This window comes from Dipodomys spectabilis, unplaced genomic scaffold, assembly GCF_019054845.1.
Source record: "Dipodomys spectabilis isolate Male_0828 unplaced genomic scaffold, ASM1905484v1 ptg000783l, whole genome shotgun sequence".
In the NCBI taxonomy this organism is placed as follows: Eukaryota; Metazoa; Chordata; class Mammalia; order Rodentia; family Heteromyidae; genus Dipodomys; species Dipodomys spectabilis.
In genome coordinates this window covers 27,533,153-27,677,331 of record NW_024871460.1, presented here as the reverse complement: position 1 = coordinate 27,677,331, position 144,179 = coordinate 27,533,153, and positions in this window count along the sequence as shown.

Sequence of the window (144,179 nt, the reverse complement as noted above, 5' to 3'; positions counted from 1 at the left end):
ATTGTTGGTTTCCCACTGTTGTTTTCAAGAAGATGGATGATCTAAGAGTTGACTGCTGTGATAACTAGATTTTTTATTTGGTATTATAGGCATTATATTTATTTGGTATTGAGCATTTTTTTAATCTCTAAAAGAGAATTTATAGGGAAGTGGAGTCAAAAGGATAAAGTTCTCTAGGTGGGAGACAATAAGCAAGCTGTTTAAATATACAGTCTAAATCTTGAATAATCACTAGTGCTATTTGATAAAAAATAATTATCTCCTTTGGGCTTCAGCTTAAGGTAAATTATGTTCTAATGAGTCATGACCCATTGTTAATTGTCCTCTTACTTACTATGGCAAAGATCCAACAATTATTGATTAAGGTTAAATTGTTAATAGAAATCTTGTCACTGTAACATCTGTTATTATCTTTTACACTCATGTGTCAACTTTTTCTGTGGTGACTCTCACAGAATACAAGTTGGAATTTTCTGTTCAACATATAACATGGTCTTTGATATAAGAATAATGCTTTGAAAGAAAAAGCTCCATGGAAGTTGTAGACATGGATCTCATGCAAAGAGAAGTCCAGTGGCGGATATAAACACTAGATTAATGTTTATATCAATTCTTATAATAATTAATCTTAAAAAGCTTAGCGAAATTTCTCTAAGTTATCTATATTTTCTTATACAATAAGATAGTCAAGAGACTTGAGGAAGAAAGTAGTCTGGGATCTAAGTCCCTATCTGTTAGGTCAACATACTTCTGTTGAACTCTGAGAATGTGTCTTACCCTCTCAAGAGCATGCTATTTCTTTTACTATGGGACAATGGGCAATAATGCTGCCATGATGAGACTTGATTCATCTTTGGTGGTTGTCAGTCAGATTTTTCAAAGCTTCCTAAATGGGTAAATATTTGTGGATACTTTCAGCATATAGAAGAAAGGGGATTTGAATATTGTTGAAAAGATTCAGCATGATGTTAATTTCTTTTCATCCTTTCACAATTTCTTTCAGCTTTCCATCTAATTCACTCAAACCTATTTTTACCATACTCATGCAGTAACTATTCCCTGCATACTTATCCCCTGTTGGGGGCTTTCTGAGTTACCCCTGCCACTGTGCCTATGTTTCCATTTAATTTTGAAGTCTCATTATTTGGAAACATTAAGATTGCTATCAAAACCCAAAGACCAAAGTCAATGAGTCAAAGGAACAAGAGCATAAAACATTTCTTCTTGCACTATGTAAAATTTTTACATTGATTTTGCAAAGGCCAAGAATCCTATCCTCCTTTCTCTCTTCTTCAATGTTAACTCACTCTGAAATTTCAGCTTTTAAGGTTTTTTTTTTTCCTTTTTCAGTACAATGTGCAAAACTGATAGCTAGCTTTAGCTTTTGGCAAAAAAAATATAAAAGTTTCATCTTCTTTTGTACTCTTTTTCTTTCATATTTTGGCAGAAGTGATCCCCTTTGGATATCTGTAGGTCAATTCTAACTGGTGAGCTGATGGCAGTGGAGGTGCCTGCACTTGGGGGATAACTCAACTTTGTATCAAAGGAAGCCAAGCAGCAAAGGTCAGGCAAGAACACAAGTCCTAATGTTCCCATGAGCCCCAGGCTGGCATGCTGTGGAATCTGAGAACCTACTCTCTAGAGACAGGGAGAACATTGCGTTCTGTCCAATCATCATCCACTGCAGCTCAGGGTAACTCAGGCATGCCCCAGTGAAGGTCAGCTCTTCTGTGGTGAATGGACAAAGAACACAAAACAGCTTAAGGTAGAAGTGAGGGAAATGGTTAAGTCTAGAGAAGAGAGAGCTGTAAAAACTAAAGGAATTAAAATTTTCCTCCTTGGTCATTTGTATGGGACGGATGTCTAGAACCAGATGAAACCTCATGACTTAGAGAAGAGCCAGTCTAAGCAAATAGATCACCTTGTTTACATGACAACATAGAAAGATGCAAAACATCAAGGTTTTAGTTAACTTTACTAAATATACAGAACTGATCAACATAGCAAGAAAAGAAAATTTCAACAAATACTTTTCCTATGCCAAAGATTATTTTTGGTTTGCATCTGTAAACTTAAGATGGACCTTTGAGTTAGGAGTGAAACAACGAAAATGAAATATCCTTGATAATGTGGTTCTTGAGGATAGAAGACGAGCTCAGTGTTAGATTTACTTTCATTTGAGTCATAAAATTGGTGGCCAATTAGTGAAGGTTGGAATGGTGTAATTTAGACTCATATACCCAAAGACTCATTCTTTCCTTCATTTAAGGAGAATTATCACAGTCAATTATCCTTCTAAAGTTATATTTATCTCATCTTCATGTATATATGTCTTAGAAATGATGGAAAGATGCTATGATTCATGTCTGTGATGACGTTCTACTCACAAGGAACTTGAATTCATTGTCCTGACCCATTGTAAAAGCATAATATTGTTATTCAAACTTACCCAAACTTCTTGTGAACCAGGGAACAGCCAAATTGCATTCCTGAATATCTAGAATTATATATGGTAGACCATTTGATTTTTCTGTTTTGAAACTTGATTCAAACCTGTTACTTTTTAATTGAAAACTATTTTTAGTGAAAAAGTATAAAAAGTACTTGTATTTAGTTGTTTTGAACCAAAGTCATTACTTTTGGAACATTAATGGCTTTCACGTAGAAGAGGAAAATGAGGTATTTACTTATGTGTTTGTGGAAGACATATTGTGTTTTCAAAATGAGAGGCCAGAGGTAATTACTTTCCTTCGTAAGAAAAAGAAACATGGCACTTAGATACTTTCCAGAAACGAGTTAAATGTTAGCCAAACAAACCAGTAGCCTTAGAAACGTCACTTCTTTGTGTGGAATATATAAGTACAGATTATAGAGATAAATCTTATCTCAGTGTTCCTTAATGCCATCTACACAACACACTAAGAAAATGCACTTTAGAATATCACCTGAGTACAGGTCATGGAAAAATCCCGTGAACCCAGTAACACTGTGACGCAGTGTGTGTTAGCACTCCCAGGGAGTACAGAGGTGCTACCTGGGGAGGCACATACCTTGACCTTGTGTGAGTCAAGTAGTTATGCCTTGCTGGTTTTCCCATCTATAAGGTGGCAGTGGTGATACTATCTTGCTGGTGTTCTACAAACATTACTGCAAAAGCAGTTGGTTAGGATTCTTAAGGAATGTGCTGTTAAAAATAAGTCCTTATTGCCAGCTCTTCAGGGCGTAGAACTCCTCTCACAGTCAGGAGCTATTTTCCCCATCAAAGTGTCCCCTAGTGCGTAGAAAGGGGAAATCATAGAGGGTTGCTTGGGTGTATTTCAGTCATGACAAGGCAATATATTGATATGTAGGTAGAGAAAAACAATTTTTTGTGCATCTGGCTGTGCCTACCACAAATAGAAGTAAATAAAACCGAGTTTAGAAAAAACAGGTGCTTAGTGAACAGATAATTACCTACACTGTGCTTGACATGCACTCCTCAGTACACTAGAAGAATGTCTAGGTGATTTTCACAGAGCTCGCTAGGCAAGCACACTCTCAAGGCCATCAGATGGAATATTATTTTTAGAAACCAGTCCTGAAAGAAGAAAAACAAGCAAGACAAATAATGATATATTAAAAAACAGAAAAGAAACATACTGAGATCAATAGGTTTCCAGTTTGAGTGAGAGATAGATTAAAATGCTGGAAATGCTGTTATTTTAGTTCTGGCTTCTGTACAAGACGCTCATGTGCTAAGTGTTACCTAACAGTGGGTACTGGGGAAATAGAAAGTCCATGTTTGAATTCTATATCTAATTTCCCTGAAATTCTGCACAATGAAAATAATAACTTCGTGAGAACCCCATGATCAACATTTCTGCTCAGAGAAATACAATTTTTCTTTGAAGAATGTGCACCAACACAGGAACAATGGGTCAAGACATTTTACGGTGAATTTAGTTGATTAGAACTGATTAGTGAAGACGTTGAAGTGGTGACACAGATCAAGATGCATTGTACACATCAACCGTTTTGTTAAATTGCAAAAAATTCAATACATAACTTAAAATTATGCTAAGTAAGGGAAGAGGTAGTTTGAGAGGGTGGGTGAGGATGTTGAAAGGGGTGACATTGATTAAGATGCATTGTATTCCTAAACTGCTTTGGTGAATAGCAGCTCCTTTATACAACTACTTAAAGATAACAAAAAAAGTAAAAAAAGATAACTGTTAGTGATCATGACAAAACTCAATTCCTATGTGCCATTAATAAATTTAGTTTTGAATGGCATTTAGTGTCCATAATCCATGCATATGAAATCTAGAAGAGGAAAGATAGATATTAGGGCCTTTTACCTATAGTGGTTTCAAATAGACCAATAACATTACTTTCAAAGACAGTAATGCCTAATCATATAATTATTTGCTTGTTTATAGATTATTAATGAATAGCATGTCTTTGTTTACTGTGCACTTGTTTAGATGTTAATTACCTGTGGAAAGAATTAAGTAGCAATTCCTGTCGTTAGAAAACTTGAAGAGAGTCTGGTAAGTTAGTTAAAATGTAAATGTAGATGAAGTTGCCTAAGATGACAATTTTCCTTCCCTATTAGAGACAGTTCTATATGCATTGTTCTTTGGACTCTTTTACAGATAACATATTCTCTAGCTTAAGAAATTTGAATTTAAATTTAATACATTCCCTTTAAAGTCTTGGTGTGTGTGTGTGTGTATGTGTGTGTGTGTGTGTGTGTGTGTTTTAATATAGCCAGACCACAGATGAAGAAGCAAAGGTCTAGCAGTTCCCATTACACTCTTTATGCACATCTTGCCCTTCTCAGCCTTCATGTCCTAAACCATTTGTCAATCCACTGAGAAAAATATATGCATTTTCTACAAAATTCTCTCAAGTTATTGGTTGTTCAGTTAGCCAGGAGATATGTTTTCTACTATAAAGTATAGAAAGACAGAAGGCCTTGAAATTGTTCAGCTAAGTAAAGCCAGGAGTCCTGGATATCTTAGTTATCCTACCCCCCATCTCTCTCTCTCTGTCTCTCTCTTTCTGTCTCTCTCGGTCTCTCTGTATCTGTCTCTCTCTCCCTTCCCAACCCCTCTCCTCCACCCTCTCCCCTCCCCTCTGTATTGGGAGCAATCATTGGCTTAGGAAACTAATAGTGCTCAGAAGTAGCTCTGATGACTCAGTTTGCCTATGTATGTTCTGCCAGTGGCAGAATTGTTGGCACCTGTGTAGCTCATCTAGTAATTCCAGAAAATGGATAATAAAACCTTCGTGTGATTCAGCAGTGGGTGGAAAATGATATTGCTGAACTAGAAGGATTTGTTTCTATAGGCAAAGAACTTGGATATATTTGTCTGGATTATTTAATAATAATATATTTTGTGTTTATAGAAGTCATTCATTTACATCTCTCTCTCTGTGTCACTGGTACATTCTACTGTGTCATTTAAATAGCCAAGGATGCATGCTACTACTTGATATTTTTGAGTTTTTGATACTGAATTGGGGAAAACTTTCCTAATTAGCACATTAGAAGACTGTTTTAAAGACTGGCCTCTAAGTATGTTAAAATTTAAGTGAATATTTAAAAACACTATCCCCTTCCCACTTTTATTTCAGAAGTCAAATTAGTGCCCATTCCTCTTGTAAAATTACACTTAATACCAACTCATCCAGCTGGCAGAGCATCTTACTCAATTTACGCCACAGATAGAATGCTATCTTTGCGTAATTAAAGTAAGCACAGACAATTGCTGCCATAAGGTACTGTTATTGTAATCATAAGCAGCCATTAAATTAAAGGTAATTCACAGTTCTTATTACCACAAAAAGCTGTATGAAACTTTTGGAACGCTGCAATCACAAAGAAGTAATAACACCTACAGGTCTGAATTATTTCATCCTAAAACTTTGAGGATAGACCTGGTTTTATCTCTGTTCCCAGTCATACTGCATTACATAGTTATTATGTAAAAAAAAGAAGAAAATGAAATTTTAATATAAGCCTTACAGATACAAATTTAATGTGAGTGAGCCTTAAAAAACAGGAGTTTTCTAAGACTGCTTCCATCGTTCAAAGAAAATCTCGGTCCTAATGGTGTTGTTGTTATAACAATAAAACAAGCCCAGTTAATGCATCTTTGTGTGGTGCTAGATACTGACAAAGAAACTTAAATTGGTATGCTTCTCATTCCATAAGAATTTTAAAATTAAAGACAGAACTGAGGCTGGGAAGGTGGCTTAGTGGTAGAGCGCTTGCCTTGCATGCATCAGACCCTAGGCTCAATTCCTCAGCACCACAGATGCAGAAAAAGCCGGAAGTGGCGCTGTGGCTCAAGTGGTAGAGTGCTAGCCTTGAGCTGAAGAGCTGAGGGACAGTGCCCAGGCCCAGAGTTCAAGCCCCACGACCATCAAAAAAAAAAAAGAAAGAAAAAAGAACTGAAAGTTACAGTCATGATTTTTTAAAGTTTTTTTTATTGTAAAAATACTGTACAGAGGGGTTACAGTTACATGAGCAAGGTAATGAGTACATTTCCTATCAAGCATTGTTGCCTCCTCCTTTATTTTTCCCCTACCATCCCTTCCCTCCCACCTCCACAACTACACTCCTCTCTACCCCAAATTGTTTTTCAACATAATGTCTTGTACATCTCATTGTTGCAATGGGTCAAACTGTATCTCTATTTGAACATTTTGTTTTTTTCCCCCTCCCCAAATTAGATCAACATTAAATACAGTAAAAACAGAGGTTACACTGTGGGGGAGGAACACAGAAAGCAACAAAAAAAAAATCACATGGTATATTATAAAAACAATAGCAAGAAAGAAAAAAAAACACTTGTATCCCTATCTTGGGGTTCATTTCGTTTAGCATCATCTTATCTGATCATAGTTTTATTTTTTTATTTTTTAAATATATTTTTATTGTGATTAAGTGGTTACATAATTTCCCAAATTTCACAGTATTGTGGGATAGTGATGCTCAGTTAAAGTCACAAACACATTCTAACTTTCCTGGAGCAAATTGTCTATCATGGTCTATAACATTTATGAGTTCTATGAGCTTTGCAATACAGTTATTTCTTCCACATTGGGTGGTATGTACATTTGTTTTGTATAGCATCAGCTGTTCCCTCTTTCCCATTTGTTCCCTTCCTCCCATCATTGCCATTAAGTTGTTTAGTTCATTTTGGTCAATGTCCTGTGCAGCTAATGGGTCCCGCTGTTATATGTTTTCCCCTGATTCCCTCTAGTTCTGTGTTGTCTTCCTGGTTCCCCTCCGGTGTACACATATATACCATGCATATGATCAGCAGCATGGGGTTATTTAGTAGTGATTCGACCAGATGAGTGGAAGTTCTTTGTTTCTTAAGTCCTGTTAATTTTGTCATATCACCTAACATTTTGGATTTAACATCCACTTATCAGGGAGACCATGTACCGTTTGTCTCTTTACTCTTGGCTTACCTCGCTCAACATGATTTCTTCTAGGTCCATCCATTTCCCTGCAAATGTCATTATTTTGTCATTTCTAATGGCTGCATAATATTCCATTATGTATAGATACCACAATTTTTGTATCCATTCATCTGTGGTGGGACATCTGGGTTGTTTCCATATCCTAGCTATTGTGAACAGTGCTGCAATAAACATGGAGTGCATGTGTCCTTGTATACTGGTTCCTGTTGTTCAGAATAGATGCCTAGAAGTGGTATGACAGGGTCATAAGGGAGGTCAATATTTAGCTTTCTCGGGACCCTCCAGACTGCTTTCCAAAGTGGTTGTATAAATGTACATTCCCACCAGCAGTGTAATAGGGTTCCTCTCTCTCCGCATCCCCTCCAGCATTTGTCGTTGGCTGACTTGTGGATGTGGGACATTCTGACTGAGGTAAAGTGGTATCTCAGGGTTGTCTTTATTTGCATTTCTTTCACAACCAGGGATGGTGAACATTTCCTCATGTGTTTCTTTGCCATTTTTATCTCTTCATCTGAGAATTCTCTCTTTAGTTCCCTTGCCCATTTAGTAATTGGTTTGTTAGGTTTGGGAGGGTTTAGTTTCTTGATTTCCCTGTATATACTGGATATTAACCCCTTGTCTGATATATTGCTGGTAAATATTTTTTCCCAATTAGTTGATTGTCTTTCTAGCTTGGTTGCTATAGCTTTAGCTGTGCAGAAGCTTTTTATTTTAAGGTAGTCCCATTTGTCGAGTGTTTCTCCAATTTGTTGTGACCCTGGGACTCTGTTCAGGAAGTTCCTTCCTGAGCCTATAAGTTCAAGTGTCTCTCCTACTCTGTCCTGCAGTAGTTCAGAGATTCAGGTTTGATGTTAAGGTCTTTAATCCATTTTGAGTTGATGTTAGTGCATGGTGACAGGCTGGGGTCCACTTTTAGTCTTCTGCATGTGGCCGCCCAGTTTTCCCAGCACCAGTAGTTGAAGAGGCTGTGCTTCTTCCCTTGTATGTCTTTGGCTCCTTTGTCAATTATCAACTTCTAGTCATGATTTTATAAAGAGAAAGAATTCTGAATTGGGAGCCACAGCAATCATGTCTCCCACACATTTCAGATAATTATTCTATCTCTTTGATCAAGTCCTTGGCTGGGTGGGTATTGTCTCCAGTAATCATCAATCTTGTGCCTTTAAGTTTAGAGAGTTGTCTGTAAAAACCAAAACAGAAACCCCAACATTCAAAGCCATGCCTTAAGCCACGCATGGCAGTAAATGTAAAATAGTAAAGGCAAATCTAGAAGTTTTAGATATTGGATAAAGATAAATGAAAGCCATATGGATTATAGAAGGAAAGAAAAGCATGAGAACAAATGAGAAATTTTGTCAACGATGGTTGTTATAAAGAGAAAAGCTTTGTTTGTGTCAATTTGAAAGAAAATCCTGAGAAAACAATTCTGTTTGCCATATCTTTAAAGGAATAAAATAGGAATTTTCTCCTTAGGAATATTTTCAGTAAAAGAAATGCAAGTGTGTCATACCAAAACTGCCAGAACTGTGTATGTCATTTGTTGAAAGTTTTTTTTTTTTTTGACAGTCCTGGGGCTTGAACTCATGGCCTGGGCTCTATCCCTCAGCTGCTTTTGCTCAAGACTAGATCTCTACCACTTGAACCATAGCTCCACTTCAAGCTGTTTTTGTTTTGTTTTGTTTACCTGGTAGTTTTATTGGAGTCTCACATTTTCTTACCAGGGCTGGCTTTGAATGTGATTCTCAGACTCTCAGCCTTAGCAGGAGGAGTAGCTAGGCTTACAGCCATGAGCCACAGGTACCTGGTAAAAGATTTTTTTTTAATCTTAAGAAAAATGATAAGATATTCTACACAAATGGGTTGGAAGACCTACTGTGATTAAGATGGCATATGTCCCAACTGTTGCATGGAGGCCTTGAAATTCCCATCAAATTACCTAGTGACTTTTCTTTTCCTACTTCTCAAAAATGGCCAGCTGAAACTAAAATTCACACAAGAATGGGAGGGATCCAGAAAAGTCAAAGCAATATTTTTTTTCCTGCAGTGCTAAGGATAGAAATCAAGTCCCACAATGGTCAGGCAAACCCTTCTATTCCTGAACTGCTGCTAGCCCCTAGTGGGTTCAAAGCAACCCTGAAAAAAAGAAAATTCAAGTTGGAAAATTCACTCCTATTGATTTCAAAACTATTAATCCTATGAACTAATCAGAAGATGATTGAAATTCTAGAAAGAATTTTCTTTCTTTCTTTCTTTTGTTTTTTTGTCGGTCGTGGGACTTGAACTCTGGGCTTGTGCGCTATCCCTCAGCTCTTCAGCTCAAGGCGAGCACTCTAACACTTGAGCCACAGTGCCACTTCCAGAAAGAAATTTCTTATGTTTATGATTTTTCAACAAGCATGAGATGCTTCAATGGAGAAAGAATAGAATTTTCAACAAATGGTGCTGGGCCAACTGAATGTCCACAAGTAGAAGAATGAAGTACAATGCCTACTTCATTCTAAATACAAAAAGAAATTAAAACTGGTCAGCAATATAAATACATAACTAGATAAAATATCTAGTTAGGATAAGACATCTAACTGGGATAAGGTATCTGACTAAGCTCTCATAACAGGTGCTGTTAAAGATATGGAGAAGTTAAAACCTTCATTCATGAGGCCTGGTAGCACTGAATGTCATCTACAAAAGCCTCACATTGATTTGTATTTACAAGGCTTACATATATTTTATGTTTAATTTTTTAAGGACTATGTTGTGCAATATGACTGGCAAGGGAGATAACACCTGGTCCAGCCTCAAAGCTTTTAAAATAGTAAACATCAGACTTCTGGATGTTGTTACATCCATACATGTTGAATCCTGATTGCAGGATTCAAATAGAACAACCTATTTCCTTTCACCTTTCAGACTAGTGGCTTGTGGCTTTTCCCCTTTCCCTTCAAAGTACATCCCCTTTGCTGTCTTCTTTAACTCTGACTTTTTCCATGTTCTTTTTTTTTTAAGTACCACATCAAGCTAACAAGGGTGTTCCACAATAATCCCTATCATAAAATATTTTTTAAAAATTTAATTGTGTGTACAAAGCCTTTTTGACTTAAAATAAATTTCATCGTTCTAATGGGTTATAGCAAATAGTTTAGAACATGGGGAAGTGCTTTCCTGGTTATGCATCCAATAGAAAGAAAACATGTGCACATAAAAATGTGTACACACAAATATTCATAGTCACACTACTTATAATGCTCCAAAAATGAAACACCAAAAAAATCTATCAATAATAAATCATATGCAAAATGCAACATAGCTGTAGAAAAGATACATCCTTTGAAATGGATCTATTGAAAACATTATGCTAACTAAAAGGAGTCACTCACAAATCTGTAGAGACAGAAAGTGGACCAGTGCTTGCCTAGGGCTACAAGGAGAAGAGAATAGGGAATGACTGTTAATGGATCAGGAGTTTCTTATTGGGGTGATGAAAATATTCTAAAATTAAATAATGATTGCATAGTTCTGTGAGTTAAAAACCACCAAATCACATACTATAAAAGAGTGTGTATTATAACATATGAATTACATTTCAATAAAGCTGTAATTGAAAATGTAGGATTGTGATTTTTCCATACCAGTTAACCACTTTCATGTCTAGCGTTCTATCTAATGGAAAGAAGAGTTTGGTCCATTAGAGCAAATCAGCAGATCATGGAAGTCAACCTAAAGTCCCTGATTATGTTTTGTCAAATAGTAGATAAGTTAAATATATCTCTTTTAATGAATTCTGAAATTCCGGTGCACAATAAATACAGGTGTCAGTTTTTATTTTCCTTATAATGGAAGTATTGTTGTTTCAGTAATTTTTCCACTGTAGGGTGAATGTTAATGGTATAATTTGTATGAAAAATAAAATCCGCTTGTATAGAGAATTTTTTACCTAATTCTTCATAGGTGGGTAGAGGGAGGGAAGGACATATATTCCACCATAGATAGAATAAATAAAAATGTTAGTGGTGATTTCTCCTTGCCTCCCTCTCTCTTCCTCTTCCCCTCCCCATTCCTCCCCCTATCTCTCTCTCTCTTGTTCCTTTTGTTAATATTTCATTGCTGTAGAAAATACCCAACAACAACTTAATGGAAGGATTTATCTTCGTTCACTGTTTAGGAGACTTTAGTCTGTATAATGGTAGGGACAGTGTGGTAAGGAAAAGTAGCTGATATCATGTGGTCTGGAAGAAGAAAGAAAGAACGTCCACTTGCACGCTTCCCCCTTTCCCTCCTCTTATTCCCTCCAGGTTCTCAGCCTGTAGAGCAGTGCTGCTCACATTCAGGGCAGGTCTTCCCCTCGTACACCTCTGGTCCCCCAAAGGCTCACATCCTCATCATAATGCAAGATGCACTAAACTACCTCCGAGAGTCTCCAGAGTCTTCACAGTTCTAGCAACACTCACACAGATATCTTGTGAGATTTGCACATCTCACAATAGACCCATATAGGCAGTTTTTTCCTTTTCCCGTCTCAGACCTCAAATACTCATTCATTTTTTTTCAATAAATGAAAAGGAGTGTCCTAGACTTGTCTTTCAAATTATATTTTATTTCTTTGTATGTCTAAACCATAACTTTTGACCCAGTGCTGACAAAAATCTTGGATTGTTTTTCGGTGTAAAATATAATATGTGCATATCTGAAAATACCATAGTAAAACCACTAGGTGCAATTAATATACACTTTAAGAAAAAGAGAATGACAGGAAAGTAAAACTGTAGTAAAACTGTAGTAAGGAGAGTTAAAGAAGATGGTGAATGGGGATGAATATGGTTTTGTCGGTTCATTTTACATGTATGAAAATAGAACAATGAAATGTTATGAGTGTTTTAGGAATAGAAAGTAAGATCAGGGAGGGGGAGTGAGGTTGATTGGGTTGCATTGGATATATGTGTGGAAATGTCACAAACATTGTACAAACAACATATGCTAATGGAACAAAAACAAAAAAGAGATTCTACGCTATTACTTACTGTCTGATAATGTTACCTGAAGAAAAAAATTTGCCCAAGAAATTCTTTGCCCAAGAAATTTCTTTTCACAAGAAATTAGGCGAAACGAACCCCAAGATAGGGATTCAAATGTTTTTTCTTTCTTGCGATTGTTTCTAACATATTTATCAGATGATTTCTTTGTTGCTTTGTATGTCCCTCCCCCACGGTATAACCCCTGCTTTCACTGTATTTGATGTCGGTATAATTTGTGGAGGGGAAGGGGAAAAACAAATCATTTAAATAGGGATACAGGTGGACCCATTGCAACAATGAGATGTACAAGTCGTTATGTTGAAAACGAACTTTACAACTTTGGGGGGTGGGAGTGGGATGGGAAGGGATAGGAAGGGGAAACAAAGGAGGAGGCTACAATGCTTGATAAGAAATGTATTCATTATCTTGCCCATGTAATTGTAACCCCTCTGTACAGTATTTTCACAATAAAAAAAAGAAAGAAAGAAAGAAAGAAATTAGGATGTTTCTGAGGATGTGATTCTTCCTGGAAGAATTTACTTCACGGGCTTTTGTTAATGAGAATAGAGACAGGGAGAGAAACACACAACCTGGAGAAGATGGATACATGGCAAGTAAACAGAATCTAGTGGGTTTTTCAGCTAATGTATTCTTTCTCCCATTTGTTCAATTTTCATAGTATTTTTGTTTGAGCACTCGCAATTATCCAGACACTGGATTAGGTGTTAAACAGTAACAAATAAGCAAACCAGATACCCTTGCTCCTGGTTGGCATGCTTATGTTCAGGCACTCTGAAAATAACACAATCATACCACAACTTTTGTTTTTTCCCCAGACACCACTTGTTGAATAACACATTAATTTATAATGTTTCTGCCCACACAGGTTACAATTCTATTGTCAATGCACACAGTTGGGGCGTAATATTTACTATTGAAAAACAGTGATCTAAATCCCTGAATGGTTTTTATTGGGAAAACTCTGTTTCCAAGATGAAGTTTACTTTGGACTAAAAGATTACAGTGAGAAAATGGAGGCGGTGGAGTTGATTAGTTATTTGTTTTCCCTACCTTACTCATCCCTCCTGCCAACACTTCCAGGATGGAGCAATGACAAGAGAAGAAAGAAAGAAGTAGGCGTGGCTTAGGTTTCCATGGACCGCAGTGAGCTGGGATTTAGTATTTTGGAGTTGGTAGAAATTTCTAGCCATCCTTTTCTTTTATGAGAATCTAGTCTCGATGTGTGCTGCAGGGTCTGTTCTCAGCAGTCATGCTGGCCTTGGTAAATGCATTCTGTTCTGGGCAGACTGTACAGTTTCTTCCTCATATTTCCAGCTTTTTGCATTCGCCAGCCCTTTTGCACCTGCCTCTATGCCAGTGGACAGAACCCAATATGATTTTACATCTGCTCTGCCACCTGGCAAATCTCTCCTTCCAGGAAAGAGCTAATACTTCCACATCATGCCGACAAACCCAGGAAGTGCTTTCTCTACCTTCTGACACTATTCATATATATATATATACATATAATTTTTAATTGTGAAAATACTGTATAGAGGGGTTACAATTACATGAGTACATTTCTTATCAAGCATTGTTGCCTCTTCCTTTGTTTCCCCTTCCCATCCCTTCCCATCTCCTACCTCCTCCCATCCCCCCCCCCCACCTGGCCAAAGTTGTAAAGTTCATTTTTCAACATAACGACTTGTACATCTCATTGCTGCAATGGGTCCACCTGTATTACTCATATATTTGTGGCTCTCACACTGACTTTGCTGAGCAGGCATCAGATCTGTCTGCAGTGTCCTCCATGCAGCCATGCAGTAAGCTTTTCACAAAGCCCCAGTGACTCCCCACCATGGACTTGTGGCATCTTTCCCAAGAGTTAGAAGAGAAGGCTCAGAGTATAATTTTCTTCACCCAGCCGCATTCAACAAATCCTCCTCACAGAATCCAATCTTAAACTCTTGTGCCTTTAAATTTTCAAAGTCAATAAGTAGGTTCATTTTGTTATAACAAAATGCTGAAATAAGGATACAGGCTGACCCGTTGTAACAATGAGATGTACAAGACACTGTTGAAAACAAACTACAACTCTTCCAGGGAGGAATGGGAGGGAGGAATTGGGTAGGTGGGGAGGGAAGGGATGATAGGGGAAAAACAAAGGAGGGGGCAACAATGCTCAATAGGAAATGGACTCATTACCTTACTCATGCAACTGTAACCCCTCTGTACAGTATCTTTACAATAATATATATAAATATATACATTTTTTAAAAAATAAATAGGCTCAAGGATGAGGGAATTTCTTAGGAAATTCTCAAGAAAATTTCTTTTGAAAAGTAGCGTAGAGTGAGTCTACAACTTGAAATGAACTTATTTTTACAAGTTTGTGTTTGGTTGAAACTTCAGTTTTAACATCTAGCACTTTGGTTAGATGGTTGAGCATTCAAAAAAGGAATACGCAATAGACATATAGCTATGGATCTTATATTTTATTTTAGATAAAAATAAAAATGCTTTAAATGAAAATAACTCCACAAGCGTTTTTTGTTTGCTTGTTTTGTTTTGTTTTGTTTTATGGGGTCCGGTTGTGGGGCCTGAACTCTGGGCCTGGGCGCTGTCCCTCAGCTCTTCAGCTCAAGGCTAACGCTCTACCACTTGAGCCACAGCGCCACTTCCAGCTTTTTTCTTTTTGCTTATGTGGTGCTGAGGAATCAAACCCAGGGCCTCAGGCATGCAAGGCAAGTGCTCTACCACTGAGCCACCTTCCCAGCCCATCCACAAGCGTTTTTTAAAACTAGTATTTTAATGAGATATGATTCCAATATCACAAGATTTATCTCTTCCAAACATACATCTCAGTGATTTCAATATACTCTTACATCACCATCTAATTTATGATCATGTTAATGCCCCTCAAAGAAAACTACACCTGTTGCACCTTTTTCTCTCCCCGAGCTATTCTCACTTTCTGTCTCTATTCTTAACTAGTTAATGAAAATAGAAGATACTACCTTTCTCTGTGTGGTCTCTTTTATTTTGTGTAATGTTTTCAGGGTTCATTTATGTTACAGTTTCATAGTTTTTTTCCCAAATGGAAATTTATTATGTGTAATTTATCACATTTTGTGTATGATTTTTATCATGTGATGGCCAGGTACCTTGCTATCATTTGGGGACTATTATGAATGAATAGTGTGGCTGTGAATATTTTTGTACGTTTCTGCGCTTATATAATAAAGAATGGCATTCTTATTTAACATATTTGACATATTTGCATATTTGACATTTTGAGAAATAGCTCAATAAAGTGGCTGCACCAACTATATTCCCATCAGCAGTGTGTGAGGAGTCCAGTTTCGCCACATGCTCATCAACACTTCTTATCATCTTACTTTCTTCTTCTCCTCCATTTTTTTTCAGGGTTTCTAATGAAATTAGTACCCTAAAAATTATTCACAATATATATTTTTCATGATTTAATTCTTTTACTCTTTTAATTAAGCTTTACTGTTTGTCACAGCACAATTTAAAAAGCACAGTAAAGACACTCAGGTTTTTCTTGTTTATATATACAGTTTTTGAAAAGGCATTGCAATATATTCTCTTGTTTATCAGATTTGACACCTCATTGTTTAGTATTTAGGGCTGAAATTTTTCATAGCTGTGAACCCCAGTCTCATTCAGTATAAGATGTAAAATGTCAGTGCCCAGCGATGAAGACATCAGGTCATACAATGGTGTGCTTTGTGTTTTTAGCAACATGAGGTGAATTGCCAGTGTTCCCTGAACTTCAGTGTGTGTTCCTAATGCAGGCTGTGTCACTTTCTCCAATCTGTTTAGAAGTCTATCTCTTCCCCTGAGAAAGATTTGTTTCTAAATCTCTCATTTGTATATTTGTTTCATTTCACAGATGTTGTATTTAGCTGTTTAGTTTATGCTGGGTAAGCACGCTAATCTATGCTCTTCTTGTTTTTTTCAATCCCCTTAGCAGTTAGGGATATGGCCATTCATTATGGTCTCTACTGGCTAGTGACAATGAAAATCTCTCCATGTGTCTTTTGACCACTTGTATATGTGCTTCAAGAAAATGTGCATTTGTGTGACTTTTGTTAGCCTAAGCTCCTCCACCTTAGGAGCCACCCCACTATCTTAGGCCCTGCTTTAAGCATGGCCTTTCCCCAAAATCTGGTGACACAGACAGGACCCCTAAATTAGCTGACTCAGGCCTTATCGGTGACACAGGCAGCTACAACCATAAATCCCAGCCCTGCCACAACAAAATCTTCTGCTCTCACACCCCTCAGATCAAAACCCAATCCAACCTCAGAGAACCAGGCTGCTCTCTGCCCTGGAGACAACCTGTCAGGTTACTGACACTAAACCTCTTTATATGTAACCATGTGTCCTAGTGATTTGGGGGGAGAAGCCTTTCACTTTTCTCATTAATTAACTGGGTTTTATGGGGTTTTGTGGTGTGTGTTAAGTAAAAGTTATTTTCTCTGAATTCAATTTCTTTATCCTGAAGATGAGTTACATATTTCCTTCCCATCTATTTACTTGGTATCTTTCAAGCATGAAAATGTTCTAGACTAGAGATGTGGCTCAACTGGGAGAGTGCCAGTTGTGAACAGAAAGCTGGGTGCAAGATAATTTGAGTTAAGCCCAATCCATTTTCTATACATGTTTTTCAGTTTGTATTATTTCTATGACACCGTTGCTTATCAAAACATTGGGATGATTTATATTTATGTCTTCTCTTAACAGTTCTACATGTTAGCTCTTAGACTATATAGCTTATACATTTTTTTGCTGTTAGACTATTTAACTTTTGTATTATGATCCACTTTGAGTTACTTCTCGGATAATGCATGAAATAGGTGTCCAACTTATAAAAAACTTTACTCTCCAGTTATCATAATACTGTTGAAAGGAAATTATTAAGACTTAACATCAGTAGTTTTGATGACATCTATGTTTATAAAATACAAAAGTCCATGTATCATCGAATGAAAAGGCATTATGGAAAGCCTAAGGATAAAAACAATTCAATTATGACTCCTGGAGAGAGTTCTTAAGTTTAAACTAGATAAAAATAAAGTTTCTCAATCGCTTTATGCTTCTTTACTTTTATATTTTAGCAGTTGTCAACCTAAAACACTTGCCATTGCATCAAAATGAATGTCTAATATTCTTAAAATTTTCATTATTCCTCTCTATTCATAAGATCAAGGAACAAACATGAATGATGTTGCCTCTAATGAATCAAGAAAACACTGTCAGACTTTTGTGAAAACTTTCATAATGACCAACTAAAAAAATAGGCTGAATATGCTAGCAAGGCCATTTATAAAATGTGAGAGTAATAAAATTGGAAATACTGTTTTGTTATAAATATAGCAAAACAACAAATTTCCAATGTGCTAGGAAACCTCGTGCCTCAGCATCCTATTGGCGTAGTGATTTGTAACTTCATTGATCTGCAACACTGAATCAACCCTTACACTATACCATACTATGTCCATTCAGAGGAATAACCTTCACATGTTTGAATTGTGGCACTTGGAATTGAATTTCATCAAATACTGTGCTAGATCTACTATGAAGGAGATTCCTATTATCACATATATTATAAATTTTTAAAGCAATTAAGTGATTTATATTTTTAACTGTGTTTCTTTTCTGTGCCACTTCCTTGACTTTTAATTGGAGCCTTGGGAAGTAGAAGAGAGGTGAAATTGCGTGTCCCAGTTAGTTCCCTACTATTACCTGTCATCATTAGAAAATTACTAAGACATTTTTTTTCTCTTTTCTATAGAGATATACATGGAAATGTTATTTTAGAAAATAATATCCTAGAATTTATAGAGTAAGGCAAAAAGGGTCAGACTACTACCTAAGATATTGAAGTTAAATTGAAGTGGTGATTCAGGAGATACAGAAATAAATGACTAGGAATGGTCAAGTCAGGTCCCAATGCTATTTTTCATGGACAGAGTTAGTAACAAACAGTTGCTAACTGTGTCTTCAACACTCCAGGAGTTATCATTGTGTTTGGTTGTTGTTGTTGCTTTTCTTTTTTCTTTTTTTTTGTCAATCCTGGGGCCTGAACTCTGGGCCTGGGCTCTGTCCCTCAGCTCTTCAGCTCTCGGCTAGCGCCCTACCACTTGAGCCACAGAGCCACTTCTGGCTTTTTTCTGCTTATGTGTGCTGAGGAATCAAACCCATGAAGGACAAGCACTCTACCACTGAGCAAACTTCCCAGCCCCATCATTGTGTGTTTTAAGAATGATCTAGATTAATCTTTTAATAGTAAGAAAAATTATTTTATTTCCCTTAATATGCTAATGATCAGTAAAATTCCAGGGCCAATGATTGACAGCTGAGGCAAGAAGTAGAGGCAGTATAAAATTCAAATATCAAAAAAATCACAAAAAAATGAAAAAAATGGATTCAAGTTCCGGAATCAGACCTACATCAATGTATCAGTCTTTCTGCCATGATCTAATTATAACAATAGTAGCGACCATTAAAATATACTGTTTAGAAAAAAATAATTAAACTAGAGAAATCTTCAGTAGAAATAATATTCTTTTAAAAAAATCTATTCAAGTCATAAAGTTGAGGAAGTGGTATTTTAGGTGACTGATGGGCTGAGTGAAGTAAACTGGTCTAGAATAATATCCTGAAGGTGACTGGAGTCAAGAGCATATGATCTACTGGGAAGATTCCAGAGGAACTGCTGACTTAAAGAAAGTATCGTTTACAGAATAGCTAACTTTCTTCTCACTCGATTTACAGGAAAATCTCTCAGTTAACAAGCTCAGGAACTCATAATGAACACCTTGCCAGTTTTTCTCTTGCTTCATTCTTATTTGTTAACAAGCAATGAAGGACCACAGATATTTGAGAAAAGCATGAAATAAGAGACAGTATTTTTTTTCTTTAAAAAGCATGTCAGAATGAATAGGAAAAATTCCAGAATAAAACTTAATTAAAACTTCAAATTAGTGGCCTCAGAGATATCTATAAATGTACTGGATATGTAAAATGAGATCAGCATTTAACAAAAAAATGAATTACCGTCTAAGATGTTTTTCCCCTTCTTCCAGATCGTATTAAAACAACAGTAAAAGGACAGAAAAACATATAAAGCTACATAATTAGAATGACAAGTGTCTGCTAGAAAACACAAAAATTACAATATTTCTGTAGTCTAGGAGAAAACACAGAGAACCCTGAGGAATAATGAAATTAGTTGTACACACAAGAATAATTTAACTTTATTATTAATGTGGTCATAATAAGACCTAGGGAAACATAAATTTTAATATGTTATTTTTAGAAGTGTGGCAGCAAGGCCATGGAGATGTAGAAAGGCCAAAAAAATCTATGAAAAGGCCATGTTGAGTAGGTTGGCAAATCTGATAAAAGAAGTCAATGGAGAGTCCATATCAAAAAAGCAATAATTAGAGATTTTTGATATAATCATTCCCCTCCCCCATACCTATCACCTCTGAACAGTTCTGCTTTCAAGGACAAAGAGAGAATTATAAATATTATCTGACAGGATTTGTATACTAGGAGAACATTCAAGAGGAAAGAAGATAAATAATGAGAGTAAGGAGAGGCTTAGTGAAAGTGAGTCTTTTCTGGGGTGAAAGACAATATATAATGCAGTATCAAACTCATGAGCTTAATGCATTTTACATGAATGAGAAGGTCCAAAATATAAAGATCACTGAGAAGGATGTGATATCTTTGGTGTTCATTGTATAGTTGTGAGCTCTTTGCAGGTAATATAAATTAAATGAAATTATAATTATGTATTAAAAATGAAAGAAATTGGGATTTAAATTACATATATGACAATAAAAAGGATAGTGAAATAAACATTTGGAAGTACATCAAAGTAAATTTTAGTAGTTATTTTTTTTTCTTTCCTGAGCAAATTTTCTAATAGTGGTTCTCATGAAGCAGATCTATATCTAAGAAAGCAAAAGTTATTTTGAAAAGAGATAAAGATGTCTGCCTCACTAATGCTTAGTATGGGAAGATAGTTTCTATATGACTCATCAAAAGACACATGATACAGATTATTAGGAATAAAGTATTTGGATGAATGGACAATTCAAGGGATTGCATTTTAATCCAGATACCTTTAAAATATGACATCGCTTCAATAAGTATCATGTATACACAGTGCATTTCTGCTGCATTCTATGTGTCAAAACAAGTCTTTGAGTCTGACTAGAGTTAATTAAGAATAGTGATGTTTAGAGATGAATTTTAAAAAATGCCATCTATGATGATGTTTGAACAGTGATGACCCCACATACATGTGGTGGTCCCAAAGTATTGTTTCTGTCTTCTTTAATGCCTTGCTACGATGTTTGCAAAATGATGAACAGAGTTTTCAACATATATTCCTGTTGTCACATGGTACATAATCATTTGTACATATTTTAATCAAGATAACATATTTATTCAATTTTTAAACAACCAGATAACATGAAGGTCATGTATAAAATGACCTGCTGCTGGACCTTCTCCTTCTATTCCTCTTCCTTTCTTCTTCTTCCTCTTCCTTCTCTTCTTCTTCTTCCTCTTCTTGCTCTTCTTCTCTACAAAAGCAAGCACTTGTTTCTGTTTTTAGTTCTGATGCTTGTCTCTACAAAAATCTGGTATTGGAATTTATACTGCTGACAAATAAATAATCTGTTAGTGTTTTATACATAGTCTTAGGTCATAAAAAATGTTGATGAGGGGCTGGGAAGGTGGCTCAGTGGTAGAGCACTTGCCTTGCATGCATGAGGCCCTGGGTTCGATTTCTTAGCACCACATAAGCAAAAAGAAAAAAGCTGGAAGTGGCGCTATGGCTCAAGTGGTAGAGCGCTAGCCTTGAGCTGAAGAACTGAGGGACAGCGCCCAGGCCCAGAGTTCAGGCCCCAAGACTGGACCCCCCCAAAAATGTTGATGCTTGGGTTCACTTTGTTCCCTTGTCTCACAGGGGCAATGAAGAGGGTCCAGATGAATTCCAACATATACTGTGGATTATTCATCACAGGATCACTGGGTGCATGGAGTCCATTCTTTTATAACTGTAGTAATGAGGTCTAATCTTTGACCCAGGAAAAATGTTACCCCATTCTTAAAGGCTGCTCACTGTAAACACCCAGAGATGATGATGTTGATGTATGGAGCAGTCAGCATTACGTGTTTGGAATAACTGGCAAAATATTCTTCAGGTACCTGAAGGGGAATGTCTTCTTCTAGTTTCCACATCTCTAACCCAGAAGATGACAGAATTTTTATCCGAAAGGATGGATGGCAGATACTGTAGGCTTCATGTGTCACATACATTCTAGGTTACCCATTCTTCTGTGTTGACCACTCTTTAGAAATATAAAAAGGTATTCTTAGCTTTGCAAGCATGCAAAAATAGGTCATGGGTTGGATTATGCCTGTAGGTAATTTTTGGCTGATCCTTGCCTTTAAAAACATATTTATACTGTTTAATGCTTTATTAATATTGAACTTTATGCTAGGCCTTTTATTTGTTCTAGAGAAAAATCTAGCTCACTTTCACTTTGCCCTTGTGTTTTGTTTTGTTTTGTTTTTTGGTTTTTCTATCAGTGTTGAATTTCAGATTTTTTTATTAATATTATTTTGCATGGACAAATAATGTCCTAATAGCTCTGTCTTCTGCTCTGTTAATTGTGGGCAGGGTCTTTGGACTCTCCACTTTGTAAAATGAGATTTTTGCTGTCTTTTCCTCTCCTTTAAACTCTCTGTTTCCTGGGCCACCTGTTAGCTATATCCTTTTCCTAACACCATTTATTGTGCTGTTGGCACGTCTGCAAAATATGAATGTTAAATATAATGCTTCTGAAGGAGCAGAAGCCCCACAAACTCCCAAAGATTCAGCTGATGATGGATGAAGATAAAAATATCAAGGGAAATTAGTTAATAATCAAGGAAACATGAATAAAGTATGGAATCTAATTAATAAAAAAGAGTGAGTCCTGTCATAACTCTATCAGTTGGAGGATGGATATTGTGTAGGGTAGCAAGATTCCATTAGATGAAGACAATTGTTGAAGGTATTAGCTTTGAAAAAAGGGGAAAAGAAAGAATGAGTCTAGCAAGGAACAGAGGCAGAAGCAAAAACTATGTTTTCAAATCAGTGTGATACTGCCAGTACTTTGAAATTTCGGCAATATAATCAGAAATATTTGGAGAAAGGAAAATTTAAGCTCTGATAAATAAACTTTTTCCATGTATTACACAGCATAAAGCTTGGATATCAATAGAATAGTATATATGACTTGCCACTTTCATTTATCAAGTTTTTTCTCATTGTTTCATTGAATCAAGTAAGAATATAGAAAGGATTTAGTGACCTTTTCTAGGATTTAATGACTTTTTCTAATACAGACACATACACACACACATAATTTGAACAATCAAGTAAACTTGTCCAGGGAAAGATTATTTTTAACAGGACTCTAAAGCGGACTAATCCTAAGGAAAAAATATGATTCGAACTTCATTTATATGGTCGCAGTACATGGTTTAAACTTCGGGCGTCATATTTTCTGGAAAGCATTCTACCTCTTGAGCCATGACCCAACCCTTTTCTGATTGCATTATTTATTTACTTTTTAAACAGAATCTTCTTTTTCCCCTAGGGTGGCCTGAGCTATGATTCTTCTACTTATGCCCTGCCACCCCGTACTGTAGCTGGAATTATAAGAACACACCAATATGTCTGGTTTATTGATTAGCCTAGAGTATCAATAACTTTTATACCAGGCTCTCCTTGAATTACCATCCTAATCTCTGCCGCCTGAGTAGCTGAGATTATAAGTCTTAGCCACTGCACTTAACAAAATCTTTTACAAAAGATAACTTTAAGAAAAATAGATAAGGTGGCCAATCATCCCAGTTTGGACGGAGGACAGACTTCTGGATTGTAGTGCTAACAGTAGGAGAGTTATAGGCAAATTGGGACGTTAATTCTAGTCAAACAACCAAGGCTGACAATATTTTCATCATTTTTCTCTGACAAAAAGCTGGACAATTGAGACCATCCGCAGCCACACAGTTTAATTCTCAACACTGACAACAAACTACTTTGAGTTTGTTTTGAACTTGTGTCAAAAAAGGAAAGATAAGACGGTTAACAGAAAAGCAATAATAATAACAATAATAAAAATAATATAATAAAACAATGTCAATGCTTGCTTCAGAAAAATTCTTTGATTGTTCTTTTAGGAAACAGCCCTTTTCTCAGCAGAGTCCTTTGATTGCACGGAAGAAAAGCTCACAAAAAAGCAACTGTCCTTATGAAGATTCTTTTCAAGATTCTGACCTGGTGGAATCCACAAGTTTGAGACTATTTTATCATAAATTGCTTCCAGGCCCAGTCTGTTATTTACATCAAAAAATTCTGCTTAAATAACTTGAATTTAGATCCCTATCAATATCTATTTTGCGTTTTCTTTTCAGTCCTAGAAAGAAAAAAGCAGGAGGGGGGAGGATTTTATTTCATGAACTAGGCATGGAATGTCCAGATGATTTTACTTGGTCATAACTGAGCTATACATTTACTTATCTGTTATTGTTATCTGTTGCATTACCGTTGAAACAAGGGTACTAGTTTCTGGTTTGGAGCATTGTTCATGAATCTGCAAGTTGGACAGGATTCACAGAGGCAGTTTCTTTCGGTTCTTGCTTCATCAGCTGGGGTAACTTGGAGGCTGAGGGTGACTTGAAGTTTGGAATCATCTGAAGAATCCACTCAGGGATTTGGCAGATGATATGGACTGATAGCTGAGAACTCATCTGAGCCTTCAGATTAAAAATTTCTACAAATGGCCTTTCCACTTAGTTATGTGGCTTTTTCATGCCTCGTGGCTGGGCTATCCAAGTAAGCATAGGAAAGCAAAAGGTGGATCCACATGGCATTTTAATAATCTAGTGACCATTTAATGATTATGTCATTTCCATCACATCCAAAACTCAATGCAACTAACAAAGTCTATACAAGTTCAAGGGAAAAGCCACAGGCCTCACTCCTCAACAGGATTAATGCCAATGTCATTTGCAAGAAGACCAAGAAAGGTGGTATATATTATTGTGGCTTTCTTTGGAAAACACAATTTTCAACACTATGTTACAGTATTTTTAAAAAAGTGTCAAGCTAAAACATACAGCCAAGTTGAAAAAAATATAAAATAGCAACCCCTGGTGGTTATTTTTAAGTAGAAGGAGTTCATGTGAAAGGCAATGACATGGAAAGGAAAGCAACTAATTGGAGAGGTGAATGCTCACAAAGGAACTAATTTACATATTTGTTAATAACTCAAGAAACATCTAATGTTTATAGATATTGAGAGATATAGAAATGTCATTGTTTTTTGGTCGGTTGTGGGGTTTGACCTCTGGGCCTGAGTGCTGTCCCTGAGCTCTTCAGCTCAAGGCTAGCACTCTACCACTTGAACCACAGTGCCACTTCCCGCTTTTTCTGTTTATGTGGTGCTGAGGAATCAAACCCAGGGCCTCATGCATGAGAGGCAAGCACTCTACCACTGAGCTACCTTACCAGCCCCAAAATGGTCATTATTCTTAAGAAACTTAACATGACTAATGGCTTTTTCATGTTCGATGCTTTTACTTACTTTGGCAGCATGTAGACTACTAATAAAGAAGCCTTGGGTCTCAGATGAAATATACCATACAGTAACTCTTACCACATCATTGCCCTAGATGTTACCTATACTTTGTGTAGCTTCTATAGTCAGTGTCTGTTCATGGCTTGGTGTGTGCTCCATTGATTGCTACTCATGTTATCACTGATAAATAATTATGGCCTTTGGCTTCTCAAGGATAACACAATGTAGATTTAGTTAGAATTAAAGTAAACTGGGTCAGTGTATTTTATGACAGGATATAGCAATGTGCCCTACTAAGGGCAGCTTCTCTGTCAGGGGAAAGCTATATTTAGCTCACTCTTTCTTAATTGCTTCGACGTAGCTCTGTGAGCATTGAAATTTAATCTCATTGGAAATTTGCTCTTTTTATAGATCTCAGGTCTTTCTCTGACTTCAAAAAAAGCCAGATTTACCTCATTTTAGCAAAGAGCAAATAGTGCATGTTAATGAATACCAACAGGAAATATCATTTTTAAAGGATGTATATTTACATAAATATAAAGTGTGAAACAGGTGAGCAGATAAGGTTAATATATTTACCTATTTATTTTCTCATTTGTAAACACAGATGAAGATGGACACAAAGCAGAGTATAGGAGCCTTTCTGTGGAATGTCTGGCCATGTTCAGAAATGGTACAGAATACTTGCTTAAAGATAATAATCACATGGGATTCATTATTGATGATTATTTGTGAAGGAATATGGTTGGTTCAATCACTAAATTAAATGCCTCCTATCTACTGGATAATTACAGCAACTCCCGCATATATTCTACCTTAATTGTTTCCATTGTTGAACATTTCTCACTGTTCTGAGCCCAAATATTACCAATTATTTCTCCTAAGATTGACAAAGAATCCTATCTTAAGTTCGATTAAGATGCTGCTTTTTCAAATACATGAATTGATTCTCATGCCTACTTATCCAGAGAGAAGTATTTAAATATTCTTCATGTACTCTGCATACAGTATTTTTATTAGAATGCCTTCTCATAGTTAATGTAGTTGACATTACGGCTTTGCTATAAAACAGCAAACCGGGAGAGTATCTACTCTAGGTGCTGTGTTAGGTATTCATAAATACATATTTTTCCTTTGATGTTTATAGTTATTGTCAGAGGTAAATATGGCCAACCATGAATCTGAACATTTAGGTTAGGTAATTGTATAAAAAAAATCACTGAATAGAGATTGGCAATCTGATGGTTCTGAACAGATCCTTTGATTTTATCTGAGATGTCTTCATTTCTCCATCACTGCCATGGGAAAAAGGCACAAGTTAAATGATTGACATCACTTAGAGCAGCACTCAATCTTGAGTGCTCGCTGGGATTACCACTTGGAGGGCATGTCAACATACAGATTTCTCTGTACTTTCCCAGAACATCAGATTCAGTATGGTTAGAGTCCTAGGAATGTGCAATTCTAACATGTCTCTGGGTAGTGCTGATACTGCTGCTCTGTGGACCAGATTTAGAGGATCTTTAGTTCTTGCCTCAGGCCCCTGTAGTCATATCACAACTTTATTCTGGCAATAAATTGCAAAAGGAAATACTGCCTTCTCTGGGAAGTACTCCAGGATGTGTTAATATCATCTTTCCCTCCATATTCTCTTCTTATCTACTCTGCAAGATTCTACTCCTTTAATCCCATGATTCACTGACTTTATCTCTGCTACTGGGTTTAGAACCATTACTTGTTAAAAATAAAACTTTTCTTTTCTCCTTAAAGATGTTAAGACAGAGGCTATGTGATATCTCTCTCTATTCTGGACATTTAGGAAAATGTCTGACATCTAGCACCAATTTAGTTTTAGAATGTATGAGGAGAAAAATATAGCATGATAATTACATTGAAAGGTTCCAGAAAGCTATGGAAATAGGTTATGTGTCTTTCTTTTACTATGTGAAAGTTAAAAAAAAGGATTTGAAAAGTAGAGGCTAAGATTGAGAAAAAGAGTAATTAAGAAAATTCAAAATTTCAAATTCAGGTTAAAAAGTCATTTGAATAAATATAGAATGGAGACAAAGAGTCTTTGTTGAAATTGGTGTGGAAAATTCTTAGAGATCTTAGTTTAATCAGTAGGACAGAGGTGCTGCTAGAACAATTAGTACACGTGTAGAATATTCAAATTTAATACAGTCATAGTGTGTGATTCTTATTTTAAAGGCAGTAGCAGTTTGAAAGGAAGGAGCATGCCCAGAGGCTGGCTTCTTCCCCCCCCCCCCCCCCATGCCTTCTGATTATACAAAGTCAGATTACCTCTAAAGAATACACTCTTTTATCTGGTCCTATTTTAATTCTGCTTCAGGAATATTTCAGTTTTTTTCCATTTTTAATTTAAGAGCAGCAAACTTTTAACTGTAGGTTCCCTTGTCTTTATCTAGCTTGAAGGAAGCTGCAGCCAATTTCCTATTAGAGCATTTACCATTGAAAGTAAACTCTCATTGTTCACGCCTCTTTTCACTAGCTCCTAATATTTTGAAATGGGTCTCTTTTGTGCTTAAAGTTCATAAGAGTAGTCTTCCATCAGATAAATGAACTGATCAAAAGAAAGGGTGAGTTAACTAAAAATCATTTACTTTTATTTTTTCTAGCTATGTAAATAAAGGTAATTTCCAACCAGAAAAAATGTACTGATAAATCTTTAAGGAAATCATGAGATGTTAAAGTAACATACTTTAAACTGATATGTAAAAATAAGTAAGTAAATAGAACTAGAAATGAGAAAACCCTGTCCTGTTACCTGTTCCTTCTCTGGGTATGAATTGGGACAATGGAAATACTCTCACCTTTTTTCCATTCCTATTTTTTTTCTATGCTTTTAAATTCAAACTCATTAATCAATTTGAAATTTTCTTTTCATTTCCATTGTTCCTATCCTATTTTCATTACTTATGAAATTTGCTGCATAATTTAGTACTCAGTAGTATATATTTCTGTATTTGAAATTTTTGTTTCATCTTTGAATCTTCTCTTCTTTAACCAGATTAGAAATTCTCAAATGTCCAAAAACATCTAAGGTATTATAGTGGTTGTTGTTCATATTCTGCTATTTATAATTGTTTAAGAACCAGATCCCTGGAAGAATTACAGTGGTCATCTTAAATAATTTTCTGGAGCTGTTTCTGAAGATGATGTATCTGTATCCACCCCAAATATAAGAAGTACTGCCCAACAATATTGTTTCTTATGGGAAAAACAGGATAATGTCACATCCTCACTGTGTCTGATCTTTCTTTTTATCTCATTTGGCAGTGATTTTTATAGTAGCAAGTACTTTTCCAAACACAGTCTGGGTGGTGAACATGTTACTTGCTTTATTTCTCATAGCTAAGCCTCTGATTTGGTTGAAACACTGTAAAAATATAAAGAAGGAATTATTTTGATTCATCTCAATTTAGAATGTGTTCTTGTTAGTCCACAATCCATCTCCTCCATCAGATGCTCATTTTGAAACTTGAGAAATTTGGCTAGGAATACTTACTATCTTAACAAATGATGCCAAAAGGTAGGAACTGACTTTAAAAAAACAGAAATAAACGATAAACACTCAGAACCAAAGATAACTCCTTGACTTTAACAAACATTGTTTAAAGGATAAGTTTAAGTTCTTGATCTTAACTAGGAGGTCATGAAAAGCAAGAAGATATTTGTCTTTCAACAACAGAAATGGGTAAAATTTCTATAATTTAGGCAAGAGGAAACAGATGTCTTTAAAAAACAAATACTTTAAGTCAGAAATATCTTAAAAGTCAGGAAGAAGATTTAGTGCAACTGAATCTAATTTTTAATAAACGATTCCAGTTAAGATTGTCCATGTTAGATGAGAACAATTTATTCTAATTCATAGGAGGATGTGTTGGTGTTTGTGTGAGGCTTGAGAAAAAAAAAAGTACCATATCAATACATTTCCTTGTTCCTCAAAATGTTTGTAAATTGGAAGGTGACTAGCCATTTAAAAATATGCTTCCTCTGGTCTTTCTAAATGAAAGAATGTCAAGGCATCCTCCCTTGGATTACTGTTGCAATGATACAGTAACTGTAGCAACCGCATGCTGATGAACCAGCTTCTATCAGGAATGTGTTTTAAAAATTCCCACAAGGCTTCAGCAGCTTGGGAAGCCAAAGGGGAACATGTTTCAAATTAATTGTTCCCATTTTATGTGATAAAAAAAGTCAGGCAGGCTCCTTTGTGACAATCCTACTTTATTGTGTCAGTAATGAAACCACATATTTAATTGACAAGTGACAGTTCCTTGCTGTTCTGTTTCCTTTGCTATTCATTATGTGATCAGTGGGTGTCTGCAGTGCCAGAATGCCTTACGATGGAAGGAAGGAAGGCAGTGTAAATATGGCCAGTTCTATTAGTGACCTAAACAAGGGATGCTGACTTTATGTGGTAACATTGATCCTCACTGGTGGTTTCTACCTTGTATTTTGGTAATTGAATAATATGGTTATCTGCTAAGGAATTTGCTTTCTAAGAAATTATGTCATGACCTATTATAAAATAAAAGCTTCCTTTGAATTTCGAATAATTGGTCTAGAGGAAAGGAAAGCAGAATTGAGATTCAGCGGGGTTTAAAACTGAGAGAACGAGGGCCCAACTGGAGCTTAACCACCTTCTATCTTTATCACCTACCTTTATCACACAGAGGTTGATCAAGACCAGCTTCATAAATTGTGTGTCTAATCTCTGTGTCAAAGGTCTAAGTTTAGAAGTGGAGATTTTTAGTTATAATATTCTCTAAAGATACATTTAACTATTGTTTAAATTTGGGCTGCTAAAACAAATTCAATAGATTATTGCCATGGCTTAAACTACATACAACAGCATACATTTTCTAGATACTTGAATTTCTAGATATTTAAATCTAACATCCAGGTACAGGAAGATCTGATATGAAGTTATGATGTAGTGTACTCTGGCTGGTAGACAGATAGTTGCTTTCTTACTATATCCTCACATGGTGGAGAGAAACGGAAGGCAAAGAAGGAGGGAAAGAAAGAGATAGCAAGTGAGGGAGAAAGAAGATAGAGACAAAAAGGGAGAGAGACAAACACAGAGACACAAGAAATTCTCTCCGTTCTTTTCTTATAAGAGTTCTAATCCTATCTGAGGGCTTCACCTCTGTGATCTAATTATTCACCAAATCCCCATCTGCAAATACCATAGCATGATGCATTAAGGTCTCTACATATGAATTTTGGGGTAGACACATATATAATAGACTATATTCAATCAAAAGGTAAGTGTTTGCAGAATTCATAGTTGGAAAAAGCAATAGAAAAAATCTCGTTGAACTATGAATACCAATGCTAGTTTTGAAGCTGTCAGAAAGTGAAGTGCCAACTAAACCAGGTAGCCTCATACCAAAGAGAGCAGATGCTCTTCTCACCCCCACCCCCACCTCAACCCCAAGAAGAGATGACACATATGGACTACCTCATCTAGAGATGGGCATGGCTAGAAGAAAGGGCCATCGCATAAAAGGTGAGAGGGAATTGCTAAAATTCTAATGAATTCTTAAAGTCTGATTGTCAGCTAGTAAAATAGAGGGGAGTTTAGAAATCAAAGGGAGTTTGCAGTATTCTCATCGCCTCTTTGCAATTTCTACCAAATGCTGGTGAGAAGGGAAGGCAAGGAGTGTGAGAGAGGGTCAGAAAAGTGTCAGGACACCAGTAACAGTTGTTTTATTGTAAAAAGGTAAAGAGAACAAAACTCCACTGGCTGAAAGGAAGAGAAGAGAGCTGAGCTTTAAACCACTATCTGTGGAGGTTTCCTACCTATGGGAAGATGGAAAACAGGTTCCCCACAAAGGACCCCTGAGGATACATGGCGGAGTTTCCTTGCCATGAGAAGGAGACAAGCAAATGTTGAGAGAACCTCACCTCAGTGCTCTGAGGTCTTCTGAAGACTGAGGCTCGCCTGGCCAGCAGCAACAAACTATGCCACGCATAACTGAAGGAAGAAAGAGACTGGAGAGAAGCTGCCCTCTTGTTGCTCGGTGAAAAACCCATAAAGAGATGGCTGACAAATGAGGGGAAATTCAAGTACAGAAATCCCGTAGAATAGCCCCATATCCCAGTCTACTCAGGACATCCCAAGAGCAAGTGGATGCTTGCAGAACCAAGAGGAAAATCACAGCCATAACCCTCCTGCCCCTAAACTTAATGAATTCCTCACTAGACCGATGCAATCTCTTTTACTGTCAGAAAAAGCCATGCCCATTTGTGAATGTGCACACTGCTCAACCCAGATTCTCTAAACAATACCGGATACTAGTATAACATGTATAATCTAAGACCTATTCAGAAGAAAACAGATGGAAAAACTTAATAATAGTTCCTAGGATTCTGTTCCAAAATGAAATATCAAATCAAAGAATAAAAAAGGACTACGGACCATAAAATTAACACACACAGGGCTGAGAAGGTGGCTCAGTGATAGAGCGCTTGCCTTGCATGCATGAGGCCCTGGGTTCAATTCCTCAGCACCACATAAGCAAAAAAGAAAAAATCCGGAAGTGGTGCTGTGACTCAAGTGGTAGAGCGCTAGCCTTGAGCTGAAGAGCTGAGGGACAGTGCCCAGGCCCAGAGTTCAGGTCCCACAACCAGACCCCCCCAAAAAATTCACACACACACACACACACAAACTGTCCCACAAACATTTAAACTAGATACATCACACTCAAACAGCTGAAGACCAATAATAAAATGAAAGCCTTAGATGTAACCAAAGCAGAGAAATCACATTATAAATTGAGGAACCAAGATAGAAATGACTTAGGCCTCTCATCAGAAGCTAATGTGAGCTTGAAGAAAATGGAGTGACATCTTTAATGTTATGAAAGAAAAAAATCCTGTCAATTCAGAGTTCTATGCCAATGGAAATGGCTTTCAGACATGAAAGTGAATTGATGTATTTCAAGACAGTTTTGAGTTGAAAGAAGTTATTGCCATCAGGCTTGTATTAGAAGAAGTATTAATGACAATCTCTCAGGCAGTTAACAGTCAGAAACATGTATCTCCAAAGCAGAAATAAAGAGTTATAGATAATGTAAGAAAAAAGGATATAAATCAAAAGATTGTCCCTAATTTTATTTCCTATAAAAGGAAAGTGATTAGAAAACCAGTAAAATTTTGCGGTATTAGCAATTAAAATTAGAATGTAAGATGACAACCACACAAAAATGGGATGAGAGAACTGGAAATATATTAGTTGTCAGGATGTTACACTATACTTGAAGTGGTAACGTATGTTACCACATACATTATTTCAAGGTTGATTTTTGTAAGTTAAAAAACTATATTGCTTAAGGCAATCACTAAAGCAATTAGAATGTATAAATAAGTCAGTAATGAAGATAAATTAAATCATTAAAAACTCAGCCCAATAGATAGCAGGCAGAAAGAAAATAGAAAAGAACAGATGGAACAGAAAAATGGTAGATTTAAATACAAAGATTTAAATATAAAGAAGTCCCCCTCATATGGCCCTGTATGATGTGATTCCACATAGCCAGCCTTCTGGGAAGTCAAACTATTGACAGAATGCATCTGGACTCACCAATCCTCTGATGGATTACAAAGGGACACACTTTGGAGAGATACAGAAATATTCTATCTTCTGTTTCTGGGGTTGCAAGCACAACTGTATGTAGTCACCAACATTCATAGGACATCAGTGTTACAGTATGTATATTATATCTCAACAATATTGATTTTTTTTGTTTTGTTTGTCAGTCGTGGGATCTGAACTCTGGGCCTGGGCGCTGTCTTTCAGTTCTTCAGTTCAAGGCTAACTAGCACTCTATCACTAGAACCACAGTGCCACTTCTGGCTTTTTCTGCTTTTGTGGTGCTGAGGAATCAAACCCAGGGCCTCATGCATGAGAGGCAAGCACTCTATCACTGAGCCAACTTCCCAGCCCTACTAATCTTGAGTTTCAAAAGCTAAAAGTAGTTCGTAAAATGGAAGGTAACAGAAAATGTCTTATCAAAAATGATTTAACATGTGGGTAAGTATTTTTATTACAAGTTTCTGTATAGTTTATAGATTTCCCCAGTGCTGTACACTTAAATTCAGGCTAACCATGACTACTTGGATTGATAATTTCATGTCCATTTGTCCTATTTTCTTTTGCTTGGCTTTCAGAGATCATCTCAGCAGAAAATCTCAAAGGCATGGCTTATGAAAATACAAGAGTATTCCAAGTTGCTTTAGATCACTGTTTGAAGTTATAGGACTTACACTGCTCTTTACTCTCAAAAAAGTAACTCTACTTCACGTGCGTGTGTGCATGTGCGCACGCACGCACGCACACACACACACACACACACACACGCACACACACACCTCCTCAGCTCAGTTCTTGTAGCCAACTACTTAATTTAGGTTGCTTCCTGAGGGACTGGCAGAGGTTGGTCACAGAGCAACTTTGCAATAGAAATAGTGCTTCAAATAGAGTGGAAAGTGATGCCTATCTTAGACTAGGTCTTCCTCAGTAATGTACACATTCTCCACAAATATGCCATCTTCTGTTCAAATATATGTGCACACATAAGTGCAAATAAAAATTTTCATAGGACCTAGATTGCATTTTGTGGAATATATATAAGTCATTCAGAGTTCAAGTTTTCTCTTTTTCATACTATATTTTAAAAAGAGTTCACAGATATGATAGGCACATTTTTAAATGATACCTCTATTGGAAGGCAAAATATGAAAACTATTCTAAAACTACTTTTACAATAGGAAAATAACACAATGAAAATACAGAAAAATTAGAATATAAAGATATTTACCTATCTGTCTGTGACTCAAATCCAGTCCACTACAAAACAAGCAATCAGCATTTCAAGGCATGTTCTTTGGAGCATTTATCTCTATGCATAAATATTAACATGTGATTAAAGCTATTTGATTTTTTTAATTGTGAAAATACGGTACAGAGGGGTTACAATTACATGGGCAATGTAATGAGTACATTTCTTATCAAGCATTGTTGCCTCCTCCTTTGTTTCCGCTTCCCATCCCTTCCCATCTCCCCCCTCCCATCCCACATCCCCCTTCCCCACCTCCCCCTAGGCCAAAATAGGGATACAGGTGGACCCGTTGCAACAATGAGCTATTTGATTTTTATATCATCTTTTTACTATTACTTCATTCCATTGTCTGCTCTGTTACTAAAGTTATTCTAAAACTGGGATTTTCTTTGTATTATGTTGTCATGTCACCACAAACAGCCAATAAATTAGAAAACACAAAATTTTTTTATTGTGAGAATATTGTACAGAGGAGTTACAATTACATGGGCAAGATAATGAGTACATTTCTTTTTTTAATTTAATTTCTTTTTTTATTGTGAAAATACTATACAGAGGGGGTTACAATTGCATCGACAAGATAAAACTATGTTTATTGCAGCATTATTTACCATAGCTAAGATATGGAACCAACCCAGATGCCCCTCAGTAGATGAATGGATCAAGAAAATGTGGTATATGGGGCTGGGAAGTTGGCTCAGTGGTAAAGCGCTTACCTTGCATGCCTGAGGCTCTGGGTTCGATTCTCAGCACCACATAAGCAAAAAGCCGGAAGTGGCGCTGTGGCTCAAGTGGTAGAGCGCTAGCCTTGAGCTGAAGAGCTGAGGGACAGTGCCCACAGAGTTCAGGCCCCACGACCGGACCCAAAAAAAAAAAAAAAAAATTATATTAAGTGAAGAAAGCCAGGCCCAAAGAAACATAAGTCCCATGGTTTCCCTTATGAGTACATTTCTTATCAAGCATTGTAGCCTCCCCTTCCCATCCCTTCCCATCCTCCCCTCCCCCCGTCCCCCCATCCAATTCTCCCTGCCCCCCTCTCCCCCCCCCCCCCCCCCCCCCCCGCACAAAAGTTGTAAAGTTCGTTTTCGACATAACGACTTGTGCATCTCATTGTTGCATTGGATCAACCTGTATCCCTGGTTAAACAATTTGTTTTTCCCCTTCCCCTCCACAAATTATACCGACATCAAATACAGTGAAAGCAGGCGTTATACTGTGGGGAGATACATACAAAGCAACAAAGAAATAATCTTATAAATGTGTTAGAAACAATCGCATGAAAGAAAAAAAAACATTTGAGTACATATCTTAGGGTTCATTTCCCCTTTTCTGCTTGACTCAGACATATACTAGATATTGCCAATAAGGGAAACCATGGGACCTATGTTTCTTTGGGCCTGGCTTACTTAATAGAATTTTTCCAAGTCTTTCCATTTCCTAACAAATGGGGCAACGTCATTCTTTCTGATGGAGGCATAGAATTCCATTGTGTATAGATACCACATTTTCTTGATCCACTCATCTACTGAGGGGCATCTAGGTTGGTTCCATATCTTAGCTATAGTAAACGAGTACATTTCTTATCAAGCATTGTTGCCTTCTCTTTGTTTCCCCTTCCCATCCTCCCCACCCTCCTCTCCCCACCCCCATCAAAGTTGCAAAGTTAGTTTTTCCCTTCCCCTCCACAAATTATACCAACATCAAATACAGTGAAAGCAGGGGTTATACTGTGGGGGAGGAACATCAAAGCAACAAAGAAATCATCTTATAAATGTGTTAGAAACAATCACATGAAAGGAAAAAAAAACATTTGAATACTTATCTTGGGGTTCATTCCACTAACATCAACTTATCTGACCTTTTCTGCTTGACTCAGACATATACTAGTTATTGCAAATAAGGGAAACCATGGGACCTATGTTTCTTTGGGCCTGGCTTACTTCACTTAATAGAATTTTTCCAAGCCTTTCCATTTACTAACAAATGGGGCAATGTCATTCTTTCTGATGGAGGCATAGAATTCCATTGTGTATATATACCACATTTTCTTTATCCATTCATCTACTGAGGGGCATCTGGGTTGGTTCCATATCTTAGCTATGGTAAATAATGCTGCAATAAACATAGTCGTGCTGATAGCTTTAGTATGGTCTTGTTTGTGATCATTTGGGTAAATGCCCAAAAGTAGATTGCTGAGTCATAGGGGAGCTCTATGTGGAGTCTTTTGAGGAACCTCCATACTGCTTTCCAAAGTGATTGAATAAGGAAAACACAAATTTTTAACACTATGCACCCTTCTACTTTATTTGCCAATCAATTTACTAATTTTTATTTTTTTAATTTTTTTATTGAAATACTGTACAGAGGGGTTGCAATTACATGGGCAAGATAATGAGTACATTTCTTATCAAGCATTGTAGTGTCCTCCTTTGTTTCCCCTTCCCATCCCTTCCCATCCTCCCCCCGTCCCCCCACCCAATCCTCCTCCCCCCAACCAAAGTTGTAAAGTTCATTTTCGCCATAACGACTTGTACATCTCATTGTTGCAATGGGTCTTAGTTATTAAATTCTTTTTACATTTCTCTCAGTTTATTATACCAATGACTAGATATAGAAAATTTCTGATGTTATAGGTGTAGAAATTTCTGATGTTAAGAGTCCTCCTTCTTTGGTGTAACTACCTTCTGCCCCACAAGTGAAGTAGTAATCAGAATCTTTGGAAGATATGAAATATATATTCTTGTTCCTTTCACATTTTTATTTTTAAATAGCGACCCCACCTTCTTTCAATTTCTTTCTGTCTTGGTACTATGGGCTGACCCCAGCATGTATGTGTAAGGCAAAGGTTCTACCACCTGAACCATGTTCCTAGCCCTTTCCCTTTATAGTTTTATTTTTTCAGGGCTAAGTTTACTGGGACTGTGCTCAGAACTTAATCCTTTTATCCTGAAAGTAGCTGAATTCCTTTCCTTTTTCCCCTCCCCTTCTTTGCCTTCTGTTTCTTGAAATTTTTTATTGTGTTTTTCTTATCTAGCTCATATCAAGTCACTCTGAAGAATCATTTGAACTTCCAACATTTCCACTACAGAGATATGAATTCCAAATTAAAAAATGGAATTTCTAGATTAAAACAATCAGCATGTATATATTAAGAGATGTTACAAAATTTTCTTTATGAATAGTGATTTCTAATTCAGCTCTTGTGAATCAAAATGCATTAGAAATAGAAATCACTGTACAGTGTTGAAAGAATTCTATTTTTTTTTTTTTGCTGGAAGTAAGGCAACATTTACCTGTGCCACAGAGGACAGAGACCTACACAGTGAATCACTTTATGACCTTCAAAAAGAAAAAGTCAAGTATGTCACCTTGTAATAAAACAGAAGATGAAAGAGACAGGTCTTATTACCTTGAAGGTCAGCAACCACAATAAAATAACATTCTTATTAATTTGCATAACTTTAAAAAAGTTACAGGAACACAATAGACATAGAAACCACAGTGTTAGAAGGAACACATAACAAAACTTGTTATGTTTCTAAAGTAGAAAATAAATGCCTTTCTCATTAATCTGGAATTTGGCTGTGGCTGTGGAATCCACTGTGCTGGGACATCCTACTTCATTGGTTGTGTTTTACTCAGGGTTCAACAACAAAGAGGTTTGCTGCTCTTGGTATTGAAATCCTCTCCAGGTCTGTTTTGCCACATCTGACCTGGCTTCTATTTATACAACAAAGTCTAAACATTCTGAAGATACTGGAGACTCAGGGACTGAGAGGCATGTGCTCAGATGCTAGAATTAATATTCTTTTTTAAAATGGAGGGATCAAAGTCTTTTCTACCCAGGGAGCACATTCCAGAAGGGCAGAAATTTTGCTAGAAGTAGAAGCAGCAAAGGCTCTTACTGTGTGTTGACAGAATTCAATCTCAGTATCAACAATAAAGAGAACAGGGGTGTACATGAGTACAAACCCTTTTATTAAATGAAAACAATTTGATGGGGGTGATTAGCTTCAAAAGTGTTAGAAGAATCAAGCAGCAAACCGAAGAAAGAAGGATCTTGTATATTACCAACTAAGGTAGGCTCTGCTTTTTCCGTGCTAGAAAGTTGAGATACCTTGGGTAGAAAGTTTCTACCTTAGGTAGGAAGTTGAGTTTCCTTAGCCCTGGATCTAGCCACCTAGCCCAGAGCTGAAACCCCCAAGGTGAGTGCAGGAAGAGCTGGATACTAGAGGAAAGCTGCCTAGTGAAAGTTGGAGCCACTTAGGTGACTCAGACTCTCAGGAAGATACTTCCAGAAACGAAGACAAGGGACACATCATGCTGGCTCCTCATCTCTTTCTGGACTACTCCCAGGGGCTCGTATTGCCAAAGCCTAACAGAAAACAAATTTGTAAGGCAACCTGGGTAATGGAATATGCAGAGCACAGGGACGGGGGAGGGCCTTCAAGAAACCTTTCCTAGTGGAAACCAATAAATGATCAACTCACTAGTGCTGTGGTGGCATCACAGATAGAGTTCCCCCTGGAGAGTTTGGATATTGTCTCTCAGTTTTTCCAGAAAGGAGACCTAGATAAAAAAGAGCAAGATTAACTTTTGGGTTGTCAAAAGACTCAACTTTTTGTTTTTGTTTTCTTCTTTTTCAGTACTAGGGATTGAACTCAGCACCATGTGCTTCTCTACTGCTTGACCAGTATCTCCAGTTCTTTTTACTTTATTTAATTTCATTTTTCTGATAGTCTGCCATTTTTATGCCTCAGATTGCAAACTTCCTAACTCTGTCTCTCATGAAGCTTAGATTACAGGTGAGCTCCACCACAACAGGCCTACTCTTAGATTGTTTTGAATGCTTATAAACAAACAGAAATCTACTCTTAGGGCCAGAAAGGGATGTAGTTCAAGGAATTATTGGTAGCCTAGAAGGAGTATGGAGAGAGAGAAGGAAGGCTACGGTTTTTCTGGTTTGGAGCCAGATGCAGTTTTAGAACTATTGATGCTGAGGACTGAGAGAAGAATGCAGAGATATTAGAAGCTCATGTTTGGAAAGGCTTGTTTGGAAAAGTTGCAGCACAGCAGAGAGGATGGTCTCAAGGTTGACACAGGACAAACAAAATACTCCCTGAAGTATTCAAGAAATATAGCTGCACAGGATTTCTTGGACCTATTTACACAACATGATAGCATAAGAACTAGCTTTTGGGAAGTAAGAACAATCAGATCTGGACAAACAAGAGCTCTACTATTAGGACACATATTGTGTGTAAGACAATATTAACAATACTTCAGAAATAATGGTAGGTTCTCTTGGATGCCTGTGTTCTGGTCACAGTGTTGTTAGTACAATGGCTCATTTAATTCTCTGAGAAATATCCATAGATTAGGCTTCCATCTTTCTCCTTACAGTTCAAGAAACTGAGGCCTAAAGTGAATTCACGTATCTAATGAGAGGTAGACTACAAATTGAACTCGGATTATTTAACTGTGGAGGCTTCTTTTTCTCAACTACCAACCAAGCTATGCTATATAGTGTGATTATATAATTGTATCATTCTTAAAACTGGTTCCGGTTTTAGTTATTCTTTAAAGGGATTTGGATTTTTTTTAGGTCATGCACATTTATAGAAAGAAGGTTAAATTTCTCAAGAAACATGCATTACCCTCAAAGGATAAGAGAGCCATACATAAACTGGCACCCCCCCAAAAGGGTATTTTGGACCTAATTCCATCTGGCCAGATGCCATCCATCTGGCTATGCATCCTGCCTGGCTTCTTTAGTAATTTGACTCATTGAAGCAGCGTACATCACAGCCTACTACTTGGGAGCCCTCTTAAGAACAGAAATAAAAACTCTGCAGATGTGATCATGCTGATGAAAAGCAAGGAAGTCTCTCCTTAGGAAGTACAGCCAATCATTGCTCATACCATCTGAACAGATAATACCAGAAAGGAAAATGTTCATGTTGCTTAACAGGATGAATATTTCTTCCTGAGGAATCTAGTTTTTGATAAAATGACTGAGATCCTGGAGATAAGCCCACATAGTTCAAATTTCATCCCTTGCTTATCCTGCTGTAACTGATGTAGAATTTCTTTTTGGGAAGCAAGTCATAACATAATAGCAGCAGCCGCATTTTAGCTGACCATAAAATGTTCTGGCCAGCATCCTTTCATTTGGGCACAATACATATAGAGAGTTTTCCTATCTTTTATGCGAAGGACATGCATGAAAAGTTAAATGCCACTTTTGTTCCTTGTGGTACATTAGAAACACTTATGTGTCTTAACCTTGATCTTGTCAGCTGTCTATAGTAACTTGCTATGATAACAAAATATGAAGTTTAATACAAAAACATGACTAATTGGACTCTAGCACATCACAATTAATGACTTTTGCTTTTGAAAAGACATTTTTATAGTAAAGAACAAGGCACACATTGAAATAAAATTATTTACTAAGCTACCAAAAAGCAGATATCTAGAATAAAGAACTTACAACCTCAATAGTAAGAAACTGAACAATCTAATGTTAAAAAGTGAGCAAAAGATCCAAAAAGATCCTTTACCAAGAGAAAGTCACTTCTTGCTGGTGGTGAGTAATTTCTAATTTGGGGAGGGGAAGGTAAATAACAAAATGCTGAAACAAGGATACAGGTTGACCCATTGTAACAGTGAGATGTACAAGACACTATGTTGAAGATGAACTTTACAACTTGTTGGAGGAGAGGAGAGTTGGAGAGGTGGGGAGGATAGTAGGGAAAAAAATAAATGAGGAGGTAACAATACTCAATAGGAAATGTACTCATTACCTTACTTATGTAACTGTAACCCCTCTGTACACTATTTTTACAATAAAAAACATAAAAAAGAAAAAATCCTGAGCTCTATATAAAATGCATGTAATCGTCACTACAATGCTATTGCCTTTATTTACTATTAGAGAAAACAAGCTCTGGGGAGAGAAGTAACTTTCTCAGTGTCACAGCACATAATGGGTAGAGGAGTTAGAAACCACGTTCATCTCTGCTTCCAAAGGTCATCTCATGTCACTGGTCAGTGTTTTGGAGCCAACTGGCTGTACTTCTGACCTTGCTGATGACTGCATTTGTAGCAAGCATACTAGGTTTTTCTTAAATTGCTTAACTGATTTTTTTTGCCTCTAAAACCTAAAAGGAAGAAGGAAGGAAACACTAAGGTGTCCACCAAGATGAGCTCAAAAGAGCAACTCTTTTTACTTAAAAACTAGAACATGAAAATAGTAATCATGCTTAAAATGTTAAAAGACTAGAGATTATAAGGGTTTCTTTGGAGGTTGGTTCTCATCAAGCCCTGCCTACTTCCTAAAATATCAGCACCAGAACAGAAATTGATATTTGATTAGAGTCCAAGAATGGATAATGATAGACAATGATACTCTAAACCCATTTTATTCCTGGATTTATTACATGTGGATTTTACCAAGCATGATCAAATAAAATGAATTTAAAAATCAAAAGAAAATTTTAAAACAAAATTGAAATTCCTATGCATATCATAGAGCTCAGATAATGTGAAGAAGTTAAGTGCCAGTTGTAGTAATAGGTGTTTAAATTACTGCATGGTGTGCTATTTCCCTCCATTAGTCTTGTGGAAATCTGCCTTCCAAAAAGCAAATGGAGTTGAGTCTGCAGCATTATTTACCATAGCTAAGATATGGAACCAACCCAGATGCCCCTCAGTAGATGAATGGATAAAGAAAATGTGGTACATATACACAATAGAATTCTATTCCTCCATCAGAAAGAATGACATTGCCCCATTTGTTAGGAAATGGAAAGACTTGGAAAAATTCTATTAAGTGAAGTAAGCCAGGCCCAAAGAAACATAGGTCCCATGGTTTCTCTTATTTGCAATAACTAGTATATGTCTGAGTCAAGCAGAAAAGGTCAGATAAGTTGATGTTAGGGAAATGAACGCTAAGATATGTAGTCAAATGTTTTTTTCTTTCATGCGATTGTTTCTAAAACATTTATGAGATGATTTCTTTGTTGCTTTGTATGTCCCTCTCCCATGGTATAACCCATGCTTTCACTATATTTGATGTCGGTATCATTTGTGGAGGGGAAGGGAAAAAACAAATCGTTTAAGTAGGGATACAGGTGGACCCATTGCAAACAATGAGATGTACAAGTCATTATGTGAAAAATGAACTTTACAACTTTGGTGGGGGGGGGAGGATTGGGTGGGGGTAGTGGGGGGAGGATGGGAAGGGGAAACAAAGGAGGAGGCTACAATGCTTGATAAGAAATGTACTCATTATCTTGCCCATGTAGTTGTAACCCCTGTGTACAATATTTTCACAATAAAAAAGAAAACAAAACAAAACAAAAACAAAAAGCAAATGGAATCCAACAACAACAAAAGAGCAAAGCAAATGTTCATGTGCTTAACTGAAGTGATAAAATGAAAATTTTAGGTTTGTTGACAGGCTACATGTCTTTAGTGAGAGTTAGGCACCATTATGGGGAAAGTAATTCAAGCCTCTGTAGTTCATCACTGAGCGTTTTCTTTAGTGTTGGTACTTAAACCACAGACTCATATATATATATATATATACATATATATATATATATATATATATATCTCAAGGGTCTACTGTGTAAACTGGGCTAAGAGCCACTTACGAAGACTTCAGTGCAGGTAGACATAATATCTTCTCTTATCATTCTAATTGAATTAAAGTAGAACTCAGAAAAGGTTACATGTAAGCATAAACTCATGTAAACAAAATTAAATTACTAAACCAGAAGCCATGGTTCATAAGGAAGAAAGGGCTCCTGAATAATTCTGGATCCTTACTGAATATTGGTTTTCGTTTATTTGTTTGTTTGTTTGTTTTTTGGGGTCCGATCATGGGGCCTGAACTCTGGGCCTGGGCGCTGTCCCTCAGCTCTTCAGCTCAAGGCTAGCACTCTACCACTTGAGCCATAGCGCCACTTCCGGCTTTTTTCACTTTGCTTATGTGGTGCTGAGGAATCAAACCCAGGGCCTCAGGCATGCAAGGCAAGTGCTCTACCACTGAGCCATCTTCCCAGCCCCTGAATATTGTTTTTATGTATAATAAATCCACTGTTATATGCTCAGGTTGTGTCTTGGGAAGGCAAAATGAGAAGGAAAATATGTGGGTAGACTGTAAGAAAGCTTTTAATAAGCTAATTTAAATCACCTTGATTTTTGAAATTAGGACTGTTAATTTTAATTATTTTTTTCAGATTCTTCTAGCAGAATATTAATATAATGAGTCAAAATAAAAAGAACTTTGCCTAATTGGCCTTTACTAAGATTTTAAACCTCAATGACCAGGTTTTAAAGAAATGAAACATTTGCAACAATGTATGAGGCTTGCTAAGTAAAGCTACTTTGAAGTCATTGAGGTGGTAACTTTTAGGTATTTTGAAGTGGTTTTAAAGCAGCAAGCTTTCTGACTATGTAAGTTTTGTTCTATATTAGGAAAAATGTGTGCTTCACAGGAAAATAGAGGGGAGAGGGAAGGAAAAGGAAAGAAGAGAGAAGGATGAAGGAAAGAATGAAGAATAGAGGGAGGGAGGAAGGAAAGAAAGAAGAAAAGTAGGCAGGCAGACACTCTGTTGTGGGAATGATAGGAGAGCTACAGGCATCCAATGTGAAATACACCTTGAAAAGCAGGAAGAGCAAGAGGAGAAGTCAGAAGAGCCCTGAACTCTGCGGTGTGGTCTGAATGATCTTAAGTTAACTAACTGGGCTAAAGATCATTATTTGCTTATAATTAGTGAAATACCCTGCTGTTATGCTATTTCAAACAACTGTGGGTTTTGTACTCTATTAAGTTGTAGATGAAAATTAGTACAGTGCTTGGAGCTATATTTGATTATCTCTCAGAGTCTTTGAACCCAAGATTTGAAAAAAGTGTTTTGAGAATCCAGGGCGAGGGTATGCTATTAAATTCCAAATTAAGAAAAAATAAGACTAGTAGTTTGATTTTACCCAATAGTTTTATGAATACAATGGGAGGAGCTGTTGAGGTAAAAATGAGATAATTAATACTTTCTTTCTAGTTTATAAGTTTTCTTTTGGAAAAGGTGGTAAGGAATAACTTCAGGGAATAACTTCTAATAAGCCATATATTCATAGAAATACATGATCTCGGGCTGGGAAGGTGGCTCAGCAGTAGAGTGCTTGCCTTGCATGCATGAGGCCCTGGATTCGATTCCTCAGCACCACATAAGCAAAAAGAAAAAAGCCGGAAGTGGAGCGGTGGCTCAAGTGGTAGAGTGCTAGCCTTGAGCTGAAGAGCTGAGGGACAGTGCCCAGGCTCAGAGTTCAGGCCCCAGGACCGGACCCAAAAAAAAGAAATACATGATCTCTGTTTAGAGTGATAAAATGCAATGATAGCAAGCATTAACATAGCATCTGAATATGATGGGTAAATAGGTTATATAATGATGGACTGAAGGATGTCAATATTTCTGAATAGAAGCCATTATTGACTTATCGAGGACAGAGTCTCTTTCATGAAACATCCTCTGTCATGGTTTTACTTCCCCTACATAATAATTTGGAGCACAAACTTTTTTGCATAGCTTCCATTTAAAATGTTGCAATATATATCATAACCCAATATGTCAATGTGATCCAAAAATATCTTTTCAATTGATGGTTATAAGAATCCAAACTTTTATTTTGGAGACTCAATAATATTAAAAATATTTTCCCTAAAAATATATGCATTCCCCGTTTAATCTTTTCCCTGACAACTTTGAAGGAGTGACAGCTAATTACATGCTGGTGGCTGATGAAAGGAAATGGCACATGGAAAGGGAACAGAAAGGAAGATGAATGAGGCTGCACTGAAAGAGCGCAGGACGGGAAGGCTGGGAGGAGGAGGGCGTAGCTGCTTCCAGATGGCCTGAAATTTGAGACTGATTTCTCAGTGCAGAGGATCTCCTTTCCACATTTTATGTTTCTGCCCCAAAACACTGCGTATTGAGTCCTTTTCCTTCTACCTTCCCTCTTACTCTATAACCTCAATCTGTTGCTTCTCACAAATCATTAATTTGGAACAAATCCTAAGAGCATCTGAGCATTTTGAAGCCTCTCCCTCCCCCCAAAAGAAAAGAAAGTAAAAAGGGAAGAAAATCTATTTACAGTTCAAGCTGGACATACATTATATTTGTAGACCACAAATATTTTGGTATTTTATAACCTCTTGATTCTTTTGTGGGGAGTTATTTGGTGGTACAGGGGCTTGAACTCAAGGCCTCATATTTGCTAGGCAGGGGCTCTATCAGTTGAGCTATTCCTCTGGCTCTGTTTTGTAATAACTATATTTTTTGTTGTTGTTGTTGGTCATGGGGCTTGAACTCTGGGGTTGGGCGCTGTCCCTCAGCTCTTCAGCTCAAGGCGAGCACTCTACTGCTTGAGCCACAGCGCCACTTCCGGTTTTCTGGTGGTTTATTGGAGATAAGAATCTCATGGACTTTTCCTGCTCGGCTTTTTTTTTTTTTAATTTTATTTTATTTTTGTGAACACACTGTACAGAGGGGTTACAATTACATGGGCAGGATAGTGCATACATTTCTTATCAAGCATTGCAGCCTCCTCCTTTGTTTACCCTTCACATCCCTTCCCAGCCTCCCCCCCACCCCCCCACCCATCCTCCCCACCTTCCCCCCCCCCCACCAACGTTGTAAAGCTCGTTTTCGACATGACAACTTGTACTTCTCATTGTTGCAACAGGTCCACCTGTATCCTTAAATGACTTGTTTTTCCCCATCTCCTCTACAAGTTATACTGACATCAAATATAGTGAAAGCAGGGGTTATACTGTGGGTGGGGGGGAGGGACATACAAAGCAACAAAGAGATAATCTTATAAATGCATTAGAAACAAATGCATGAAAGAAAGAAAACATTAAAATACATATCTAAGGGTTCATTTTCTTAACATCACATTATCTGACCTTTTCCGCTTGACTCATACATATACTAGATATTGCAAATAAGGGAAACCATGGGACCTATGTTTCTTTGGGCCTGGCTTACTTCACTTAATATAATTTTTTCCAAGACTTTCCATTTCCTAACAAATGGGGCAATGTCATTCTTTCTGATGGAGGCATAGAATTCCATTGTGCATATATACCACATTTTCTTGATCCATTCATCTACTGAGGGGCATCTGGGCTGGTTCCATATCTTAGCTATGGTAAATAATGCTGCAATAAACATAGTTGTGCTGGTAGCTTTAGTGTGGTCTTGTTTGTAAACATTTGGGTAAATGCCCAAAAGTGGGATTGCTGGGAAATAGGGGTCCTGCCTGGCTTTGAACTTTGATCCTCATATCTCAGCCTCTTGAGTAACTAGGATTATAGGTCTGAGCCACCAGTGCCCGGCTTGCAATAACTATCTTTGAAATAGGGTCTTACTTTGGATCCTGGCCTAGACACATAATATTGCACTCAGCACTGTGCGTCCCTTCCAGCTGGAATAACAGGTGTGTATTACCACACCCAGGCACCCAGTCATTGATTCAAATACAGTCTTGAAAAAAAAATTGGGGCGGGGAGGGGGGGGCTGGGGTGGCCTGGAACTACAGTCTTCTGATTTCTGCCTCCCAAGTAGCTACAATTACAGGCATCTGGCCTTGCTCTGGCTTCCTCCTTTTATTATGCTCAAAGATACCTACTTTGGGTTGGTAAATGAAAATTCATTTAAAGGAACCCCAGAAGTCATTTAAAGGGACAAACATTCATTTATTTACCTTTGTAAAGTTGAAAAGGAAATATTGTTTGTCTAAAACCATAACTCCTGTGCATCAAAAGATAGAGCTAATCCAATTTAATCCACACCTAAAACCTCAATCTTTGATCAGTAGTACAGGAAAATCTTAAAGTCCTTGGCACAGAAAATTCAACTTGTGAGCTCTGTTTTTGCAGGTGTTTTTTTTTCAGGCTTTCCAAAGGCCAAGTACTTTATATAATGCCCACATTTCTGAAAGCAATGATGACTTGAATGTTACAGCAAATAAAGTCTCAAGACTGCAAAGGAAGAATAGAAGTCTGAATCTCAAACAGGTTGGTAGTGGCCAAAGCCTGAGCTCAAGTCTGTCTCATTCTCCAGGTTGGTTTTTTTCCACCTAACACTGCCATATAACCTGTAGATTTCAGCAGGGAAAGTTTCCCAGCTAGATAGTTCTTTCAGCCTCATTATGTGAAATGGATTTTTAGGCCAATGGTTTCACTTCTTATTTTAGCCATTTTGGGCATCTCTGTGGGCAGCACACTGATAAATCTGCAATACCCTACAGACAAATGGGCAGAGGAAACATAGGCCCTTCATTCCCCATAGCTCACTGAGCCTCTTACTAAACTACTCTACAAGGTAGGAGGGGTGATAGGCAAGAGAGGGCACACACTCAATTAATCCAGCTTGCTGACCTTAAAGAGTCTAGGTAAGGTAATGCTCTATTTAGGTAATTCAGTCATTTTTCTTAATAGTTTCAGCTTAGTTCTGCTTCTCTGTTGCTACCTTAGATGGCTTTGGGCATTAAAAGCCATGTCATATGTAATGTCATTGATGTGGAGAAGAAAGGGAAGGGGAAGAGGGAGCATGCGCGCTCATGTGCGCGCGCAGACTCATTTTTGCAGTACTTGTGCTTTTTGCTGTGTCCTTTGGTTTCTTCATGGGGCTCCTCGCCTGCCTGATCTTGGACACCCTCTGATATGTAATGTTGCAGAGCAGATGATAAGCAAATGCTCAAGCCTCTCCTTAGGACTTACATTGTCGCCTCTCCCCCACACCTTCAAAGAAAACGGCTCATATCCAAATGAGATTTTCATTCCGTAGGCTCTCTGGCTGCAGGATCACTTCACACTCACTGTAAACAGTTGCTCTGTCAAGTTCCTTAGTGAGATAGAGAGTTCTGAGTGCCTTTAGGCCGCATAGAAATTGTAGATATCTTTTGAACCTGTAGAAGAGGGAAAGGAGAAACCTAGGGAGAGTTGCCCAGATATATTATAATTTACTTGACCCTGAATTCACCTAAAGCCCCACAGGGGCTTTAAGAAAAATTTCCCTCCAATAATTCCAAGCTACTCTTATTTGGTTCACTCCCAACCATATGCATAAGCTGGAACATGGGGCCTTCTGTCTAGACTTGCCTTTCTTCTGCTTTTTCCTTGTGTAGAGGTCAGGATCAATTGTGTTTGGGAGGAAGAAACACCAGTTCCTAAACACCAAGCCTTCTTTTTTCATGGGTGCCATCCACTTTGCCCATTCCATTGAATTAGAATGGCAGGACAACTCAGACGAACCCACATTGTGGGGGAAAACCCCACACTGGTTTAATAGTTTCAAAACTATTAACCAGTTAACATTCCTGCTTGCAGAAAGTTATACACAATAAATGATAACTACAATGATCAAATGGAGCTAGGCCTTAGTAAAAATTGATTCCAAAGAAATCAATGAAGATTTTTACCTCTAGAAGAATACCTCTACAATATTACCAAGTTTACTCACTGCCTAAGAGAGATAGCCAGTATTTCAAAATATTGTCAAGATTTTGCTCAGATTGAGTCTGAAATCTCCCATCAGTTTTTCCTTTCAATCTGTTCATGTTAAAAATATTTGTCTTGGTCACTATGTTGAAAATGAATTTTACAACTTTGGGGGTGGGGAGGGAGAAGTTGGGGAGGTGGGGAGAGAAGGGATGGTAGGGGAAAAACAAAGGAGGAGGTAACATTACTCCACAGGAAATGTACTCATTACCTTACTCATGTAACTGTAACCACTCTGTACAGTATTTTTACAACAAAATATACACAAAAAAAGAACTTTTATGTCTAGGCTGGCCACATGATATTTCAGGTCTCAACCTCCTGAGTAGGTAGAATTATAGGTGTTAGCCACCAGTACCTGTCTTTTTTCTGGTTTCTTTTTTTTTAAAAAATATTGTTATTGTAAAGGTGATGTATACAGAGATTACAGTTTCATCAGTCAGGTAATGAGTGCATTTCTTCTTGAACAGTGTCACCTCTTCCCTCACTCTCTCCCAGTTTTTTCCCCTCTCCAGTCTTCCTTCCCTATAAGTTGTAAAGCTCATTTTCACATAGTACCTAGGGAGTACCAAGCTTCATTTGTTCGTCCTTTGAACCACTATTTCTGTGCTCCTGCCACTTAACCCTGCCCCAAACACATAAACTTCCGTACAAGACAAAAGGAACAGAAATCAAACACAATGGCGAAGGAGAAAAAAACAGAAACAAGACGCAAAATAAACAAGAAGCAAAATTTAAAAAAAGAGTGTGTGTCTTGGTATATTGCTTTGTGAGTCTCATAGTTCCTATCTACATACATTTCATTTTCTTTATTAAATAATATTGAGAAACAGTCATTTTGGGGATATATGTGTTGAAGGCTTACTGTTTACCTGTCTGTGGTGTTACATTTATAGGTTTGTAGACTCCTTAGGGCCTTTGTTTGCAAAGATGCCCCAGGAGTTCCTGATAAAGTACTTTAGTGTTAAGCAGTGTTTCAAAAACATCGTTGAATATATAATTATTTTATTTTTTGACATGGATTAAGGAGATGGAAACTAGCTCCCATAAGAAAAGGTCAAAGTAATTAGTTTTTCATATATTCAATTTTTGGTCTGTTTTATTTGGCTTGAGCAAAGAAAAGCAGAAGACAAGAAGTTGCTTTTGAATACATGAAGATTTTTAATTAAAAAGAAATCCTAAACAGCTTTGCTTGTCAGCAGCAACTAAAATAAGGATGAACGGACTTTAAAGACTTCACTAAGAAATAAATTGGATATTCTTGCTCACAGGAAGGAAAGATAACATACTGGGATGTGAGAATTTGCATCCCCAGAAATCTTCCAGATTCACGTCATCAGGTATAGGATGCTGTGTCAGATTAAGCCTCAGAACTTGACAGTTGGCCTTCACTCACTAGAGTTGCTAGAGGATGCTAGGAGTAGAGTTGGGGCATAGAGCACTTGCCTTGCATGTTTAGAGCCCTGAGTTCAATCCCCAGTTCCACAAAAAACAGAGGAGCATTCCTAGTAGAAACAGCACACCTATCTGAATCAGAGATGACTGTGGCAATATTATGAAGATCTGACAGTGCTCTAGAGTGACAATTTTCTGTACTGTTCAGGGCCTTGGTTCTTCAAAAAGGTCATCTGGATTTGGCTAGATAGAACCCACTGAGCATTTTTCCAGTGCCCCATGGGAAGAATGGTTTAAGAACCCATGTGATTTTTGTAGAAGGATGATTGCCTTTAGAAGCTTCTTGGCTCTCTGAGATTTTGTCCTGATTGCATTATGGAGATCATCCAACACCACACAATGATCTCCAGTCATATGTTTTTCCAACAACAGAATCACTTCTTTGGTTGCTTTTCTGCTTCTCTGACTTTGGTGAGTTCACCTTACTGTATTGCCAATGTTTCTCATGAAGGAGAAACTTTCAGGCCACAGGAAGGTTTATCTAGGGGCCTGGAGGGAAATACTATTGGCTTACTTAGGGGTAGAGGTACTTGGCAACAAGGACACACAATCTCTCGATTACTAGTTTATGAGCACCCTTCTAGAACGTACTCAGGTTAATTTTTCAAGGACTGAAATGACTTTCACAGCCTATTAATGTCAAGTAGTTTCTGAGATGCCTTAAAGTTTATTCTATTACCATCTTTCGGGCTTACTTTTGAGCTTTCAACATTTCCTGCGTTAAATGGACTGAAGAAAGCAGCTTGTGATAATAGGAGCTAGCAGTTGCAACCCAGCCATTTCTTCGCTGTGACCTCAGGATACAAATGAACTTCTCTGGAAAATTAAATGTATTTAAAGTCAAGATTTAGAAATATTCTAGAATTTAAATTATAATAAAATACAAGAAATAGATGCCACTATGTTATATTTGTTTAAATACAAAAATATACCTAGTACCTACTTTTATATAATTTCAAAGTGGAGGTACAGTATAGTTTAATTCTTAGATTTTTGAAATTTGCTTCTATACTTAAAGCAATTATCCTAAAGTAAAGACAACTTGCTGATGATTATCACTAAAAATTATAGTAATAATAGCTTATTTGTGCAAGTGTCTTACAGCTTATAAAATGTATAATTTATTTGATTACTTACACACATTTAAACATTATTCTTAAATTCTTCTTAAGGCAAATAGTAAAAAAGAAAACAAAACTATTATTTCACTGACTAAAGGCAATTATTATCCACAGACTATGAAAGCTTCTTGGTGCTTTAAACAAGATAAATATTTACTGCTAAATGATTGTGATCTTTTTTGATAACTGTAGGTCAGTTTACAATAATGATTAACTATTCATTCCTTGAATTCATTTAACACACTTCCTGATTAAGCCTCCACATTTCCAAGTTTATATTAACATGTTGATATCCACAATGTTTTCCAAGATGCAGGTTGGACAGATTTTTTTTTTTTACCAGTTCAATTTTATGCATGGAAAAACAGTTCCTAATAAGGTTAGATAAGATTCTCAGAGTTGATTGGTTGGCCAGTGCTGCCCTAGTTAACCCGATAGGGTAGTGACATGATCATTCCACAGAGAGCCTATGCTAGCTGTCATGCCTGGAGTGTAAGATTAGCCTCTTCTTCAATGCATGTCTATCAGATTACGCACTGTATGGAGTCATCCCTTGTCTCACCCTAAGCCCAATCATCTAGGGTCTGCTTTCTGTGCTTCCCTAAGTCCTATCAAAGGAGGACCAGGATGGTGATGGTTTTATGTCTGATCTCACAATGTGACACATGTTTGTTTGCCCACAATATTTGCAAGGCCAATGAGAAAAGGACTTTTTCTTGTGTCTTTGCACCAGCCCAGATGTGGCTGATTCCTAACTGGTTCTACCCCTGAATGAAGCCACGCCTGCTTTAATCACATGTACATCGTTAAGACACCAAACCATTCTCTGCAAGCAGTATTGTCTAAAAGGCTGTAGCTTTTACTATCTACCAGGTAGTGGCTGAAAACTCCATTAATCATTTTATGACTGAGGTTGCCAGAGTGATTTAGAGATGTCATTTGCAATGACATTTTTTCACATCTGGGGGTTTGATTTTTTTTTTTTAATAGCACATTCATTTGGAACAAGAAGAATATGTAAGAAAATGAATCCTTTGGATACACTTTCATGCCTAGCAGCCACAGGAGATCATCCAATTAAAAAAATTAATTTCTTTTATTCATTAAATGTCATAAGTACCAGAGAGACAGGTGTATGGTAATACATGAAATACATTTCCCATTAATGAGTTCCAAGGTTTAAAATAGATTATCTTAATAATTCTGAGTTTTGATGCAGAAGAGCCCTGAATTTTACTTCCTAATTCAATTTTGTGCCGTGGAAATTGGATCTTTAAATGGTGTGTGTGTGTGTGTGTGTGTGTGTGTGTGTGTGTGTGTGTGTGTTCTCAAACATTTAAAAAGCACAAAACCAGCAACATAATCTGAAGAAATATCCAATCTGTATTATATAATCTAAGTAGAAACATCATATTATTCAAATTTGTCTCTCTAAAGTCTCATGTTTCCCAGAAACTACCTGTTCATCTAGAGGAGGAACAAGAATTTACAGAATATTGTTTATTATACAGATACTGTCACTTGAGAGAAAGTTGGTTTATGTGGACATGACACAGAATGATTTGTGCTGTACTGTGTATCTGCATTCTCACCCTGTACTCACCCCTTTTGGAAAGTTAGCTCTCGTTATTTTCTTTCACTGTTCTTCACATCATTCCCTTCTGCTAAACCTCGACTCACTCTCTGTGACTCATCACACATGTTATTCTCCTGGGTTGAAATCTCACTTTATCTAGATTAAGCAGGTTATACTCACATGAGCCTCGCCCCTATCTTGGGCTTAGTAATATTTTTGATATGTACTCAGAACTTACCCTATGCTATTGAATATAGTAAATTACTTATGTGGATTACTTTTAACACTTGCAGTCTCCTGTAAGGAGACCAGGATGGGTACTAGAAGGAAGGGGTTGGACTGACAAGGAGTTTGAACAGATTATTTGCAACTATAAATACAGAACAAGGAAGCCTGTTGAAATTGTCTGGCAAAGAGGGGAGGCAAAGAGAGACAAGGAAAATGAGATTTCTTGGAACACATTGTAAGCACATATAGAAAGGTAACAAGGAAAATCCCTCCCCTCTCTACATTTCCCCTCCTAATATAACAAGGAGTTATGTGATCTTTGGTCTCATGATGTCAGGTACTATCTAATTTATGTGCTGATTTCCTTCAAATTTATAACTTTCCTCAGAAACCCATATCTGCATTATCACTAGGCTGATGATATAATAGATATTTCAAAACTGATGTTTCCTAAACCATCTTTGTCAAACCTGGCCCTTCCATAATCTTCCCCATCTTGAGGGTGCCATCTCATTTTCAGAGCTATAACTGAAATCTTTTTGTTGTTGTTTTGCTTTGTTTTTTTTATACCTTTTTACTGTAAACTACTGTACAGAGGGGTTACAGTTAGATGAACAAAGTCATGAGTGTATTTCCTATTAAGCATTGTTGCCTCCTATTTGTTTTTCCCCTACCCTCCCTTCCCTCCCACCTCCACAACTACATTCTCCCCCTCTACCCTTCCCCCCCCAGCCTAAATTGTAAAATTTGTATTTCAACATAGTATCTTGTACATCTCATTGTTACAATGGGTCAATCTGTATCCCCATATAAACATTTGGTTTGTGCCCTTCCCATCCCCAAGCTAGAGAAGTGTATATACAAGATGCAGGGCACAGACATTAATACAGTGAAAACGGGGGTTCTACCATGGGAACATAAAAAAAAAACAAAAAATCACATGGTACATTATAAATATGTTAGGAACAATAGCAAGAGAGAAAAAACCACTTGTGTCCCTATCTTGGGGTTCATTTCGCTTAATCATCTTATCTGGTGATATGTACATAGCTTTTGACCTTTTCTGCTTGTCCCAGACATATACTAGTTATTGCAAATAAGGGAAACCATAGGGCCTATGTTTCTTTGGGTCTGGCTTACTTCACTTAATAGATTTTTTTCCAAGTCTTTCCATTTCCTAACAAATGAGGTGATGTCATTCTTTCTGATGGAGGCATCAAATCCCATTGTATATATTTACCACATTTTCTTGATCCATTCATCTACTGAGGGGCATCTGGGTTGGTTCCATATCTTAGCTATGGTAAATAATGCTGCAATAAACATAGTTGTGCTGGTAGCTGTAGTATGGATTGGGAGAAAATCATACATCGGATAAGGGTCTCATATCTAAAATAATACTTGGAACTCAAAAATATAATCCCCCAACAACAAATCTTCAAAGAAACAACTGCCTGACAAACTGGGCTAGACTTAAAGAGAAACTTCTCTGAAGAGGAAATAAGAATGAAAAAATGCTCAACCTCTCCTGCCATGAAAGAAATGCAAATCAAAACAACATTGAGATTCCACCTCACCCCAGTTAGAATGGCTATAATCAAGAACTCTAATAACAACAGATGCTGGAGGGGATATGACCAAAAGGGAATCCTACTCCATCTTTTGGTGGGAATGTAAACTTGTTCAACCACTTTGGAAAGCAGTATGGAGGTTCCTCAAAAGACTCCACATAGAACCCCCCTATGACCCAGCAATCCCACTTTCTGGCATTTACCCAAATGATCACAAACAAGGCCATACTATAACTGAAATCTTATCACACCTGGTAACTGGAATGCCTCTGTCATCTCAGTTTTGTCCTGTTCCCTTTGACTATAAATTCTAATCTGTAAAATTCACAGAATATAACAGTCCTTCAGTCCACAATTGATTAATCACTGTTCTTTGTCCCTCATTTGATTTAGTCTCTTTTTCCTTACCATATTCAAATGTTCAAGCATTCCTTTACGCACACAATCTCTTCTTTTATATTCATTTGTTAAAACTACAGAGGTCTAGGGTTTTCATTCCGTGGTATAGCATGTGCCTAGCATGTGACAGACCTTGAGCTCAGTACTAACTACTGAAAAACAAAACAAAACAAAAACAATAAAAACTAAAATACCTACAGTATATACCTTAATAAACCCAACTATCTGAAAGACAACTACATTAACTCACTGTAAGTTCATGAATGAATCATAAATGAGACTTCTATGTTGAGAGCTAATCATGCGCCCTCACCCTCTCTTAGATGAATATTTTAAACTTTGTTCCTTTCTCTTTTCTTGCTCCCACTCTCTGCTGGTGACTTTTACTACATCAAGATTGAAAAAAAAAAATCACAAGAATAGGCATTCTATAGATTCCCATAGACTTACTTTCTCTGGTCACTTATCACTGTTACCAAGATCCTTTGCTTTCCTGAAGGTTACATGAAATATACTACCTGTACACTGGTCTAAAGTATAACCTATTGCATGTGCCCCAAATCCTATATTCATAGTAATTGACACAATTCTAAGTAAAATCTCCTTTGCCTCTTTTATATCAGCGAATGAATGTTTCCCTGTTTCGTAGCTCAATTATTTATGTAAAATATAAATATAACCTTTCTCCCATCCCAAAAAAGAGCTTTAGACTCCATTTCTATTCTCCTATTTTTTGTCCTACCTTGCAACAAAACTTCTCCTTCCTAAGCTGTCTCTGATTTCTCTTTTTCTCCTGCTTCTTGAGCTCTTCTCCACTAGCTTTACACCTCCTCTACCATCAACAAGACAGCATGTTTCCAAAGTCACAGGGTGACTTTGTTAAATTCAATGCTGAGTTCTCCAACCCCATGTAATTTCTTCCTCTTCTTTTAGTACTTTTTTTTTTTTTTTTTGGTGGGTTGTGGTGCTTGAACTCTGGGCTTGGGCGCTGTCCCTCAGCTCTTCAGCTCAAGGCGAGCACTCTACTGCTTGAGCCACAGCGCCACTTCCGGTTTTCTGGTGGTTTATTGGAGCTAAGAGTCTCACAGACTTTCCTGCCCAGGCTGGCTTTGAACCACAGTCCTGAGATCTCAGCCTCCTGAGTAGCTAGGATTATAGGCGTGAGCCACCAGTGCCTGGCTTCCCTCTTTCTTATATTATTTCTGGCCTTGACCTTGATGATGCTTGGATGTTTTACTCTCCTGTGTCTCAGCCTCTCCTGAGGACGTCTTACTCATCTCCACTCAGTCTGTCACTCACTTCACCACAGTCTCATGGACTACTCACTGTGTCCTGGACACACCAGGCATCTTCCTGTTTGCATCTTCTCTTTTTCTCTTTCTGAAGATATCAGCATGGACAACGCCACCATGTTTCAACTTTGTGTTTGAATATTCTACTTTTCATGCTTTTGAGATCATATTGTATTCTCTATTTGAAACTCTACCTCCCTAATATCTCCCCCAGCACTTCTGGGCAATTTGTAAATGTATATGACTGTTGTTCTTCTGTTGGTCCTGTTTACAACATGATCTCCTTAAGAGACAAAATATGTTTGTTTTATTCATTGACATGTTTCAAGTGCTCAGACAGTGTTTACCAGATAGCAAAATTTTAGTAAATACTTTGCAAGTGTAGGAAGGAATGACTCGTTGCAGTTGATTAGGCCCAACATCTGGAGTAGTTCCTCACACCTGTCCTTTTATTGTGTTCTACAAACATTAAACAGCAAATTCTTTCAGCTCAAAAAGAACTTTATATCTATAATTAGACAACATCTTACCACATCCTCTATTGCCATTCTGCATCCCATCATCTCATTTGATGTTTCTGCTTACATTTTGCTTTTTACATCTGCATACATCTTGCTTCTTCTATCTACTTAAATCTTACCATGGAAGCCTCCATAGACCCTTTAAAATCAGGCAAAATCTACTACACTTTTGATCAAACTGGAAATAAACAGGTTTGATTTCAGTTGTGGTGCCCAACACCTCTGCTTTTTTTTAAAGGAGAGTTTTCTGTATTTGAGAAGACAAAGCAGCTCCATATAAGATAATTTAAGAAAATTTCACAAAAAGATCTATATTGAAATGTTTCTTTGGTAGTAAATTTTTATGAATATGATAATTCCTTTGGATTACAAATTATGAGAGAAATGATTATGGTTCTGTAAGTGTAAGTGGTAGCCACGTGTGCTTTGTACTGAAGAAAGGAGCTGCATTACACAGTAGGACATTTGTATTAGCAGCACTTACTTCCATATGAATGGTTGATAATGATTTCATTCTTGCGTAGTGTTGGAGCATATTAAGATAGTATTGTAGATTCTGAGTGATGATCAAGGGTATGGAGGAAAAGGTGGAAGAAGAGAGAAGTTAAGAGGAGGAGGAAAATAGAAAAAGAAATAATAAGGAAAGAGAAGAAAAAAAGGAAGAAGAGGAAAGCAGAGGGCAAGAGACAAGTTGGGAATGAGAACAGACTCAGAAGTGGGAAAGCTCTTCCTGGATATGTACCCCAAAAACATTTCTCAGTGAGATTAGAGGAAATGGCAAAACTCCAGGTGTTACTTGAATTTGTGTGCTTAAGTGTGTTTTGATGTTTTTACATTGTATGTAAGATTTTGGAAGTCCTGCCAAGTCCAAGGACTATCGCCTTTATTTGCCAACATCTTGGTTAGCTCAAAGATAGAAACCTATGGCATATTGTTTGAAGTCAAGAGACAAGTCTTGCGGGAACAGCCAGGTTCTGCCATTGTGGTGGGAATGGGTAGTGCTCTTCTCTTACATCACGGTGACACTCATTTATAAATGTTTTCTTTTTGAGGATACTAAGAGGAGTACCTTTTCCATAAATAATTGAAAAAATAAAGTCACGGTACTGGGAATGTAGCTCAATGGTGAGGTCTCTAACCTAGCATTCAGAAAGCTCCAGATCCAATCCATAGTACTGCAGAAAGTGGATAAATATGTTTTATAAAAACATTTTATAAATATATTTTATCATCATTCTGATGAAAGGATTACAAACCAAAGATAGGTAAACACTGTATATTTTCCATGAGGCAGTTATTTTGCATATCTCTGCCTGAAGAGATATGTTTGTCTCTAAGAACTATTGATGGTAGTCATTGTGTACTAATTCTTCCTACATTTGGAGACACTTATGTTAACTGAATACATATGAAGAGCCAAGACCCAACAAGGAACTATTTTAGTTAAACGTTTCTGTGGCATCAAAAATTTTATATTCATTTTAACAATGAGTGTACAAAACACTACATTGAAAATGAAATTTACAACTTCGGGGAGGGGGGGGACGAGAATGTAGTTGTGGAGGTAGGGAGGGAAACGATGGTAGGAGGAAAACAAAGAAGGCGGCAACAATGCTCAATAGGAAATGTACTCATTGCCTTGTTCATGTAACTGTAACCTCTCTGTACAGCATTTTTATAATAAAAAATGTACACAGAAACACAACTAATCAAAGAAAGATTGGACAAATGGGATTGAAATTGCAGAGCTTCTGCACGGCAAAGGACATAGCTAGCAAAATCAATAGAAAGCCCAGGGATTGGGAGATCTTCACTAGTCATACAACAGACAAGGGTCTCATATCTAAAATATACCTGGAACTCAAAAAATTAAATCCCCCAACAACAAATCCTCAAAGAGACAATCACCCAATAAATAAGTGGGCTAAAGACTTAAAAAGAAACTTCTCTGAAGAGGAAAGAAGGATGGCCAATAGACACATGAAGAAATGCTCAACCTCTCTAGCCATAAAAGAAATGCAAATCAAAACAACACTGAGATACCACCTCACCCCAGTTAGAATGGCTATAGTCAAGAACTCTAATAACAACAGATGCTGGAGGGGATTGGCCCAGAAGGGAACCTTACTGCATTGTTGGTGAGAGTGTAAACTTGTTCAACCACTTTGGAAAGCAGTATGGAGGTTCTTCAAAAGACTCCACATAGAGCTCCCCTATGACTGAGCAATCCCACTTTTGGGCATTTACCCAAATGATCACAAACAAGACCATACTAAAGCTACCAGCAGACTATGTTTATTGCAGCACTATTTACTATAGCTAAGATATGGAACCAATCCAGATGCCCCTCAGTAGATGAATGAATCAAGAAAATGTGGTGTATATACACAATGGAATTCTGTGCCTGCATCAGAAAGAATGACATTGCCCCATTTGTTAGTAAATGAAAAGACTTGGAAAAAATTATATTAAGTGAAGTAAGCCAGGCCCAAAGAAACATAGGTCCCATGGTTTCCCTTTTTTGCATTAACTAGTATATGTCTGAGACAAGCAGAAAAGGTCAGATAAGTTGATGTTCGGTGAAATGAACCCCAAGGCAAGTATTCAAATGTTTGTGATTTCATGCGATTGTTTCTAACATATTTATAAGATGATTTCTTTGTTGCTTTGTATGCCCCTCCCCCACGGTACAACCCCTGCTTTCACTGTATTTGATGCTGGCATAATTTGTGGAGGGGAAGGGAAAAAACAAAATGTTTAAATAGGATACAGGTGGACCCATTGCAACAACAAGATGTACAAATCGTTATGCCGAAAAACGAACTTTACAACTTTGGTGGTGGTGGGGGGGAGGGATGGGAAGGGATGGGAAGAAGAAACAAAGGAGAAGGCAACAATGCTTGATAAAAAAATGTACTCATTATCTTGCCCATGTAATTGTAACCTCTCTGTATGGTATTTTCACAATTAAAAAATGTACAACCCCCCCCTCCCAAATTTACTGTATAGTACACACATAAATTATCACTCTGGGGCAGGGTTAAAAATAAGCAACTGCCCTAAAAAAAAAGTATCCTAAGTAAATAATGTCTTTTTAATCTTTTCCTGGAATTCAGGACCTTATGCTTGTTAGGCAAATTCTCTGCTACTTGGGCCATGAAAACATGGCCCACTATACTTGAGTTTGGTATACTGCACTTTGTATATACATTTGTCTAATTTGAGAGGGGAAGGAGAATAACAAAACACTGAAACAAGGACACAGGAGGACCCATGGCAACAGTGATACCCACAAGGTAGTATATTGGAAACAAACTTTACAACTTCCAGGGGTGGGGAGGAGTAAGGAAGGTAGGGAAGGGAAGGGATAGTGGGAGAACAACAAGGGAGGGGGTAACAATGCTCGACAAGAAACGTACTCATTGCCTTACTCATGTAACTGTAACCCCTCTGTACACAGTCTTGTGAATTTATTGCCCATTCTGGCTTTGAATTACAATCTACTTCATCTCAGTTTCCTGACTATCTAGGAATATAGGTGTGAGCCATTGTACATGGTTTTGACTGTCTTTTTGTGAATAAGGATTTAAGGGAGTTCTTTTTTAAGAAGTTCCAGTCAAAATTTTCATGTCCTAGAAGCATATTTGCCATTCACCCCATAAAGAGGTTTTTTTGCCTTAGGAAAAGATGGATATACATAGCACATGGTAAATACTATTTTAAGACTAATATCTCTGAAACTTACATACATACGTTTCTGAAACAAAAATCTGTGTTCTTTGAAATGGAGGACAATACATTTTTACCTTTCCTAGAAGAAATTAGTATTTAGAAGTTAGACCTACTGACTGCCTACCATTTCAAGTAAGGATGAATGGCAACCTCCTTGTTAATCCTATTTTCAAATGAAGTGCTGGAGGTACAGGTAGATGTGGTTACCAGATCATTATCTGTGAAAGGTGAGGGAACAGTTCAGAACACTTCCCTGGGTTCTAGGGGAAATGTTCTGAGTTCTTCCCCAAGGGAGGTGGACATCCAGGCCACTTCTCCCACAAGAGAAGAGGCTTATTCCTCACCTAGGGCCAGCACCATCGTGCCAGTGCTTGAACATGGGTTATTCTTGTTTTGGAAAAAAAAATGAAAGGATCAAAATAACTCACTGAACCCTTTATCCCTTCATGTCAGAACTCACCCCCCCTCCATTTATACTTTAAATGATTTCAGAAACAGCTCTGGGCTCAAGGAGGGAATGGCGTTCACTTGGCAGAGCTGAGATTAAAAAAAATGTACATTGGTATCTGTGTTAGCCTTGTTCTTCTTTGAATATGTCACAAAGGATGTCAGTTAAAAAATGAATCCCCATAATTACCTATGAAGATTAAATCAGATCAGCTACCCTGCCTCTTACCAGTTTTAATAAGACTCTACTTAGGCTAGGATGGATGAGCTTATTAGGTATGATTCTGAGTAGAATCGTTGAAATGCCTTGAGTCTTTTAAAATGCTTGGTTCAATCAAAGCACTGAGTGAGTGGCTCTAGTTTTCAGTGGTCAGCTGCAGAAATAGTCACACAGTTACCTCTCCACCAGACTTCCTTAGTACAGGCAGCTGCATCATAGTTGTCAAGTGGTCCAGGTCCTGGGCTTTCTCCTTGGTCCATCACTCAGTACTGTTGATTCCATTTCTTCTTTCCTTAGCACATTCACATGCCTGCTCTTACCTTCATTAGGAATTCTTATTCAAGATAATGGATTTCTAGTTTGTGGCTTCTTCAGTTCTTACATTGTACCTCAAGGGCTCATTAAAATTGCTGATCTAATTGTGTCATATTCTTATTTAAAACATTTCTGTATCATTCTACCTAGTTCCCTGTCATGATATGAAGGAGGTCAGGATCCGGTAGCCATCAGATCCTAAAGTCTTCTCCAGTGCCATCTGTGGTCTCTGCCTTTTTAGTTTCTCCAGCACAGCTACAATACACTGTGTTTAGATCACAAAAGCTTGTTGTCACCTCTAGATCTCTGCACAAGCCATAACCTCTCTGTCTAGAATGATATTTGCCCTTCTGATTTGCTCCCTCCTATCTTTTCAGGTCTAGCTTAGAGGTCAACTTCTCAGCAAGACTTCCCCTAACCCTAGAGGCTGGATGAGATGACTCACAATGTACCACAGAAAAGGATGTTATTTCAGTTGTCTTGTCATATTTTAATAGCTTATTTACCTACAATCTTTCTCTATTAAAAATAGAAGCCTATTGGCACACACTGTATTATATGCTAAAAATCTAGGGATATTTATTGAATATATAGATTTGCCTCCACCTAGGCCCTAGCCTAGACTTTATTCCTCATTGCAACTTCCAGAAATGGCAGAAAAAAAAGGTTTTTTCCCTGCCCTGAGATCCCAGGAATCTATGAAGACATGGGGGCCCCTGAGCAGAAAAGGAGTACCAATAAATTCAGAAAAACAAGAAAGAAAAGGACTTGGCAAGGTGTAAAGAAGGAAGTTCTCACACTTGTAATTTTGCCTTGGTCTGAGTTCAGTTTTTTTCATGCTATTAATACTTTATTCTAGGTGTGTAGAGATGCCAATACACTAATCCTCAACTTTGATTTTTATTTTTTTTATTTTTTATTTTTTTTTAAAATTTTATTTTATTTTATTTGAGAACATACTGTACAGAGGGGTTACAATTACATGGGCAGGATAATGCATACATTTCTTACCAAGCATTGCAGCCTCCTCCTTTGTTTACCCTTAACCTCCCTTCCCAGCCTCCCACCCACCCCCCCACCCAATCATACCCCCCTCCCCCCCCCCACACACCAACATTGTAAAGCTGGTTTTGACATGACATTTTGTACTTCTCATTGTTGCAACAGGTCCACCTGAATCCTTAAAAGACTTGTTTGTCCCCATCTCCTCCATAATTTATACTGACATCAAATATAGTGAAAGCGGGGGTTACACTGTGGGGGAGGGACATACAAAGCAACAAAGAAATAATCTTATAAATGCGTTAGAAACACATGCATGAAAGAAACAAAAACATTAAAATACATATTTGAGGGTTCGTTTTCCTAACATCACATTCTCTGACTTTTTCCGCTTGACTCATACCTATACTAGATATTGCAAATAAGGGAAACCATGGGACCTATGTTTCTTTGGGCCTGGCTTACTTCACTTAATATAATTTTTTCCAAGCCTTTCCATTTCCTAACAAATGAGGAAATGTCATTCTTTCTGATGGAGGCATAGAATTCCATTGTGTATATATACCACATTTTCTTGATCCATTCATCTACTGAGGGGCATCTGGGTTGGTTCCAGATCTTAGCTATGGTAAATAATGCTGCAATAAACATAGTTGTGCTGGTAGCTTTAGTGTGGTCTTGTTTGTAAACATTAGGGTAAATGCCCAAAAGTGGGATTGCTGGGTCATAGGGGGGTTCTATGTGAAGTCTTTTGAGGAACCTCCATACTGCTTTCCAAAGTGGCTGAACAAGTTTACATTCCCACCAACAATGAAGTAAGGTTCCTTTCTGTCCACATCCCCTCCAGCATCTGTTGTTGTTAGAGTTCTTGATTTTTGCTGTTCTAACTGGAGTGAGGTGATATCTCAATGTTGTTTTGATTTGCATTTCTTTTATGGCTAGGGATGTTGAACATTTCTTCATGTGTCTATTGGCCATCCTTCTTTCTTCTTCAGAGAAGCTTCTCTTTAAGTTTTCGCCCACTTACTTATTGGGCAGTTGTTTCTTTGAGGATTTGTTGTTGGGTGGTTTAATTTTTTGAGTTCCAAGTATATTTTAGATATGAAACCCTTGTCTGTTGTATGGCTAGTGAAGATCTTCTCCCAATCCGTGGGCTTTCTATTGATCTTGCTAGCTATGTCATTTGCCATGCAGAAGCTCTGCAACCTTATGCAATCCCATTTGTCCAACCTTTCTTTGATTTGTTGTGTTTCCAGGTCTGTATTCAGAAAATTTCGGCCTGACCCAAGGAGACCTAGGGTTTCTCCTATTCCATCCTGTAATGTTTTCAGAGTGTCTGCTTTGAGTTCAAGGTCTTTGATCCATTTGGAGTTGATTCTGGTGCAGGGTGATATATAAGGATCTAGCTTTAATTTTCTACATGTAGTTAACCAGTATTGCCAGCACCATTTACTGAAGAGGCTGTCTGTCTTCCATTCTATTGTTTTAGCTCCCTTATCTAAGATTAGATGGCTATAGGTCTGTAGGTTCATTTCTGGGTTTTCAATTCTATTCCATTGGTCCTGAGGTCTGTTCTTATGCCAATACCAAGCTGTTTTGATTACTATGGCTTTATAGTAGAGTTTGAAATTTGATATTGATATTCCTCCAGCAGTGTTCTTTCCGTTGAGGAGCGTTTTTGCTATTCGGGGTCTTTTATTGTTCCATATGAATTTTTGGATTGCCTCTTCTATTTCCTTGAAGAATGAGGGTGGAATTTTGATAGGTATTGTGTTGAATTTGTAGATAGCCTTGGGAAGTATTGCCATTTTCACGATGTTAATCTTTCCAATCCAGGAGCATGGGAGGTTTTGCCATTTTTTAAGTTCTGTGTTGATTTCCTTTTTCAAGATTTTAAAGTTTTCATCATAGAGGTCCTTCACTTCTTTAGTTAAGTTAATTCCTAGGTATTTTATTTTTTGTGGGGCTATTACAAATAGAGTTGCTTTCCTAATTTCAGCCACACTTTTCTCATTGTTGGCATACAGAAAAGCCATTGATTTTGGGGGGTTAATTTTATAACCTGCTACTTTGCCAAAGTTTTGAATCAGCTTGAGTAATTTGGGAGTGGAGTCTATGGGATTCTTTAAATACAAGATCATGTCATCTGCAAAGAGGGAGAGTTTTATTTCTTCTTTCCCTATTTGGATCCCTTTTATGTCTGCATCTTGTCTTATTGCTGTAGCTAGGCATTCTAATACTAGATTGAAGAGAAGTGGAGAGAGTGGGCATCCTTGTCTTGTTCCTGAATTAAGAGGAAATGGCTTTAGTTTTTCACCATTGAGTATAATGCTGGCTGTAGGTTTGTCATATACAGCCTTTATTGTATTGAGGAATGTTCCATGGATTCCTAATTTTTCCAAAACCTTCATCATAAAGGGGTGTTGGATCTTGTCGAATGCTTTTTCTGCATCTATTGAGATAACCATGTGGTTCTTATTCTTGCTCCTGTTGATGTGATGAATAATATTAATTGATTTGCTTATATTGAACCAGCTTTGCATCCCTGAAATGAATCCTGTTTGATCGTGGTGTATGATTTTTTGGATGAATTGTTGAAGTCGGTTGGCCAAAATTTTGTTGAGAAGTTTTGCATCAATGTTCATCAAAGAAATGGGTCTATAGTTCTCTTTCTTTGATGAGTCCCTGCCTGGTTTTGGGATGAGGGTTATGATGGCTTCATAGAATGTGTTCGGTAGTGAGCTTTCTCTTTCAATTTCATTGAAGAGTTGGAGGAGAATTGGTGTGAGCTCTGCTTTGAAGGTCTTGTAAAATTCCGCTGTAAAACCATCTGGTCCTGGACTTTTCTTAGCTGGGAGGTCTCTTATTGCTGTTTCTATTTCAATGCTTGATATGGGCCTGTTAAGATAGTTTAACTTATCTTGGTTTAGTTTTGGCATGTCAATATTTGCTAGGAAGAGGTCCATTTCTGTCAAGTTCTCAAACTTATTAGCATAAAGTTTTGAGAAGTATTCCCTTATAATGTTCTGAATCTTGGTTGTTTCCATGGTGATGTTTCCATTCTCATCTCTGAGTTTATTAATTTGGGTGTGTTCTCTTCTTTTTCTGATAAGATTTGCTAAGGGTCTGTCAATTTTGTTAAGTTTTTCGAAGAACCAACTCTTTGTTTTGTTGATTCTTTCTATAGTTTTTTTGGATTCTAATTCATTTAATTCTGATTTAATTTTTATTATTTCTTTCCGTCTACTGGATTGGGGTTTATCTTGCTGCTCTTTTTCAAGGAGGTTTAGATGTGTCATTAAATTGTTAGTTTCAGATCTCTCCAATTTGTTGATGTAGGAGCTCAGAGCTATAAACTTGCCTCTGAGTACTGCCTTTGCTGTGTCCCAGAGGAGCTGGTAATTTGTGTGTTCATTTTTGTTGAATAGCATCAACATTTGAATTTCCTTTCTAATCTCTTCCATGACCCACTCATGATTCAGCAGTGTGTTGTTCAGCCTCCATGTGATACCGGACTTTCTTTGGTGGCTTTTGGTGTTGAGTTCTAATTTTATTCCCTTGTGGTCAGAGAGAATGCAAGGTATAACTTCAATGTTTCTGAATTTAGACAAGTTTGCTTTGTGGCCTAAAATGTGGTCTATTTTAGAAAACGTTCCATGTGCTGCTGAGAAAAATGTGTATTCTGATGCTGCTGGGTGAAATGTTCGGTAGATGTCTGTTAAGTCTAGTTGATCTATGCAGCTGTTTAGATCTGCGGTTTCTCTGTTGAGTTTTTGCCAAGTTGATCTATCTAGTGGGGAGAGTGGTGTGTTAAAATTCCCAACAATTAATGTCTTTGGATCTATATGGGATTTGAGGGAAAGTAGTGTTTCTTTGATAAATTTGGGTGCTCCATTGTTTGGCGAATAGATATTTAGAATTGTAATATCCTCCTGAAGGAGAGATCCTTTAATTAGTATGTAGCGACCTTCTTTATCTCTTCTCGCGAATTTTAATTTGAGGTCTATTTTATCTGATATTAGGATTGCAACTCCCGCCTGTTTATGGGGGCCGTTTGCTTGGTAGATTTTGTTCCAGCCTTTAACATTGAAAATGTGTTTTTTTTTTTACAGGCAAGATGTGACTCCTGAAGGCAGCAGATAGAAGGGTCTTGTTTTTTAATCCAACTAGACAATCTATGTCGCTTAATTGGAGAGTTCAGTCCGTTTAACGTTAAGAGATAGGACTGAGAGGTATTTGGGAGTTCCTGCCATGTTATCCACCTTCTTGGGGGCTGGGAAAACTGGGTTCTTCCTATGGTTCTTGGATTCTCAGTTTGGGTGCAGTTTCTTGGCCTTTATTGCGGTTTTGTTGGTTTTCTATGTGTAGGACATCTTTAAGAATCTTTTGTAGGGCTGGTTTGGTTGAGATGTATTGTTTCAATTTTTCTTTGCTATGGAAGGTTTTTATTTGGCCTTCAGTTATGAAGGAGAGTTTAGCTGGGTACAGTATTCTTGGTTGATAGTTGTTTGTTTTTAGGGCATGGCATGCATCATTCCAGGCTCTTCTTGCTTTGATTGTCTCTGCTGAGAAATCTGAGGTGATTCTAATTGGTTTCCCTTTATAGGTGATTACCCTTTTCTCCTTGACAGCTTTAAGGATCTTTTCCTTGTTCTGAGTTGATCCTGTGTGGATTATAATGTGGCGGTGGGATGTCCTATTCTGGTCTGGTCTATTTGGGGTTCTAAAGGCTTCTTGTATCTGAACAGGCCTATCTTTTTGCATGTTTGGGAAGTTCTCTGCTAGGATCCTGTTAAACAAATTTCCTAGACCATTAACTTCTGTTTCTAGGTGGTCCTCTACACCCATTATCCTTAGATTAGGCTTTCTGATGGTGTCTTCCAGGTGTTGGATAGATCTATCATATTTCTTGGACTTGTCTTGGATGGTTGTATGTTCTTTCTCTATAATATCTAGGCTGTCTTCAATCCCTGAGATTCGATCTTCTGCATGGTCTAACCTGCTGTCAAGACTTTCTTTGTTTTTTATCTCTTTTCCTTCTAATTGGTCAGCTTTGATGGCTTCAAGTTCTTTGTTGAAGCTCTGTTTTAGGTCTTGTATGAATTTCTTTACTTCCTTAATTTGGTGTTCAGTGTTTGTCCTCAAATCACTTAGTTGATTGGTTATGGTTTCTTTGGACTCCCATTCCTTCTGTTGGGTTCCATTCAGCATTCCCTTTGTGGTCTCCCTGACTTCCTTCAGATCTTTGTTAATGGATTCCATGAATGCCTTTAGTGATCTTTGTGTGTTCTCTACCTGGTCTCTCAATTCCTGTATTACTCTTTGATTAGCTTCCTCCCGTTCGTGGGATTCCTGCAGATCTCTTTGAGTGTTCTCAGCCTGCTCACGCCATTCCTCCCTTTCTCTTTGAGTATTCTCAAGTTGTTCACGCAAATCCTGTATCAGTTTTTGAGTAGCTTCCTCACGCTTATGATATTCCTGTATAAACTTCTGGGATGCCTCCTCTCTCTCCCTATCACGCTCATACAGAGTCCTTTGTACGTTGTCAAACTTCTCATTTATCATGTTTGCCAGCAGTGTTTGTAGAGCTATTTGGGAACTCTCCTCTGGATTATTCATTATCTGTTCTAACCCCTGATTATCAAGATTGGGAATTGAGATACCCGAATTTGCCATTTTTCTTGTGTTTTTCCGGCTTACTCTGCCCATTTGAGATGAAGATAGCACCAGTTTTGTGCTAGAACACTATCTTAAGGCAACCATCAACCAAAGTTTGCATTTGTACAGTCAATAGTCTACAGATACAATCTAGTTCAACAGATACATCTATTCAACATCAAACAACTATATGTTAAAGGACTTCGAACCGCAGAGAAGAACTTGGAAAACCAGAAATTATTAGGGTTAGGGAGAGATGTGGGTAAAAAATAGGAATAGATTGGTGTGGGGAGGCACAGGGAGAGTTAACTATGTCCTAATCACAGTGCAGGAAATAGGTTGGGTAGGATGCAAGTAGAGAGAGAGAGAAAAAGAAGAAAGGGAAAGGGGAATGAAAAGAGACCAGAAAAAAAATAGAAATGTAAAAATTAATGTTATTATAGAGATTAAAAGACCATCTATCTAGAGAGGAATGTGAATATATTGAGAGAAAGGGAGGGACATAGAGGAGATGTGAAAAACTTTAAAAAAATGCTTAAAATATTATATAGGTATAAAGAGGTAGTACTGCTATTAATGAATTTAAGTCTCAGAGGTTTTGAATTGAGTAATAAGTTTGTGGATTAAGTGTGTACACAATGGGGGATAGGGTCCACTAGTTAACTACAGGTTTATCTGAGGATGTGCAGGACAAGAGTTAAGTCACATAAAGAAGAACAAAAGAGAGGAAAAGGTGGAAAGGATAGGAAAGTGAGAAGAAAAGATCAGAAGTTCAGTAGAGCTAGACAAAAAACAAAAAGATAATTAAGAAAGAAAAAAAGAGAGAAAGAATACAAGAAAAGAAAGGAAAACACACATTCACGTATTCCTAAAATAAAAATTATAAGAGGAGAAAAAAAAAGTTATTGGAAAACAATTATTTTTTCAGAAGAGGCAAAAATTAAAGATTAATAAAAGTTTTAGAAAAGGAAAAAAAATTTTTATATATATAAGGTAACAAAAAACAAAAAAAAGAAGAAGAAGAAAAAAAAAAAAGTTCTTTGATTTTTTTTTTTTTGGGGGGGAGGGGTGGGAAGAATCCTGTATCTCCCTTTTGTCTGTAACCAGCCTCTTGTTGGAGTCTCTGGTCAGCTTGAGGTCCTGTGGCTTGATTGGTTTCTTAAATCAGTTTGTTGGAACAGGCAGAAAAATGCTCTGCTTTACCCAAGATTTTGAGATCCCCCTCCCAGGTTAGTTTACTGGGAGGGTGATCTGCTTTGAGAATCACAAAAGAGAGGGATGCAGTGATGAGGCTAGGTTCTGGGTAGAGTTGAGGCCTTTCAACAAACAGTAGCTTTTCCCTGGGGCTATTTTGTGAAAAAACTCACAGCACCCAGCCTGGAGCCATTCTCAGGGTTTCTGTTTTTCAATTGATTGTGGTGGCTGCTAGAGGGAGGGGCAGCCTCTGGCTCTGGTTACCCGGTGAGGAGAGCCACTCCAATGGCTGGCGCCTGAGCTGGGTGACTTTTCCCTGGATGGAACTGAGTCCATGAGGTCACTTCACCGTTAAGTTCTTGTGACCTGCTAAATGACTCGTTTTATTCCAAGGCCTGAGCTGGAGCTAGCCGCTCCTCCGAGCTTTGTCGGTATACAAGATGGAGATCACCGGTGCTGGGGGGGAGGGGTGGCCTTCCCTCCTCTGCTCCCTGAGAAGGAGTGAGGAAGTCGGGCTTCTACTCACACTGAGTCTTGGATCCTGGGTCGTCTCTGGTCTGCAAACTGCAGGATGAAGATGTCCGCTCCTTGTCAGTTCTTGCTGGTGTTGAGTAGAATCCACTCGTCCGCTGCATCTGGCTCCTTCATCCCGGACTCTCTGTGTCTCAGGTATGACCCTGCGGCGGTGGTCGCCGCGACCCTGCCGCCGTAGCGGCAGCTGCTGGCAGACGCTCAGATGTGTCTCTTTGGCTTCCCCTCTCTTGACTAACTCTCTGTCCTGTCTCAACTTTTATTTTTAATAAATCCTTTCCAAATAAAGCGTTTTGTATATCCTTACCTCTCCACAATCTTTGTTTTGAAATAAGGCAATGTATGTGTATCTCTTAAGATGATTTTCTTTCTTGAAGATGATATAACATTTCTGTCCATTAATAGCTAAATATTAGGGTTATAAGTGCTATTTTGGTCATTTGTTTATTGCTTTAGGAACTGCATGTATATCATCAAGTTGATTGCTCACCAATTTTCCATAATTATAATACTCATTTATGAATATGTTAAGAGTGCATAATTGTAATATTCATTTTATGAATATGTTAAGTGAAGAGTGCAATACTTCTCTCGATTTTGATGATGTTGCTTAAGCATGTAATTTGTGTACCTTAAAAGATGTTGAGAGAAATGATATTTATTGATTCACTCTGGGAACACAAGCAAGTGTGTTTATGATTTTTTCCAGGAGAATTTTTAGGACACTTTGAAAAAAAATACCCGAATAAATAATGGTAATAAATTTCATCACCATCTTTAGCCAAAAAGACAAATTAAAGTATGCTGTTCTTCTCTGACCTCCCATTAATGGAAGCAGTTTGTAAAGCAGGGTTGGGCTACTGATGAAGACAGCTTAGATAGAGCAATATCTCTATTGAAATCTTATATGCAATACTCCATTTTTAAAATAATTTTATTGTGAAAATACTATACAGAGGGGTTACAGGTACATGAGCAAGGTAGTGAGTATATTTCTTATCAAGCATTGTTGCCTCCTCCTTTGTTTTTCCCCTACCCTCCCTTCCCTCCCATGCAATACTCAATTTTTAAGAGGAAGCAATAAGATAAATTAAAACATTTTGAAAATTCAAATAAAATTGATTTAAGAATTCTTTAAGATTTAGGAACTCTTTGTTCTTATTTAAATTTTCTCCATAGAAAAAAAAAGCCAAATCAGATGGCAATAGGGCAAGACACTTGTAAAGATGATATTTCTACTTTATATCCCCAAATCTTCAGGAATGACCAGGAATCAGTGGCTCATATCTGTAAATCCTAACTACTTAAGAGGCTGAGATTTGAAGTTCCCAGTTAGAAGGGAGCCTGTACAGGAAAGGTCATTGAACTAGCAAAATAAAAAGTCAGAAGTAGAGCTGTGGCTTAAATGGTTGAGTACTAGCCTTGAGCAAAAGAAGTTCAGTGATAGCACTCAATCCATGGGTTCAAGCCCCAGCATCAGCACACAAAACAAAACATATCAAAAACCCCACAAAACAAAAATCTCACTTCAGGAGGTTTGTTGGCTGCAAAAACTGGAAGCTAAAAGATGGAAAGGCAATCTCCAGAGAATGTAGAATAGAGGTATTAGACCCTGCACTTTGAGCATAACTCATTCTGGATATCTATCTCAGCTCTTATTTCCAAGTTGTACGACTCTTGAATTACCTTGTAGTTTTTATTAAATTAGTTTGAATTATCATCAAGTAGTTGTACAAAGAAATTACCATTAACAAATCACTTTATAAGTACAATGCATCTTGATGATGCATCTCATCATTCTCCTCCATTCCTACCAACCCAATCCTTCCCCTCAATTTTCTTAGTTTCATAAGATATGCATTGAGTATTATAACTATTTTCATTCATCTACCCCTCTTCTCTTGGCCTCCTTGGCAGGGGCCAGTTTCCTGGTATTCATTTTGTTGGACTGTGCATTAGTTTACCTAAGGAATTACATTATTTGAATTCTCCCCTGCAAATACCATACTTTGGTTAATACATTTGGGTATACTTGTATACAGTTGCATATGTGTTTACTTGTACATTTAGAAATTAGTTCTAGCTTCCACATATGAGAGAGAACATGTATCCTTTGTCTCTTTGGGACTTATTTACCTCACTTAACATAATTCTTTCCAGGCTCATCCATTTCTTATCCAAATGTTGTAATATAAAATTACACACACACACACACACACACACACACTCAGACACACACACACACTCACTCACACACACACACACACACACACACACACACACACACACACACACACACTACCTTTTCTTGATCCATTTGTCCATGGAGGAGCATCTGAACTCTTTCCATACCTTGTCTTTGGTGAATAGTGTAGCAATGCACTTGGTTGTATAAGTGGTTTTACTGTATGCTGATTTGTCATTTTTTGGATAAATGCCCAAGTGTAATATTGCTGGATCATAGAGTGATTCTTTTTTATTATTATTATTTTTTAAATTGTGAAGATACCGTACAGAGGGGTTACAATTACATGAGCAAGGTAATGAGTACATTTCTTATCAAGCATTGTTGTCTCTTCTTTGTTTTTCCCCTACCATCCCTTCCCTCCCATCTCCACAACTACACTCCCCCGTCCCCGCTCCCCCACCTAACTTGTAAGGTTCAATTTTCAGCATAGCGTCTTGTACATGTACATCTCATTTTTGCAATGGGTCAACCTGTATCCCTGTTTAAACAATTTGTTTTTCCCTTCCCCTCCCCAAGTTATACCAACATCAAATACATTGAAAACAGGGGTTATACCGAGGGAGAGGGACATAGAGCAATTCTATGTGTAGTTTTCTGAATAGTCTCCAAACTGCTTTCTAGAGTGCTTGAACAACTTTACATTCCCACCAATAGTTTATTGGGGCTCCTTCTCCCTCCCCCCCATCTACAGCAGTATTTGTTGTTTGTATCCTTGATGATGGCCTTTCTAACTGGGGATGAGATGCAATCTCAATGCTGTTTGTTTTAATTTGCCATTTCTTTTATGGCCAGAAATGCTGAATATTAGGTTTTAATTAGGTTAAGGAACCAACCACGTGGTCTTCAAGTTTATTCTTGAACTGCCTACCCGCCTTGTGTGCAATGGGGCGGGGCACCTGGACGGATTGGAGTTAATGTAGGGCAGGGGCAGGGAGAAGTTGCGGCCACAGCTGATGCAGATGTGACCTCAGCATCTAGGAACTTCTCAAAGTTCTAAGGAGCTGTGACCTGGGGCGGTCCAGGATGTGACCTCAGAGAAAGGGGTGGTAACTGCCTCCATGTGTGCCGGTCACCTAGGTAACACAGGTTCTGGGCAGAGGCTTCTAGCGTAGTGTGCATGGAGAAAAGCGGCCCTTTCCCCAGGGAAGTCTAACATTGAGCATTTCTTCATATATTTATTGGCATTTTCACTTCTTTTGAGAAATCTCTATTTTGCTTATTTGCCCTTTTATTGATTGGTTTAATTCTGTAAAGGTTTGGTTTCTTGAGCTCTTTGTATATGCTGTATGTTAGCCATTGTCTGATGGAGAGCTGGTAAAGATCTCCCATTCTACAGGCGGCCTTTTAAGCTTGTTAACTATGTTTTTGTCATGCCAAATTACTTAGTTTGATGAAGTCTGATTTGTCCATTCTTTCTTTGATTTGCTGGGCCCCTGGAACTTTACTCAGGAAATTTCTGTCTGTGCTGACAAGCTTTATTGTTTCTCCTACTCCTTCCAGAAGTAGTTTCATGGCTTCAGGGCTTATAATGAGGTCTTGATCAATTATTTTTTTAATTGTGAAAGTACCCTACAGAGGGGTTACAATTACATGGGCAAGGTAATGAGTACATTTCTTATCAAGCATTGTTGCCTCCTCCTTTGTTTCCCCTTCCCATCCCTTCCCATTCCCCTCTCCCAAAGTTGTATAGTTCATTTTTCGACATAACAACTTGTACATCTAATTGTTGCAATGGGTCCACCTGTATCCCTATTTAAACAATTTGTTTTTTTCCCTTCCCCTCCACAGATTATACCAATATCAAATACAATGAACACAGAGGTTTAACCGTGTGGGAGGGACATACAAAGCAACAAAGAAATCATCTTATAAATATGTTAGAAACAATCGCAAGAAAGAAAAAAACATTTGAATTGGTATTTGTACAGGGTGACAGAGATCCAGTTTCGTTTTTCTGCATGTGGATATCCAGTTTTTCCAACATTATTTGTTGAAGATGCTGTCTTTTTTCCCCAGCTGATGTTTTTAGTTCCCTTATCAAATATTAGATAGCATGATTGTTGTTAATAAAATAGCTTCCAGATACTGGCCATGAAGGGTCTCTGAGGAGGCTGTGAATAAAAGTTTATATAACGTTTAGAGCCCAGTACAAAATGAAAATGTAATGAAGAGTGAGGTAGAAACTGGGGAAATTAATTTGAGGTTAGCCCAGGCACAAAGTGAGACCTGCCTACAAAATAAAGCAAAACAAAATGAATGTTGAGGTACTATATTTTTTAAGTTTGCTTCTCTCTTATCTCTCTTTCTTTCTACCTCCTCCTTCTCCCCTCCTCTCTAGTTTATTTAGTTATTTGGTAAGCTGCACTTTCCCATGGACAGAGTTTCCTGATAGGAAATTCCACTCTGAAAAGCCTCCCATTTGTTCAGCAACTGTAACCTTGTGCCAAAATGCCCTAAGAACCTGGGGTAGCAAAGGCTTAAGATTTACCCACTGAATTCAGCACAGCAATGGCAGGCAACCTGGGGCAGGAAAGATGCCTATCATCTGCTCAGAAACACCACGAGGTATGTAGTCACTTCTGTCCTCCCTTAGCCATCTGTCCTGAGTCTGGCAGGTTATGAAGGGTAGCTAGAGTAAAAAGGTGATCCTGGCAGGGCCTTGGAATCAGCAACGGGGAAGAACCTTTATCTTAGAACCTATCTCAGATGTGGAACCACATGTGAATTAAGTCTGCAAGACTCCTATATTCCACTGACTCATGGATTTCACTCATAGCACACACATTCCAAAGTAAAATCACTTGAGCATTTCAAGCGGTCCACTGTAGAAATGGTACTCCAAGTGTAAGGCTTTTTGCAACACCAAGTCATATGTGACTGCCTGATTGCACTTTCACAAATGCAACCCCTGGGGAATGAAGAGACAACACCCCCGAGAAAAAAGGAGACTTGACAGCCACACAATCGATAGATATAGAATAATGCAGACTAAACTAACACATTATATTTAAATAAAAATGTTCCCAAATTAAACATAAACTTATAAAAATCAAAATACTTTAAGCAGAACCTTTATTGAAGACCTTTCTTAGTGAGGTGTTAACTCCTGGAAAACCTCAAGCATAAGCACTGATTGGCCAGTGTGCATTATGGGAAAAAGTCTTCAGTAAGATTTTGGGAGTGTGGGTGTGCAGGTGACACCTGTCACGTAAGAACTATGCTCAAGTAATATTTTGCATGTGTATCTGCATAATGGCCGAGAAAAGAGTTCTTGATTTTGGTGTCATAGAGTAAATGAGCCATGATTGCAAATTTAATGGAGAGGAGAAAGGCAGAGAGAGCAGGAAGATAAAGTCCATTTAAGAATCTCATAAGACTACAAAGAAGCATTTGGCACAAATTTTTAAATGGCCTGACAAAATGTCTCTAGAAACACGAATATTCATCTTGTTAAGTTAATATCCATACAAATTTTCTTTAGGGGAGGGAAAGGGTGCACATTGTTAACAGCTAACTCTGGGGTAGTACACAGGAATCACTAGAGACATGAGACCTGCCCATCTACGTCAAAACTGAGGAAGCTCCTAGAGAACATTTGAAATGCACAATGTGGGTTGTTTTTTAACTAAATACTATGATGTCACCATCCTTTTTAAATCTATTGGCTTCTAGTTATCTGAAAAGAAAGATGTTGCCTTGTCTTTAGAACCTGATCTGGGCTAGCAAAGACAGCCAGATTTTTGTCAGCCTCTTCACACTCCACACTGGTTCCTCCACTTAGCTTCTTCTCGCCTCCTGGTTCCCATTAATTTCCCTGGGAATATACTGTTTTTTTTCCCACAATAGTCTTTTCTCACTGAGTTATCAAAAACCTAAAGTTCTTTTTAAGGTTTTATTATTACTGTAAAGTGATGTGCAGAGGAGTTAAAGTTCCATAGGTAATGGGTATATTTCTTTGGAACAGTCACCTCTTCTCTTGTTTTCGCCCACATTTTCCCTCCTGACCTCCCTACCGGCCACCACTTGTGTAGTTCATTTCCAACATAGTATCTACAAAGTATCACTTTGTCCCACTATTTATTTTTATTCTTTCTCCTTTTTATTTTATTGTAAAGATGTTGTACAGAGGGGTTACAGTTACATGAGTAAGATAATGAGTACATTTTAAAATAAGTTTTTTTATTATGAAAAATACCATGCAGAAGGGTTACAATTACATGAGCAAGGTAATAAGTACATTTCTTATCAAGCATTATTACCTCCTCCTTTGTTTTTCCCATACCAAACCTGCCCTCCCATCTCTGAGACTACACTCCTCTACCCCCTCTGCCCCCACTACAAATAGCATTTTATGCATCTCATTGTTGCAATGGGTCCACCTATATCCCTATTTAAACAATTTGTTTTTTTCCCTTCCCCTCCCCAAATTATACCAACATCCAATACAATGAAAACAGGGGTTATACTGTGGGGGAGGGACATACAAAGCAACAAAACAATCACCTTATAAATATGTTAGAAACAATAATGTGTACATTTGTTTTCAAACATTGTTACTCCCTCTTTCATTTTTCTTCTACTATCCCTATCCTCCCCCACTCCTCCCCATCCACCAAAGTTGTAAAGTTTATTTCCAACATAGAGTCTTAAGAGTCTCATTGTTGCAATGGGTCATCCTGTGTCCTTACTTCAGCATTTTCTTATTCCCCTTCCGCTCCCCAAATTAGATACAGGGTACCAAAATCAAATACAATGACAACAGGGGATATACCATAGGGGAAAGAACAAACAAAAGAAACAAAAAATCACATAGTACATTAACAATTACAACAACAAAGAAAAACCTCTGTGCCCATATCTTGGGGTTCATTTCACCTAGCATCATCTTATATGTTCATATATACATAGCTTTTCTGCCCAGCTGATAAGATTATCCTAGAGGTATACTAATTATTGTAAATAAGGGAAACCATGGGACCTATATTTCTTTGGGTCTGACTTACTTCACTTAATTTTTTCCAAGTCTTTCCATTTCCTTACAAATGGGGCAATGTCATTCTTTCTGATGGAGGCATAGAATTCCATCGTGTATATATATCACATTTTCTTGATCTACTCATCTACTGAGGGGCATCTGGGTTGGTTCCATATCTTAGCTATGGCAAATAATGCTGCAGTAAACATAGTTGATCTGGTAGCTTTAGAATGGCCTTGTTTGTGATCATTGGAGTATATCCCCAAAAGTGGGATTGCTGGGCCATAAGGGAGCTCTATGTGGAGTCTTTTGAGGAACCTCATACTACTTTCCAAAGTGGTTGAACAAGTTTACACTCCCACCAACAATTCAGTAAGGTTCTCTTCTGTCCACATCCCCTCCAGCATCTGTTGTTATTAGAGTTCTTGATTATAGCCATTCTAACTGGGGTGAGGTAGAATCTCAATATTGTTTTGATTTGAATTTCTTTTATGGCTAGAGAAGTTGAGCATTTCTTCATGTGTCTATTGGCCATTCTTATTTCCTCTTCAGAGAAGTTTCTCTTTAAGTCTTTAGCCCACTTATTAATTGGGTGGTTGTTTCTTTGAGGATTTGTTGTTGGGGGATTTAATCTTTTGAGTTCCAGGTATATTTTAGATATGAGACCCTTGTCTGTTGTACGGCCAATGAAGATCTTCTCCCAATCTATGGACTTTCTATTGATCTTGCTAGCTATGTCCTTTACCTTGCAGAAGCTCTGCAGTTTCATGCAATCCCATTTGTCTAAGCTTTCTTTGATGTGTTGTTTCTGGGTCTTTATGAAGGAAATTTCAGCCGGTGCCAAGGAGCCCTAGAGTTTCTCCTATCCCATCCTGTAATGTTTTCAGTGTGTTTGCTTTTACTTTGAGGTCTTTGATCCATTTGGAGTTGATTCTGGTGCAAGGTGATATAAAAGGATCTAGCTTTAGTTTTCTACAGGTGATTAACCAATTTTGCCGGCACCATTTACTGAAGAGGCTGTCCTTCTTCCATTCTATTTTTTGGCTCCCTTATCAAAGATTAGGTGGCTATGGGTCTGCGGGTTCATTTCTGGGTCTTCAGTTCTATTCCATTGGTCCTGAGGTCTGTTCTTGTGCCAGTACCAGGCCATTTTGATTACTATGGCTTTGTAGTGGAGCTTGAAGTTTGGTAATGATATTTCTCCAGCACTGTTCTTTCTGCTAAGGATTGTTTTTGCAATTTGGGGTCTTTTATTTTTTCATATGAATTTTTGAATTGATTCTTCTATTGAAGATTGAGGTTGGGATAGTGATGGGTATTTTGCATTGAATTTGTAGGTAGCCTTGGAAGTATTGCCATTTTCACAACATTAATCCTCCCAATCCAGGAGCATGGCAGTTTTTTCCACTTCCTTAGTTCTGCTTTAATTTCCTTTTTTGGATTTAAAGTTTTCATCATAGAGGTCCTTCACTTCTTTAGTTGTTAACTCCTAGGTATTTTATTTTTTGTAACAAGATGGAAGACTTGCCCTGTGTCATCTTTAACTACATGCATCCGTGTAAGGAATTGATAGTAACAGTGATATGGAAAAATGATGAGAGTATTACTCAGCAGTCAAGATTGTCTATGTCCTCTTCATACATCAGGTTGCAATTTGAAGAAATGTACTTATGTCATGTATATGTGTGTGAATTCTGGAGAGTTTCACTAACAGAGAAATGCTGTTGGGTTCCTATGTGAATGTTGACAATAGATGGCTCATATAGTAATCTAGTATTTTTTATTTTATTCATTCAGTAAATATTTGGTTATTCCTTTACATTGAGCTGAATCCTATTCTTGATTCAGCTTTGAAAAAGGGAAACACTTATATACTGACAGAAGCAGCATTGGCCAATAGAAATTTCTTCAGTGATGTGTGTGTGTGTGTGTGTGTGCGCGCGCGCACGCGCGTGGGCATGTGCGCACGCATGCTAGTGCTCAACCACTTGATCCACAGCTCTACTTTTGGCTTTTTGGTGGTTAATTGGAGATAAGAGTCTGCTAACATGGCTGGCTTTGACTTGTGATCCTCAGATCTCAACATTACAGGTGTGAGCCACTAGCTCACATGTTTATATGTATCCCTAATTTGCGTATACACTCCTTAAGGATGAAATGTATATGCAATTTTTGAATGGCTGATATCCTCTCTGGTAGATATATTTGCTACCCACAAAGGCAATGAACAGATCTGTATTGACTGTTGGAGGAATGACTATAAAATGTAACTATTTACATACAATTACAATGCTTCCTAAATTATTTATAGATTAATATCATGGTATAAAAAGCATGATGCTTTATCTGCATTATAGTCTTTTCAGATTTCACTGTGATTTTATTATCACATTCTATTTTAACCATAGTTCCTAGAAATCATGATCACTTATGCACTTAAGATCAATCATAATTTATAAAACTGTCTGGTGATGGGAAAGTTTAATGGCTCCCTGCCATACATACTGATGCATGGAATCATATTTCATGGCCTGAACTATGGTGCATTACCTTCATATACTATATAACAAAGCCTGATACACTTAAGTAACTTCTGCTATCTATGTGTCAAAATATGACTTACTGGAAACCTTTTTTTTAGGGTCCCCCTTGAGTATGATCCAAGCTCTTTATTAAGAACTTCCAAGTTCAGGTAAACTATGTGTAGAATTCAATTCATTGTAGTTTAAGTACTAATGGTCCCAGGAGTTATAGTCTGCCTCTTTCTATGAGCAGTTTATGTCAACACTGTTTACTTCTTTGAAACTGCCTGGAAAGATGTTCTTACTTCTAGACTCTCCCTGAAGTGTTTCATCTTACTAGTTAGGACAACTATGAAAGGTAACCTCCTTTTCATTTTAAGTCAGCTGATATGAGGCTATTTATCTGAAAATACCCTTCACATTTGAAATATTTGACAGTCCCATTACTTGGGTCATATTCTGTTAGTTAGAGTCTGTCTATATTTAAGTGGTGTCATCCCAGGGCAAATATTCCACATTTGACATAAAAAATACTGCCTGGTACCACCCTCTACCACCATTATGGACCTGCTCAGGTATTCATGTAGCAATCCTTTCATATTTTGTGTAATTCAGATTTACTATTGTAGTTCTGTACTATCTATGAGTTTACTAACTAGAAATCCTATGGATTTTTATCATCTTGTAGGTCATCTCTGGGATTCACACTCTAAAACCAGAGGCACACTTAAGCTGTTAAGACATTGTCAGCCTGACCTCTCTGAATCTCCCAGTATGCCTCAGAATCAGATAAAACATGTGCTATAGAGCAAGTATTGCACCAATTCCTTAGAGGGCAATAAGGAGAATAAAGTTTGTTCATAATGACCTTTAAGTCTAGTAGGAGAGAAAGGAAAACCAATCAATTCTGTTAATCACACGTCAAGGAAAACAGTAGAAGGATCAGCAGAGTACAAGAGTGAGGTTGAAAGAGTCTCTGTTTGGCTCTGAGACCAAAAGGATTGTCTCAACTTACCTTAAATATGAATAAAAATCTCCAAGAAGACAAAGGATGATAGTCTCTAGATGGAAAGACACATGCACAAAAGCATGCAGCTATGAAATAATGATGATTGACACCAAGCAAGCATAAAATATATGTCAGTCATTGTGTGATATTTTTGCAAAGATCTGTGAATTGCTTAATTCTCAATGAAGCATCATTAACATGAATGTTAGTAGTAGACCCAGTACAATAAAAAATGAAATATTCGAAGATTAAATAACTTGCCCAAGGTCATATTACTAAAAAATATTTTGCACTGTGAATTTAGAGATTTTGTTTACAGAGTCAATGAAGCAAACCATTAGACTAAGCACTCGTTTTGGAAGGTGGCTTCAGAGAAAGTGTAAAGGGCACAATATGCTTATCTGAGTAAGACATTTTGATTTTTCTCTTGACAGTGGAGACAGAGTTTCTGCTAAGATTTAGCAGAAACAAAAGCTTTTTATAAGCCCTGGTGATTAGAGAAAAAGAAGACTTTAGAAGTATACAAATAAGGATTTAAGAAACTAACCAGTTAGTAGGTTGCATCTTAATTGGGGACCAACAGTTCAACATACTACGTTTGAGAGAATAGGCTAATACTTTGTGTTATGAATTAGATTAGTTTAGAAAGCAAGCAGTAACCAGGCATGTAAGTTTCAAGGATCTACATCTCTAGTGAGAAGAGGCTATGTCAAGCAAGAAAAGAACATTGTTTCTTTGGTTGCTGTGTGATAAATACATGGCTTAGTAAAATTTAAATAAATCCACTTCAAGTGTGAATTGACATTAAGGAAAGATGCCAAGATCATTGAATAGAAGAGTGAGTAATCCAAAAATATTAGGTTATCCTGGGAAGTTAGAGTGCCACATGCAAACAATAAAACTGGGTGTCCCCCCAACACCATTTAGAAAAAATTAATTCAATATTAGTCAAAAGGGAATATTTAGCTTCAACTATAGAACTCAGAATAAAAATGGACCTACATTTTCTGACATATGCACTAAGTAATAGATTTTTTTTAAACAGAACTTAAAAGTAACAACATATAAAGGGAAAAAAGCTGACCACATTAGTATTTCAAACTTTTGTGCTTGAAAGGATACCAATAAAATGAAAAACAACTTTCAGAATGGGAGATATTTTTCTTTTGCTTTTCTTTTAACAAATGATTCATTTAATAAAGAATGTGTAGAGAGACTACATATATATATATATATATATATATATATATATATATATATATATGTACGCTTACATTTCAATAATAAAAAGACAACCAAATTTTTAAATGGGCAAAATATATAAAGATATAAATAGGCATTTACTCAAATAAGACATACAAATATATCATTTGCCAATATCGTTAATCATGGAAAAGCAAATTAAAATAATGAAATAATACTTCATATCACTAGTATGGCAATAGTCCAAAGGACAAATAAGCATAGTCTAGGATGTGAGAACTCTTTGCAGACTGCTGATGAAAATTCACAATGTAGTATTTAAGAAAGTTGGCAGTATCTCAAGTACTTGAGTGGAGATTTACTATGTAATCCAGAAACTCCACTCCTGTGCATATAGCTAAAATAAATGAAAGCACATCTACATGATAACCTATACATGTTATTCATAGAAGCATTACTAGTAATATCCAAAAAGTGGGATAATCCAACAGGAATAAAATGAGTGTGTTTATAAAAAAGAATTTAAGTTGGCAATAAAACAGGCTGGGAAGGTGGCTCAGTGATAGAGTGCTTTCCTTCCATGCACGAGGCACCACATAAGCAGAAAAAGCTTGAAGTGGCTCTGTGGCTCAAGTGGTAGAGCGCTAGCCTTGAGCTGAAGAGCTTAGGGACAGTGACCAGGCCCAGACTTCAGGCCCCAAGACCAACCAAAAGAAAACAAACAAACAAATAATGCATTGATGCTGATAATACAAATGAACTTTTAAAATATGATATTAAGTGGAAAATGATAGTCACAAAGATTCACAATTATATAATTTCATTTCTCTAAAATGTCCAGAACAGGCAGATACATTAAGAATGAAAGTAGACTAGTTATTACTTAGAGAGCAGTAGATGAGAAAGTGGGAAGTGACTGGTATAAGATTTCTTTTCATAATAAAGAAGTGTTCTAAGATTGTGATGAGGGAGGTTGTACAACACTGAATGTATTAAAAATCATTGTAATTTTCATTTTTAATGGATAAAATGGCACAAAAATACAACTATAGGACACAGACAAAAGTGAAGGTAAAACATGGGGTAGTTGAAGGTAGGTAAGTGATAATGAAGCTCCTAAAAATGATAATTAGGGGTGGGATTAAAAAAAAGAGACCTAAAGAGTAGAATACACAGGAAGGAGTTGTAAACAAAATCTAAGGGAGCAGGAAAGTATGATTTTTCCACTTATAGTTATTGATATCTTTGTGTTTCAGCCTGAATTGTTGAAATAACCTTACCTTATCCTTCCCCAAGACTTTCTTTTAAGGAAACCAGTCTAAGTGAAACAAAGTAAAACAAAAATCAAAAGCTAGATGTTTTCTTCTGAAATAAATGTGTTTCAAATGGTGACATTAAAAAATAATGGTTTTGGATTCCATAAAAATATTAAAATGGCCAACTTTGTGACTAATCTCCTTTCCCATGTTCTTTTATAATATTTTGTATTGTAAAGATACTGTACAGAGGGGTTACAATTACTCTTTCCCGTGTTATCCACCTAAAATCTTACAGTTTTTCTGTGGTAATTTTGAAGCTCATTCATATTTTTTCTTTACCCTTGTTTTTTGTTTTATAATAGATATGAAAAAGGTAATAGATACCTATGAAAAATGTTTCTAATCATGAATTTTTATGAAAACTCATAAAAGAAAATTATCTGATAATTAAAATGTTATTTTTCTCACTCAAAGGAACGTATTGGTTTATGAAGTCACCTGATGATACCAACAATGAATAATAGGCTTCTGTGATTCCGCATGTTGACATTGGGTCATTAAGTAAAATTTTTATTTTTACATCATTTATTTGAAATGTTATTACCCTTTCTCCTTCATATATACAGGAATAAAAACTTTCATTGGAATTTCCACCCTGGAATCACTATCCTAGAATAAGCTGAACTTCCTGAGTCCTTTTTATTTTATTTATTTATTTTATTTTTTTTTGTCAGTCGTGGGGCTTGAACTCTGGGCTTAGGGCGCTGTCCCTGAGCTCTTCAGCTCAAGGTGAGCACTCTACCACTTAAGCCACAGTGCCACTTGTGGTTTTCTAGTGGTTTATTGGAGATCAGAGTCTCATGGACTTTTCTGCCTGGGCTAGCTTTGAACCGTGATCCTCAGATCTCAGCCTCCTGAGTAGCTAGGATTACAGGCGTGAGCCACCCGGCACCTGGCAAGTGCTTTTTATTAATTTTAACTTTTAATATGTTTATTGAAGGGAAGCAATTTTATTATTTACAATATTTTTAATACCATACTAAAGTAATGGTGACCTCCATGAAATTGGCAATCTCTTAATTTACAGACAGAAACCTCCTGCATCCAAAGCATAGCAGCAGAAATGGTTAATGCACGAAAGCCTCCCCTCAGTTGGTGATTGGAATGCCAGGGCATTCCAGGTGCTCTGAAGGCTAAGACCTCATGTTGAAGTTGTTTCCATCAGTAGAAAATTACTTTTCCATTATACTCTTATTCATTTTCTTTAATTATGTTTATGAGATCCTTCTTTTTAAAGGTCACAAAAGTGCTTGGAATTGAGAATTCAAGGATGAATTAAGAATTTATTTTAAACAAAATCAACTATGGACAATTAAGATTTACAACCAGTAAACATTGTTGTGAGTTTCAGTGGGATTCAAAATTCACTTTTGTTGGTTCATCTTTAGGAAATTAACAGTGATGATCACATCTCCCTCCTCAGTCTATGTAGCAACGCTGATCCCAAGAATGAATTGCTAAGCTATACTTCTTAACCATCTTTCTGCCAGTTGTCTCTTTCACAAGTCTAGTGAGGTCTTATTTGTGAAGTTATAGAACCATTCTTCCAGAATAACAAGGAATTGGGGTTTCAAATATAATGTACTAGGTCTATGCTAACTAACTGAAGCCAGAACTCTGCCAAGGTAAGGCAGCCTTCCTTTGGAACTTACTACATCCACTTGAAACTTTACAACACAACAGATGATTCAACCTTTTTTGGACAATAAAAGTTGTTTTTTTTCTTAACAGTGGGAACTGGTCATTTTAAACACCACAGATTATTTGTCTCCAGGGGTGTCACAGCTTCCACACAGTAAAAAAAAAAAAAAAAAAGAACAAACCAAAACCCAACTGTCACTTACATAACAGTGAAATACTTTTCATGCCGTGACCACATCACCCTTTTCTAAGAGTGAGACCCAAATCAAATTCAGTCTCCAAGAGGATGTGCTCACACCTAAAAAGGCCTTCTGTCACAGAAATAAAATTAGAAAGAATTGGTGTAGAGTTGTGCTAGGCCAACAAAAGCTCTTAGATCCGTAAAAATACTTGATCATCAATAGCCTTACAGACTTGAAGTACTAAGCATATGATATTTCTCTGAATAGATATGCCCAGAATTTGAATTGGAGATTATAAATATATTCCTTGACAATGGCATTAAGACAGTCTCTGGCATTAGATCTTGACACTGCTACTTCCCCAGAGCACTGATGAAGAGCTAACATTCCCCAAAGGTGAGAACAAGAAAATGGTTGCAAGGAAATGTGTAAGTACTGGATCTTGAAGCTAAGGAAATAAAAGCAGTACAAAAGCCATTTGTTTCACAGCTCCAGAACAATTTACATCCTTCTGTATGAATTTTAGGATTAACTTTTCTATTTCTGTGAAAAATGACATTGGGAATCTGATCAGAACTACACTGAGTCTCTAGATTGCTTTTGGTAGTATAGTCAAATATAACAAAATACCAATTTTGTTCATCCATGAATACAGAAGACCTTTCTTCAATATGTTTTTTCAGTGTTTTATAGGTTTAAAAGTGAAGGTCTGTCACTACCTTGGTTACGCTTATTCTTAGGCACTTTCTTTTATTATTACATTATTTCTGAGGCTCCTGTGCTTGAGATTCTTTCCTTGATTTATTTTACTGCCAATTATCAATGTCTCTCTAAGTGAATCTGAGGCCTCAGCATCAGTTTGATACAGTCACACTGACTGAAGTTTACTAAGGTTTTTAAGGGGCCAGGGTTTAATGTTTTACCTTTTTATGTGCCAGTACTCAAACTTGAACTCAGCTCTCTACCACTTGAGCCACATTTCTACTTCTGGATTTTTGCTGGTTAATTGGAGATAGGAGTCTCCAATTTACAAAAGAGTCTCTTTTCTGCCTAGGATGGCTTCAAACCATGATCTTCAGATCTCAGCTTCCCACTAGCTAGAAATATTGGTGTGAACTACTAGTTTCTGGTTCTTTTTACCTTTTAATACATGGATGAGGTCATGTTTATGAATATTAATATTTGAAAATCACTCATAAGTAAAAATGCATTCATTATCTGTCTCAGAAACAGTGAACTTGAAAGAGCAGTTATAGGTCGTTATGGTTCACGCTGCATTGCAATGGGTCTTTATCAGTTTTCCTCAGTTGCTTGCAAGCCCTTTGATAAACACACACACACACACACACACACACACACACACACACACACACACACCTGACAAAAGTGGTCTTCAATATCCCAGCACTTAGAATTGCAAGATGCTAAGATGTTGTACTCTATTTTTCCATTTTCAAAAGTCTTATTTTGTTTGGTGCTTTTTTATATAGTTTAATTTCAACCCATCCAGAAATCCATGTCTTTTATCATCTTTTATATGACTCTTTTACATTGGAGAAATCTTGCCTTTTGAAGAGTACCGTTTTATCAAAGTTTCTTTGAACAGAGCTTGCCTTTCTCTTCTACCCTCTTTTTGTTTAATTAAGGAAAACACATTTGCTGCTCCAAAAGCCTTCATTTCTACCCATATTGGTAATGATACATTGATTGATTTCTGTTTGTAGTTGTCTCTTCTTTTTCTTGTTTCTTTTGATGTTTTTGTTTTCCTTATTCTTCTTGAAGAAAATATTATTTAAAGACTTTTTTCCTTCAAAAAACAAAAGCTAATCACAGGATAGGAGCTATCATAAAACTAAAATGTGTTTGGCACAAAGGAATTGTATTGATGTGCCCTGAGATATTTGCTGTTCTTCTGTTCTTATAGATTTTTTATTCTTTCTCTTTTCATTGCCCACTGGCTTCATTGTGTACATATCAATACTAGTTTTTGCCAAGAGTCACCGGAAGAAAGGGTAACAGCTAACTTACAACAAAAGAATCTTTGCCTTTGGCTTACAGATGGCTTCTTAACACCAAGATATACAAAGTCTGTTTTCCTCAAATAGAGGAGATGGGTTCACACACACGGAGAAATTATACCCTCTGAATGATCAAACTGTGTAGATTTCTTACCAGTAATATTTAAAAATTCACTTTGATTCTAATAAGATTGCAAACAATTATATGAATTGTGAAAATATAGCTTCAACTTGTGAAGTTTTAAGGGTGAGTGATCTTTCTTTTTGTCTCTCTTCTAATATGTCGAAGGTAAGATGTAATTTCGCTTCCCTAATTTCTTAAGTGATCTCCGTGAAAATCATGTCAAATCTCATTCTATCTCCAGTGAATATTTATAGATGGCTTATAAACTGCTGAAAACTGGAATTTATAATGGAGATTCTGACAGGGTCTGAGCTGAGTCCACAGTGAGAGGAGTTGATAGAGCTGTTCAGACAATGCCGAAGCTTCTATTTTGTAATGTACTCCCACCAAAAAGGAGGATAATGAATAGCCTGCTCTGAAAGGGCCAGAATCACTGAAGTAATCTTGGATTTCTCAAGAACTTACAGTGTGCTTGTCTGTAGAGCCCTTAGACATAAATGGATCTGCAAAAGCATTATAAAGGTTACCTTTTCAAGAGGATGACTTCTACTTAAAGCTCCCAGAGCCTGAAGTTTTATTCTGTTGTATGGATAGACATGGAGTGGTTTCTCTGAGCATCACATAATTAAAAGTTTCAGAATATCTCAGGGACCTAGCTATGTTGTACATGTCTGGTGTTATGCTATTGAGAAAAGAAAAGATAAAATCTAAGTTAAGGACTCAAATGTTTTTTCCTTTCTTGCTATTGTGTCTAACATATTTATAAGATATTTCTTTGTTGCTTTGTATGTCCCTCCCCCCTAGTATAGCCCCTGTTTTTACTGTATTTGATGTTGGTATAATTTGTGGAGGGGAAGGGAAAAAACAAATTGTTTAAATAGGGATACAGGTGATCAATTGCAACAATGAGATGTACAAGATGTTATGTCGAAAATGAACTTTGCAACTTTGGCAGGGGGGAGGGGGAGGGAACGAGGAGCGGGGAGATGGGAAGGGATGGGAAGGAGAAACAAAGGAGGAGGCAACAATGCTTGCTAAGAAATGCACTCATTACCTTGCCCCTAAATAGTTTAGTAGGCACATGTATAAACTGAGTTGTCGTTGTTCTTTTTTCCCCTCTTTTCCATCTTCTAACCACTCTTGATTGCAACTGGTAACAACTTGGCATTCCTCCAAAGTTGCAGAATAACAGTAGAGAGAAGAGACAGAAAAGATACCAGACAGTCCAAAAGTGTATATTGCAAATCTCTGGAGGAAGTGGCACTGTAGCTCAAATAGTAGAGTGCTCGCCTTGAGCTGAAGAGCTGAGGGACAGTGTCCAAGCCCAGAGTTCAAGCCCCACGACTGACAAAAAAAGAAAAAAAGAAAAGAAAAAGACAAATCTCTGGAATATTTTGAATTGGAAAAATTCCAGTTTATCTAATATGAAAACTCTCATATCTTTATATATGTTAAGGATAAGAAAAAAATCTGAAATATTGAAAAACTTTCATGTATTTATATATGGATATGAATATGGAAGATCTGTCTCACATATGTATGTACACACACACAGAAGCATACACACAAAAGACCTTTCACATTCTGTATTTATAGGGCATTTTTTTAGTACTGGAGTTTGAATTCAAAACTTTGTGTTTGCGAGGCAGGTACTCTACCACTTGAGCCACACTTCCACTTCAAGCTTTTTACTAGTTAACTGGAGAAAAAAGTTTCATGGACATTTCTGCTCAGGTTGGATTCAAACTGTGATCCTCAGATCTCAGCTTCTTGAGTAGCTACTGGGGTAGTTACTGGGGTTAGTCAGTAACGTGCAGCTGCTCCAGTTATTTTTGAGATAGCAGATAGGGTCTTGCTTCTTGCTCAGCGTGGTCTAGACTCCAGCGACAGTTTTTCTGCTTCTTTTTACAACTGGGATGAGATCACAGCATAGACCAGGATGCCCACCATCTTCGGTAAAGAAGAGTTTTCATGAACTTCTTTCCTGGGCAGGCCTCCATTACCTAAGTATCTAGAACTACAGATCAGACATGAGCCACTGGCACTTCTCTTGAAAGATACTATTAAACTACAGTGGAAAATATGAAAATAAAAACCAAAAACCTCAGAGATACAAAAGACTGGCTTTGTGGGCTGGACAATTCTGCCATGCAGCTTGCTACCTTGTCAAGTGGCTACTATATTGTAGATGTGTTTGCTATATCTGCAAGAATTTTGTATTTCTTGTATCCTCATTAAAAACTCAAAGGTTATTGACTGTATTATTAATATTTGGTGGTGAAGAAAACAGACATAGAGAAATAAAGTATCTAGACCAGAACTAAGAGGGGGAAGCCAGAACTTGAACTTCAGAGAGAGAGAGACAGACAGACAAACAGACAGACAGACAGACAGACAGAGACAGAGAGAGATGGGGATTTAGTATTGTTAAGTCTGAAGATGGAGCAAAGAGCTGCAAGCCAAGGAGTGCTAACAATCTCTAGAAGCTGGAAACAGAAGGTAAAATTATTTTTTCTCTATAGTCACCAGAAAGAAAGAAGGACCTTGCACTGATTTAGCCCATACTGATTTGTGTTTCGAACTGTAGAATTGAAGATACTTAGTTTGGATTATTTAGCCCTCTAATTTTATAGTAATATGTTACAGAAGCAACAGAAAACTAATGCAAAGAGACTGCCTTTGTTTGACAGGCCATAGAAATCCCGCAGATACTACTTCATCTGGTCCTAAAGAAGTCTTGAGAGTTAAATTGGGGAGTTATGGAAAGAAGCCTAGGGAGGTTGAATGATTACCCAAGAATCTACAGATTGTGGATAGAGCCACATTTACTTACCATGCATTTTGTATTAAAACATACATGTGTAGTAATAATCAAATGTAAAATAGACTGGCCTGTCAACAAATCCTTTATTAGATCTATATATGTATCTATGTATTTAGCATTTGAACTCAGGGCTTGGTTTATGTTGTGCTAACATTCTATCACTTGAACTACACCGCTAGCCCATTTTGCTTTTCTTACTTATTTAGGTAGAGTCTCATGTTTTTTTGTGTTTAGGTCACAATCCTCTTTCCTATGCCTTCTGTGTAGTTGGTATTATAGACATAAACTTCTAAGTCCAGCTTGTTTACTGAGATGAGGTCTTATTAACTTCTTTTCCTGTACTCAAATCATATCCTCCTAGTCATCATTTCCTGAGGAGTAGGAATTAAAGGAATAAGACAATTCACCTGGCCATTTACTGACTCTTACACTAAATTGATGTTTGACAAAGTTGATCCAAACGTACACCATATGGGATGTGAAACACAATAAGTTGAAAATAGTTCATGAGCTCTCAGTTCATTCCATCTGTATGGTTATACATGAAATATTACTTGTCCTTTTGATGCCAGCTTAAAGCAAGCATCTGCAGCATTCTCAAAAAGTCCTGATTTTATAAACTGTAAAATGGTTCACACTGTAGAATGGAAAGCTGTTTTCTGGAAGATTTGTGCGTTCAAAATTCACAGTAGCTCTGTTTCTGTGGTGAGCCAGTTTGATCATATACACCCATCATTTCAGTAAGGCAAATAATTAGAGTAACTTGTGCTATTGATAAAACCTTATATTGTGAACCTTCTCATGAATACATTATATATTTAGACTTTCAGAGATGAAAGCAAAAGGAAAGAATCACTTTTCAATTTATTCTACATCATCAGGATTGCAGTGTCCATGCTACATAGTTGTCAATGATTTGTTTGTAACGTACAAACAAACAGATGGAAATTTGGGGAGTTGAATATTGAATAAGTGGAGTCTTGGAAGAGAGCATGACTCATGTTCAATGAACTTTGCAATTATCAAATCTAATGAAAATGGATGAGAATTGAAAGTTAATAAAACTAAACTTGAATGAACCAGGGTTTTTAAAAACGAGCCTTAATATAATCATATGAACTAATACATTTAGTGCTAATTTGCTAAATTCTCAAGTTATGTCTGTTTCAGATGTAGTATTGGAGTTCTGCTAAGTTTGAGTCTACACATCAGTACCAATTTCTATAAATATTTCCTCATTTATAGGTATTAAAATGTATTTTAGTTTGCTTTTACACTTGGTCACCAAAAATATTCCTCTTTACTAATCCCATTAATGACTGCTACATTTTTAAAAATTTTAACCCCTTTTGACTTCTTTTTCTTTTCTTGGCAAAAATATCCAAATCTTATCTAAATAAATTAATCTTACAGGTAAGGTACATTTTTTAAAAGATTTCTAACATTTCCAGTCTGTGAAAACCATTTCAGTAGTACTGGTCTAAGGATAGACTGAAAAACTAAATACAAGGAGTATCTAAGACATTGAAAGTATTTGGTTCCTGGCTGAGAATGCAGAACATAAACAAACAAAAAGTTATTATCATTCTCTCAGACTGTCTCATGGCCACATCAAGCTTTCAGTTATACCCTGGAAGTATTCTGTTAATGGTCTCTATTCCTTGACCTACTCTTCCTCTCATACTTTCCATTGTCTTTTTTTTATATTTTATTTTTTTATTGTGAAAATACTGTACAGAGGGGTTACAATTACATGGGCAAGATAATGAGTACATTTCTTATCAAGCATTGCAGCCTCCTCCTTTGTTTCCCCTTCCCATCCCTTCCCATCCTCCCCCCGCTACCCTCCCCCCACACCAAAGTTGTAAAGTTCATTTTTCGACATAATGACTTGTACAGCTCATTGTTGCAATAGGTCCACCTGTATCCCTATTTAAATGATTTATTTTCCCCCTTCTCCTCCACAAATCACAGTATAACCCGTTTTCACTGTATTTACCACTGTCTTAAAGCCCCCTTTGTACCTTCAATAACATATTTTTCATTCTCTGAAATAAACCTATGTGGGAACTATATCTAGCTAAGGTTTCCCTCTGAAATCTAGGAATATATTACAATATGGTGTGGAAAATTCTGCTCACATCCTTACTCACAGGTCGAATGGCAAGCAAGGTTACACAGGGAGCAATGTGCTAGATATTGAAGTGTTAAGTGGCAGAATACACAGGACCCAGAGTAGATTGTTGGTAACTGGTGTGTGGTTCATGAATATTTTTGGACTTTGTAATATGTAGCTAAGCAAAGAAGAAGGAAGAATTTAAGTGGAATGACAGCTTGAGAAAACATAAAGTGAAGTCTGAATAAGAATTTGTCCCAAGCATTTGCGGAAAGGAATATTAAAGATAAAAACATTTATCTTGGATGGTGAAGAAAAAATTAAGCATTCTGAAGAACTTGTTAAACATATGGTTCTGCCCATACGCAGAGAAACAAGTCCTGTTTTTTTTTGTTTTTGTGTGTGTGTGTGTGTGTGTGTGTGTGTGTGTGTGTGTGTGTGAGCACACAAAAGAATTCATAAAATATTTGGTCTTGAACTGAGCTTTTTCCCCCTCTCTTCACATGGTGGTAGATAGCCAAGAATCATAAACCTCTTCACAAGTGTTGTACTGTTTTAGCTTGCTTCTAAGTGCTTGTGTTTTTAAATGTTTCAGTGTTTCCCTTCTGGAAGGCAGTTGTCAGTGATGATTACAAAATGTTCTTTGAAACATGACTAGCAGCACATTGAAAGAGGCTGCTTCGGTGGACCAAATTCATGGCTGCCTCCTACGTTTGGCATCTTCCTCCCAATAGAGCAGGAAGTAGGAAACATATTTATTTAGTCAGTAAACTTGCATTCATTGTTTGTACTGGCTGCACAGGAGGGTGAGTGGGTATTTATATTACTGTTCTAATAGCAGGGCAATTTTGATTCCTCATTACTGGTGTTTGGAGGATTGTGTAAGGAAATATAATGGCACATACTTATTTTCATATACTTCTTTCCAAGTGGTATAATTCCTATAAACATTGCCTTTGTCTCCTACTGAGACAATCAGAATCTAATTTCAGGTAGAATAGAATATGAATGAAATAAGGCAAAAGGCTTAAGCCCACTAATATTTCTATCATAGGACAGAATTTTAAAATAATAAAATAATATAGGATCCTAGTTACTTTCAAGGAATAATTTCCATTTAGTTAAGAATTTAGAAAAGTATGGACATAAGTTTATTTTTCTTTGCACTTTGGATTTTTTGTTGGTTTCTGGTCTGTGCAAAGACATATTTTTTGCTATTTCTTTTTTTCTCTCATACTTGGAAATTATACAGAAATGATTAACACTCCCTAGGTTTGCTTCCCGAGTACAATGGTTCCTAGATATCAGCTCTTTCACAACTTCTTCATCCTTTAGTAAATTTATCTGAGGAGAAGAGTCCTTCTGACAAATATTGTAGGATTTGGAAATCAAAGGCCTTGCAGAAGAAAATTCCAATATTAATTAAATAATAAGTATGTCACAAGTGGTAAGTACAGGTGGTTTGTGGGCTTTTTGTACATATATTCAGAAGTTCTTCCTATTCAGCAGAATAGCATATTTTCTGTACACAATAATGCATGCATCTGATGTAGTATCAGAACTCTGACAGAGATGTTTGTTAATTTTTTATCCCAAGATTCAAATATTCCTTTTTGGAACTTGAGGGTGATCTGGCTGTGATATCTGCCACTCCATTGATCCCTCAGGTTTATTTGTCTGATCTGGCTAGGAAGGTGAGTGTTCCCATTGTCCCTCACTGCTCCGTATGCATCCTTCCTGAAGCTGAGTGCTCTCTCAAGGACTGCCATCCCCCACAGAAGAGAACCTGTCTTCCATCAACAGTGTATAAGTAGTTGTGTTCTTCTCAAGTTACAAACTTCTCAAGTATTCCCTTACCTACAGTGGCTCAGAGGCAAAAACTATACCAGAAAGAAGATAGAAGGCATGGTGGCAAACTCAAGAGCAGAGCAGAGCCAAGCCCATTGGTTTCCTACAAAATGTGTTGAGTTTCTAAGAGAAGACAGAAGGTTTACATTTGATCTAACATTCTCTTGTGAGAAAACCCTGCATGCTATAAAGTGTGGCTTTGAAGGCATTTAGTATCACTGTTAACATCCCTTGTAAACGTTTATGCAATTGTAAATGTGACAAATGTTTAGCCTTGTGAAAAAAAGGAAAGTGATTGAGCTATGCTCAACATTCATTTTGACAGAAGCTATTTTAGTTAACAAATGGTTAGTTACAAAGGATTCATGTACTTTTGTATCACTTGTTAGCACTCAAATATTTTATAGTTTTATCTCTATTATCCATCTGCTTACCTACACATCCATCCATCTGCTTACCTACACATCCATCCATCCACCCATTCATCAACCCATCTATCTATTCATCCACTCATCCATCCATCCACCCATTCACATGTAGCTAAAGGACATGATTATTAAAGAATCTGAACTCTGGAGTCAAAATTCTAATGTCCATCTCTTAATGCTGCCAACTTGGGAATTAATCTTTTAATGCCTCATCTGTTAACCATGCCTTATGTTAGTTATAAGAACAGGCTTATTTTGATGGCTCAGATTAGTTTTGTCCTGCATTCTCCAGTAATGTTCTTAACTTCCCTGGCAGTTTCTTGCCTCCTGGTAGGGAACATAAAGTAATCTCATTGATTCCCTTTCTACCCTCTGGTATGAGGAGATCAGATTAAGCAGAAATGAAAGCAAGAATTCTCCAGACAAGCACTGTAGTGTAAAGACTGCTTCAGAGGATCTGCAGGATTTGGAAAAGACAATTCTGTCACAAAGCTCTTAACCACTGGAGTTTCTGTTGACCCCAATGCAAAGATGCTTTAAAATTAAGTCCAACATCTATGTCTTTTTCAGATAGTGTCCTGTGATATGGGCATACATTTAAATAACTCTCTTTGGTGTCTCTTAATTAATACTCAACAAAATAAATTATTTTACAAGAGGATTTGGAGTCAAATTTCTTTAACTAGCAAGCTTTCAATTTATTCAACATTGACTCACTATAAAAATTAGATACACAATTTTACAGGAAAAAAACCTATTGCATAAAAGCTGGTACAAGGCTCAACCTACTAGGCTTTAACATATGTGGAACCAATTGCTTGTCTAAAAGCAAAATAAGTATTCATGCCAATTCTTTTAACTCCCACATCTTTGTTTAGCCTTTTGATCTGATGTCCATACTGAGTAAATGTCACAAGGAATTTTATAATAGCAAATATAAGTAATAGAAAAGTATAATCAAATGTATTTGAAGAGTCAATTGTCCTGTTTATTGACTGTCAGCTATTGATGATTTTCCAAAGCAAAAAGCAAAAATAAAATTCCACATTATTAAGGATAATTACTCTGCATGAGTTGTATTGCTCTTTTTCTTGTTGCTTTTGCCAGTCATTTGTAGTCTTTAAAACAAAACCAAACAAAATTCAAGTCTAAAAGCATTCACCAGCAGGAAGTTATGACAGATCTTCCTCATGGGCCATCAAAGTGGCATTTAGCACCCTAGCTACACACATGTAAATAATACCCTATTCCCAGGTGAATTAAAAACCTAAGCCAAAAGCACACCGAGGTTCCTTCCCTGAGGTGAAATCTCACTTCTATCTGCCTGGCTATGCAATGTTTATTGTACCATTAATTACTACTGTGCTTCTGGTACTAAGTATAAAAGTTTCTTACTTACCCTGCTATGTAATTAATGTGTGTACCGGACAATCAATAGTGCCTTTCCTGTTTTCTTGGAGTTTAGCTAAAAGTTCCAAAGTTCAAGGTAATGGGCACTAAATACCAGATAATTCTAAAGAGCAGTATCAAGAGACAAATTTCTTTTGTGATACTGCCTCCATCAGACTTCCTATGAAGGAAAATTATAAACAATGAAAGAGAATTGGAATTCTGCAAGAACTAGCTAGCTTCCTGTCCACTGAAGTATGTGGTATTGTGCCTCTGGCTCTCTACTTGAGAAAGCCTGAAGGTAAGGTCTTGGGTGAAGGTATGTGAGCTAGAGTGATGATGTCTACAGGTTTAAAGGTGGGAAAAGCAAGGATATGCTTTGCTTTCCAATGGCTGACATGGACTAAAGAACAATGTGCCAAGTACAATGTGCCCCTGGAACCCTTGCTAAGAGGCTGTTAATAAACAAGAGAGAGAGGCTATGCCTTGGGCAGGAAACATGGCTGAACCCAAGGTCTTGGAAGAACTCGCTAAAGATCCCATCTACTACCAAGACAAGGATGTCAAAGAACCGTAATTCTGATCAACTAGGCCTTTTGTTTTCTTCTTGTTTTCTATTTCTCACTAAGGAATGGCCAAAGGTAGTTACTGGACAGGAAATAGAAAAAAAAAAAGATCAGAAAGAGTAGATTGCTTGGGCTGTGGGAGAGAACACTTACTTTAGGAGCTGAAGTTCTGATTTAGATCTGATTTGATATATTGATATCTAAAAATGAAATTGTTCTATTGCTTAAAATTGGGCTTTGCCAGAGATATTATTAGAGGTAGGGCAGAGAGACTAGAGGGAGATTACCTAGAATGGGTATGAAGAACTTGCATGAGAAGTTTTTTTCTGATTGACAGAAATGAGTTAACCCACCCAATAAACTATTATTTATACAATGCAATGAACCAAAAATAGCTTTTATTCATCAGTAAGTAAATGACAAAGGTAGCAAGATTAAACGCTGAGAATATTATTTAATGTTTTATTAAAAGAAATCTCTGCAAGATGTCTGCAGGGGCCTCTTGAAAATCACACAGACTCCTCATTCTTCTTCATTTTGCATTTAAATAGTCATTAAACACTGTCACTTGAAAATATCTCCTCAATTATTCTTTGGCGATCTATTCCTATTGCTCTATCTAGTTCAAGTCCTCATCCTCTGTTACATGGACTATTGCAGTAGCTTTCTCTATGGTCTCCTTGCCCACCTCAGCCATAATCCCTCCTCTTCGTTTTCCACTTTATAGGAAGGGAGTCGCTCTAAAATGCAAGTCATTCTTTTCTCCTTTTCAGAGTGACAGTAGTTTGCTCCAACCCCTACTTCTTCCTTCTACTTGATGTGCCACCATTCTTCCCTTCACAGTCACATGGATTAGTTTCCCAAATGGCTGTTTTGTCCTTTTCCAAAGATTGTCTCCCACCTTGTCTAGTTTGCCAACAAATTAGTACCCCTTCTTTTACATGCACGAGTCTTCTAAGACCCCACTGAACATGTGGATGTGAAAAGTTGGCCCAACCCTGGTTGACATTGGTTTCTTCAGTAGCATGGGCTGGCCAGCAGCACAGCCCCCAGTGTTGTGTCAGGGGAAGAAAGTATACAACAGTTGATGTCACAAGCGATGCAGCCTTCAGGAATCATCATCTTACCAAAGGATAACTTGGGGACAAAGGGAGATTATCAGCTGGGCAAGTGCCAAGTGCTGTTCTACCATATGAAAAGTCACGTGTCTCACAGTGTTATGCTATGAAAAATTCTCTGAGTGCGGTAGCTCGTGCCCGTAACTCTAGCCTCCTGGAGGAAAATCATAAGTCCATCCAGGCCAGTGTGGGGAAAAAATTGCATCTTGTGAGACCTTCATCTCATTAGAAAAAAAAGCTGGGTGCCATAAATGGCAAGAGCATAAATAGGAAGATCAAGATCCAATCTAGTCCTAGTTAGAGTCACTCTTAAAAATAATAAGTAAAGAAGGGTTGGTGGCAAAGCTCAAACAGTAGAGAGCTTATCTAGCATATACAAATTCCTGAGGTGACAAACCTCAGCATCATCAAAAGAAAATTCTCTAGACACTGCTTTATGGGTTCCTGAATCCAGGGAAACTCAAACCTACGGCTCTCTCATTCATAAGTTGTAGTTCATTTGTTGTTCTCCTTCATTAAATGGATTTTGCCAGTCAGAGGTTATTCCGTCAGGTAAAGTTGGTCGGTAATAGAGTTAACACACATCATCTTATCTGGCTTCTAAGTTACATTACTGGGTGGAAACTAAAGGGTGAGATCTTTATGCAGAAAGGAAGGGTTTTATTAACCCCTTTGTTCATTTCTTCTTCTTCTGTGATCCTTCCTATTTATGCTTCCCACAGGGCTGGGATGACAGGTACATACCACCACTCCCAGTTCACTGGTTGAAATGAGTCTCACTAATTTTTTTCTAGGCTAGCCTCCAATCATCAACCTTTCAATCTTCCCTTTCTGAGTGGCTTGGATTACAGGTATGAGTCATTATGCCCAGCCTCTTTATAATTTCTGAAATTATATATCTTCTATCTTTGGTCCTATCCTAGCATTGGTTTTATTATTTGTTATATCAAGGTACCTGCCATATGTAGCCTTTTTGTTGCAGCTATTTGAAGAATTGAGAAGGAAGATTGAAATATATAATATCTATAAGGATTTTGATCAGAGTTATGAAAAAATAAGTGTGGAAAAAAATCTCTAGATATATTCAGTTTTAGTTGTCTCTTGTTATCCTCTAGATGTGAAAGAAAACTTCATTTGAGTAATAAAGGCTTTAAAAAAAAGGGGGGGCTGGGGGTTTAGCCCAGTGGAAGGGCGCCCGCCTGGCGCACACAACGCCCTGGGTTCTGTTCTCAGCCCTGGGGAAAAAAAAAAAAGATCCTAGACGGGCAGCAGTGGCTTAAGCCTGTAATCCTAGCTATTCAGGAGGCCGAGATCTGAGGATCATGGTTCAAAGCCAGCCCAGGCAGGAAAGGCCATGTGACTCTTATCTTTGATAAACCACCAGAAAACTGGAAGTGGCGCTGTGGCTCAAGTGGTAGAGCATTAGCCTTGAGCTGAAGAGCTGAGAGACAGCGCCCAGGCCCAAAGTTCAAGCCCCACAACCAAGAGCAAGAACAACAACAACAAATCCTTAAACCTACTAGATGAAACAAAAATTATGATCTAAGTGAAATTAATGCTTCAATTTTTAATTAAGTAAATGTGACTTTTTAAACAGACCAGCTCATGAATTAAAGATCATCATTAAACTAAAGACCATGGAGGATTTGTAATAGCTCTACACCCAAGGTTAAGTAATGTCCTCAATCTAGAGCAAATAATGACCTCTGCTTTTAATGCATAGGTTATTAGTAGTTTGATCCCTTAGATTCAGTCCATGAATTTTAATCCTCTCCAAAACATGTTCAAAATGATTGCAAAAGAGGCTTGTGGTGTAAACAGAAGCAGCTGTTTACCAGAAAAACTCTTTCTACTTGACCCCTGCTGAGCTAACACAATGGATTCTGTGAGAATGTTGTGACTCATTCTTTCCTGGTATTTACCACAGATTTCTAATTTCACTCTTTTTTTTTTTTTCTATACTGCTTTCATCCCACCTGATCTGGGAACATCATTATCCCTGCTTGGAGCTAGGAACTGACTCAAACTTCTGACAGAGGTCACATCTCATCATTGGCTGTTCTTTATTCACTCTACTTTGCTTCATCTCACTGCCTCCAAACTCCAGGAAAGTTTGAACATCCAGAGGAATTCAGCTAGAGGTTTGAGATCTATTGACAAGAGGGTTTAGTATTAAAATGAATTGAAACGAAACCTAATTCTTGGAGTGAGACATATAAAGAGCCATATAAACAATCATGAAAGGGAAGAAAGGTGTCGGTGCTGGTACAGGGTTAGAACATTTGGTTCCCAACGCAGAGAGATTACAAGGAAGCTAGTCTCCCATAAAAGGCTGGGTTCTCTCACCCTGCAATAACACTGTGGGCTAAAGGCTCAGATGGGAAGAATGAAGACGAAGGTCAGCTTGTTTTCTACTCTCACTAGGCTGTGCCAGGAGCTCAATGGTTCCCAGCTACTGATGTTCTTGTCTTATATAGGTGAGAAGGAAGAAAACACACGAGCTGTATTTTATCAGAAAATGTCTCTGCAGAAATGCGGAAACATAAACCAAAATCTCAAGCCTTACGTAAACTCTGAGAGAGGAGTACAATGTGTCCCCAAAGTGCAGCATGGAAGTGAGTAGTTCCTAGTGGATGCTTGCCTGCTTGTTGGATTCCATTGGGAAGTCCATGCCAAAGCCAGTTTTATACAGGAACTAGGCTGTACCTATCAATAATGGATGAGTGATGAGACTATTTCATGATAATGGAGAATCAAGTTTGCTTAATGTTAGTATCTCTTCAGACACGAGGTCACTTAAGTTGTGTAACTTGATACCTAGGAAAGTCCCTTTGCTCCTAATTATTAAAAGATATACAGGTAGAGATTTTGTTTGAATATTCTTCCACAAGTTTTGTTATTTAGTTATTTTCCTATACTGATTTAATTGAGTGGCAGCATTGTGATAGATAATGCACAGTACAGCTCCTGGGACAGATTTCTTTCAAGAGAAGACCTAATCAAAAGGCATATGATCCATTTATTCACTCTTTTACTAATGGAATAGAATCTCTCTGAGCTTTCATTGTTAGGCATTCATTAGATTGTAATGTAAAATGGTACCTATGCTCCTATAAATGACAACCAACACTTTCTATACACATAGTTCTTCTTTCCTTTAAACAACCCATTGTTGTTGCTTCTATTACTTGTATTTCACATATGAAAAATATGTATAATGAGTGCAAAGCCATGTATCTTGTAATTCGTAGAGCTGGGTATTGAGCTTCACAGTCAGATTCTATACAGTACATATTTTACCCACTACTCTGGGAGCCTTAATGAAAGCATGATGTGCATTTCTTATGGTAGAGAATGAAGGGCAATGAGGCTTATGCCAGCACTAGTGAGCTTGTTTCTTGTTATGTGTGTAAGCTCCATTTCTTCTCCTGTCTGCCTGACCTGACTTCATAACTTTCGTCTTGGCACCAGACTGTCTTCTGTGGTTTTTTGTTTTGTTTTGTTCACTGTCTTGTTTTAGTTGATATCTATACTCATAGATATCTTTTTTCTCTATTTCTTTCTCCTGCTTGGGATTAGCAGATCCAAGATGACTAATGAAAATAATAATAATAATAGGCTTCCAAAATTTATTTCTACCTTGAGCTCCAAACCAATGGCCTGCTGAGCTCTGGTTGTCAGATCCTGTTTGTCTGTCTCACAGGTTCCTAAACCTCAACAAGTCTGAAAAGTTATTTCATGCCCATTGGCTTTGTTGTTAAACTTGCTATTTTCCTGGTTTCTCTACCTTGTCCAGGACACCACTTCCCAGTTTCTAGCCCACACTCAGCAATTGCTAATTTTCACTAATCCAAACCTTCTTGAGATCACAGAGTATATCTTGAATCTTTTTTTCCTCCATGGCCTTTCTTCTACTTAGGTGAGTATCACAGGCCATGTTTTGAATCTCTGCCACCAGTCTTTTCTCTCCTTGAGTTCCTTCTGCCTGCCGTTCCCAATTTGAAAATTTTCAAATGTTCAAAATTTGATCATATTAATCCTTGCATAGAAACATCTGCCAGCTTTCTATCAACTTAAAGTGACTGGCAAGCTCTCTCAAACATAGCTCATGTATTTATAGCAATACAATATATTTTTAAGTAATAATAAAATGATGTGGCCAGATTTCTTTACCTGATTCCTATTCCCCACACTTGATCAAATTAAAGACCCAATTTAGGGTCAAGATGAGGAAATTAGCTTTGGAGGTATAAAGTGAACTTGAAGAGGAAAGATATCACTGTCTTTTTTTTCAATCTGCATGGTCCTTTGGTTGATCCAATTCCTGAGCTCTTCACCATCACATACTACCTCTTTCCACTCACCTCAACTTGGATTCAGGTTTGGGTGAGTTGTAGCCGTGATGCTGGAAGGAAGATCAACTGGAAAAAATAGTCATCAAGGTTTGACTTGGGAATGGATCATTTAAAGCAAAAGTAAACCAAACCAACAAAGTAACCATTTCACATCACCAAGATATACAGTCCAACCGGTATTCTTGTTATACTTGTAGTGGGTTGAATAACATTCTGCTCTCATTTCTCAGTAGAAATTTTAATTTTTAGGATCTCAGAATGTGGCTGTCTTTGAGCATAAGGTAGGTGAAGAAGTAAAATAAGAGCATGAGGGTGCTCCCCAACCTAAAATGAGTTCTTACACAAGGAGAGATAATAGGACTCAGACATGCACCGAGAGGACTAGGTGAAGACACAAGGAGAGGCAGTCATCTGCAAGTCCCAGATAAAAAGAAACTTCAGATGAAGTTGACCATGCCAATAACATCGATCTCTTACTTCTAGAACAATTAGGAAATGTTGTTTAACCGTACCTAGTCTGTGGAATTTTATGACAGCCCTAGCAAATGAACACAATGCTATGAAAACTAACAAGTAGCATGATTTTGAATGCTTATTTTCCTATATGAGCTGTATATATTTTAACTTATTCAGAACTCATAACAGAAGGTACTTAAGAGAGGGTCCTTCCTGCACCTCCTTCATGTGAAAGAGGAAGCTGCAGAGTGGAGAGGCTAGTTAGTGTGGCTGGACTAATAGCTTGAAGAATTGAGATGTTCAACATTTCAGTTTTGAATATAATCTTTGCTGCCTGAACTGTCATCATCCTACATATCCTGACTTCTTTGACTTAAAACAGTATTCTGGAGTTGTTAAAGAATTTGTAGATTATATTCCCCCTGCTCATAAACAGTGTTGGTTTTCTTTTCCACTAAAATAAAATTGCACCTTCACTGTGATTCATTAAATCTTTCTTTCTTTGGTTACCTATTGTTTATATCTGTATGACAACACCTACATTGATAGTCACTGAAGCTTCAGTCTTTGTTGGATGGATAATGATTTGGGGACAGGGATAAATTCACATAACATTATATTCTCTTGTGTCCCAACTGTAATAGGTAGTTAAGAAATGCTTATTGAGGCTTGGAGCTGGTGGCTCACACCTGTAATCCTAGTTATTCAGGAAACTGAGATCTGAGGATCAAGGCTCAAAGCCAGTCAGGGCAGGAAAGTCTGTGAGACTCTTATCTCCAATTAACCACCAGAAAACCAGAAATGGTACTGTGGCTCAAGTAGTAGAACACTCACCTTGAGCTGAAGAGCTGAGGCACAGTACCCAGGCCCAGAGTTCAAGCCCCATGGCTGACAAAAAAATAAATAAATAAATAAAAGGAGAAATATTTATTGAACCATTTGTCTCAAAGTTCATACATTGAAATCCAAAATGCTACTACTTTAGAAAGTTACTTTTTGTGTTTGTCTACTAACAGTGCTTAAAAAGTCGTCATCTAGGGATTTCAGTCTTCACTTCCGGTTAATTTTCCTAAACCTTTCTGGGCTCTAAAATCAGCTCATTGTTTTTAGCCATTTTCAGCAGTCTGAGGGAATAGGGTTGGGTAATGTCAGTTAGTCCAGTCTCCCAACATTTCACATGACAGGTGACATGTGTGATTAACTATGGGCTCAGAGGAAGTCTGTCACTTGCCAGCCATATAACTTGCTCTGTTAGCTAATGAAATCTCTTTTCTCTGTTTTTTGGACATGCATCCTGAATGAGAATTTCATGAAACAAGAGGAAAAGCTAACTTTCTAGCTGATCATGTAGTAAGTTCTCCTTAAAGGAGAAAATTAAAGGAGTTGAGCTCGGTTCTTAAGACAAAAGGTAATGGTAGTTAAGTTTCTGAAGTCACCAGATTGTATTATTCTGAAACTAGAAAAGTGGAGATAGGTGTAGAATGCATCTAGGCAACCATATTTCTTGAACATCAGTGATTTTACAAGTAAAAAATCAATTTTGGCATTCTATTTGCTAGTAAAAAACCCTCTGAAAAGCATTTTCACATTTGAAGTGCTTATGAATCCTTGTAGAGGAGTCTTCCAACTCTGTTACTCTTGTAATACTATCTAGTTAATATTGGAGTGTGAACACTTAGAATCATTCAAGTAATAATTAAGTGCAGGTAAGAGATACATAACCTAGGTACTTAAAAATCATAACTCTCCACGATACTACCAATGAATTTTCCAAAGTGGTTGTAACAATTTATACTCTCAAAAGTGAGGGCTTTATTCACATTCTCATCATAACTTAGTGTTTTCAACTTTCAAATTTCAAATCTGGTGGATATTTTTTTTAAAGGCTTTTTTTTGGGGGGGAGTCCAGTTGTGGGGCTTGAACTCTGGACCTGGGCGCTGTCCCTCAGCTCTTCAGCTCAAGGCTAGAGCTCTATCACTTGAGCCACAGCGCCACTTCTGGCTTTTTTCTTTTTGCTTATGTGGTGCTGAGGAATTGAACCCAGGGGCTCATGCATGCAAGGCAAGCACTACCACTGAGTGACCTTCCCAGTCCAAATCTGGTGGATATTAAGCATTATTGCATTTTGTTTCTGTGATACCCACTGAGTTTTGGAAGTTTTTTACATTTTTATGCACATGTGCTCTGAGCATAATTTTGTCTGTTTTTCTGTTGATTTGTAATTTTATTATTGTCATAGATAATGTTTTCAGGGCAAGAGCATAAACTTTGCTTATGTTGTTCACAACAATTGTTTTTAATGTAGTTTAGTTTATTGACCAGAATTTTATTTAAAGTTGAGCTATGTATTAACTATATTTTATGATTTTAATATAACCCAAGGAAAACAAAAAAAGTCATTCTATAAAATTAATTTATAGTAAGTTCATTTATTTTTACCAAATTTTGGTAATCAGAGACTTTTTAATACCAATCTAAAATATTTATTTATTTTTTTATTGTGAAAAAACTAGACAGGGTTACAATTACATGGGCAAGATAATGAGTACATTTCTTATCAAGCATTGTAGGCTCCTCCTTTGTTTCCCATTCCCATCCCTTCCAAGCTTCCCTCCCCCACCCAGCCTCCCCCCACCCCCCCAACAAAGTTGTAAAGCTCATTTTCCACATGACAATTTGTACTTCTCATTGTTGCAACGGGTCCACCTGTATCCTTATTTAAACTACTTGTTTTTCCCCTTCCCTCCACAAATTATACCGACATCAAAGCAGGTGTTATACTGTGGGGGAGGGACATACAAAGCAACAAAGAAATAATCATATAAATGCGTTAGAAACAAATGCATGAAAGAAAAAAAAACATTTAAATACATATCTTAGGGTTCATTTTCCTAACATCACCTTACCTGACCTTTTCTGCTTGACTCATACATATACTAACTATTGCAAATACGGGAAACCATGGGACCTATGTTTCTTTGGGCTTGGCTTACTTCACTTAATATAATTTTTTCCAAGTCTTTCCATTTCCTAACAAATGGGGCAATGCCATTCTTTCTGATGGAGGCATAGAATTCCGTTGTCTATAGATACCACATTTTCTTGATCCATTCATCTACTGAGGGGCATCTGGGTTGGTTCCATATCTTAGCTATAGTAAATAATGCTGCAATAAACATAGTTGTGCTGGTAGCTTTAGTATGGTCTTGTTTGTGATCATTTGGGTAAATGCTCAAAAGTGGGATTGCTGGGTTATAGGGAGCTCTATGTGGAGTCTTTTGAGGAACCTCCATACTACTTTCCAAAGTGGTTGAACAAGTTTACATTCCCACCAACAATGAAGTAAGGTTCCCTTCTGTCCACATCCCCTCCAGCATCTGTTGTTATTAGAGTTCTTGATTTTTGCATTCTAATTGGGGTGAGGTGGTATCTTAATGTTGTTTTGATTTGCATTTCTTTTATGGCTAGAGAGGTTGAGCATTTCTTCATATGTCTATTGGCTATCCTTCTTTCTTCTTTAGAGAAGTTTCTCTTTAAGTCTTTAGCCCACTTATTTATTGGGCAGTTGTTTCTTTGAGGATTTGTTGTTGGGGGATTTAATTTTTTGAGTTCCAAGTATATTTTAGATATGAGACCCTTGTCCGTTGTATGGCTAGTGAAGATCTTCTCCCAATCCGTGGGCTTTCTATTTAACTTGCTAGCTATGTCCTTTGCCATGCAGAAGCTCTGCAACTTCATGCAATCCCATTTGTCCAACTTTTCTTTGATTTGTTGTGTTTCCGGGTCTCTATTCAGAAAATTTTGGCCTGAGTCAAGGAGACCTAGGGTTTCTCCTATTCCATCCTGTAATGTTTTCAGAGTGTCTGCTTTGACTCCGAGGTCTTTGATCCATTTGGAGTTGATTCTGGTGCAGGGTGATATATAAGGATCTAGCTTTAGTTTTCTACAAGTAGTTAACCAATTTTGCCAGCACCATTTACTGAAGAGGCTGTCTTTCTTCCATTCTATTTTTTTTAGCTCCCTTATCGAAGATTAGATGGCTATAGGTCTGTAGGTTCATTTCTGGGTTTTCAATTCTATTCCATTGGTCCTGAGGTCTGTTCTTGTGCCAGTACCAAGCTGTTTTGATTACTATGGCTTTATAGTAGAGTTTGAAATTTGGTATTGATATTCCTCCAGCAGTGTTCTTTCCATTGAGGAGTGTTTTTGCTATTCGGGGTCTTTTATTGTTCCATATGAATTTTTGGATTGTCTCTTCTATTTCCTTGAAGAATGAGGTTGGAATTTTGATAGGTATCACATTGAATTTGTAATGAGGTTGGAATTTTGATAAGTATCACATTGAATTTGTAGATAGTCTTGGGAAGTATTGCCATTTTCACAATGTTAATCTTTCCAATCCAGGAGCAATGGGAGTTTTTGCCATTTTCTAAGTTCTGTTTTGATTTCCTTTTTCAAGTTTTTAAAGTTTTCATCATAGAGGTCCTTCACTTCTTTGGTTACGTTAATTCCTAAGTCCATCTAAAATATTTAAAAGACATCCTACATTGGACAAAATAAATGGAAGTTTCATATAAAGACAAAGTATTTGCTTTTTACTAATCTTACATGCTATGATTTCTAGGTAATATAAATGAATTTCATACAACCAAATATGCAAGTTCTTTCAAAGACACCTATATTCTTAATTTTCTATCATATTCTTCAAGATTTCTACTATTAAAAGTTACTGGAAACCCCACAGCTTTATTTCCAAGTTTATTATTTTAAGGAGTTACACTTTCAACTACCTTGTACTTGAAACTGACTTTAAATTCCAAAAGTTTAACTTTGCCAGAGCCTTTATTTCTTTCTTCTTGAATCATAAAAAGTAAGTATAGAAAGTATTACTATTGCATCCTGATGCTAATAAGAATATGACTGAGTTATTTTTGTCATCAGAGAAAGGGAGATTGCTAGTTTCCTGTTTAAAGCACAGAATTTTGCCCCTGATGGAATATTCAAGGAACAAGTGCCATGTAGACATGCCTTGAAATGTTTTTGTAAGGAAGGGAGTTGATATTACTGGAAAAGACTTGAGCTCACCAGAGTGCTCTAGATTACTAACAAATAACAGTTTATATAAAGATAGCTCTTCAATGTTCCAATACAGTGAAGTAATTACAGTTTGCTAAAAAATCATTAGATCATATTATGGAATATTTTACAATCACATATGAGCAATAATAGTGATAAGGTTTCATGCTATTTATTGTCAAATGGAATTCAAGAATGATCCTAATTCTAAATTCCATCCTTTAGCCAGGAGTGATCGTCATTATGTTTTTAAATTAATAATTTAAAATAATTAAAAGTTAATAACTTTTAATAATTTAAAATAATTAAAAGTTAACAACTTTTACTTTCAAATGTTGGTCTATGAACATTTACTGAGGCCTTTTGATGAGTCAGAAATTACCTAATTATTTTCAAAGGTAAGGAGACAGATTTAGGGACAGGTTTGAAAGTGTGAATGGTTTGAGAGGCAAAACTTGAGTTTAAAGTGAGAAGTATTGTGCCAAACTAAATTTAGGAAGTCATCTTGTTCAGGGTAAGTTTAAAAATGACAGCCTTGAACTATATTCCAACTATGCTGGGGAAAGTATAAGCCTGACTTACAGATGCTAGTCTTACAGATTTTGTACTGCAAGTTACCAAAATAAGAGCATTTTAAGTGTGATATATGGAGAATCTGTGCTTCAGTGGATTCCATTTTAAGCCATCCTGTTTCCTTGACTGTGCCATAGTTATGTGCTTTTCGACTCAATTGACGCTGTAAATATATATGTGTGTATTTATACATACATAAATATATAAACACACACACACACACACATATATATGTATATGTACATATATTTGAGAGAGTCGTGGGACTTGAACGTAGGGCCTGAGCACTGTCCCTGAGCTTCTTTTGCTCAAGCTAGCACTCTACCATTTCAGCCATTTCTGACATTTTCTGCTTATGTATGCTAAGGAATCAAACCCAGGGCTTCATGCACGCTAGGCAAGCACTCTACCACTAAGCCACATTCCCAGACCCTGTAAATAATTTTATTTGTCTGTTTCAGTTATAACATTATTTCTAACTATATACCATACATTTATTGAATTTCAATATTCTTATATTTATATTTTTAATTATTCTATTTTAGACAGTAAAAATCTTCCCAAGATTTTCTTTTTCTTGTCTTACCCTCTTCCACATATTTTCTTCAAGTTATCACAAGGAATTGAATAACTTATCTCTAACCTATTCTAATATTATAAATACCTTTTTGGAACTCCTTCCTTATATCTAGTCAAAATCTTTCATGTTGGCATATAATGTTTTCCCTTCTATTGCATAGACATTAGGAGAAGGTTATTTTCTTTAAATAGTCAAGATCATATGTCAGTGTTTTCCTGCTCTATTTTTATGAGGTCATATCTTGTACTTATTCCACAGAATGGTCTTCTGGGTTTCTTCTCTGACTTGTTTACTTATATCCCCATTCTTGGTCACAATATTGAGATATTTCCAAAAAAAAATCTCATTTTCAGGAGCGCTTACTCCTACCAAGAACCCTATAATAAGAAAAGTATTGCCTAGAAAAGTTCAATGGCGCCGGGCACTGGTGGCTTATGCCTGTATTCCTAGCTACTCAGGAGGCTGAGATCTGAGGATCATGGTTCAAATCCAGCCCAGGCAGGAAAGGCTATGAGACTCTTATTTCCAATAAGCCACCAAAAAACTGGAAGTGATGCTGTAGCTCAAGTGGTAGAGTGCTAGCCTTGAGCTGAAGAGCTGAGGGACAGTGCCCAGCCCCAGGGTTCAAGCCCCATGAACAACAACAAAAAAGAAAAGAAAAGAAAAGTTCAATGGCTTTTTAAAGTTTATGTGAAAATTAGTGCCAGAAGAAGACTTAAAATTTTATTTGCCAAAGTCCCTATGCTGGTGCATTTATCCATTACATGAACCAATGATTACATTTTTACTTAGTGTGCTCTACATAAATTTAGAACTAGACTATTGGAAAGAAAGAAAACAAAAGAAAGATAGGACTCTTTTCCCTGTAAATTCATAGACTACTTAGTGAGCCAGGGATACTACATAGGCTGAATAATTAAGATATTTTAATCATTTGAATATGCTACTAGCAACATTCTGACTATGAAAATGTCTTAGCATGAAACTCTCTGAGTCTTACATGGGTCCATATGGCTGCCTAGATTTAATTTTGATGTAGAAATCACTTGGTACAATTGGGCATGCTGGATGGACAAGCTAGAAGCCACTGGAGGAAAAAGCTTCTTGGAGGAGATAGAATGCAAACAAAATTTGCATTCTTTCTCCATTATTAGATCTTCCTTTCTACTGATTTGCTGTTGTACATGGAAATAATTTTACAGAATTCCATTAATTTTTCCACCCTTTCTCTATCAACAAATGCCCCTGCACTGACTGAATGCTAAAGGTACAAAGTCATATAGGATAGACAGGAAAGATGGTAAGATTTCCTAGTGATAAAGTACAGACTATCCTTGAACTAAGATAAAGACTCTCTTCTTGGGCCATTTTTTTTTTACTGGAAATGTAATACAGCAGCCACACAGATGTGGGTTAGTGCCGCAACATTTTAGATTTATCTATATCATCAGCATCTTATAAAAATCCCTGACTCAACAAATCCTGAAATAACAGACTCTTTTCAAAAGCAAAACGTATTTTCTGTCTTTTGATGAGGATAATCCCTAAGAAAGCCCCACTCAATTTTCTTCCTATTGTTTTCTATATCAACATTCTGAGGAATACTATTTTTTATTTTATGCACAAATGTCTTTAACATTTGATCAGTTTTGTGTGCATGTGCTAGTTCTGGGGCTTGAACTCGGTGTCGGGGCTCCATCCTTGAGCCATTTTGCTCAAGGCTTATACTTTTTCACTTGAGCCATAGCTCCACTTTCATTTTTGGTGGTTAGTTGATGATAAGTCTCATGGGTTTCCTGCTCAGGCTGGCTTCAAACCACCATCCTTAGTGACCATCTTCCTGAGAAACTAAAATTACAAGCATAAGTCCCCGATGGCTGGCTTATTTGACCAATTTTTAGTGTAAATGCTTATATATGAAAAAGTTCATCCAATTTATTGTATCCTTTGCACTTAGAAATTAACATGTTGAATTGATACTCTTTTGTACAACTATTTAAAGATAATTTTAAAAAGAAATTTATTGCATCTTATGCCTTGCTTTTCAACTTTTATTTGCATATTTACTTTCTCTGAAGTATTAGATAAGGACTCTCAAATTTATTTCATATTGTTCCTGCATTTTATTCATAATTACTCACTAATTTTCCACATTTAATGTAAAAATAAGTTTAGAAAAATCTCTGCTTTGTTTCAAATAAAATTTTCTTTGGAGCTTTATTCCAGAATTTAACAATTCTTTTTTTTTATTGTGAACATACTGTACAGAGGGGTTACAATTACTTGGGCAAGATAATGAGTACATTTCTTATCAAGCATTGTAGCCTCCTCCTTTGTTTCCCCTTCCCATTCCTTCCCATCTTCCCCCCCTCCCCACCCTATCCTCCCCACTTCCCTTCTCCCACCCCCCACCAAAATTGTAAAGTTTGTTTTCGACATAACGACTTGTACATCTCATTGTTGCAATGGGTCCACCTGTATCACAATTTAAACGATTTGTTTTTCCCCTTCCCCTCCACAAATTATACCGACATCAAATATAGTGAAAGCAGGGGTTATACCATGGGGGAGGGACATACATAGCAACAAAGAGATAATCTTATAAGTGTGTTAAAAACAATCGCATGAAAGAAAAAAACATTTGAATACATATCTTAGGGCTCATTTCCCTAACATCACCTTATCTGACCATTTCTGCTTTTCTCAAACATATACTAGATATTGCAAATAAGGGAAACCATAGGACCTATGTTTCTTTGGGTCTGGCTTACTTCACTTAATTTTTTCCAAGCCTTTCCATTTCCTAACAAATGGGGCAATGTCATTCTTTCTGATGGAGGCATAGAATTCCATTGTGTATATATACCACATTTTCTTGATCCATTCATCCACTGAGGGGCATCTGGGTTGGTTCCATATCTTAGCTATAGTAAATAGTGCTGCAATAAACATAGTCATGCTGGTAGCTTTGGCTGCAAGGGATAAAAGTAAAGATTGTTGACCGCACTAGGGAAGCAGTCAGGAGATCTGGTAGTGTAGAATTGGTCATTCAGAGACTCAGTTGTAAATTTAGTGACCCAGGATTTTTCTTTTTCTTTCTCTGCTCTCAGTATCTTGTCAATCCTGTCTCTCATAGTCAGTCATAAGATGACACAGCTCCCAGCAACAATGCAGGCACCGCAGGATGTAATAAATGGAGAAGAGAAAAACATTCCATGTACTTATTGCCAAAGATCCTTGTCGATCTTGGACAAAACCCCATAAACCTCCCCAGTGGATTTGCTTTTATATTCATTATCCAACACTAAACCACCCATGTCCAATGTATGATTCTCTGAAAAGAGAATGAAAAAGAGAATGAAAGTGGCTGTCTTTGAAAACCCACCATCAACCCTTAGGGATGCCAATGGAATCGACTTTTTGTGTGTGTCTAGTCTTTTTTTTTTTGTACTGGTTCTGGAGCTTGAACTAAGGCTTGGTGCTGCCCAAAACTTTTTTTTTTTTTAATGCTAGTATTTACCACTTGACCACAGCTCCATTTCCAGCTTTTTGGTAGACTTTTATTGGAGATAAGAGTCATGGACTCTCTTGTTGTGGCTAGCTTCAAATTGTGATCCTCAGATTTCAGCCTGCTGAGTAGTTAGGATTATAGTGGTAAGCCACTGGCACCTGGCTATGTCTACAGTCTACACCAGCAAGCAAGTTGAGCTACTGAAAAACAAAACAAAACTATGTTTGCTAGCCAAGAAATAATGAATACTTGTGAAATATTCATTAGTATTTTGTAGTATTATTTCATTTTCTTTTTGGTAGGAAACCCTCTCACACATTTCATAAACCTTAATTTCACTATTTAGCCTTCCTCCTTCCCCTCTTCCTTCCCTCTTCCTTCCTTCCTTTCTCTCTCTCTCTCTCATTCTTTCCTTTCTTTCTTTATCTTTGTTTTCCTTTTTTTAGAGCTGGGGCTTTGAACTCAGGGCCTGGGTGCTATCTATGAGCTTTATTTGCTCAGGGTTAGTGCTCTACCACTTAAACCACAGTTCCATTTCTGGCATTTTGGTGCTTAAGTGGAGGTAAGTGTCTCATTTTCTGCTTAGGATGGCTTTGAGCCATGATCCTCAGGTCTCAGCTTCCTAAGTAGTTAGGATTACAGATGTGAGCCACTGGTGCCGGGCTAGCAGTTGCTTTTTTAATGAGTGGTTTTCTATGTGAAACCACTATTTTCGTTTCACATCAAAACCAGTGCTTTTTTGGACCTAGAAATTCTGAGTCAGGATAAGCCCTCCTGTATCATGGAAACCATTAGGTTTAGCCTCCAAGCATGGAAAGAACCAACAAGAGTAAGAAGGGCCCCCTAGAATGATACTTTAAATTAATCTTGCCTCACTTACAAATTGAGACTAACTTCCTGCCCACTCAAAAAATGGTCGTCTTTTATCTGTGCTAAGTACCTAACATTTGCTTGAAAACCTTAAATCATTTAACGCATTTTCTTTTCCATTTGAGTAGCATCATTATCCACAAAAAAACACCATTTTAATGCAACTCTTTAAAATACAAAATAATTGGAGGCTAAAGCAACTCAGGGGCTAATTTCCATGCTTTTGAAATAAGGAACCCTCATATGTCCTTTTTGAGTGTTTAATGGATTGTGAGAGTTACAACAACGTTGGTTTGGCTGAGTTTGTGGTGGAATTGGTTAAATTGAGACTTTGTTTTTATGTTCCCCAAGAATTTATAAACTGTAAAAATTAATTTTAGAAGATGTTTCCTCTCTATATTTTAGAAATGCCCTTTTATCATGGAAATGGACAGAGTAAGAAGTTAGCTGCCAGGGCAAATGTTTCTAGTGTGGAGATGTGAAGGGAGATATTCTACAAATTTGGGCGAGTTCAGGTTCTAGCATAAATGTCTTTATGCAGTGGGAATTCTGCAGAGATTTCCCCATGCACTTGCCAAACATCACTACAATGTTAGCAGGTGAAACAATGCACATTTATTATCTTATAGTTCTGTTGCTTGGGAGTCCAATACAGATCTTGTTGTACTTAAAGATATTGGCAGAGCTACATTCCTTTTCTTCAAGGGTGAAGCTTTTATTCTTGATCCTCCAAGATTCAAACATTACCTTCCAGTCAACACATCACTCTCTCTCTCTTTCACATCACTCATGGGGTTTGAACTTGGGGCCTGGGTGCTGTCCCTGATTTGCTCAAGACTACTGCTCTACTTCTTTGAGCCACAATACCACTAATTGGAGATGAGCCTCACAGACTTTCCTATTGTGGTTGGCTTTGAACCATGATCCTCAGATCTCAGCCTCCTGAGTAGCCAGGATTATAGATGTGAGCTACTGGTGTCCAACTTAACAGATCTCTCTTTGACCTCAGGTAGGAAAGGTTCTTTGCTTGAAGAACCGTGTCAGGTTGAGATCACCTGGCAATTCAAGCTTATTGCCCCTGTCAAGGTTCTTAATTTTATCATGTTTGCAAAGTCCCCTTCACCATGTTCACAGTGTTAAGTGTTGAGAATATGGACAGTTTGGTAACCATTATTCGGAGCATCACAGATATAGTCTGAGTTCCCCAGTCTGTGTGAGACTTAGCAGTTCCCATCCACCTGGAGTTCCTCTGCATCACATTTTGTCTTCTAGGGAAAGGGATATGAAATGTTTGCCTTCATCTTTCAAGGACACATGCCCTTAGGCACCAGGTAATGAGGAGAGTCTCCTTGCAAAGAGGAAGTTTTCCTTGCTGCCTGATATCCCCTCGTGGATGGAGCACTTCAGATTGCCTTCTTTGATGTCAGTTGCAGGCATGAAAGCTGCTAATGTATGCTTCTGTACTTTTGTTTACTTTTGAACAGTATCCCAGGGATGCTGTAATAAAGTACCTAAGTAGCATCACACAATTAAATTTACACTTTCACACTTCTGGAGACTACAAGTCTGAAACCAAGGGGTCCCCTAGGCAAAGCCCTCTCTGAAGCCTTGACTCCTCCAGTTTCTTTATGGCTCATGCTGTATGTGAGCATTCATCAACAAAGTTCTAATCTCCATCTGTAACTTCACAAGGTGTTACCCTATATTTTGTGTCTTTCTGTGGCTCTCTAATAAGAGTACTGGTTATATTGGATTGGAAACCCCTGCCACTCCCATTTGACCGATTCTAAACTAATGACATTTACAAAACCTATTTCTAAATACATCATATTTCAAGGAACTTGAGATTAGTACTTTAATATTTCTTTTTTAGTGAACACTCCTGATACTAAGTAAGATGAATCTATGTAATATTGCATCTTATATTCATATGTTATTTTTACATTTTTGAGCCTTTACCTTTGTTTTAGTTCTACAGTTAGACATGATCCATGCCTTTAACACTACCTTCTGCATCCAAACCCATGCTCATGTCTGTTATAGAAGTATTTTTATTGTCACTTGCCTTTAGTGAATATCTCATATTTTAATGAACTTTTTCAGTTTCTCTATTCCACCAGTCCTATTTTATGATCTCTTTGCTAGCAAATGCATCCATTCTGATTGCCTAACAGTGAATAACTAGAGCAGAATATTGAAAAGCACTGAAAAGTGGGGCACTGGTGGCTCACAGGGGTAATCCTAGATACTCAGGAGCCTGAGGTCTGAGGATCACTGTTTGATGCTAGCTCAGGCAGGAAAGTCCATGAGACTCCTATCTCCAATTAACAACTGAATTAACAGAACCTGAAGTTCTGTTGTAGCTCAAAGTGGTAGAGCACTAACCTTGAACAAAAGAGCTCAGAGATAACACCCAGACCATAAGTTCAAGCCTCATAACTGATGAGAGAGAGAGAGAGAGAGAGAGAGAGAGAGAGAGAGAGAGAGAGAGAGAGAGAGGGAGGGAGGGAGGGAGGGAGGGAGAGAGGGAGGAGGAGGAAGAAGACGAAGACGAAGAAGAAGAAGAAGAAGAAGAAGAAGAAGAAGAAGAAGAAGAAGAAGAAGAAGAAGAAGAAGAAGAAGAAGAAGAAGAAGAAGAAGAAGAAGAAGAAGAAGAAGAAGAAGAAGAAGAAGAAGACGAAAAGAAGAAGAAAAAGAAGAAGAAGAAAAAGGAGAGGAAGCAGCAGCAGCAGCAGCAGAAGCAGCAGCAGCAGCACTGGGAAGCTTGGGAAGCTTTCAAGTCTCAGTGGAGAAGACAACTAAGGGCAGTTATTGGTGTCCATAGACTTGAATGTAGTAGTAGTAGTAGCAGCAGCAGCAGCAGCAGCAGCAGCAGCAGCAGCAGCAGCAGCAGCAGTAGTAGTAGTAGTAGAAAGAGTAGAAATTTGGTTTTCAATAGGCCAGACATTTCCTAAATCTGAGCATCCAGGATATACTTGGTATTAAATTTTGGCAGTTGATACCTCAGATTATTGCCTTTAAAATCATGCATTGAAGTGTTAGCAAATAAAAATAAATAGCCTTGGTTAAAAATGTGTATAATAAGTCATATGTTTACAAGTTAATTCTCACTTCCTCTTTCTCTATGGATATTCCTAGAAAATCTGAAGGAATATACGTAGAATACACAATACTTTAGGGATTTGAGCATAAGATCAAATATCTTTTTTTTTTAAGTTTGTACTAGTCCTGGGGCTTGAACTTAGCACCTAGACACTGTACCTGAGCTTCTTTTACTCAAGGCTAGCTCTCTACCACTTGAGCCACAGCCCCACTTCTGGTTTTTTTGTGTGTGTGTGTGTTTGTTTGTTTGTTTGTTTTCCTTTTGGTAGTTTTAATGGAGATAGAGTCTCACAGACTTCCTGCCAGGTCTGGTTTTGAACCATGATGCTCAGGTCTCTGCTGAGTAGCTAGACATAAGTCAATGTTGCTAACATGAAATAGCATTTTGAATCAATTTATTAAGATCTTTTATGATATTAGAATTTGCTATTAAAATAAGTTGGCTGTTAGTTTCTCATTGGAATTGAATTTGTATAAACTGTACCCCAATAAGGCCAATGGAAAACTATATGAGCATTAAACTATTTTTGGAGGAGAATACAAATCTGCCTCTTGTGATCATTGAGATCACACAAGTAGAAGCAGAAAAAGAAGTTCAGTTTCAATCTTAGCAAATGAGATTTTGTGGTAGGTGGGTCACATACTCTATGACAAGGACATCTGGAGAGAAGGTAGCAATGGGAGCTCTTGGTCTGTCTACAGATTACAGTGTGTAAACCTCAGAAGGGAAATCTATGCCCCATGAAAGCACTGATACATATTGGAAACATTTGTAAAGCTAAGCTTGTACCAAGTGGACTATTAACTGCTAGATAACAATGTTCTTATTTACAATATAAATATAAATGGGCCATTTAAACTAGGTTACCAGCAAATCAAAATAGGAATAAGGAGGTTTATTTCAAAGAAGAAAGAGGCAGAAAAAACAGAACAATACACCTGTAAGCTCTAGTATCTGTAATGTTTGCAAGTTGGTGGGGGTCAATTCCCATTAGGCGGGGCACTATGGAACACATTGTATTTCACTGTGGAAGGGCATCTCTCTGGAGGTGTGTTGTGTGTCTGTAAGAACATACTATTTAGCCAGGATGGCAAACAGCCATGATGTAAAGAAATGAAATAAAATTCATATTGAGGAAAACAGCCAGCTAGGGGAAAATCTGGGGCATAATCCTTTGAATAAATGGCAATAAAAAGAAGAAGGATATTTAAAGTATAAAAGAAGTGGCACAAAGAGGAGTTTCACACTTTCAAGATAACTGTAAGAAAACTTGTGATCTATGATGCTATTTGTGCCTGTAGGGATTCATTACTGCACAAAAGATTTCTAAGAAATCAGATGCATCTATTTGTGAAGAGAAGAACTCCATTATATTAAAATCAAGTAGTATCAGTTACATTATTTATATAAGGAAAAAATATTGGGGAAGCGCCTTAAAATTGTGTGCTATAATAATAAAGTAAAAAAATAAGCCAGGTGCTGGTGGCTCATGCCTATAATCCTACCTACTCAGGAAACTGAGATTTGAGGATCATGGTTCAAAGCCAGTTTTGAGCAGGAAAGTCTATATGATGCTTGTCTCCAATTAATGACACAAAAAGGTAAGTAGTAGAGATGTGGTTCAAATGGTAGAGTGTTAGCCTTGAGTGAAAAAAAGAAAATGCCCAAGCCCTGAGTCCAACCACCAGGACCATGTCAAAAATGAAATAAGATAATAATAATAATAATGGGAGTAGAGAATGCAGTCATAATGGTTAATGCATGTCCTATGAAACTAGGAAACTGGAAGATTGAGAGAGAGGGGGCTGGCTGAGAATGTGGCTTAGTGGTAGAGTGCTTGCCAAGCATGCATGAAGCCCGGGATTCGAGTCCTCATGTATCACATACACAGAAAAAGCCAGAAGTAGTGCTGTGGCTCAAGTGGTACAGCACTAGCCTTGAGCAAAAGAAGCTCAGGGACAGTGCCGAGGCCCTGAGTTCAAGCCCCAGGCCTGGCAAAAAAAAAAGAGAGAGAGGCATGGAGGGATAAATGATGAGAGGGAATGGTATTGATCAAGATGCATTGTTCTCATAATTGCCATATTATTGAATGCCAACCACTTTGCACAACCACTTAAAGAAATAAAATATAATTGAAAAATCAGAGAGAGATAAAGGAAAAATTATTATCAAGCTCTATATAACATCTGTGAATGATGGCAATTCGTAACTATTAATTATGTATATTTTTGTCACAGCAGACTGGATCCAGGACCTTGTGCACATTAACTATGCACGCTACCACAGAGCTAAAACCACTAGCCTCAAATTATTTATTTTAAGGTGTTTATAGATAACGCTATTGAAATACAAGAGAAACATAGATTATTTAGGGAGCATAAAGCTTTGTACTGTTTTTATGACAGGAAAGAACCTGGGCGCCTGTGGCTCACGCTTGTAATCCTAGCTACTCAGGAAGTTGAGATCTGAGGATCATGGTTAAAGCCAGCCAGGGCAGGAAAGTCCATGAGACTCTTCCAGAAAACTGGAAGTGGCTCTGTGGCTCAAGTGGTAGAGTGCTAGCCATGAGCTGAATAGCTGAGGGACAGCACCCAGGCCCAGAGTCAAAGCCCCACAACTGACAGAAAAAAAAAAAAGGAAAAATATACTTGAGAAAATAGTTTTGCTAGAGAGAGGGAAATCTGAGAACTAAAAATCATAGAAATCAGAAGCATGCAGGTTTTAGAAGAACCCAAATGGAAGAGAATACCTTTGGATTAATATGTTCCTAATCAAAGCCCAAACTAACAAATTGGAGTTTTCATGAATAAGATGTACATGAATGACAATATTCACGCTACTGAGACAAAGGCATGAACTGTCAAGAAACATTATGTTCTTACATGGAACAAGCATTTTATAAAACCAAAGAGGTCCATTTTTCATTCTGTTCTGCCCCTTTCACCCTTACCAAATGGATCCAAATACAGAACATCTATTAACTCTGGGGATTCTAAAATAAGCATTGAGTCATCCTTTTTCTCCAGGTTCAATCAACTCAGCTTCTTAGACTTCTCTTGAGCCAGGAAGCTGTATAGGCATTCATCATTTCTGATTCATTCATTCTTTTGTTCTGTATCTTAAAAGCTCAGCAGGTTTGGGATGGATGGCAGAGCTGCAATCATTTTCAGAAACAGTCAACAAGTTTTTCTTGAGCATCAGTGTGGTACACAGAGCATGCTGAGAGTGTACTGACCGCGGGTGGTCTTATGTGACTACTAGGTACAAAGCCATTAGAAGAGTGGGAAAGAAATGGAAAACATGACTCTGCCACTGACATTCTTGCAGGCAGATTCTATGACTGGGTAGCAAGGTACTGACCTACTCCTAAGAGGTAAGGGGAGTACAAATGCTTACTAGAGGCTCTTCTGAACGAATCACTTCTCATTTGTGTGCTTTGCAACTACAACTGTTTTCTTCTGCCCAAATCTCTAAATTTCAAATCTCCAGCCCCCTCAGATATCTTTGGTTTAATTGGAAGAGTGATGCAAGGGCATGAGAGCAAATTAGAAAAATCTAGACTTTTGATTCCATGAATGGGAAGTCTAGAAACAGAGGAGAAATTATATTTTGAAAACAAAAGGAGAGAAAGAGAATCAGGAGCCATGACAGAGATAGCAGGAATGCAGAAAATCAGCATGGAGTTTCATTCTCATTCCCAGCAACACAGGAGCAGAAGAAGAACTTAAAACTCCTACTACAAGGGAATATAGATGGCTCTGGAAACAAACTACCAATTCTGGCTGCAGGATAACCTCTCATACCCTACAGGGCCTTCACCCCAGGAGAGCGATTTACCAAACAGCAAATAATTCTACATAAAAGACTAATCCTTAGAGAAGAAAGGGATTGATTCTGTTACTCTCCTTACTTCAGAGGCCATAGTAAGAGAGAATGCCTACTGCTAGAGACTGACAATCTGGTGATCTGAGAGCAAGGAAGAAGCATTTCTCAAGGAGTCTCGGGACACCTTACAGTCTGGATGTGTGACTGTCACTAGGGTTACTTGAGGAGAGAGAATGTCCCATAGGTCACACAGAGAAGTTTAAACTGTAGGAAACCACAGTACAAGCATAGGACACCAGCAGGGACAACTTGAGTGTCTGCAGCATAGGTCCTTGCAGTTTATGTGCCTACAATTTGGAACTGATAGTTTAGCAACTAGCAGAGCCCAATAGTAGCATCTGAACAGCATTGAGCAGCTGGTGAAGACAGGCGGTAGAGACACCTGAGAGCACCTTTGGACTCCCTGTGGAGGTGTGCAGTGGAGCCATGGGCATGTCAACTGCTCAAGGCATCCAGAGAGATGGCTCAAAATACCCAGTGGAGGGCTGCAGTGACAACTTGATATTCATGATGGAAGTTTAAGGTAGCAGCATCTTTAGAGGTAGCTGGAACACCAAAGGCTTGGCTGTTACAGTTGTTGGAGGCTCTACTCTCCTTGACCAAGGTTAAGGTGGCAACACAGTTCTGAGCCTCATTACTCAAGTGTCAGGGCCTACCTTCTGACTCCATATGTTGACTGTATTTCAGAGCCTTCCCACTCAAATGCTGACTCATTGGGTATCCACAGCTTCTTGCAAACCACAGAGGAGTAAATGTACATGAATATGTAAATATATGTATACGTCTGTGCATGTGAATGGATATATTTACATGTGTATATACACATGAAATCACTTGTAAATTTTACCTTGTTTTACCTAAGTTCATGTGTGTCTTTGTTGATGTTTGATCTGTTTGTTTTGATGTTTTATTCATTTGTCTGAGTTGATTTGTTTAGCTGAGGTAGTTAATTTGTACTCTACCTCCAATTTTCTCTTGAGTTTGGCTTTTTCCTCTCCCTCCTTTTCCTCTTTTGTCATTGTGAATGAGCCATAGCACCTGCTTTTCAGTATTCAATCTCAATCTATATTCTCTTCTCTTTTCTACTGTACTTCCAAAGTTATACTTTCCTTCTAGCTATAATTAGAATTGCTCTCTCACTCATATTTTTATTTATCTCTATTCCTCCATTCTTAATCTTTCCATGCTACCTACACTCTTACCAGGTTGTGTTAAGGTCTGAATATTATTTTGGGGTTGCTTGGTTTTGTGTGTGTGTGTGTGTGTGTGTGTGCGTGTGTGTGTGTGTGTGTGTGTGTGTGTGTGTGTGTGTGTGTGTGTATGCTTATCTGATTAATTTTCCTTTATCCTCCCTCCCTCAATGAAGCATTAACTAGATCTTTTCTACCTGGTTTACTCCAATTTCTCATTAACTTCTATTAAGCTTAGTGGCCATGCTTTGCTATCATAGAAAGCCACACACCTCTTATTATTTATTAATGTTGTCTTATGTATCTCCTTCCTGTGACCAACCTAATTAACTAAGGTCTTTCTAACTTAGCACAATTCATATTTTTTCTGTGATTATCTAAAGACATTGGAGCTTTGGTAACAATCACTCTTCATTATGGATTACTGCAATCCCAAAGTTACAGTTAATCAGTTGAGATGGTTTTTGTAGACAATCTTCCTCACCCAGAGTAGAGAAGCAATCTGAATATGGTCATTGACATTGAATGTTTGACTACTGGAGAACACTTGTCAAATCTAGTAGATTTTCTAGTAGAGAAATACACCCTTGTAATCCAGTCACAACAGTCTTAAATCGTCTGAGAAAATATCAACTGAAAGTACAGAGGAGTTTGAAATTGCCACCTAAAAAATTTGGTCCCTGTTATATAAATGACAGTGAAAAGTCACAAAATTTATGAATAAATAAAATAACATATCTCCTTCAAAAGCCAACATCTATACAATAAAGGACTTAAATGAAAATAAAAAAAAATTCAAATGATGAGTTAACAAATCACTGACAAATGATCAATAAAAACAACATATAAGCAGCTGAATAAATTCTAAGAGGAAACAAACAACTAAAACAAACTGAATGAAATAAAGAAGATAATAAAGGATATGATAAGAATTCATAAAGAAATAGAAATTTCTAAAACTTCAAATTGAAATTATAGAAATAAAGGGCTCAATGACTAAAATAAAAAGCTCAATAGTAATCCTACTTAGAAGAACAGAGCAAGTTGAAAATAGGGCATTAGCGACTGACTATAAGTAGAGGAATTAGATAGATTAAAAACTTTGAAAAGTAATACCAAAATATGAATAGACTGTGGAAGAACACTGAGTAAGGAAAAGATACATGGAAACTAAAGCATAGATAATCAGTTTAAAATAGTGCTTGTCCAGACTTGAAAAAGTTCAACCAAGTAGAGGAAGCTCATAGAAGGCAAGATCAGAGGAGAAATATTTCCTAAAGCAATTATAGTTAAAAGACTACAAATGAAGAACAAAAAATAATATTGAAAGTGGTAAAGCCCATTTTGGAAAGCCCATTAGATTAATAGCAAATTTCCTCAATCCAAACTCTTTTTTTTTATTATTGTGAAAATACTGTACAGAGGGGTTACAATTACATGGGCAATCAATCCAAACTCTTAAAGGTAATAATTTTTAACTTAGATTAATGCACTCAGCAAAGATATCCTTAATGTTTGAAGGAGAAATAAAAGCTTTTCATGAGAAACAAAAGGTAAACAAATTCATAGCCACCCAACCAGCAATGCAAAAGACACTTAAAGAAATCCTACACAGAAAATAGTAAGAAACCTAAAAATAGGAAATACTAAACCCAATTAGATGAGTAAAATATGAGTAAAAGAAATAGGCAATAAAATGTTAGGAAATATCAATTGATAAAGAAAAAACCTTTGACATATTTCAACATCCTTTCATAATCTATGCTGTGAAGAAAGTAGGAATAGGGAGAATGCACTTTAACATAATAAAGAGGATATATTCATGTAGATGTAATAATATAGTATGTGGTCTTTTTAGCCAGCCATATTTTTTTTGTTGTTGTTATTGTTATTGTGAGGCTTGAAATCAGGGCCTGAGCACTGCCCCAAGACTACTGATCTACCACTTGAGCTGCAGCACCACTTCCATTTTTTTCCATTTTTTTTTTTTTTGGTTGTTAAATTAGAGATAAGAATATCATGTACTTTCCTGCCCAGGCTAACTTTGAACCTTGATAGTCAAATGTCAGTCTCCTGAGTAGGTAGATAATAAGTGTGAGCCACTGGTGCCTGGCTTAGACTGGCTTCTTTCTTAGCAATACTTATTTAAAGTTCCTCTACATTTTTTTGTAGCTTGATAGTTCATTTTCTTTTGTAACTGAGTAGTAATCTAATATATGTGTATATCCATCCATTCATCTACTGAAAAACATTGTGATAGTTAGGAGTTTTAGTGACTATGAGTAAATCTGCTATGAATAGTTATATAGAGATTTTTAGTGTGGACATAATTTTTTAATCGTTTAGGTAAATATATAGGAGTACAATTGTAGGACTGCAGGGTAAGATTACAAAAAAATTTACAGAATGGTTGTACCATTTACAATCCTACCATCTAAGAATGAACGCCATCATTATTACACTCTTAAGTGACATTTAGTGCCACTGGCTTTTTGGATTTTGACCAATATAAAAGGTATATGGTGAATACTATTGCTGTTTCCATTCAGTCCTCTAGTGACAATTGATGATGAGAATTTTTTCATATATAATTTACATCGGACTCTTATTTGGTGAAGTTTCTGATTAGATCTGTTACCCCATGTTTGAATTGACAGTTTTTTGATTACTGAGTTTTAAATATTACTTGTAATCTTTAATACATGTCTTCTTAGTAGATGCATGTATAAAAGTGTTTTTTCCTTGTCTAACAGTCTTCCACAGAGTAGAAGTTTTAATTTTTAATAGAAAACAATTTGTCAATTATTATTTTATGAATTGTGTTTTTGGGTTGTATCTAAACATCATTGCCAAAAACAAGGTCACCTAGAGATTCTCCTATGTAAAATGGAGGTTTTAGAGTTTAGTGTTTTAAATGTTAAGTCTGAAAACTCATTTTAAATTAATTTTTATGAAACGTGTAAAGATTGCTTCTAGAGGCCATTTTTGCATAGAAATGTCTAATTGTTCTACACTCTTTGTAGGAAATACTATTCTTCCTCAATTGAATTATCCTTAATCTTTTATGAAAGATGAGGTTGTATAGTCTGTTTCTGATCTCATTATGTTGCACTCATCAATTTGTGTGTTCATTTGCCAGTACCGTACTGTCACCCTTACTATAGATAACTTCAGTACTGAAGGCACTAATCATTTGACTTTATTCTTGACTTCATTCTTCTATTGGGCTAGCTATTTCCTACAGATAAGCATGTTATGGGGAGCCTTATCTTTGTGTGTATGTGCATTTTTATTGTTATTGTAAAGGTGATGTACAGTTACATAAGTGAGGTAATGAGTACATTTCTTTTTGGTCAATGTCACCTCTGCCTTCCCTCTCTCCTAGGTTTTTTTTTCTCCCATTCACACCCAAAAGTTTGTATAATTCATTTCAACATAGTGTCTAGTGAGTACCACTGCTGCAGTTGTTCATCCTCGTCCCTCCATTCCTATGCCCACCTCTTTACTTTCCTAAACACAGATAAATGAACAAATAAGACAAAAAGTAAACACAAGCAACAACAAAGAAAAAAATCTCTTGTTCCCATTTCCTGGAGTTCATTTCAATAGAGCCTTGCCTTCTTAAAACAATTTTATAATCCTTGCCTTTCAAATGGTATAGCTGAAACATACACATTTAATGTATTTATATTATTCAGTTTAAATTTTCCATATTACTAATTCATTCTATTTGTTCATCTGTCTCCCCTTGGTCTTTTATGCCATACTTTGTATTTACTGTGAATTTATTACACCATTTTTATCTCCCTGGTTAGTTCAACAATTTAATATTTGCCTTTGAAGTTATAATGTGGCAACATTGTACTAAATATGTCCTTTCTTTTTTTTTTTTTCTGTTGGTCTGGGCCTGGGTGCTGTCCCTCAGCTCTTTAGCTCAAGGCTAGCGCTCTACCACTTGAGCCACAGCACCACTTCCAGCTTTTTCTGCTTATGTGGTGCCGAGGAATTGAACCCAGGGCCTCGTGCATATGAGGCAAGCACTCTACGACTAAGCCAACTTCCCAGCCCCTAAATATGTCCTATGTCTTGTACTTGTATGGTCCCTGAGTTGAGAATATTTTTTTATACATTTAAAGAGTAACGATGCAATGGACTACATGGACCATTAAACTTGAAAATATTTTGTTTGTAGGTGTGTGTGTGTGTGTGTGTGTGTGTGTGTGTGTGTATTTGCTGGAGATCAATCCTAGGACTTTAGATATGCTAGGCAAACACATTAATACTGAACTACATCCCTACACCTATAGAGACTTTTACAGAAAAAAAATCCAACTTTTGTATAACTAATTGTGCCCAGCTTTAAAATCTCCCATCTTTTGTTTCTGTTATGGTATGAGTCTCCCCCATTGTTCTGCATTTTCTATTCATTTTTGTAAACAGGCTTGTCAGGATTTGAGTTACATTGTTAGCTTTTCTAAAGTAGCTCTTAAAATTTTTATTTAATTTTTTCTTTGTAGGTTGGTTGACTATAACTCTTTGTTCTTTTAAGTCTTTTGGTTGATTTAAGGCTTATGATAGACATATTTAATCCAATGTCACTTTTGAGTGTTATTATACCATCTCACATAGAGCATATAAACCTTATAATAGTATAGTTCCAGTTATTATCATTTAAAAAAATTATCTACCTTTCATGCTGCATTTTTGGTAGCTTCCAGTGATATTTCTTTATTTCACTTTTTCCTTCAGAATGATATAATCTGAGGTTAAATATCTAGAGACTTTTTCACTTTTTAACTGCAGACATTGTAGTTTTCATAGAGTTTTAGCTTTGGCTCCTAAAATATTTTTATATATTTATGCTTTAGCTTCAGAACATACACATAAATTCTACATTAATATTTTTGTCTGCTCATTTTAACATGTTATCAGTCCCAAGTCACATTCTAGTGATTGACTTACCAACTATTATGGTTGCTACTTTCTCATTCTTCACATGCTTAGCAATTATTGATTATATTCCGAACACTGTGACTTTATCTCATTGGATGATAGATGTTTTTATGTTCTTATAGATACTTTGAGGCTTTTCTTTCTATTACATAAATAAGTTACTTGAACAAAGTAACTCTATTTTAATTTTAATTTCTTTTTAAAAAAATTTTTGAGTCTCAAGTGGGCCAAGTCAAGGGCTAATGGTTTCATAAACCTCAGGTAAGTATGGGAAATATGCTTCTGTGTTTTCTATTCAGACTCAAGGTCTTATATTTTGGCTAGTAACAAGAGGTATTGTGCCCAGGCCTATATAAGTACAAAGCATTTTACTTTTCATGCTTTCGTTTGATCTTTCCCTTGGCCATAGGCAAGGACTGTTACCTCATGTGAATGCACACTTGTAATCTGAAGGATACATTTTAAATGCATAAACATTTAAAGTATGAAATTTCCCATAAAATAGGATCCATTTCTGAAATTTCCCTTTCTTTTTTGTCCCATCTAAATACTGAAAAATATATAAAGAAAAATAGTCAAGTTTCAAAGGAATCTTAGTGTTTAAGGATGTTTTTTCAGCTTTACTAATAACCAACTTTTACTTCTCATTTGCATACATACATATATTGTCAGCAGACAGCATATTTTATATACCATTTAATTGTAGAATTATTAGTGTTAACTATTACTGTGAATTATTGTTTAAATATATAGATGGAAAAAACTGGGGCAGATTGACATCACATGGCATTTCTTTTCATATGTTTTCTATCAAGGCCTGAATTTTCCATCTGAATGCTGACTCTCCAACTTTGAGGCTAGTTTTGTCCTCAGGACTGGCTATACCTTCTGTCTCCTTTGTGGGCTCATTGGAGCCTGTGTCTCTGCCTTCACCTGGGAAGAGGCAGAACTTTAATCTTATTCCTGGTTTATCCCGGATCTTCCTTGTGTATATCGCTTTAAAAGTATCTAGGATGATTCAAAGTTTCCATATTAATCAGGCCTTGTGCCTTATACTTATGCATTAATTCTTCCCTCTTGGGATATGTTGTTGTCTTGTTTTCCCAAACCTTGTGAATAACAGATGTGTGTGTGTAGATAGATAGATAGATAGATAGGGATAAAATCTTATTGATGTATCACTGGCTTCATACCATTTTGTTCTGACCTTGCAGAGACCTCTACTTCATATAGGCTTTTCCACCATGCCTGGCTCCAGGAAAATCTAATGGTACTTTATTTTGTCTTTAACCACTCTAAGTCTTACTTTTTTTCTGAAAAAAATCCTAACTTTTTTCTTCTAGTAGTATGTCCTAATTGCCAGAATATTAAGACAGTCTCTTTAGGTGAGCCAGTTTCTCACACGTGCCAGTCCGCCCAGGGCTCTGATTCTATGCTTATAGTATATTTGGGCCCACCACATAATTTTATTCTTCTGCCTCACACTATAAGTTTTTCTATTTCCTCACAGCAGCAGATCCAATTATCACCAGAAAGAGCATCATTGTCCTTCCTGTTTAAAATCCAATTCTGTTTATCTTTTTCCTTTCTTGGCAGCTGAGCTGGGCTCTGTCTAGTTGTAATTTATGGTCTCTTCTCCATGGAGAAGTGATTTTCTCATAGTTTTCCTAACTTCCCTCATAACAGCAAATGAGTTTCCTAGTCCAGATGTTTCCAGAGAGGTATTTAAGATAGTTAAATTAATGCACTTTTAAAATTCAACATCTTTAATCATCTGGAATATGAGATCAAAATGGTGTCTCAGTCTTTTGTTATGACAAAATTGGTAATCTTATCTGAAAGGTTATTATGCAGAGTTAACATGAGCAAGTAATTTTAGGTGCAGTGTGAGCAAAGACTTTAGGCTATTAAACAATAACCGAAACTATTTAACTGAGACCTAAGGAAGAAAGCTTATATCATGTAAAAATCTTTCTAAAGCTTTCTTCTTTAATAACCTAAGTTCTTTGCTCACATGTAGGAGAGGGAGGGGATAGTGGGAAAATGAAAAGGGAGGGGGTGACAATGCTCGACAAGAAATGTACTCATTGCCTTCCTCATGTAACTATAACCCCTCTACATTGCATCTTTACAATAAAATAAAATTTAAAAATGAATAAATAAATAAAATATCGAAGATTTGGGATAAATCTCTTTTAGTTTTCTTCCTTGAATGGAATGGCAGCTACCCTGTGGGTAGTTATCCATACCAAATCCCTTCTCCAAAAAGTTTGCTCTTCACAAGGCTCGGAAGGTGGCTCAGTGGTAGAGCGCTTGCCTTGCATGCATGAGGCCCTGGGTTCGATTCCTCAGCACGACATAAGCAAAAAGAAAAAAGCCGGAAGTGGTGCTGTGGCTCAAGTGGTAGAGCTCTAGCCTTGAGCTGAAGAGCTGAGGGACAGCGCCCAGCGGCCCAGAGTTTAGGTCCCATGACCGGACCCCCCCCAAAATAAAAAATAAATAATAAAAAAAAGTTTGTTCTTCAGATAGTGATGGGTACTTACCTATCAAGTATCACATTCTCTAAGTCAGGGGTTCTGGTAAATTTGTCACAGCAAGGTTACAAAAGAAATGTAGGGTGGTGGTGTTGTTGTTTGCCAGTCCTGGGACTTGAACTCAGGGCCTGAGTGCTGTCCCTGAGCTTCTTTTTTCTCAAGGCTGGCGCTCTACCACAGGAGCAACAGCATCACTTCCAGCCTTTTTTGAATAGTTTATTGGAGATAAGAACCTCATGGACTTTCCTGCCCCAGATGTCTTTGAATTGCAATCTCTTCAGATCTCTCTCCTGAGTAGGTAGGCTTACAGGTATGAGCCACCAGCATCTGATTTATAAAAGTAGTTTTTATTCCAAACAATTTGTCATTGGAATTCAGAGATCCCAGTCTTTTCCCAGGAACTCCCGGCTGGGAAGCAATACTTTTCAACGCGACTGGATATAGTTTTCCATCCTGCATTTCAAAAGTGGCTAAAGCTATCCCAGAATCTGAAAATCTAAGCTGAAATACTAGAACAAATGACTGTATGTCCTGGGAGCAGACAGTTAACTAGTTCCTGTGAAATTTGGCTGAGCCTTCTGATCTCAAGTTGCAAAGCCTTGATCTTTCCCAGTGCATTCCACTATGGTAGTAGCATGCAGTCAATGAAGTTTGATTTAGAGAGTGGTAACGATAATACTTGGAATAGCTTAGAAGAAATTCAACCTGGAAACAATGCTACAAATGTTCTCCTCCTCATCTATCTGAGTGAAGTACTATTTTGTTAAGAATCAAAATGCATTAAAAATGAACATTTATCTTCCAGGACCCCTTGCTTGTAAATTAGAAACATAAAATTATAAGTTAAAATATAATGCACATGTTATCACAGCATACCACCAATGATAGTAATAATAATTCTCTGTTTAATATATCCTGTGTCAGACATGTAAGCACTATTTGTACATTTGCTCTGTTAAACTCATTAACATAGAATTTTTTTGCCTTGATAGCATTGTATCATTTGGAATATGAACTGATTATAGATTAAAGTGTCCTATTTTCAGAGACAAAACAATAAGAAGATCTATACTGTGTTCTTTATGTCGTTTGCCCTTTTTGGATTATAATCTAGTTTAGATAAAGATCTCTTAAAATAAGTAAATCAAACCAAATGGTCTTCTGGATGGTAAGGGGAAACAAAGGAGGAGGCAACAATGCTTGATAAGAAATGTACTCATTACCTTGCTCATGTAATTGTAACCCCTCTGTATGGTATTTTCACAATAAAAAAGAAAGAAAAATAAATGCTGATATACTAATTAACACATGGATTTTTCAAATAAGTTTGTTTGTATTTATATACCTAGCATATATAGAAGAGTTATCACTTTATCACAATATATGGTTAACAGTTATTTCCTTTCCTGAACACAGAGATGACTGGGCATTGTGAATAGCCTGTAGACTTCATGTAGTAAACACATTAGAGATCTCAGGAGTCCCAACAATGTTTTGTGGGTGAAGGGAAGGGAAGGGCAATAGCCTGTGAAAGCTGCATTTGGGAAGTATGTGTAACAGGTTGCTGGAGATGCCTAGAAGAAGCCAAAGGTGCAACTCTGGGTTATATATAGTTTTTAAAACAATCAACAAAGAAATCATTTTATAAATATGTTAGAAACAATAGCAAGGAAGAAAAACCATTTGAGTCCTTATCTTGGGGTTCATTTTACCTAACATCAACTTATCTCACCGTTTCTGCTTGTCTCAGACATATACTAGTTATTACAAATAAGGGAAACCATGGGGCCTATGTTTCTTTGGGCCTGGCTTACTTCACTTAATATAAATTTTTCCAAGCCTTTCCATTTCCTAACAAATGGGGCAATGCCATTCTTTTTGATGAAGGCATAGAATTCCATTGTGTATATTTACCACATTTTCTTGATCTATTCATCAACTGAGGGGCATCTGGGTTGGTTCCATATCATAGCTATGGTAAATAATGCTGTAATAAACATAGTTGTGCTGGTATCTTTAGTATGGTCTTGTTTGTGATCATTCGGGTAAATGCCCAAAAGTGCTTTGTCTGCCCCTCCCCACGGTATAACCCCTGTTTTCACTGTATTTGATATTGGTATAATTTGGGGAGGGGAAGGGAAAAAACAAATTGCTTAAATAGGGATACAGGCAGACCCAATGCAACAATGAGATGTGCAAGAAGGTAAGTCGAAAAACAAACTTTACAACTTTGGGGGGCAGAGGTTGAGATGTGAAGGGATGAGATGGGGAAACAAAGGAAGAGGCAACAATGCTTGATAAGAAATTCACTCAGTACCTTGCTCATGTAATTGTAACCCCACTGTACGGTATTTTCACAGTAAAAAACTTATTAAAACAAGCATAACTCATTTTTGATTGATATTGATGACATTTAGGATGTGAATTTCTATAAAGCCTTTTTCCAACTTCTTTTCTTTAAAAAAATTTTTTTTCTATCTAGAGAATTTAATTTTCCTAATGAATCTTATTTTGTTGGTTTCGATCTGTAATGATACTTTTGCATCTAGAATTTTTTATTTATCCCAAGTTTTCTTTGTTATTCACATATCTAAGATTATGGTAGTATTCTGTTTAAAAATACTGTGCAAATTATCAAGAAAACTAACAATAACACATGCTGGCAGAGATATGGCCAAGAGGGGAACACTACAGTACATTGTTGGTGGGAATATAAACTTGTTCAACCACTCTGGAAAGCAGTATGGAGGTTCCTCAAAAAATTAACATAGAGCTCTATGACCCAGAAATTCCCATATTAGGCCTGTATCCAATAGACCACAAACAAGGCCACTCTAAAGCTACCAGCATAACCGTGTTCATTGCAGCATTATTTACCATAGCCAAGATATGAAATCAACCCAGATGCCCCTCAGTGGATGAATGAATCAAGAAAATGTGGTATATATACACAATGGAATTTTATGCTTCCATCAGAAAGAAGGCATTGCCCCATTGGTAAGCAAATGGAAAGACTTGGAAAAAATTATATTAAGTGAAGTTAGTTGGACCCAAAGAAACATTATTGTGCCCAGGTCGCAGGACCCCACCAAGAAGACCACCAAGAGTCAGACTCTACAGCTGTTTTAAGGTTTTATTTAAACGGGTTGCAGGTCGGGCCTCGTCCTACACTCCAACACAGCGGAGCCTAGGAGGAGAGCCCGGAGCTAAAGATTTGCAGGGGTTATAAAGGCACACAACCAACCAGGTGTTTGGATTACCACCACATGTTGCTCTGCTAGACAGAATTTGCTGATCTTAGGTTTAGTTTAAACAAGCAACAAGTGGTCTCTGCCTCAAAACTTTAACCCTTCATTTCCCCCCTTGACTTATGGTCCTGAGACACAATCTTGTGGCTCTGGCCCAAAACTAAATTCCAACAGCTCTTGATCTTGAACGGGTATAGTCCCTCTCTGACCTTAGCCATACTATTAAACAACAATATCAATAACAATCAGTCCATTTTTCTTTTCTTGAGGCATATGTGGAATGGTTGGGTAGGATGCTTGGAGACTTCCCATGTTTCTGCACAATCGTCCAGGGCAAAGGGGTCAGCCAGTCTGGCGTGGGAGCAGTGGATCCAAGCAGCAATGCCGTCCACCTTAAGGGCAGTGGGTGTAGCCAGTAGCACCATGTAAGGTCTTTTCCACCGTGGGTCCAGAGATCTCAAATTGTGCCTTCAAACAAACACGCAGTCCCCTGTTTTAAACAAATGGGGGGTAGGAATAGAAGCAGAATCATATAATGCTCCAAGCTGGGGCCACATACTCTTATGCACCAGCTGTAAATAGTCAAGCTTACACAGAAGTTCAGTATCATCCAAATCAGCAAGCAATTCAGTCTGAAGGCTAGGGATAATGGGTGGAGGGTATCCATACATTATTTCAAAAGAAGTAAAGCCAAAGTGATAGGGTGAATTTCTTACACTAAACAGGGCAAAAGGAAGGAGCGATACTCAGTCTGCACCAGTCTCCAAGGCCAATTTAGTTAAGGTCTCTTTTAGAGTCCGATTCATTCTTTCTACCTACCCTGAACTCTGGGGTCTATAAGCACAGTGCAATTTCCAATCCGTCCCCAGTGCCACAGCTATTCCCTGACTTACTTTTGAGATGAAGGCCTGTCCATTGTCCCACCCGATGGTGGATGGAAAGCCATACCTGGGTAGGATTTCTTCCAGGATCATCTTAGCCATGAAGTTCATGGTCTCATGCTTTGTTGGGTAGGCTTCAACCAATACTGAAAAGGTGTCTGCAAAAACTAGCAAATATTTATATCCAATTTTTCCAGCTTTAATTTCTGTGAAGTCTACTTCCCAATACACACTTGGCCTATCTCCACAGAGGCGAGCTCCTTTTGTAACCGGTTGATTGGGGGCATTGGTGAGCTGACAGGCTTAACAATTTTTAACAATGTTCTCAATGAGTTGATTTCCTTGCCTAATTTTTACTTCTGAGTGTCGGAGCAAGTCCTGCATTCTTTGGGTTCCCATGTGAGAGACCCGAAGGATTCTCTTAAGAATCCCCTTGCCCAATCTTTGTGGCAAGATAAGTTTCTCCTTACCAGTTTTCCACCAGTCTTTATTTCCTCCTCTGTCTGGGGGCTTATAGGCCATGGGAATTTTCTTTATCCACTCCAAGACTTCTTGGGAGTACTGAGGCTCAGGAGGCAAAGCTCGTGGCCCTGGGTCTACTAGAGTCAGTACTTCTGCTCTGGGCTGGAGGGCCGCCTCCTTAGCTGCCTGATCAGCCAAGTTATTTCCTTTGGTTATAGAATCAGTTACCTTTTGATGGCCAGGGCACTGCATAAGGGCAATATTTGTTGGTTCCCATAAGGCCCAGATGAGGCTTAAAATTTCTTGTTTGTTTTTAATAGTCTTTTCCTCAGCTGTCAGCAGCCCCCTCTCTTGGTAAATGGCTCCATGGACATGCACAGTGGCAAAAGCATACCGACTGTCCGCATACATGCTTAGTATCTTCCCTTTTCCCATCTGCAGGGTTTTTGTTAGTGCCACCAGTTCTGCTCTTTGTGCAGACGTTCCCTCGGGGAGTGCTTCTGCCCACACTATCTCAGTGTCCGTGGTGACTGTTGTGCCCTAGTACCTTTTTCCATCTCGAATGAAACTGCTGCCGTCTGTGAACCAGGTATGCTCGACATGGGATAATGGCAAGTCCAACAAGTCTGGCCTGAGACTATATACTTGGGCCAGGATCTGCTCACAGTCATGCAGGGACACTTCCAGATCCGGATCCAGCAGCAGAGTGGCTGGGTTTAATGCTATAGGTACGCAAAAGCTGATCTGCGCAGGGTTAAGTAACAAGGTCTGGTAATGGACCATGTGGGCATTAATCATCCACTGGTTGGGCAGTTGTTTTAGCACCCCCTCTAGAGTGTGTGGAGCCTTGGCCTGGTCACTCTTTTCACACTCAATTTCACGTTCTCTGTCCTTCCTTTCCTGTCTTTGTTCCTCTATCTCTCTCTTATTGTAAACCTTTTCCACCACGGCTACTAGATCCCTAATAGACTTTTCACCAAGTCTGTCTAGAGCCTGCAACTTTCACTTTATGTCTGGTGCAGCTTGATTTATATAGGCAAACATAATCATCTGAGCCGACTCCTGGGTCTTAAGATCATACGGGGTATATTGACTAAAAGCTTCCATGAGCCGCTCAAGATATGCTGCCGGGCTTTCACTTCCTCCTTCTCTTACATCATAAACTTTGGCCATATTAGTAGGTCTGCGAGCCGCTGCCTTGAGACCTCCCAACAGAGCCTGGCAATAGACGAGGAGTTGCTCCCTACCTTCAACCGTATTGTAGTCCCATGTTGATCAGATCTCAGGAAAATAGGCAGGGATCAGGGCAGGATCCCTGATGGGTGCTCCTGTGGGGCCAGAGATATATTTCCGGGCTGCCTCTTGGATACGGTCTCCCTCTTCCGTGGTAAAAAGGACCTGTAAAACCTAACTACAATCATCCCAAGTTGGCTGGTGAGTAAAGAGAATAGTTTCCAGCAAACAAATTAAATCTTGGGGTTTCTCAGAGAAGGGGACATTTTGGGTGCGCCAATTGTATAGATCACTGGTAGAAAATGGCCAGTATTGGAATTGTTGTCCAACCATCCACATCCACAGGACCTATGGCGCGTAAGGGAAAAATAGCTGCATTAGAAGGGGGGTTGATCCCACAGCATCGTCGAGTGACTGGCCCCTCAGAAACTTTAAGGGCAGGTGTTGAAGGTTCGGCTGCTGGTTCTATAGCTCCCTCCTCCTCTTGATCATTCTCAGGTTCTGCAAAAGGAACCGGGAAGGGGAGTATGGGGGAGGAAACATTTCTTCTTCCAAGTTATCTCCCTGAAAAACTGGGGGGTACCTTTTCTTTTCCTCTTTCTCAGTTTCTTTTTGTAAGTCTAGGGGGCTAGATGGAGTGGTGCCCATGGTTTCCAGTCTCGTCAGTCATACAGTCCAAAAAACAATAAAGAGTACAAACAAAACACATGCAGGTCTGACAATTATGAAAAAAAAGCTTACAAAGTGGAGATCTCCCGAATTGGTCTGCTGATTCCTGTCACGGCGGAGTTCCACACCCACACCCCACAGCAGAAGGAGCAGACCCGCAGTGGGCAAGTTGGGCCTCGGTTAGGAGGCCTTCTTGGCCAGTTCCGGCCCAACACCAAACCGACGCCCACCCCACAATTCACATGGTGGGGTTCCAAGGACCCCCCCCCCTCCACACAGCGGGGTTGCAAGGACCTCTGCCCCACAAGAGGATCTGGGACATCTCCCAGTTCCTCCAGGGTTGTCGTGCAAGTGCGTCCACTTCGACAACCCTTTACACAATACGAATCGGAGTGGCCGTCCTCACAAAGGAAAACGAAAGTAAAACAGACAAATTAACAAAGACAGCGCTGTTTTACCTTTGGAGTCTGAGGTCTTGGGGGGTCTTTGTGGGGATCCTGGATGAGCCCCCACTAATATGTTGTGCCCAGGTCGCAGGATTCCCACCAAGAAGACCACTGAGAGTCAGACTATACAGCTGTTTTAAGGTTTTATTTAAACAGGCTGCAGCTTGGGCCTCGTCCTATACTCCAACACAGCAGAGCCTAGGAGGAGAGCCCCGAGCTAAAGATTTGCAGGGCCTATAAAGGCACAGAACCAACCAGGTGTTTCTTAGGTCTAGTTTAAACAAGCAACGAGTGGTCACTGCCTCAAAACTTGAACCCTTCAACATAGGTTCCATAGTTTCCTTCATTTGTGGTAAGTAGAATGTGCTTATAACTCTACAAGTAAATAAACTGTATGGTAAAACAGAAAAAAATACACTAGGGCATGATAAATTTACAGGACTACACACATTCACACAATGAAAGAAAAGGAGAGTATTCTTAGGAGAAGCTCACAAAGGCTAAAGCTATGTGCATTGATCATATGAAAGGATGTTTATTAAAATGAACTCCAAGAAATAGAAACAAGAGGTTTTATGTTATTTTGTTATTTTTCTTCTTTCGTCTTTGTCACTGTTTTTTATTTTTGTACCTTTTGTATATAAGTTTGTCTGGTCTGGGGAAGGTAATGGGATCACAGAAATGGTGGGACAAAGGGTGAACAAATGCAGCAGTGGCATTCAATAGACACTATGTTGAAAATGAGCTATATATTTATGGGGGAATTGGGAGAGAAAAACTGGGAAGAAATGAGGGAAGGAATGACTGTTCAATAAAAAAAATGTACACTGTACCTGATTTATGTAACTGTAACTCCTCTGTAACTGCAACTCCTCTAAGGTTGTTTACAACAACAATAAAAAACAAACAATAGAACAGGGTATACCTATAAAAAAATTGTTGGGCAGAACCAAAGCAAACACTCTGGCTCACCAGCACTAATGGTTTTGTGATTATTCCATACCTTGTACCACCCCTCACTCTGCCTGCACTTCTCATCTTGCCCTTTGCTCCAGGAATTGACTCTAATCACACGAACAGAGCTCCCTTTGCCTTAAGCTCATAGTTGGAGCAACAACTCAACTTCCTCAACTTTAGAAATCTGGCAGTGGATACTTTTTTCATACTATCCCCCTTGGAGTTCCAATTCTCATTGGGCTATAGTGACATTAATTCCTTTTATATCTGCTCATTCCTAGGGGTATCAGTGGATTCAGAGATTCTGGATGGCTTGACATAATTTTTGATGCCTTTAGCTCCACCTATATCTATGTACAAAGACAATTAAATTCTCTCCCACATCTCAGCTGGGCATCTCACTGGTTAGTGTCACGATCCTGACTAATAAATGCACTAACCTAATTTGACACTTTAGGTGTCTCTTGCCAATTTTTTAAAAAAAAATTAGTCCATGAAGTTGTTATTATAAAAATCTTATGACACTTCATTTAAAAAGTAACTCTTTTCACATCCAACACTACTATTGGTTATAAGAATGATAGGGTATAGTGGCTTCAAATAATAGAAAAAAACATTGGAATCCGAGTATATACATTACAACATATGTATCTTTTGGATCAAGCTATCAAAGTACTATATGAAAAAATTATGGCACAAGACTAGTATTTCTACTCTGAAGAATTACTGAAAGTAGAAATAAATACTACACCAATTTGTAAATGTCCTATTTGTTATTTAGTCACATTAAGTTGTTATTCTGTAGCCTAAAAAAGGTCTTGTGTCCTACTAGCTATATCATTACTAATATCACCCAGGATCAAGGTTACTATGTTATTAGCTTAGCTCCTATCACCTGTGGTTCAGAAAAACAAAAGAAAGCAGAAGTTTGAGTATTTGCAATCTCTGTATTTTGTTTGTTTGCACTAACATGAATGGAAGAAAGAAAATATCTGGCAACAAAAGATAATCATTCTTGTTTAACTAAGGTTGAGCAAAGTCTCAATTGCTTGCTCCCTATGAGCAGAGTTATGTTCAAATAGTCGTAGTTCTTGGGAAATTTTATGTCTACTCTAAAGAATGCTTTAGTTTTTATTGATGAAGTGAGGGATAAATGAGTCAGAAATAGAGACTATAGGTAAGGAGTAGATATTAATTACTCTAAACTCTTCTGGTGTAAAAATGTTCCATTATTTTTTCCCCTATAAGCTATTCTTATTTCAGTTTTCTAAGAATAAGACCACTGCTTAGTTTTACAAAAATTACAATCCCAAACCCCAAAACATTGGCAAACTCCAGTATAGTGTTAGAAAACTGAAATGCAGGAAGAAAAATGCAGATATTTCTGCTAGGATAAAACAACTCATAAGAGGGGAGCTTGCCAGGAAAGTTCCAAGTAGTGATAGCCTTCATTTATCTTTTACGCAGTAAAAACAAAACTGATTCAAGATGCTTTAACAATAGTTTCTATAAAGGTTACATTATGTAGATGATGTTCAATAAAAGTAGGAAAGTTTTCCATACAAAATTATATGTGAGATTCTTCCAAATGGAATTTAGGATTTTCTTTTTTATATTATATTTTATTTTGTTGTAAAGATTCTGTAAGGAGGGGTGACAGTTACATAAGTAAGTAAATGAGTGCATTTTTTGTCGAACATTGTTACCCACTCCTTCCTTTTGTCTCCCACTATCTCCCCCCCTCCCCCACTCTCCCACCACTAAAGTTATAAAGTTCTTTTCCTACATAGTGTCTTGTGAGTATCATTGTTGCATTGGGTCACCCTTTGTTCTTGTTTCACCATTTGGTTGTTACCCTTCCCTTCCCCAAATCAGAATCAAAACCAGTTACTACCAGGTATAAACCAAAGGGGAAACCAAAATAAAAATAAAGAACTTGATGATACAGTTCATTGGTGACAACAAGGTCAACAACAACAAAAACCCCTTCTTGTTTCCATATCTTGGAATTCATTTCAATTAGCATCATATTATATGATCATATGTACATAGTTACTGAGCTATTGTGATCCTCTGCTAGGACTATCCTAGAGATATACTAATTATTACGAATGAGGGAAACCATGGAAGCCTATGAGTCTTTGGGTCTGGCTTAATTCATTTCATATGATTTTTCCCAAGTTTTTCCACTTCCTTATGACTGGGGTGATGCCATTCTTTCTGATGAAAGCATAAAATTCCATTGTGTACATACATCACATTTTCTTGATCCATTCATCTATTGAGGGGCATCTGGGTTGGTTCCATATCTTAACTATGGTAAATAATGCTGCAATGAACATAGTTGTGTTGATAGCTTTAATGTGTGTGGCCTTGCTTGTGATCATTTGGATAAATGCACAGGAGTGGGATTGCTGGGTCATAGGGGAGCTCTATGTGTAGTCTTTTGAGGAACCTCCATATTGCTTTCAAGAGTGGATGAACATGTTTACACTCCCACCAGTAGTAGATGGAATTTTCTTTCAAAAGGCTTTAGGTAGTTTTGTATTTCCAGCTTTAAAAGTTCTCTTGTTCACTGACAGATAGACTCTTTAGACTTTACCACAAATGTTCTATATTTTAGTCCTATTATACAAGTCTTAGCTCATATATATTATAGGGCTATATTACAAAATATGGGCTAAAGTTTGGAATGAGGTTAGGTATAAAGCTTGGGTTGAATCCCCAAAATATCCCCCCATCAACAAAAGTGTATGACATTAGTAAAGGAGATGGTTTTAGTGTAGAAATTAAAAAAATAAGGACTCTAGAATAAAAGTGAATTCAAATCTTGGATTCTCTGCTTATTTTCATCATTACATTGGTTGAATGAGCTAATTTTCTTCAGCTTTACTCTAAATAAAGATAAGGACTTATTCACTGGATTATAGAGTCTAAGAAATAGTCTATCAGTGCACAGCACTGTACCTGTCCTGATTCATAAAGGTCAGCTTTAACTTCAATATTGAACACACCATCTGTGACCACTTACCACAGTAAAGCCCGCAGTACTAACAATCACATGGTAAAGCAGTCAATGAATGCTCCATGGAGACCAAGCAGCCTAATTCTGATTCAGGGCCTCAGATTTTTCCGGCAAGGACATAATTGTACCATAAGAAATCTATACCTATTACTGGATGAAAAAAATCAAAATATTTGCCTTAAGGCTGGCCAATCAGTACAGTCACCTTCATACAGAAAGGACACCAATAAAGTTACCTCCCTCTACTCAAAAAATCAAATATGAAGCCAGGGTATATGGCTCAAGTAGTAGAGTGTCTTCCTCACAAGTTCAGGTAGTAATAGCAAACCTCAATACTTCTTCCCACAATTTTTTTAAATTTTATTTTATTGTAAGGGTGATGTACAGAGGGGTTACGGTTATGCAAATATGGTAATAAGTACATTTTTGTCATTTTCTCCCCCTTCCCCCCCACACCTTCCTCCAAGTTTTAAATTTCATTTCCAACATTTTGTCTTGTGAGTATTGCTGTTGCATTAGTTCAAACTTTGTCCTTTGTCTCAACATTTGTTATTTCCTTTGTCTTCCCCTAATTAGATAAACATATATACAAGACACAGGATACCAAAAAAAAAAAAAAAAAAAATTGACAACAGGGGATAAAACAAAGGAAAAACAAACCCAAAGAAAAAAGAACTAACTTCACAAACTACATTACTTTTAAAATGCCTCTTATTTCCAAATCTTGGAGTTGATTAGCATCATTTGTATGGTCATTTGTACACAGCTATTGAAATATTGTGATGTGCACATGTGGTTCACAGAGATGATCAAAGAATTAACAAAACCTTAGGAAATAGCAATGATACATGAGAAAGAGACTTGTTGAATTCATTCATTGAGTGAATTCAGGTTTTAAGATGGAGCTCACTGAGAGTACTACCACAAGGCTCGTTACAAACAGGAAATGTGAGTGGAATAATTAGGATCTATGGTATCAATGAAACCATATTTTTGCATGCAACTCCTTACATAATTAGAGATGTGTTCCCTTTCCAGGAAAGAAGCACTCTTGTGTAGAAATTAAAAACAAACCAAAAAAATAAATAGTCTTTACTGATGCCTACCTTACTTCCACCAAATGTTGTATAAATAATGAGAGGATATTTACTTCAGATTATCAACTTGCCAGGGGCACAGAACAACAAAAATAAATATCTTCTGGTAATGTGGTTTCCTTGATGATATATAAATATTAGAGAGGTGATAATATGCAAGGAACCTGTGAAAACAAGGATTTGCTACTTTCTGCTTTTCTAGTCTTGGCATACAATTTGGCACAGACTAATGGGAGAGGACCCTGGATGGAAGGCAGTACAATAAAAATGTCTCACTAAATTAGTCTGGTAAAAAACAGACCATGCTATCAGCACCTACTCATTATTTGAGGCTTTCCTTTAAGAGCTTTCTCCAGCTACAAAAACTTTTTGAGTTAACTCCAAAATCAAATTATCCCCTCACTTGCCTAGAGAAGAAGAGCAAGCTCATTCATCACTATTTAGAATTATTTTCATACTAAGGATTAACAGTAAAATAGCATGTTATATTATTTTACAGTCTATTCGACACTTTAACTTCCAGTAACTCATTGAACAGCAAAAAGAAAGACCTCCCTAATCCATAAAACTCTACGGAGAATAGAGTGAGATAACAAGGAAAACTAATTCACCACTGGGAAGTCCACTCCAACGTTTCCAGCATCATTTCAAAGGACTTACAGAGTTAAAACATTTCCTGCACAAAAGAAAACACAATTTGAACCACAGTTTCATCTTGTTTATAAAAGCCATATTTCTCTTTCCTGTCATAGCTTTCCCTTTTTTCCTTAAGTCTTCTGATAGCACATAGAACTGTAACCTCTGCCTGCCACAAAAACACCCCAAATGTGTCCACCAATGCAGAATTTAAAACGTCACCTATGAAAGCAAAAAGGAGAAAAAGGTGATTTTTTTCCCTCGTGAGGTGTTTTATTAAATCTTGCCATTTGTACCTGTGACATTACTGTGTTTGTTCCTACTTCATTTTCCCAAATTTTTCCTTCCATAACACCTCCAAATCTTTGCTCAAATTTTACCTTCCCAGCTACATCTTTTCAAAACTTACATATATCTCTTAGCATTTTGAGGAGCTCTTGAATATTTTGTTCTAAAAAATATTACAAAGCTTCCTAATTTATGGTGGTTGTCTCTACTTTTTGAGGACAGGTTCTTTGCTTAGCCCAATGACAAACATAGAAAGACATGTATGTTGAACTGAAGAGTGGACAAATGGTTTTCTTTTATTTTCCAGTAGCTAACTAAGTACTTAAGCATCACAACCAACTTCAGTTGTAAACTTTTAGAAAATGGTGTGTGAAAAAAACAACGGTAAACTACATGTGAGCTGACACTTTAGTTTGCAGAGAGAAATAGAAGCACATTTCAATAGAGATGCGACAAAAGCTGCTAAAGGCCTAGTGCTGCACTTACTAATAGAGTGTATCAAATTATTGGGTTTTAGAAATTCAATTTAGTTCTCAACATGTGCCGTTTTGCCACCTGCATACACAAGAGTCACGCCCACTCTCGCTCTCTCTGCCAGCTCCACCTTTTTTCCTCCTCCTCATTAGGCAACACCTAATTACATACTAATTGGCTCAGAGAACACAAGCTTGTTATTGCACTAAAAACACTCAGAGCTCCCCCACAGACAAATTCTCATGAAAACCAAATATAAAAGAAGTTGGCCTCATGCCTAGTTTTCATTAGGACTAAACTAGATTCTTCTAGGTCCTGGCCACAGATTAGTGTTTGTTTTCATGTGTCTGTTAAGTCATTTCGCAGGGGTGTGGGGGGACATTCATTTGAATACTTACTTGGTATACCAGCTACAGGGAACAAGTAGATTTGAGTCTCAAATGTGGGCAGCAGTTTTACAAAGAAAAGACCTTTACAAATGTCCTTGATTACAAGGTGGATGCTTCATTAGTCAGAGACAAGCACAGTTCATTAGGAACAATTTTTTTCATTAAGCTTAACATTGTTCTCCTTTGATGAGCCATGAGCATCAAAATGATCAGACCATAACTATCTTGGTTTAGATAAAATGACTTTGTAAGTATATCAAGAATATGGACATGTAGCTCTGTGGAAATCTTTTCTTTCAATGGAAGATGCATCAAGCAATTCCTGTAAGCACACTATAACAAAATGAACTGTGACTAATGACATAGAATATTAGGAGGCTTGTTTGAGATGCTTTGAGGTTTGCAAAGCTGTCAGGTTTTTCTCAACTAGATTCTGGTATAGTCATTACCAGCAAGAATGGTGCAGTCACCTGGAGGAGGAGATGGAAGCACAGAACAGAGTGTCCAAATGAGGACTGTTCATGGTACATCAACTGCAGGCTACTCTCCCACACATCCCTGGTGTGGGAGAGACAGAGGCAGCACTGAGGATAAGCTGGCCATGTTAGGAAACAGAATGCAATGCCAGGGCAGGAATAAGAAGAGAGAGGGGTAGGGTAGGGACAGAAACCTATCAACCCATCTCTCTCTCTACCAAACCGAGTCACTGAGTAGCTCCAATTGCATACGTAAAGGAGATAGAAAATCCTGGAGTGAATCCATGTGCAAATTGTCATTGCTTTGTTTTAAGGGTGTGATGCAAGAACTAAAGTATGGATTTCCTACTTAAAGATGCACAGCTTCTCAGATTTTCATTTAATCAAATGTCACTGCAATGATTCATATTTTACCTTATATTTTATATTATATCTGTTTTGGTATTACTTTACCTCTAAACAAGGCCAATGTGATGGTAACCTATGTAGTAAGCCAGTCTTTTCAGAAAAAGTTTCATTTATGTGTGCATGTGCATGTGTGTGTATATGTGTGTGTATGTGTATATCATATGACAGCTAACAATTGTGTTTCCTTTAGTTGAGTGTGATACTGGAGTGTGAACTCATTTCCTTTTACTTTCTAGGCAGAAACTCTACTGTGGAGCCACAGTTCTAGTCATTTTTTAATGCTGGTTATTCTTGAGATAGGGGCTCAATTCCTTCCCAGGCACACATTTTTAATGCTGTCTATTTTAGGATTCCCATTATAGCTTCTATCGTGTTTAGCTTCATCCATTGAGACAGAGTCCTATGAATTTTTCTTTACAGGTTGTTTTGGATCTATAATTGTCCTGGTTCCTATCCTCCTATATAATTAGGATGGCATGTGTCCACTACATCAAGCTATGTATTGTAAACTTTCTACCTGTCACAAACTAAGATCTTCCCCTTACGAACCCCCTATGTAAGTAGGATTACAGGTGTAAGCCACCAGACCCAGGCTAGTGGTTGACTGAAAGATATTTGATATGTTCCTTTTAATTTTAATCTTATACAAAACTTCAGTATTCTAAGTACTAGTGTTATCAAATGGAAATGTTTGGTATATATTAGTCTGCATATGGCAGGGCCTCAATGACTTTTAATTGACTTAATTAATATTTTTTTCGACAAAACCACTTTCCTAGATGCTGAGCATTTGTTCTTTGAGTGTATTGACTCTGGTTCTTAGTTGCAGACAGTAGAATCTACTTTAGCATAATGAAGATGGCATGGATTAAGAAACAGGCATTGCACAAAATTATTAGATGGTCTAAATAAATGGAGTCTAAGATTCTGGAAAATCCCCAAACCATACCACACAACAGGTTCTTGCTAGAACTGTTGTCTCCACCACGATCTAAGAAAGA